Raw genomic sequence first — 144,179 nt, forward strand, 5'->3', positions numbered from 1 at the left:
GACACCAAAAAATGAAAGCAGATAGCCATTTTCCATCTTTTGTTACAAACCAAACCCTGATTTGAGGAGTTCTTTGCATAACCTGTTTCCCCAGGCCTCACCAACCTGAGGTTTGAAAGGCTATAAAACTGGACTCCATGAGAAATTCAGTTGCCTTTGATTCTTTTCCTAATTATTCTGGGCAAACCAAAAGTCATTTCATTTATACTCATGTCTTGGCTACCATCTACCAAGAGGCCCTTTCCTTCTTTCTTGCTTAGCAGCTCATGGTTGCCAAGAAGCAAATGAGAGGCTCTGAGAAAGTCCTACAGTCATGCACTCCCATTCTAAGAGCACATCCATGTCCTTTATCTTCCTATCTGCACTACAGAAGTGAATGACCTCTCAGCCTGGCATTCTACCCTATGGCTCATGGCACTCCAGTGTCTTGATGGAAGACCCCGCTGGATTATAAATTCAGAGAGATGTGTATTAGAATCCTGGATCTGCCATTTTTTTCAGATGTGTGTCCACAGGTAAGTTACATGTCCCCTCTAAACTTCAGCTTCCTCATCTATAAGATAGAGAAAATAACGACTGTATGTTAGGCCCATTGCCATGATTGGATCAGATACTTAATGCTGAAAGTTTAGTGATTAGGAAGGGCTCAGGAAGTTAATTATTATTATTAATATCTGTTACCTAGGCTACAAAAAAAATGTTTCTTCGTGCTTTCAGTATCTAAAGATATTTTTTATGAAAATGGCTCTTGAAAATTTTTATTCACAATCCTCACTACCAAAAGTATTGAATGGGAAGTGAATGATCACATTCTTCCTGAGATGACCCTCTCCTCTAACCCTGTCCCACTGTCTTGAACATCCTCTCTAAATCTCACTGCTTTTAGGAACTAGAGCTCTGAAACTTCAGACAGGGCCAAGCAGAATCTGAGTATGAACACAGCTGAGATCTCTAATGTATAAGGAAGGATTTAGCAGAGGCTAGATATTAAATGAAATTTTTTGAAAGATGAGGTAAAAGGGGGGAAATAAAAACAAAAACAAATGAGAGAAAGAGAGAGAGAGAGAGAGAGAGAGAGAGAGAGAGAGAGAGAGAGAGAGAGAGAGAGAGAGAGAATTCAAGTCCCCCAAGAAAGAAGGAAAGCCAAGAATACAACACAGAGAATTCTTTCTGGAAGTCAAAGGTTATATTTTAATTTATATTTTCCTGCAGGAAATTAGTACATATGTGCCAAAAAACATGCTTCTATTGAATTCTAAGTAATATTCTCTGAAAAACATTATGGGTTTGGAAAACACTGGCAGAAAAGCTGGGACTTGTTTGACGCCTAGGTTGAAAATGTGCATCGTGATTCACAAAGCACAATTCAATTTTAAATTATCCCCTCTTTTATGCCCTTCAACAAAAGAAAAAAATTAATCTACTTGGTAATGAATGCATAGTCCATTATAGTTATTGTGTTCTTTTTTGGGGAAAAAATGACAGCTTTATTCACTCCATGTGGTAAACCAAATTGCTTCAAGTAAAGTGCAAATAAGACAAACACTAAAATTGAATTTTTCCTTCCTCTTGTACCTAGAGGCATATGCTATGGCTGGAATGCATAAGTTAAAATGGCAATAATAATAATAATAGTGGAAAACTAAATGTAAATATTAAACTCAGTTAGACAACTGATTCTAAGGGGCAGCAATTTTCATGCTCCATCTGCTTGAAGAAAATTTCTTGTTAATCAGGTCTATACAAAAATGTGGGTGTGGGATTCTATTCTCTGTTGAAGCCATAAAATTTTTTGTACAGTGATGCATCATTTATCTGTTGAGTCTGCTTTATTTGTTATTTTTTAATTTGCAAAGGCACCCCCCCCACAGGAAGTTTGCTAACTAAAGCCCCCAGGAAATTGGCCAAATGAATGTAGCTACTAGGTACAATAACAAATAGCAATGATGAAATAAATCAACATGAAATATTCAAATTAGAAAATCTGACTTTTAAATGTAGGTGTCAACCGGAGACTATTCCTTATCACTACGCAGAAAAAGCCTAGGGAATATATTCATGGAAGACTTAAATAAAGCCAGCCCACCAGATTTCAATAACTTTCTTAAAATGTCCTTCTCCAAAGGATACTGTACATGTTTAAATAATAGAAAAATTCTCATGGGACTTTCTCTTCCTTGATCTTGAAAATGGTCTATTAAGACTAGTTCTATTTTATTTACATTGCCTGTGTATTAAAAGACTTAAGATCATATGATTGGCGAAATATGCGATGTGTTAGAAAGCAAAAGAGTTAAGTTTTTCATTATTTTCTATTGTTATTTCTATTTATTTTAAATTAGTGATAGAGATTTGGATTTAGATGGACTCCAAGTCCAGTTGTGCCAGGTACTAGCTTTATGACCATGAGCAAGATACTTAGCCTCTACACCTTGCTAACCTGTTCTGTAAGATGAATGCAAGAACTCTTTAATCACTGGCCGTGAGAATAAACTCAACTTTAGCAAAGTAACCCAAAGTAAGTAGTGTATAAATGGTAGCTATCAACACTATTATTAAGCAGATTAATTTAAGATTATAAATTCAGTTATTTCAGGGAAAAATAGATTGACTTAACTCTGATTATAATCCAATAGATACAAGCCTAAATAGAGTAGTTATTGTTTGTTAAGAAAAAAAAAAAAAAAAACCACACACACACAAGCACCTCTGTTAAGAGTGATTCTTTTAGCACATGGCTGTGACTGACATGCACTTAATGCAATTTGTATTATAATAATAAAAGCAATGAAACTGGTGCAAGGACAAGAGACCTCAAGCAGAGAGTCTTGCCCAGCTCATTCTAAATAACTTTAAGCCACCACAGATTTGAATGCACCTGCATGCTTATCACAAACTTAGATGAAAGAAAAAGCCAAATAAATGACCACTTTGTGCCCTCTACGTATCAGGCACTCTGCTAAGCAGTTCACATATAGGATAGCCCTATTATATAGGCATTATTCCTATTTTAGAAATGAAATAACTAAGGCTTAGAGACAATAAAAATCTTCACCCAAGTCTCTCCTCTGTAATGGTGGAATGGTGGTTTAATCTGGGTTTATATTCTCTTACATGGGTTTGTTTTGGGAATTGAATCCAGGGATGCTTAACCACTGAGCCACATACCGAGCTCTTTTTATATTTTTATTTAGAGACAGGGTGTCATTGAGTTGCTTAGAGCCTCACTAAGTCACTGAAGATGGCGTTGAACTCATCATTCTCCTGCCTCACTCTCCTGAGCTGCTGGGATTACAGGCATGTACCACCACACACCTGGCTGGGCTTATATTCCTTACTAGGTGATATTTTGCTTTTCTAAACAGACATCAGGGCCTACTCTGAAAGGGATGTCTAGAGGGCGGGAGAGAGTCACTTACATCTAAGTGAGATAACTCCACTCAAAGCAAGAGAGAGGTACAGGAGATACACTCCCTTCAGGGACAACAAGTGTGCCTAGGGGAGACGGGTGTGGGGTGGCAGGGTGATGATTGTGTGTTGCTCTGACTGCCCCCCAATCGACCCAGATGGGCAGTCTCATGTCTAGTGCTTCAGTAAGAGAGATGGAAACCACAGCAGCTATTTGGTTCACAGTCTAGGAAAGGTAGGTAAGAGGTGAGTGGAGGCCAAGGCCCTGGAACCACTCTGTGGGCTTGACTTCCAGCTCTCCACTGGACATACTGACTGACTTTGGATGAATTACTGTAACTTGTCTAAGAGTCCAGGTTTTCATCTGGCAAGTGGGAATAAAATACTACCTTTTCTGATGATAATGGAAATAGTCACTTACCATTGAGAAGGATTCACCAAGTAAATAATCCTACCCAAAGCAAAATTTAATTTTATTTAATCCGATGATTAAATAGTAGATACACAGAAGAAAGCCGTGGCATCTAGTTAGTTCTTGATAAATGTCATCTGGTGCTATTCTAAGATTCATCAGATTTGGGCAGTTAACAATTGGACTTTCCTAACTATTGTTTTGCCCTTGTATTTCCTTGTCCTCGACATTCCCCACTCAGGGATATCAGCAGAGGAGCCAAAAGCCATAGGTCCTCAAGGGCCTCCAGGCAAAGAGAGCACTGATTTCTGAATAGGGCTCCTCCTTTTCCCTCCTCCAAAGCAAGATAGCCCTCCTCTCCGGAGGAGAAGGACCAGGACACAGGAATGACAATGCTGGTGTGCACTGCTCCAAGAGGGGGCAGCATTTTTCTCTTCACCCTCAGCCAGAATCCCCAGGTGGAGAGAAAAGTGGACAGAAAAATCCAGATTATTCTGGAAAATCTGGAAATAGAGTGCTTTCTGCATTCATTCAGATTTGAGAAACAAGCAAGAGCCAGGAGACATGCCTGGGCAAGCCAGGCCATCTTCACAGTGATTTTCCCGGACTCAGTGTGGAACCAGTGATAGTGAAGGGCAGGCAAGACCCAGCCCTGGCTCAGCTTGCAGGAAGCTGTCAGAGAACTAGGTCTGAAAGGCCTTAGGTCGGGCTTCAAGGAACACACAGCAACTGGGTTCACTGATGACTAAAGACCCCAAAGTAACCGAATCATGTTACAGTGGGAGGATCAAAGACTAGGTGCCACCTCCTCTTGCCCCCCCCACACACACACACACAACACAGAGAAGGTATGTAATGCTCTGGCAATGTACAAGCTGCCTGAGAAGGAGGAGCACAGTTCTAAATTCACTAAACTTCTAACACCACTCTGAATGGGTACTTAAAGTAGAACTTAAGTGGAGTCATACATCAAGAGAATTACACTGACTTCTCACTTGAGTGAAATGTTGCCTGTGCAACTGCAGTTTCAGCATTGATGAGAGATGGTGCCCTGAGCAGTCAGCGTTGAGTGAGTACTCTGGCAGGGATCAGGGCCGTGGTGTTTCTGCTTATATACCCGGAATTTTATTGAATGCTAACTATGTGCTGGGGACTGTGCTGAATTCTTAAATGGGATTATCACATCTTATCATCACAAAAACACTGTGGGGTAAATACAATTATTTTCTCTAATGGGAGAAATAATAAATGGGAGAAATTGGGACTAAAACTTAAGTCCAGGCACCATATTATACAGCCTGTGGGGTTAAGAGCTAGGACATCCTGCCCGACTCGGTCAGTTATCAATGGCAGACCTTCTAGCAGACAGCGTTGGCAGGAATAAGAGATCTTGCCAAAGGGGCATGCACAGGAAAGGTGGAATGTGTGACTTCTTCTGGGGACCAAGATGACTAATTTGCAAGTTGCACTGGGAAGATGCTAAACTATATGGGAGGAATTTGAAAGAGAGCTGGAATGTTTTCTATTTCAGGGGAACCTCAGAAAGACTGGCTGAGGAGGTGGCACCTAGTCTTTGGTCCCCCCACTGTAATGTGTTTCAGTTCCTTTGGGGTCTTTAGTCATCAGTGAACCCAGTTGCTGTGTGTTCCTTGAAGCCCGACCTAAAGGCCTTTCAGACCCAGCTCTCTGACAGCTCTTCTCCTGAAGAGCACCAAATCAGAAAAATAATTAGTTTTCATTACCGTTGGGATCTTCTTGTGTCTGGGCTGGTGTGGTTTAGCAGAGGCTTGCATCCCCATATATTACAAAGGGTAAATGGATGGCACTTGGAAGGCATTGCTCGATTGTCTTTCGGCATCTCACATCACCTATTCCAATCTGGTTCTCATTACTTTGTGTTAACCTAACTATTCTCACTGGGTTTTATATTAGGATATTATATTGGTCTTTACTATCCTGAAATTCACTAAGGATGTCAACAATGTAGGCTTCCTTCCTCCTGCTTGGCATTCAGGGACTATTTTTTGAGAATCATTAAATCTTTCCTTAGCCATGGAACATGTATTCTCATCTAATTCTTGGTAATACATGTGCCATCAATGTTTTTCTCCTTTTTTCTAGAACCCATTAGTTGTGTGTAGACCACTTATGAATTTGCCCTCTAAAGCTCTGTCCTTTCTTTTCCTCTCTCTGCTTTAATTTTTCATCTTGTCACTAAGGTTTATATCACAGAAACCATCCTTGAATTTTTTAACTTCTAGCATTCTCTTAATTTTTAAAAAATTTTTAGAAATCATATTTTTAATCTCCAAGAGTTCTTTTTCGTTGCTCTTAATTTCTTTTTCAAATGGTCTGTGTGTGTGTGTGTGTGTGTGTGTGTGTGTGTATGTGTGTTTGCACACGCACGTATGTATTAGGGAGTAGGCACAATATTGCTTTAAATCTCTCTGAAAATTCTAATTGGAGGTTTTGGGGGTTTGTTTTTGTTTTTGTTTTACTTCCCTTCTCCTCCTGAGGTATTTTCAGTACCTCTGAGATAAGTTTCTGCAATGTGTTTATACCGATTTTCTCTTTAAAGATGCTAGTAAATTCTACTAATGACCCTTGGTTTTCCTCTCATATTTAAAACAAATGCCTAAGGCATTCAGAGGGATTTTCTTTATTCTTTTGTTTGAGATCTGTTTCCTGATACATTTCCTCTCCCTCAGGGAAAAGTCTAAGTAGGCTGCAGTCCTGTGTCATCAGGAGGAGCAGTTCACCAGTAGGATTGCTTTAGGATAAATGGGTAAGGAGTAGCAGTTAGGGAGTAGTCCACCAAATTCTGGAGGAATATTTTACCTTGAGATTGTCATATACATGGAGAGAGAGAGAGAGAGAGAGAGAGAGAGAGAGAGAGAGACAGACAGACAGACAAAGTCCTGTCTTAAGCACATGTATAAATTCATGTACTATTCAAAAAATCCTAGAAGTTAGGTACAATTAAATCTCCCTTTATATACACAGAAGTGGAGACACCCATAGGTTAAATATTTTGCCCAAAGTGACATAGCGAGTAATTGTCAGAAGCAGGCTTTGAACCGAGCATGTTTTTGCTCCATAGTTCATTCTTTTAACCTTTAGGTTATATTGCTAGGCTGATTGCTCTCCAAGAGCAGAGGAGGAAATTTAAGAATGGTCTTCATATATGGAACTTAACTTCCATATTTACAACATGTTTTCTATTTCAGGGGAACCTCAGAAAGACTGGTTGTAAATGTGTGCTCAGGTTGCCGCCTTAAGATAACTTCCAAAATAAATATGTTTCTATGGGTATTTTTGCTGTATTGAAAAGGAATTGTGCTAAAAATTCAAGCTGTACTATTGATTTCCATTTATTTATTTCATATATATATATATATATATATATATATATATATATATATGAAATTAGGAAAGATATACATTATCATGTGAACATAGGATTTAAAAGACATAAATCCAAAACAGATTATTCTGTATGATTTTCACCAGGATTCCAACTAGACATGTAATTGGCTGGAAAAGGGGTATGGTTAAGCTAAAATCAGTTTGAATGTTCTGAGTACTTCAATGAAGCAATTCTTTAGAAGAATCTGATAGTTTGCACTTTGGAATTGAGTGCTTAAGAAATTGTTCTAAAGTGGTTTATGAGATGCTTATTCTATGTTTAAAAACATTCAGTTTGGTCTTTCTATGTTCTAAGTGTTCTACTCTGCTGGTAGTATTCTCAATTGAGTTTTTAAGTTGGTTTATTGCTTCCTGCCTTTCTAGGATTTCTGTTTGTTTGTTTTTTATAACCTCTATCTCCCTGTATAGTTGATCTTTTGCTTCCTGGATTTCTTTATGTATTTCATTGTTGAAGAGATCTTTCATTGTCTGATTTTGCTGTCTAATGGTACAGAATAGAGGACACAGAAACCAACCCACAAAACTACAACTTTCTTATATTTGATAAAGGGGCTAAAAGCATGCAATGGAGGAAGGATAGCATCTTCAACAAATGGTGCTGGGAAAACTGGAAATCCATATGCAACAAAATGAAACTGAATCGCTTTCTCTTGCCATGCACAAAAGTTAACTCAAAATGGATCAAGGAGCTTGATATCAGATCAGAGACAAGGCATCTGATAGAAGAAAAAGTTGGCTACGACCTACATACTGTGGGATCGGGCTCCAAATTCCTCAATAGGACACCCATAGCACAAGAATTAATATCTAGAATCAACAAATGGGACTTGCTCAAACTAAAAAGTTTTTTCTCAGCAAAAGAAACAATAAGAGAGGTAAATAGGGAGCCTACATCATGGGAACAAATCTTTACTCCTCACACTTCAGATAGAGCCCTAATATCCAGAGTATATAAAGAACTCAAAAAATTAGACAATAAGATAACAAATAACCCAATCAACAAATGGGCCAAGGACCTAAACAGACACTTCTCAGAGGAGGACATACAATCAATCAACAAGTACATGAAAAAATGCTCACCATGGCTAGCAGTCAGAGAAATGCAAATCAAAACCACCCTAAGATATTATCTCACTCCAGTAAGATTGGCAGCCATTAAGAAGTCAAACAACAACAAGTGCTGGCGAGGATCTGGGGAAAAGGGTACACTTGTACATTGTTGGTGGGACTGCAAATTGGTGCAACCAATTTGGAAAGCAGTATGGAGATTTCTTGGAAAGCTGGGAATGGAACCACCATTTGATCCAGCTATTCCCCTTCTGGGTCTATTCCCTAAAGACCTAAAAACAGCATGCTACAGGGACACTGCTACATCGATGTTCATAGCAGTACAATTCACAATAGCAAGACTGTGGAAGCAACCTAGATGCCCTTCAATAGACGAATGGATAAAAAAATGTGGCATTTATACACAATGGAGTATTACTCTGCATTAAAAAATGACAAAATTATAGAATTTGGAGGGAAATGGATGGCATTAGAGCAGATTATGATAAGTGAAGCTAGCCAATCCCTAAAAAACAAATGCCAAATGTCTTCTTTGATATAAGGAGAGTAACTAAGAACAGAGTAGGGAAGAAGAGCATGAGAAGATGACTAACATTAAACAGGGATGAGAGGTGGGAGGGACAGGGAGAGAGAAGGGAAATTGCTTGGAAATGGAAGGAGACCCTTAGGGTTATACAAAATTACATACAAGAGGAAGTGAGAGGAAAGGGAAAAATAATACAAGGGGGAGAAATGAATTACAGTAGAGGGGGTAGAGAGAGAAGAGAGGAGGGGAGGGGAGGGGAGGGGAGGGGGGATAGTAAAGGATAGGAAAGGCAGCAGAATACAACAGACATGAGTATGTCAATATGTAAATCAGTGGAAGTGTAACTGATGTGACTCTGCAATCTGTATACGGGGTAAAAATGGGAGTTCATAACCCACTTAAATCAAAGTGTGAAATATGACATATCAAGAACTATGTAATGTTTTGAACAACCAATAAATAAATAAATAAATAAATAAATATAAATAAAAACATTCAGTATTGAAAGAGTTTATTTTTTTTACACAATATTCAATACTTCTATGACTACTGTAAGAACTAAATCACCTAATAAATACATATAAAAGCATAAGGATTGGCACACTGTAGGTGCTTGATCAATATCAGTTTCCTCTAGAATTATAGAATTTCAAACAAAACTGAAGCATTAATGTAGAAACTGAAAACTGGGTTTGATATGCAAAGAGAAGGCTGAAGAGAGCTGTAGTTCAGCTACAGAACATGAGCCATACAAACCAGACTCAAGCCATAGCCTTACTTCTTAATTGCGCATCTTCTTGATTCAGTTTCCTCATCTGCAAAATGGGGATCATGATAATCTCTACAATGGAATTTATTAAGAGGATTAGAGATAATGTGTGTAAATACTTGAATGCATTATGGAATGAACATAAAGTTCTTAGCACATTATATGGCACATAGTGAATATTCAATAAATGTTATCCGCTATTACTATAATTATTGTAACTCCCATGCTTCATGGATATGTTTCATACCCATAAATATTTTGCAAAAGCATCGAGAATAAAGGTAGTAATGTGATTTTTTACAGCATATGATGTTTTAAGGAATCATTCTCTCATAAAGTGTTGGATAGGAATTTAGTTTCCGGAATGTTTTGAGATGAAAAGTTTCATATTCAAATAAAATTCAAAAAATATATTATATACCACTCTGCATAATTAGAGTTTTACTGAATTCTATATTTAGAAAAATCTCCTTTATTTTACTTAGAGTTTCTCCAAACTCCTTGTCCCCTTAATAGCATTTATAATCTATATAGCACCAATGGATTATGGAACATTTTTTGGGAAGCTGTGCTTTGTGTCTTTAGGTTTAAGAATATATAATTTTAATTTATCATAGATGGTGCTTCCAGTGATGACTAATTATACCTTAACTTCAAGCTTCTAGTTGTCTAAATCATCTAAAATTGTGAGTATAGGTGTTTTTACAAGAAAGTACATATGTTTTAATTATTTCAAGGAAAAACTATGCTGGATACTTTGAGTAAAAATTCAAATAAAAAAATCAAATTAAATTAATTATCTGGCTAGAAGAAAATACTTACTATTAATAGGAACATTGTTGTTGTGAATGTGGTGAGGATGGGATAGAGTCACCATCAACCTCCAAAAAAGGTTCTCAATGAATCACATCGTCTAGTGTTCACTCCCTTCCACATTAAATCTGTGTTGGCCCTGGCCAGGCATTGCTTTAACCAGGAGAATGTGGAAGGTCCACACCCAGGTCCTAAGAAGGTCTGGAAGCTTCTGCATTTGTGCTTTGGGTATCCCTGAGCCACTGTGAAAGATCTGTTAGAAGTCACATTGGTGTAGGAAAGACCCTGATGAGAGACTGAAAAGCCGGTCCAGCTTTCTGAGCATCCCACTCAGATAGGCAGAAGACAGACAGAAGCTTCAGCCTCCTCACCTTCCCCAGCCAAGGCCTAGAACTGTGCCTGAACCCCCTGGATATGGCAGACTGATTGAGTCCTAGGAAGACTGTAGCTCCAAACACATCATGTGGATCAGAAGAGCTGCCCAGCTGAAGCCAGTCAACTCACAGAATCATGATGGATAAATAAAATGGTTGATGTTTGAAGCCACTAAATCTTGCAATAGTTTGCTACACAGAAATGGGTGACCGAACAAAAGGTTACAGTGGACAAGTATGCAGGAAAGCATCCAGATAGGTTGTTCTTCATTTCAGTTTGCTTCCCAAAAACTAGTTGGATGCACTTAAAGTTTGTTATATGGTTCCCTTGGGTAATTCTTGCTGATTGAATTAGCAATATCTTAAAAGGGCAAAAGGATCACAAAAATAGCTTGTTGAAATACAGCAGAAAAATATCTTCTATAACTATTCATATTCTCTGTTAGAAGTTGTCTTCTTTAGAGACAACTTCTAACATTATCAAAAAATAGATTTTAAACACCAATTTTGCTTTTAACTTTTAAAAATAATAACAGTAAGTGTGTTTACCAAGCAAAAATTTTCCCTGTATCATTGTCATAGACTTAGGTCAGCTCCTAAAATATCCTTTTCTTGGCCTATGTTGATAACTCTCGTTCAACAAGTGACCAAAATGAGAGGTGAAACTATTCTTCGCATGTGGCTTTTTAGAGTGAGAAACTGGAGGAACTGGCAGGAAGATGGACAGAGAACATTGCATCAAGGTGGGAATGTGGCACTGAGGGCTAATGGAAGAGAAATACTTTTAAAAAGTGGGAGAGGATTTGTTTCCTTGTGTGTTTGTTTGATTTTTCTGCTTGCTATGAGTGTAGAAATTTGATGGGAAAGAATGATAGCCAGACAAGAGCTATGGAAAACTTATGGGTAGTGAATGCATGATACCAAACTCTTAATAATTTATTAACAGTGAAAACAAAAACATTTCTCAAGTTGTGCAGGCTGACTTGTGCTTCCTGTGATGGTGACTCTGAGGACATTCTGCCTTGTCCTTTGAGAGTTACTAGAGTTACACATGAAAAGTCATCACAAGAACAATTAATGATATGGAAGATGCCATTTTACATTCAGCACAGAAAAAGCAATGGCATAAGGTTGTCAACTCATGAAGTTATTGATAATCTATTAGGAAAGCTAAAAAATATATTCAGCTTTTTTTTTTTTTATCAGAATACCAGTAGAACGTCATGGTAGAATGTCACAGCTAAATGAAAACTAGCATTGAGAGTTCGGCTGTTTCTAAAACTGGAGGGATGATACCCTTTCTGACCCTCAGTTTGTATGAATGAATGTGAACTGATTTGCATTTTCTAGGAAGAGAATAAGGATTTTTTCCATCTTCTTGGTCTCCCTGGAAGACCTCTTGATGGAGAAAAAGTGAATGTGGCCTTTGAAGGGGCTGGAATGCTTTTCTCCTCTACTGTGGCCACTGGTCAGGTTTAGAGTCTTTGCCCAGTGAGTTATAAGTCGACATTTTAGAAACTAGTTTCATAAAGACCTAACCAAAATATTCAGCCCAAGCAATACCACTTAGGGACCCAAGTAGCAAAATAGAGCCCGATGATGAAGAAGGTGCCACAGTGTTCACACAGTGTCTGAAAAATAGTGAGCACTCAGTAAATGCCCAATGGGTGCATGGGGGGGGGATAAAACCAACCCTGGAAAATTTGGATTGTTGACTTTGGGAGCTGCAAGAAATCATTCCCTTGTCCTGAGTGTTATTGGGAATTATGGGTACCATTAATCCTGCCAGCAGAGTGTTCTTAATTGACTTACTGGAAACAGGACAAGAGGGATCTGAAAATGAAAAGGAAGGAAAAAAAAATCACACCAGAAGAACCAACTTGTTCACAGAACACACGAAATACTTGGGAACTCAAAGGATGCATGTTGGCAGACAGGAGGAAGAACAGTGGAGGGTGGATTTAATTTGTATGTAAAAGCAGTTGGGGACAAGAACATAAAATTCATTTTGTGAGCATTATAATAACTTCGTTTGTATTCCCTGTTTGATGGAGTCTGAAGACATTTGGGGTACATCCGGTGTAATGTGATAAGAAAAAACCTAAATGTTTACTGTGCTATGGAAGCTAAGAATATCAATCTATATGGGAAGAAACTTCATGCGTGGTTGCAGGATGGTCTTGCTTTATTATGTCATATAGGTTGTGATATTGGAGAGTTAGTGCTAAAAAGAAGGGTCAGTTTTCATGTTATTGACTTCCAGTTTCAATAGGTGACCTAATTCAAAAGTAAACACCATATGTTTGGAAAAAAATGTCTCTCTGGGATGGGATAGGAGGACTATCTTCAGTGTGTGGAATAGCTGCTCTAGTGATATAAGCTTCTGATTTATTATCTAGCCTTAAACACTTGTTAGTGCATCCCCATGAATATCTAGGCCAATTTAATTTGAAGCAGAGCCCAGAAGTGTTCTTGCACAATATGCATTTAAGAGGTTTTCTTTGGGCAAAGATAGTGAATTCTGTTGTCAAAGACATTCATTTCTGCCAGGGTTATGTGGCAGTGGCTCCATTTGGCCATCCTTCAGTGCTCTGGAACCAAACCTAAAGCTATTTAAAAGCTAAGACAAAGAAATCAAATTACCTACTCAGGAAAATTAGAAACCCAAATATCCTTATGGTAGCATAGAGAGAAACCACGTTCCCAAAACTGAGAAACACCTAAACCAAAGTTCTTGTAGCAAAGTAAATTCATTTTTGTTCGTATTTTCATATTACATATTGTATAATGAAGTGAATTAAAGTATCAATACAATAAAATCATGTACTGTACCAATGGTAACACTGTCTAGGATTGTGATCCCTCAAAACGTTTCAATGTGTGGACATATAGAAGAGAACTTTGTTTTGCTAGTTTCTCTTTTCACAAATCTATCAGTTTCCTTTGCCACTTCACATTCTTCCTCTTCATTTTGTTTTCCACTTCATATTTTCCCTGTGTCCATCTGAGTTACCGGACACATAGTCCTTTGTGTATCAGAACCACACAACTGAAAAGCAAACGTTAAGTTCTTTCGGTGCTTAGACACAAGTCGTATGCTCAGCATGTGGCTGCCAGTGTGTCCTGTCCCTCAGAGATCTCTCTTCTTGCTACCTTTGTTTCTGCAGTATCATTCTTTTTTGATACAGCTTTCCAAACTGGCTTTATTTTTCCATTTTGATTGTCCAAGTTCCAAGTCTGACAAAGGCACCTTCACTATCCTCAAAACTTGAGATGATTTATTCATAGTTGCGACCTAGATGGACGATAGTCCTTTTCTTGATCCTTATTCTGATGAAATGTTTTTTATGACTGTCTCACACACATAAAAAGGGTTAGCTAGGTAAAGACCTGGAGTATACTTTAATGTATTGCATTTGGGCTTTTGCATATACATGTTTTATCTTGAGCTACACTTTGGTTTTTCTTTTCTTTTTCTACTTCCTTCTGATGAGAATGAAGGAAAGACATTGTGGGTTAAAATGCCATTTTTGGAAATTCATTTATAATAGGCATTAATCGAGCCAAGAAGATGGCATCTTAAAAGATTGTTAATGAGTAATACACACAGTATTTATGATGCCAGTAATGCACAGCAACCAGCCTGCATTAATCAACAGTTAGCACATTAGTGAATTACGTTGATGAATTGTTTGGAAGATTTCCTGAATTTTAATGATCATTTTAAATACCATATGCAATGAAAGTTTTATTCTAATGATGACCCCAATGTCTCAGTTGTAGTCAGGAAAGGATCCTAAGCCTAAACCTAAGAACAAAAAATAGGCATGTGAGGAGAAGGCAGTGTTACAAGGTAGTTAGGCATGAGCTCTGTGGTCGTGGTGATCTGGTTTAAAAACCCAGCTCTGGAATAGGCCTATGGGACTCTGGTAAAGTTATTTAATTTCTCTAAGAAATGTTATGTCTCTGGGTGTGTCTCTGGTGCATGCCTGTAATCCTAGAAGTTCAGGAGACTAAGGCAGAAGAATCTCAAGTTCAAAGCCAGTCTCAGCAACTTAGGGAAGCCCTAAGCAACTTAGAAGGACCCTGATTCAAAATGAAAAAATAAAAAGATTTGGGGATGTAGGGATGTGCCTCATTGGTTAAGTGCCCCTGGGCTCAATTTCTGGTATAATAAAAAAAGCCAAAGAAAAAGAAAGATTCTGTGAAGTGATATGTATTAAGTCTTCTAGGGGCTGGGGCTGGGCCTCACACCTGTGAGGTACTGGGTTCACCATGGAAAAAAATAAGGAATAAATGAAGATGCTATGTCCATCTGCAGCTAAAAAAAAAAAAAAAAAGATTTCTAAGCATAGTGCATAGTAAGAACTCATGTGCAATAAATGACAGTGAAACTGGCTGTCCATTAACTTCACTATCTTACTATTTTGGGAAATTCCTTATGTTTTAGGTTTAATAGGGATGTAGAGCCAGTGTGTTACTATGGAACCTTCCACAGAATACCAGATCCTTCCTTTTCCAGCCTCCCATGTGACTAGAATAATCATGTGACCCTAGGCTTAGCCAACCAGTCACTCATACTCTGAATCTGAGTCAGGAGTTACAGTCACAAAGGGGCAGGATAGGACAATGGGTCCTAGCTGGAGTGGCCACTGTGACAGCTCATGAATTCTGTGGGGCAGCCATGCATGAGGCTTCCAGAGTCATCTCTGGCAGGGGAACTGTTAGCTGTGATAAACAGGGTAGGGTGACAGGGTAGGGTGGTGGGGGCAACAGGTCCTCTCTGAACCTGATTTATGGCATGAAATACGGTCCTATCTGTTGCCTGGCCGCCCTTGTTCCTGCCAATTTTGAGTCTGGTTCTCCAGCTTTCCTGGTGATTCTACGAGCTGATGCCATTTCAAAAAATTCACTTTCTCCTTAAGTCAGAAAGAATTGGTTTCCATGGCTTAGCTTTAAGAACTCTGATTAGGGTGACTGTTCTGTCAATCTTTAAGCTATGTACTTTTAGTGAATTAGTCTGGAAATATATTCTGGAAGGACTGTTATTTTATCTGAGTCCGTAAACCCCATGAGCACAGTAAGCATACTTGCCCTATTCACCCCATATCCTCAGTGCCTAGAAAAATGTCTGGTTGTGTAGTAAATGCTTAGCAAATATTGACAGAAGTGGGTGAATTATGGAAACAGACAGAGCAATTACAATGACGTATTATATTATCCTCTCCCAAGGGGTTACAAACTACATATAAAGCAATCATAATCTGTAGCACTCCTGCTACAGAAGTTATAGGATAAAAAAACATAACTAAGGAATAACATAAGGAATAAATGAAGATGCTATGTCCATCTGCAGCTAAAAAAAAAAAGATTTCTAAGCATAGTGCATGGTAAGAACTCATGTGCAATAAATGACAGTGAAACTGGCTGTCCATTAACTTCACTATCACACAAGGATGAGCATTTTATAGAGAGGAAGAGAAGACTATAAGAGGTAGAAATTACGGAGCTTATAATTTAGGTAACATGGAAGTAGGGAAATTGAAATTTCTGTCATAATAACTGGCTCAATAATATATATATATATGATTTTTTTTCTCTCACAGGGTAAACAACTGATGCTTTACAGTATACTCTGTGTTGCTAAGCTATGATATTAAGAAGGTTAGGTATCTTAATTGCATTTACCAATTGCAAAATATTTTACTGATTACAGGTTTATCAAGGTGTAGCCCACCATAAGCTGAAAAGAATCTGCGTGTCCTTACAATGACTGAATCCCAGCTTTGCATCACAGAACAACATGGGAACTTCAAACTTTGCAACTAAATTAAAGTTGCAGTGCACAGCCAGCTCTCTCTGAACCTGGCTGAAAAAAAGTATAAATCCTCTCTGGAAGAAGGTAACTTTACTTTATGCCTCAAATTGTTTCTACAAATAAGTTTCCAAATATACAAGAAGTAAAAGAACATTGCAGTAAAGAAACCATAAGCAAGAGTCCATCAAAAAGACCAGAAAATGAAACCCTGAGGGACCCTGGTATTAGAATGATCAAACACAGAATATGAAAAAAAAAAAAAAAAAACGATCAATACATTCAAGAAGAAAAAGGAAGGGCATAAAGTTTTAAGGAACAGAAGCTATAACCTGCAATAAGACAAAAAATAGAATTCTAGAACTAAAAATGACAAAAATAAAAATTAAAAACTAAGTGGACAGGTTTAGAAGCAAATTAAACACAGCTGAAGAGAAAAAAAAATAGGTTAGAAGAATTTAGTCAGAAAGAAGCATGAAGCCACAAAAGATGGAAAAATGTAGAAAGAAAGTAAGAGACCTAGGATATGTGAACAGATTTAATATATTTTTAACTGGAAGAGAGAAGCTAGAAACTTGGCAGGGGCAACTTAGAGATAATGATTCAAAGTAACCCAGAACTGATGAAAGACATCAATTCACTCTAAGAAGTCGAACATCTCAAGTAGGATTTTAAAAAGAAAAAGAAAAAAAGAAAACCAAATTCACATAGTGAATTGTGGAAAAATAAAGCTGAAAAGCAACCAGAAAAAAAGAGAGACAGATTTTCTTTGGAGGAACAACAGCTAGACTAACAGCTGACTTCTCAATAAGAACCATGGAAGTTGGAAGCTAGCAAAATAACTTCACTGTACTGAAAAGGAAATGGAGTCACGTGTGGCATAGCAACACTTCCGTCAGCAAGGGACTGCGTATTTGATACTGCCCCATAAGATCATATTGCCTGGTGATGTCACAGCCATCTTAGTTTGGTAAGTACTCTCTGGTGTTTGTATAATGAGAAAAATCCCATTATGAAGCATTTCTCACAATATGTCCTGGTTGTTAAGTGACATGTTGGTGTAACTACCAACTTGGAACTTTTATCCCTTGAAAATATTCTTCAAGAAAGAAGGTGAAACTAAATAAAGATATTTTCAGACAATCAGATACTGAAAGATTATGCCACAAAATAATCTATACGAAAGGAGATTTGGACAGAAGGAAAATTAATTCCTGATGCAAATTTAGAGAGGTGTAAGGAATGAAGGGCAATGATAAATATGTAGATCAATCTAAATGAAAGTTGAACATGTAAAACACTAATAATAATGTCTTGTGGAAATTGCAAGATAGTACATATAGAGAGAATACTATATATTGCATTTAAGTGAGAGAGTGAATTCGGTTAAAAACAGAGTTCTAACAGCTTGGTATTATCTAAGAGGAGAGTAAGTAAGCATGAAATTTGACATTCGACTTTGGCAGGTCACAGAAGGATGCTGTAGTTTCTACAATAATTATTTAAGACAAAAATTATAAAACTGTCAAATTTAGGGGGAAAAATATAATCACAAAAAAATTAAAAATCCAGAAGTAGGCAAGAAAGAGGAGGAAAAGTAATACAGAATAGTTGGCAAATTTAGAGATTGCATAACTGAAACCAAATTATTATTAATTGCATTAAATGTAAACAGACTAAATGTTCTAGTCAAAAGAAAAAAATTCTCAGAATAGATTTAAAATAGCATAATGCTTAAATATAGGTTACTGCCAAAGACATATCTAAAACATGGACATGTGAAAAAACTGAAAGTAACAAGGTAAAAGTTCTATCATAAAAGCATTAATTAAGAGAGCTGTTGGACCATTATATAAGATTACTAAAGAAAAGGAGACTCACTTTACAGTAGTTAAAAGTTCAATTCACCTAAAATATATGAGAATTTTCTTATTTGTATATACTTAATGCCATTTCAAAAATTAACACAAGTATCAGAAAAGTCAACAAATTCCCAATCATAGTGAGAGATTTGAAATATACCTTTTTATTTCATACACACACACACACACACACACACACACACACGTGTGTGTGTGTGTGTGTGTGTATAAAATAAACAAATTAAAATTTTTTAAGTGTAGATTTGAAGACATTATTAACAAACTTAACCTATTGGACATATTTAAACAACTGCTGAACACATAGATGATTGACAAAATTGATTTCATACTTTACATTACAAGATTGAAATGAGTAGAGTTAGTAAAGTTGTGCTGAAGAATCAATAAAAAATATAAATTTCTTTTATGTTTGGAAATTAAGAAATGCAGTTATAAACAGCCTATAAGTAAAAAGTAAATCATGATAAAAATTAAAAAATATTTTGATCCAAATAATATTATGCACTAAAATTTGTGGAATGTAGTTAAAGCAGTAATTAAAAAAAACCACATAGCCTAAAATGACATTATAGGAAAATAAAAAAGCCCTACAAGAAATGAGTTAACCATCCTTCTCAAGTAATAACAGAATAAAATAAAGAAAGAAAGTACGATAAGGGTAAGTAAAATAAGTAGAAAATAAATATATACTAGAAATGACAGTAAAATAAGAAGTTTGTTGTTTGGTGAGACTGATCAAGAAAAAAAGAGAAAAAAGGAAAAGTAGTTGATACTAAGAAGCAAAAATCAATGATTGCTATAGAACATGCATTTGTTTAAAAGCTAATAAGAATATTGTAAATAATATTATGCCAAAAAGTTGAAAATTTAGATGAAATGTACATATTTGTAGAAAAATACAACTTACCAATACTGACACAAGAATAAGTAGAAAGCCTGAGAACTCCTATTACTATTTGTCTTCGTCCACTTGTGCAGCCATAAAAAATTCTACAGACTTAGTAAATCATGAACAATGGGGATTTATTTCTCACGGTTCTGGAGGCTGAGAAGTTCACAGTCATGGTGACAGGCTGCACAGCTGGTGAGGGCTGCTCTTCTGCTTCCAAGATGGCACTTTGTTACTGCATTTTCCAGAGGGGAGGATCATTGTGTTCTCACAAGGTGTAAGAACAAGGAAGTAAACCCACCTTCTCAAGCTCTTTTATGAGGACCCTAATTCCAGTAAGGGGCTTAAGCATCTCTTCACCTCTTAATATCATGACATTGGCGATGAAGTTTCAGCATAGAAATTTTGGAGAACACATTCAGAACATAGCACTAAAATAAATGAAGTTTTAGTTCTAAAATAAATGAGTTTATTCTAGAACAAAGATAATTCCATGTTTAGTCAGATTTACCAATTTAAAAAAAAGACAATAAACATATATAGTTTCTCAGCTGGGTGTAGTGGTGCACACTTGTAATCCCAGTGGCTCAGGAGACTGAGGTAGGAGGATGGCAAGTTTGAGGCCAGCCTCAGCAGCTTAGGAAGGCCCTCTCACAAAATAAAAAATAAAAAGGGATGGGGATATGGTTCAGTGGTTAAGCACCCTTTAATTCAATCCCTGGAATAATGAATATATATATATATATATATATATATATATATATATATATATATATATATATATACAAAAATCTCCAAGGAGTCCAAATTGTCCTATAAAACATTACAAAACTGCTATCAGGTCAAGATCAAAGAAAAAATTAACAGACTCTAGCCAGTAAGCAGCTAAATTCATTTCATTTCTTTAAAAGATGACATCAGACATACTTCTTTGCCTGCCTGATGACACTTGAATCTCTCAGCACATGCATGGGAGAAGGAGGAAGGAAAAAAGAGGCAACCTGTGGCTCTTTTCTTAATGCCACCAGGGAAACACTCTTTCCTAATAGGGAAATGAAGGACACTTGCCCTTGAGAGCAGAAGCTGGCCTGGAGGTGACATGGGTTGCCAGGCTCTGGAGGAGGCAGGCAGGTAAGCCCTTTGGGGTCTGACTCTCGTGACCTCAAACATGTTGTACACAGTCATCAAAATATGTATATACATGTGTGCATACAATAAAAGTACTAATTTGTTAAGTGTTAACATGCAAAAAACATGGCTGTTTTCATGGTCCTATTTTGGCATTGATATTTCAATATAATTCAGAAGATGGAGGATAGACACCAGGATCTCTTCCAATATCTGAGGCTCTGATTAAAGAAATGCACTGAAGAGGAGTGGGTGGGAGAGATGGATCTCCAGGTTATTTACTTCATTCGGTGGCCACAAAAGGTCTTGGAGCCCCCTGATTTTCCTACATGAGCAAGGCAGGAGTGTTCCCTGTTTTCGTCTCTTGGCAATGACTTTGTCACCAACCAGCTGACAAAAAGAATATGGGGCATTGTCCAGATCCTCCCTCTCCCTGACTTTCCCACACTTTCTCACATCCCTAGACTCTATGTCTTAGTGCATGATGCTTCTTTATCCAGAAAGACACTACCTTTTCATTTTTGCCTTCAGCACTTCACATCTCAGACCCTGTAGGGCCATATTAATTCCTGCTCAGCTCAGAAGTCCTCTCCTCTTGGAGAACTTGGCTGACCCATCCTGCACCTCCATCTTCCCAGGAAGGCTCATTTCACCACTACACTCTTATGCTGTGGTCATATGGATACAAGAAAGCTATGCCCTCATTCTAGGATGTGGACATATCTTGTCACAGGGCCCTCCAGAAAAGCAAAAGCAACATTTGCTTCCTTCTGTGAGAAAGCTCAGTTTCCCCAGATAACTCTGGCTATTATTACTAAAAAACGACAACAGCAATTTTAAAAGAATAATTAAGTTGTGCTTTAATTATGTTTTAATCTCCAGATCTTAGACAACTTGTGACACTGAACCTATTTTGTTCCTCTCAAATTTTTACTGAAAACAAATATGTTGGCATATTTATCTGATTTGTTATAACTCCTCAAGGAAGATTGTTAAAACAATGTGTATAATATAGGTGATAAGTACTTTTTCCCAGTTTGATACATTGATTTCTTCTCTCTGTGTGATAATATCTTATTCATCTATCGGTTTGCTCATTTGTTGAATGTCTTTCCTTGCCAGAATGAAACTTAACATCTATCTTGATTACAGTATGTCCCTGTGGGAGGCCAACATAGCATGTGACCAGCGTTTGCCTCCCCTTTTGATCAGTGTGGCACAGTCGGTCACCCTGTGATCTGGTTGCTTAGGTAACCAAAGACAGTAGCCCCAATCTTTAGGGTTGAGAAAACGCAAATGTGTCTTCGTGCATGGGTGTGCCTTCTCACATCCCCAGGGATTGAGTTATCTCACCTGTCCTTGTAACCCTGTCCCCTTGACCTTCATTGGATGTAAATTTCTAAAGAATCTAGAGTCCCCCCTATAAAAGTTCACTCCGAAATGTGCTTGATCTCTCGCTAGCCTCTCTTAAGATTCCTCACTCTCCCATTTGCGGAGCTTGAGGCCGAGGGCAAAGGAGCCTTCCAGGAGCTTGATTTAAAGGTGAACTGTGTGTCTTGTTTTTTATTCTGATGCCTTAGGACTTTCACTCAAGCAACCTCTAGTTTAGCTGTCTACGCGGGTTGCAGACAGCATGTCTCTATCACCCAGTCCATGACATGACACATATTAGGTGATTAATAAGTGTTTGTCGAATGAATGAAATCCATAAGCACCTACTGTGGGCCAGGTCCTGTGCTGGTGCTGAGGATGTTTGGGTAAAGAAACAGTTCCTGGCTTCATAAACTCATAGTCCAGGGCTGACTTGAAGCGTATTCTTGAAACCATGAATTACTAGTTTCCAGAGCTGGTAGGATCAAAGGGGACTGAGGTCGAAGGGAGCCACTCCTAAGATGTCTCCCAAAGATTCCTGCCTCCTGGAGTTCATGCTTGTGTGAAATCCCTTCCCCCTTGGATATAAGCTAGACCTACTGACTGCCTTCTGTCAGAGAGAACAGGATAAAGATACTGGGATGCCACTTCCAAGATCAGTTTACAGAAAGACTGTGGCTTGTTAGAGTCTGTAAACAAGTCAGGATGGTGCCTGGTATTTTGCCAGGGGGAGTGGTTTGTGAGGTGGCGCCAGCGAGCCATTAAGTGTGGAGATTTCTTATTGGTTGACTGCTGTATCTAGTTTATGTTAATTAAGATAAGCTGCGTGGAATGTATAAATACCTCTGTTGTCCTACAATAAACGGCTCCTACTCCTGCTGTATCAATATACACAAGTTGTTCGTCACCCCCCCCTCCCCCGGGTTATTTTGCTGCAGCCGGACTGCGGCAGTGGCTGATTTTTCTCACTGTCACTCTGTATCTCTCTGAACCTTTGTTCTGGGGGACAACAAGCTCCCATGTTGGTGCCCAAGAAGGAGAATGAAGGAGGAAAGTCAGAAAATCACTGAGACCCTTATACCAACATGTCCCAAGAAACTGAATCCTGAGATCAACCACGGGAGAGAGCTTGGAAGCAGATCTTCCCCCAGGCAAGCCTTCAGGTGATACCACAGCCCGGGCCAATACCTTGAACATATCTTCCAGAAAGGCCTTGAGCCAGAGATACCTAGATGAGTCTCACCTTGATTCTTGATGCACAGAAACCCTCAGGTCATTTATGTTTGCTATTTAAGCCACTAAGTTTCAGGGTAATGAATACGTAGATGACTAGTACAAGAAACTAGAGAGTTTATGTGTAATTTTCCCAAGTACCTTCCTCTAGTAAGTTAGTGTTGAGCTCTTTCTAGAATTCACATTATTTCCTTACATGATTTCCCATGCACTTGTCTCCCTCCCTTTTCCTAAAGAGTGGATAAAGGAAGTGTTAAAAGCAGGAAAGACACTTAAAAATGAAAGATAACTTACGCTTTCTTCTCCTTAAAAGCACATCAAAGAGAAATGTCAATCACACTAAACATTGATGACATCGTGCTAGGATTTCAAGATAGAGAAAAAATGGCAGTATCTTTTGAGATATTCGGTGATGATTAAAGAAGGAAACAGTAACTTTTGCCCACCCCCTCCTTATCCTTCCCCACCATACACCTCTGGCATTTTCCTTAATGTTCTTGTCCCTGGAGAAACAGCTGCAGAGCCAGAATTGAGAGCACAGAAGCATCAGGAGTCGTGGGGTGGCGACAGAAGGGTGGGAGGAGGGAGGAAGTGCTGGCTGTTATTCCATTTCCTTTTTAACCTCAATATAGTCTCTAGCACAGCACTGACAAGCAAGGCAGGTTTTAAATGATTGCAAGCTAATTATTTGGGTTCGTGGAAACACACAGAAAGACTTCCTGAGAATCTACTTTTAGAATTACCAGGGAAACATGCTGAAAAGAGCATCCCTGTAAGTCCTGGCCCCAAGCTTTACAAAATACACATTGTTAGAAGGGGTCTGATCCACCACAACAGAAAGTATAGGTGCAAGTGAGAGCATCGTGCTGGGAACACATGAGGTGTGCACATGGAGATGCTCTCCGCTGTCTCATGGGAACAGTGATCACATGAGAGTTACTGTGAATGTTGAAGGAAGGTCTGAGCAATCACAGCCTTCCATCAAACCAGAAAGAGATTCTGCCAAACACCTATTATTATTTTTATTATTGGTCACAGCAATGTCCCCAGCTTTAAAAAATAAGATACCTGATGTTTTAGGTTATCTTATAGACAGCAGTGGTTACATAACTGAGCGGTAAGATGAAAAATGAAATCTAAAATAGGACTTTTAAGAAAAATACAGATTTTAGGATTAGGATTGTGGCTCAGTGGTAGAGTGCTCACCTAGCACATGTGAGGCCATGGGTTCGATCCTCAGCACCACATAAAAATGAAATAAAGATATTGTGTGTCCACCTACAACTAAAAAAAATTATTTAAGGAAAAGAAAAATACAGATTTTCTGAATTGAAAAAAAAAGAAATAAATTTAAATGGCATGTGCCTTTGTTCTTTCTCTATTGGCTTGCCTGGTTATAATGTCCATGGGTCCAGCAGCCATCTTGTGACCAAGGGAAACTACTTAACCCAAAGTAGAGGCAGAGATATGTTGTGACAAGAAAAGAAACTAAATTCCTCAAGGAATCCTTAAAACACTACATTGGCTCCAAGTTGCTACCTCCAGTCTCTGTTATATGAGCAAATATGACAATTGTACTTAACTAATCCATGATTGTCAAGATCTTTGCTACTTACTGTTGAATACAACCATAGCTGATTTATTTATTCCTACAAACTACATATAAGTTATATATAAAATTAATAACAATTAAAGGGCTATATTGATTTGCAGATACCTGAGGGTTCACCAAGCTTATCCTCTAGTTATGTAATCTGCTCATGCTGTAGTCTCACAGCTTTGGCGGCTCAAATTTGCTTTATAGCAAAATGCTAAGTTTCTACATGCAGATCTCTGTAGTTATTTTGAATGTAAATCTTGTTTGGCTAAGAGTCTGGTAGTTCTCCATTTTGCTTGAGTGAAGTTACTAACTGTTGCAACTCAGAAACACAAGAGGAATTTAAACTCCGTGGTTGAAACTCCTCTAAATGGTTTATGAAAAAATTCTCCAGTTATTACAACACTAAGCTATAGAATATGTGTATTTTCACAAATAACCCTCATCTAATTCAGGATTACTATCGCCCATGTCCTGCCGGGGTGACAGATTCAGGGTCACTCTGTGTGAATTGGGCTGGCAACCAAAAGACCACACAAACACAAAACACCTTTTTTGGAGGGTCAGGGGTGGCTCTGAGACCTCAGGTGTCAGCTCCCATGCTGGAGGGAAAGAGGAGCAAGGGAGGCAAGAGGCAAGAGAGCAAGCACACCCAGACCCTGGTACTTATTAGGGGAAGATATTCGATAGAATATCCCACCAAAGTAAGGCAAGGGATTGTGTTACAATAAATAGGGGGGTGTAGCCCAGTCCCACTGAGTGACACCCAATCCCAGAGCTGCACTTCCTTGCCCAGCCCTGCTTGGCACTACGTGTGACGCCAGTTCCACACACCCTCATTACTCAAGGCTAAGGAGGTGTGCTCAGATCCTGTTCAGACCCCGGAAAGATTACAGTTTTAGTTGACTATTTCATTTATCATATTCATAAATGAAAAAATAGGCAAAATATCATCTGAAAGAGATGTGGACCAATGGCTGCTCAAGCATCTCTTGATCCTAGAAATCCCTCCCACAGCTGTTGGTCTCCCTTTTTGGCAAAGGCACTCCTAAAAACGGAAACATTTCTAGATGATAGCCTTCTGAGGAGGGATATTTCAGTGTTTCTTGAAGCAACATCTATAATATACCAGACTTGAGAAATGCTTTTGAACAAAGGGGTGTGTATTAACTCAGTTTTCTACTAATGACAAAATATCTGTGGCCGCAAAAATGTATAAGAAAAGAAAGTTATCTGCTTCACAGTTCTGAAGGTTCAAGAACGTGTTACCAGCCTCTGCTCTGCTATGGTGAGGGCCTTGGATGATCTCACAGTGGAGTACATAGGAGAAGGATCACATGATGAAACAGGAGGCCAGAGAGTGATTCCAGGGGTCAGACTTGTTCTTTTATAACAACACACTCTATGGGCACTAATTGGGGTTCCAGGGAACTACATTAGTGCCTTCTAATGGGCGATACCTCCAATGACCTAAACACCTCCCCCTAGGCTCCACCTCTTTGAAGTTCCACCACCTCTTAACATTGCCCCACTGGGGACCAAGATTCCAACTCATGAACCCTTGTGGGAAAAAACACATACAAGTCATGGTTCTTCCCCTGGGCCCCAAGATTCATGTCCTTCTCACAGACAAAAACAATCATCCCACCCCCCATAGTCCTGAGGTCTTACCTCATTATACTCAGAAGTCCAAGTCTAAAGTTTCAATGGCAACCTCTTTCCTATTGTGAGGCTGTAGAATAAAAATAAATAAATAAAATAAAATAAACAAGTTATCAATATCTAAGATACAATGGAAGCACAGGAATAGGATAAAAATTTCCAATCCAAAAAAAAAAAGAGAAATAGGGAAATAGAAAGGAGTAACCAGCCCAAGGCAAGACTAAGACTTAGCAAGGCAGATATTACATCCTAAAGCTCAGAGTTCAGCATCCTGTACACAGTGTAGCACACTTGGGCCCCCAAGACCTTGGGCAGCCCTGCCCATAGCTTTTATGGTTGCAGCCCATCTGACTGTTGTTTTAGATGGCGTTCTGACATCTGTAGCTCATTTTCTTTCTTTCTTCTCTCCCTCTTCCTCCTTCCCTCCCATTATCCTCCATCCCCTTCTCCCTCTCCCCCTTTCTCTCTCTCTCTCTCTCTCTCTCTCTCTCTCTCTCTCTTTTAGTTTTGTTACCGGGGATGGAATACAGGTGTGCTTTACCACTAAGCTACATTTCACGCTCTCTTTTGGTTTTGAGACAAGGTCACATTAAGTTGCTGAGGCTGGTCTCTAACTTGTGGTCCTCCTACCTCAGCCTACTGAGCCTCTGGTATTTTAGGCATGCACCACAGCACCCAGCTGATATCTATAGCTTTCTAAGGCTGGTGTTGCATGCTGTTGGTTCCTCTACCTTTCTGGTGGCCAGGTACAGATCTACTCACACAGTTCCTCCAGGTATCACCCCACTGAAGGGTTATCTGTGGCAACTCCAGCCCTGTAGTCAAGCTCCATTTGAGTTTCCAGACTTTCCTTTGAAATTTTGGTGGAAGCTTCCCTTCCATGGACCCATAGCTCTGCACACCTGCAGAATCAGTATGACATGAATGTCACCAAGGCCTGCAACTGGCATGAGCTGGGCCTGGGCTTGCTTGTCCCACAGTTGCAGTGGCCACTTTGCCAGAAGGCTAGTAACAGACTCCAGAGGCAGCTCTGGGCACCTAACCCATAGAGAATGCCTAAGGGCTATTCCCTGAAACAAGTCTCTTTCTAGGCCTCTGGGTCTATGATGGGAAGGATGGCCAAAGAATTTTTCCAGTCTTTCTAATGATTAGCATTCATGTTAACCTACTCAAGGAGTAATCCTTTGGCCATACTCTATGTGCTTTTTTGCCTCTTCCGTGGCCAGGTTGAGATTTTTACAAATCGTATGCTGTTTCCTTTTGCACCCAAGTTTTACTGTAAATCTCACTGAAATTGGTCAATAATGGCCAAGGGACAGCTGAATTTTCACTGCTCAGAAATTTCTTTCTCAAATATCCTAGGTCACCATTTTTAAATTTGGTTGGACCTAAATGCAACCAAATCCTTTGCTACTTAAAACAGGGAAAGCCTTTTCTTCAATCTCCAATAGGATCTCCATTTCTATCATCTCTTCATCTTCTACACCCTGACCAGAACCACCCAAAACACTGCTTACATCATGCTGAGTTTCTTCTAGCCCTGGTCCTCCAAATTTTTCCAACCTCTGTTGATAACATAGTTCCAAAGTTGCTTCTACAATTTCAGGTATTATTATAGCAACAGTCTCCTTGGCACCAATTTTCTGTTATCAGTCCATTTTTCATTACTGTTACACAATACTTAAGGCATACTTTACAAAGAGAATCGGTTTCTTTTGCTTATAATTTTGGAGGGTAAAAATCCCAAAGGGAGCAGCCACATGTGTTTGGCCTCTGATCAGGGCCTCATCATGGATGGCAACATGATGAGAGCACATACAAGAAGTACAGATTGCAAGATAAGAAAGGAAGCCAGAGAGTAATTTATAAAGCCCACTCTTGTAGTACTAATTAGGGCCCCACCCAAACTATATTAATCCCTCCTGAGAGCAGTGCCCCCACTAACGTTACCACCTCTCACGAGGCCCCACCTCTTAAAAGTTCTACCACCTCTTATATTGCTGCACCGAAGACCGATTCAGTGGTTAAGCACCCTTGTGTTGGGGGACAAACCAGTCAAACCCTGGCAGGGCACAACTGAGAAATGTTTCCTTTAAATAGTCACAGTAAATGTGAGCTTATTAAAGGCACTGAGGAGTGTCATGGTAAAAACACCTGTTAATATTTATTTTTATCTCAGCATAGTTCACAGAGCCCATTTCTTATTTAATGCTTATTTTCATAGACGAGTTTCAAAATATTAGTTTAGAATACCATTGAGATCTATTTGAAACAAAACTAGCTGAAAAAAAAATCAAGGAAAAAATTTTGACACAATTTTCACAAAATTTTCTTTTTTGATTTTTGGCTTTTTTTAACCTTTAATTGTTTTGCTTATCAATAGATCTTATAGACAACATTAAACAAAGCAGCACTAATTTACAATGCAAATTTAGTCACATCAAATGACTTAATTTCCTTTTCTTTATCTGAGATGGTTTGCTGAGGAGATCTAAGACTCTTCTATTGAAAAAAAAAATTATATCTCATGACTCTAGTGACTCTATCTTGTAACTCTATTCTGTTTTGAGTGGGAGGCTTTTGTTTAAAGATTTCTTTGAGTGCTTTCTTCCATCTAGTTGCATAGACAGCACTGCTCTCTATCTTTTCCTCAAAGTGGGAATGCACTGCAGTAATAAATCCATCTCAGCAGAAGTATTTGGTTCTCCTTATTTCCAGAACTGGTGAATGTCACGATTTACACATGTGAGCTATCTATTAACATGGTCTGCAGGACTTTGGAAAATGTTTGAGGAGCTGATTAAGGATAGAGAAGAGCTTATTCTCAACATCTACCGCAAACAGATCAAGTAGAAAAAGATACACAGATTTCCCTATAAATAATGCAAATAACACTCCCTAGTGCCAGCCTACAGAGACAGGGGTTAACAAGGCCAATCAGAGTTAATGATATCTCTCTTGATTCTTTTGAAATCACCTGAGTACTCATAGAGTAGGCAAGTATCAGGAGGTGCATCAGAGGCTGTAGTAAGGCCTTTTTAACTGTTACTTTTTTACAATTTTTAAGTTCATTGGGTTGGTCTTTAACATCAACACTTTTAAAGCAGATTGCTTTTATTTTGCTATTTGACAAACATTTACTGTGCAGGTAAATGTTTGATGAAACTTTGTACCTTTTACAAAGCATCATGTCAAAAATTCTGATTGCATAGCAGATTGCATTTTCCAGTCAACTATAAAATAAACTCCCATCCCACATGCTCTTCTTAAAATCGAGATTTAACATTACTACCGAGAAGAATGGTCTGTATTCCCTCCCTCTTGAAATTGGGTCACTTTTGTGACTCTAGTGATCAACAGAGTTGGGTAGAAGTAGTGCACTGAAGCTTCTGAGGCTAGGCCATGATAGGGTATACCTTGTTTCCTTATTTCTCTCTTGCAATTTTTAGCTGCCATTGGATCAATCAGTTTTGTGGCACTAAGGCAGCCCTGCTGAGATGCAGCCCAAATTAGCCCTGTGGGGAGAGTACAAAAGAATTCCTGGGACTCCGTGAATATTGGTAGATTTCAGTAGTCCTCAGCTGCTCCAGTTCTCACCCCCACAGTCCTAGCTCCAGCCCGCATCTGACTGCAGCCACAGGCCAGACCCTAAGAGTTTCTCCACCAAGCTCTCCCCAAATTACAGAAACTATGGTGACTGATGAAATGACTGCTGTTTTAAACTGCTAAATTGGGGCTCAAGTTGTTACACAGCAATAAATAACTAGAAAAGAGAGATACCAAGATAATATTTCATATTCTTTGTATTCAGAGGAGCTTGGAATCAAAATGGGAAGACCAGACGTGCCCATAAGAAGAACAAAGCAGTGAATGAAGGGAAAAAACAGATCAAGAAGTCTAGTGATGGGCTAAATGTGGATCTAGACTGGCTTAGGGTTCCCAACTGGTATGGAGAAGCCACGTGCAAGTATCAGACCCATTCCATGTTGTGGAGAGTTTCAACAAGGCTTGGTGGCCAAAGAGTTCTCAGGGAACTTTAATGGGTGCTTCTGAATTATGATTGGTGATAGAAACTCCCTATAATCTTAAATTTGAAATAACTTGGATGCACATTAGCATACTTATGGTATAAATAATAATAATGGCAAAAAACATTTACATGTATCATCTTATTTACTCACAAAAATGCAAAAGATAGTAAATTGCTGCAGTTTTATTATTCTGTGGATTCATTTATTTAAAAAGTAAATGCCTTGCTGAAATTGTATATATAGTTTTATATATAAATTATACACACACACACACACACACACACACACACATACACACAATGTTTACTCTGGACAGAGAAGCAATGTGGTAAACACATACCAGAAAATAACATAGGACACAATTTATGTCATTGAATAGTCAAAAATGTAGTTGAATATTTGTGTCTAAAGTCCCCCACACATACACATATGCAAATAATTAATAAGAGTGAGAAAGAAATGTCAAGTTCACAATGTTAGGTACAAATTAAGTAAAGTTTAAATATCTGTCTGTCCTAAAGCTGCCTTTGCTTCAGACAACCCTTGCTCCGTATGTTTTTTGTGGTTCTGACCCAATCCTTACGATGAAACTGTGAAGTCAATTAAGTTGAGTCTCCCATTCTGTATACTCTTGTCCTAAAGACTATAATTAAATAGAAGCATTTTCTGGACCATGTATTTTGTCTAAAGTTCTTCAAGTTTACAGAGTAGCATTTCTCAAAATACATATTTATAGAATATTGTTCCATGAGATTGAGATGTCTTGCAACAACAACAACAACAACAACAACAAAGCAAATTTGGAATGAAATAAATTCTTTATATTGCATCCTTATAATGTACATTATTAATATATTAAAAGCTCTGAGAAGTCCTGTAATTATAAAATCTTCAAAATTTTGGTTAAGTATTTCTCAAGTATTTTTGAAAGTAAATTCCCACCTGCCTCTCTCATTCCTTCCATTTTTTTTTTTTTGGTTCTTCTTTCATATAATACTCATGAGAACATTTTAGGCACTACTGCCTTAGGGAAAATAATAAGGTGAAGTGAGCTTCACCCTCTCTTCTGTGTCTTCGTAACTATCTGGTTTTAGGTAATTTAATTTACATTTTTGGAGTTGCTATGTGAAAAAAGAGGAATTGCTATGGTAAATTCTATCACATAGGGCTATTGTGAGGTGAACAGCAAATAACAACTTTCATTCCCCTTTCCTTGGAGAATTAACTTTGCCTCTTCAAAGGTGGGGTCAGAACAGAAATCTTAGATTTGCCACTGTACAGATTCTGGCTCTGGGACACTGGACCAGTTAAAACCTATGTTCCTATATAGGGAAGCTGAGCTCAAAGGGAAGTAAAACTTGACTACAAATTTCTCCTTGTTAATAATCCCTTGGTTTAGACATTGGCAATAGACTGGGTTGGATAATTGGACACAAATAGCAGTTAAGCCCTTAGCATCTAGATCCAGACTGCCTGGATTCAAATCCCTTTCCACCATGTGGCAGCTGTCTGTCCTGGGGAATTGTTGAACACTCAGTGCCTCAGTTGTCTATTTTTTAAATGGGGACAACAGTAGTAGCTACCTCCTAATTTTGGAAGAAACATTACATTATTAATACATTGAACACTATCTAGAATATGACATGGTAAATGTTAGCTAAGATGGCAGGTTTATAAATATTGAGGTGGAGACCACGTTGAAGTAAAAACTCGCCCTATTTTGTATCTAAAATAGACAGGTAGTTGAGGGGAAATTATTTTGGTGCTTAGACTGTGCTTTCTTTTCAGAATGAAGTCAATTTTCCATTTTATTCACTTCTGGCCTCGGAAGTGACATTGTCACCAATGCCATAATCTTCTTGAAGCACTGTGACCCCTTTGCCTTGCCCTTTCAGAGTTGTCAAACCTTGGGAGGCCCAATAAATCTAACACATTTTTTTCAATATTATTCTGATAGACTCTCTTAACCCTAGCAGAGCAAAAGGTGATGTCTTTCTAATGCATAATGATTTGGTTTAATAAAAGGAAGCTTGTTTGAGAATGATTATCATCATGAATATGCAGTCATAAAAAGTTGGTAGGAGACAGACTGGGCACCATGAAAATTTCACAAGGTTAAAATCAGGGCAAAGCTCAGCATGCGGGATGAGCTAGAAGAATGCTCTTAGCACAGTGGTTATTAATATCTGGTAAAGAACCTGAACCTTGTTGCTGTAAACAAGACCAGATAATTACATGTTCATTCTAAAAGCAACTCTAAGATCAAAATTGAGGCATTTGTCAAAGGGGACAGGAAAGTAATTTGTACTAAAATGAAACATAGAATTTTAGTCTTCATTATCTGACAACTTTGGTCCAAGTCATGAAAGATTTGTTACTTTGGGTAATGATGATAATTGGCATTCTTGTCCATAAAGGTTCTTATTCTCTTGTTTTCTAGAAGAGGAGGCTGAAAGCAATATGATGCGTACAAATAGCTCTTGGAAAGGACGTATTTTACACCTTTTCTTGGATGGGTTTGCTCTTCCCCTTACCTGTGATTATTTATACAAGATGAAAGAAACTTTTGGATCACACAGTCACCATTAAAGACAGGCCCAGGCAAATAAGATGAGCACCATCCAGCACTGGAACCACTCTTTCCACCTCTGATTCACAAGCAGATGAGGAAACAACTCTCCAGGATGTGTTAAGCTGGCCTGTGTACACTCATCCTCATGGGCTCCAGTTGCCCCTTTCTGCTCTTGAATGCACGATATTTTTCCAGGGAAGAAATTCATTAGAATTACTGAAATTAAGAGGAATTCCTTTAGTCCAACATTTGATCCCCTCCCTTTTAGTTGCATACATAAAGAAAAATGGACCAATATGAAAATGATGTGATGTAAATTCATGAAATGAACAAAAGGATCTTTTCTTTCCTAGTCAAATTTCATTCTTCAGGGTGACATCACGTCTCTTTATCTTTCTTTCCATTTTTATCCTTTCAAATAGCTAGAAGTTAGTACCAAATCAATGAAATTATTTTGTACGGCACAGATGATATAAAGGGGTAGAAGAGATTCCTCTCTAATTGGGATCAAATTTACAAAAGTTAAATAACATGCTATGATTTGAGTTCTGCATTGAGCCTCAGAAGACTTGCTTTTCAGTCCTATAAATTAATGGGCAAATGATTCTATTACTGTAAAAGTAGAGGGTGAAAGCAAATACTTCCATCTGGATTTTCCAGATGATTTTGGAAGGGAAATCTAAGCTAGATTCAATAGGAAAGTAAGTAGCAGATTTTAAGACAGGTGGAATGAACTGAGCAAAAGTTGGGCACCTGGTATGTTTCATGATGAAAGTGAGCTGTTCTGTTCAAGCAGAGGTTTAGTTAAAGGGTAGTGAGGGATGAGCCTGGAAAACTGGCTGAAGTCAGATTGTGGAGGCCTTTAAATTTCCAATCAAACAATTTGGGTGTCTATTTTCTGGATAATGGGTAGCCACTGAAAGTTTATTAATATTCAACAATGAGGCCAAGATAGTTTGCAATCAAATACAGCAAGGAATCAAACAGAGGATTTGCAACTATTCAATGTAATCATGGGCGGGAGCTTGATTGCTTGCAGGCAGTGGGCACGCAAGGCAGATTTGCCAGGCTACGCTCCAACCTGGCAGGCAGAGGGAAGGAGCAGCTGGGACCCAATGGAGGGTGGGTGGTCTGGGTGCACACAGATGGGGCTTTCAATGATGTCTCAGCTACTCCCTTGCAGTTTGACTTTGGGCATTTCCTTAACTCCTCTGACACTTGATTTTTCCTTCTGTAAAATGGAGATCCAATATCTCCCTGTTGTTAAGAGTCATTAGAATGACCTTTGAGTTCCTGGATGGTGGTCTGTTCTCCATGAATGGTAGCTATTTTTGCTTTTATTGTAATTATTACCATTATCAGCCATCTCACACACAAGCATCAAAATTATAGCCAGATTAACTCTGATTAACAATGGCTTTTTTCCCCAAAGTGCTTATCAAACATGTCTGGTTGGCAGTGAGTGATGAAGCCATGGTCACAGATGAGTGTTTATGCCTTCCAGGAATGGGGATGCTGGCCTGCCTGGAAGGACAGTGTTTTGCTGCCCCAGAGAAAGGAGCAGTTGGGAACCTGATGTCTTCAGTGACCTCTGCATTCTGGTTTCATCCCCAGGGATACGGGGAGTGGCTGACTCCACCTCCATCACCGAGACCATGGTAAGGAAAGAGCAAGTGAGGCTGCTCCAGGGGCTCCATTCATTCTTTTATCTCTGGGCACCATGAAAAGTAGAAGATGGCTCAAGTGATGGTTATGACTTCTGGGTCTTCAACATGCCAACTGGACAAGTTGTTTAGACTCCATGGCTGTGGGAATTCATGAGCTAAGAAAGAAAGATGTCAAATTAAGAAAGTCCTGATGTCAAATTAAGCCCTCCATATATGGTGGCCATGGTTACTCTCTTTGATCCTTCACTTCTTCTTTCTTCCTTCATCTCCTTAGTCTCTCTTTCAGGAAGGACCATGATCCAGTGCAGCCCACGAAATCTCAATATGGAGAAATTCTTGCTTCTCCTCACCCTCTACTAAGACTTAGGTGTAATTTACTGACTATGTAGCTTCTCTCTCTGCCAGAGAGGGATGGACAAACCAGGCATTATGATGGTTACCTTAGATGATGAGCCAATCAACGAGGGCAGTAGAATAAAATATCTGAGGATGAGACAAATCTCCTTTGGAATGAGAGGAAAAGTGAGAAATGAATGGGTGTTAGTAAAAGAATAAGAAGAAGAACTCTCAAAGACAGGAAGAAGAGAAAGTACAGACGGACAAATTGTAAAGCAATATTTTGAACAAACACTTATTCTTTATTAACTAGACAATGAGACTTTCTTCATCCAAGTGCTCTTATAAAATCACCACATTCTGAGAAATAAACCAAACATATTCCTTTTACAGATATTACCACAAAAGAAGAAATTTGGCAGGTATATATTTTAGAGCCTTGTGAGGAAAAGAAATTTGTTATTCAATATTAACTGCTATAAAACATAAATAAATATATATATATTTTTAAACCCAGAAGTACCTTTAGTTCCTGTTGTTCAAATACCACCCATCTCTCCAGGGTGACTGAGGAATAGGTTTTAAGCAGGCAGTGAGCAGAGATAAATTGGCCATTAATATATGGTCACTGCTATTCTTAGAAATTACTGGTGTTTGGATAACTACCTCAAAAATAGAGTCCAGATTTCATGGCTGTGTTCTATCACACATAAAACCAGGGACAGTTAATGGGTAATAGGTTGGATGACAATGCCATTTCTGGAAATCCCAGTTTACATTTGTTGTTGCTTTAAAAAGTCATGGTCAGAAAGTTGCCTGGTAACCCAGTTTACCTTGAATATTAATAATTCATCTACTAGGAAACTATAAAAATCATGTTTTGAATTATATGATTGTCAAGATTATGGTGATGGGGTTGAAAGTAAATTTGTCATATTTGGTTAGAAAATGAATCTGATAACTTATTTATTCATTATGGGAGAAATTTAGGCATTAAAGGATACATACTAGGTAGTTTTGAAAAACTGAAATGTGAATTCTTTTTTAAGTTCTATGTAATATTTGGTCATTGATAAACTCTGATGAAGCCTCAAACTGAAAGTTCACTAACCTCAAAATTAAAAGGGATACATATTATTCGATATGCTAAGACTACTTGAGAGCTCTTCAGTTCTATGGATAGCAGGATAAAATAGTCACCAGGTCTGAGATCGATAAATGATCATTTCTGAGTTTTGTATTTACAACCCAAGAACCATGTCACTTTCCATCACTCAACAGTCTCCCACCCTGAACTATGAGCAACCTGGCTCAGGTTTGTCAAGTGCTCATATGGAAAAAAAAAAAAAAATCTAAGCAATGGAAACTGTGTCCCTGTGGAATTTCCCTAGAAGTATGTGGTTGGGACTTCTCCCTGATGAGGATGATATCCCTTTGGGATGTCACAGAGGCAACCAATACCAAAGACGACATGAAAGACATGACAATTAAAAACAAGCACCTTGGTTCCCATCCAGCCACCATCTCCCAAATTTGGCTGGTTCTGAAATAGCAGCTTAGCTTCCTGCTCAATTTGGCCCTCACTCTGCCCAGACGGAGGACTCCTCTGTTTCCATTAGGACAAGCCAGGAACAAAAACTCCCTCCATCTAAATGTGCTTGGGATAATTTTAGCCATAAAGAAGACAAAAAGAAAAGAATCCAGTGGTTACACAGATAAGGATTTAGGTGTCAGGATAGGGAAAGGCATTAGTCACCACCTTCACAAGTCACCTGGGGAACAAAATACTTGCTAAGAAATAACCAACATCTTACCCTGAGCCTTCTTATATCAGGCACAGTCAAGGATATTCACCAGAGGGGAGAAATTCTACATTAAGCTAAAGAAAAACAGCGTGTGCCCAATTCCCAGATGATGGGAATGGACATTTAAATGATGTCATAAATTACATTTTTTTAGGAGATGAAGAACCATTTATTGATTTATTTATTTTGGGGCCACAAATGGCATGCATTTTAGTAATGTGATAGAACAGAGAGAAGAGCCAGTGGTAAGTCCCTATCTATCTTATTAAGACATTGTGTTCGACACGTGATATGATGGTCACTTATCCAGAAGTGAGCTCCAGGATGAGCAGTCAAGCCAGGAAAATGAGCAAAGATGCTAAACGATGTTTGAGCAACTGAAATAAATGGCACAAGTCGTGCACTCTCCTGTGCACAGAGACAACCCTAGAGCACTCCTCCAAATCTCTTGACTTCTATTTGGACCTCAAATAGAAACTGGAAGTAGTTGATTGCTAAGAGAGAAAAAGGATATAGTCCAAGTCAGGCAATGGAAACCAGCAAGAAGCCGGCAATGACAAAAGAAGTGGCTAAACCTAAAACACAGGAAAAAAGAAATTGTCACCACTTTATCAATGTAGAGTTACTGTGGGTAGGATAAACTAAAAACACATAAGCAAAACACAAGATTAATTAACTCTCTGATATCAGGGAGTATGAGATCTGTGTTAGGAAGACAAGTGATGTATTTTTAAAAATAGTTCCAACAGAAGAAAAGCAGGGAGACACTATGAAAATAGAAGGGACATCACTAGAATAAGGCGGGAGGTTCAAGGAGGAGGGAAGAGGTACAGGAAAAGGAGGAACTACGGAATGAAATTGACCAAATTATATTATTTATGTATATGAATATGCCACAGTGAATTTCATCATTATGTATATCCCAAAGCACTGATCAAAAAATAATAAATAAATAGAAGAAGGAAGGGGAACAAAGGCAGAGAAAAAGAGAGGAAGTACTGGGGAATGAAATGGAGCAAATTATATTTCGTGCATGTATGATAATGTCAAAATGAATCCTAATATAGTGTATAACTCTAATGCACTAATAAAAACGTTTTTAAAAAGAAATAGTTCCAGCAGAAAGGGTTAAATTATTATAAATTCAGTCATCTTGAAAATGTATGCAATGCTAAATTCTAAGACAGTTCTACATAAATAATGAAAAAACAGTGGCATATCAAAGTTTAAAAGGTAGACGCAGGTGCTGGTCTGCCTGGACAAATCCCAGTCATCTCACTCACAATCTGTGCGACCCTGGGCAACTCACTTAATCTCTCTGATCCTCAATATGAGATAGACAAATGCATTTTTTCTTATTGTATGTTTTAAAAAAGATTAATAAATGATCTGTGATACCTGCAATAGAAAAAAATGAGTCAGATATTGATCTTATTAAAGTGCTTATGTTTTCAACACTTTTTCCTTCAAAAGTAGCATTGAGTCTCTTAGGTTTGACAAATTAAGGAGTTTTTAAAAAAAATTGCCACACTGATTCTGAAGTGAGTGTTCCTGGGTGTTTATGGAGAGAGACTGGGGCAGGAAAGAGGTCAATAAAACTGGTGGATTTGATGTGTTATTTTGAAATTGTCTTATTCTAACTGACTGGTAAGCAAAATTGGGTAGAGGCAAAACACCCCAACAGAGCTTTGAGGGGGTCCTTGGCAGAGAGAGCAGGCAGTGAGCAGAGCTAGGTGGAATTACCTTTTTATTCTCTGGAAAACTAATGAAGTGGCTCAGAGCACAGACTCTTGATCCACACCCTCTGGACGTGAAGTCAGTCTCTGACTCTAACATCAGAGTTGGGTTACTTAAGCTACCTATGACTAACCTACAAGATTTCTGGGGATAATTAATAAGGACATGATCCTATTTGTATTTTAGAAAACTCTTCTAGAAGCAGAGTAGAGGGTAAATAGAGCAATGAAAGACCCATAGCCAGGGCAGCCACTGGGAAATCAGCACCATAGTAAGAGGGAGGTAATACACTCACCTCCCAAGCTACAGGAGGAGCTTTAGGAATGGGGAGAACTCTGACATGGGAAACTATTTCCATGGAGGAGGTAGGAGGAGTTGGTATCAGGAGGATGTGGAGGAGCTGGAAGAAAAAGAAATCTAGATGGACTCAAGGATCTGGAGAGGGGGATTTGTTTCGTTAACAAAGACAGAGAATCATAAAAGAGTAGGGAAAAGTAATGTTTACAGTTTGGAACACACTACGGTAATTCTTTAGTAACCAAAATGGATTGGTTTCAGAAACCTAATCCTCTCCCCAACTAGATACCAAACTCAAAGGATGCTTAAGTCCCTTATATATACATGGTCATATACTATTGCACATAATATGTGCAAATTCTTCTTGTATAATTTAAATCATCTATAGATTACTTATAATACCTAAGACAATGCAAATACTATATAAATAGTTGGTGCACTATATTGCTTAAGGGATAACAACAAGAAAAAAAAAAGCTTGTATGTGTTCAGTACAGTCACAATTTTTCCCCTGAATATTTTCAATCTATAGCTGGTTAAGTCTGCAGATGCAGAACCCACAGATACAGAGATCCAATTGAACATGTTTGTGTTTAGGGACATTCATGAGGAAATACCTATTCAATACAGGAGCTTGTATTTTATCTCATGTACAACTTCGAGTAAAATAGGAGCTCCAAGATAACCAGTTAAATATAAGATAGTAAATTACAAAGACATTTCTACATCTTACTAGATATGAATGGCAGAAATACAAAGTAATGAAGGTCCAGTCATGAAGGAAGGAGGGTTAGACAAGAGTAGAAAAAGAGAGAAGGGTCACTTCTTCCTCCATAAGCTGGGTCAGGGCCCAAGTAACTTGCATGTCTAAGCTGAGCTTTGAAAGGAGGAAAAATCTAAAACCCTCCAGTTTCTTAGACAAGTCAGGGGTGAGGCTATTTGCTATAATGGAGAGAAGTAGAGGCAGAGCAGAAAATTTCCGTGCGTTGTTAAAACTATGAAGCATCTATTGGGAGTAATCGAGAAGAAATCGAACCAGAATGTAGAGAAGGTTGTAAAATCTGAAATTTGAAGACTGAATTTTAAGATATTTTAATCTGCATTGCCTATACTTCTCCTAGTTCCAAAATATTACAATCATAAAGATCATAACCCAAATGTTGAAATCACCAAAGAACAAAATTTCCAAAGTATAAGATCCTTAAAGATCAAAATTCTGAATGTTGAAATCCTGAAAGCCAAAATCCCCAAACCCACAACTCCCATTGAAATGTCAAAGGTTATATGAGGGGTTAAAAAAAATTCTGGGGAAGGGATTATAGCGTTTTCAGTTCTAAGCAGGATACCAAATTATTCAATCATGTCTTACTTTTTCGCATGATTGACTTAAAAAAATTGCCCTTCATCAGAGATTCAAAAGTTCAGCAGGTTACATTAACTGATAGAGATGTTCCTCTAGTGTTATGAAACACATTATATGGTGAATTATTCTTGGTGAAGGACTTGATTGTCAAAAAGATGGACTACTTATACTTACCACTAAATCTAACATGGAAAACAGGTGTAGGGCTTCACTTTGGCTAGGAATGGCTGTGTTAGTCAGTTTTCTGAGATAATAAACCTAAAAGGAAGAAAGGTTTATTTTGGCTCATGTTTTCAGAGGTTCTAATCCACAGTAGAGTCACTTGGTCTGTTGCTTGGTTGGGCCTTTGGCAGCACAATACATCAGGATAGGAATTCATGGTAGAGAGACATAGTCACCTCATGGGAGCCAGAAAGCAAAGAGAGACAGAAAGTATGGGGTCCTCATGTCCCTTTCAAAGGCATGCCCCACTACCTAACTTCTTTCCACTAAGCCCCACCTACTAAAGGTTCCTCTAATTCTCTATAGCACCACAGGCTTGGAACCAGGCCTTTAACACATGTGTCTTTGGGGAACATTCAAGACCCAAAGTATAGCAATGGCACTTTTAAAACTGTCCTTGCTAGTTTTTTTTAAAATCATATATATATATATATATATATATATATATATATATATATATATGTTGGAATGTTGGAATATCTGGTCATTTACATATGAATTACCAGGAAAAGCAAAGCACTTTATGCTTATTTGAAAATTTGCATTAGAAAATATACTTTCATTGAATTCCCTAAACCATAATAACAGACTTGGAATTAATTAAGATCAAGATTTCCTAAAGTGAATTTCAAGGTGTTGTAACACCTCATCCACAACAAACAAGAAGAAGCTCCCTTTTCTTAAAATGTTTGTTTTTTCCACTCAGCCCAATGTGTTTGGCAGAAAATTCAGAGGAGTGGATTGGCCACACATTATAGCAATATAAAAAAATTAGTTTAAAAATGTGTGATTTGTCTTCATTGGCATTTCTTCTAGCTGATGAAATTCCAGGAGTTTTTAATGAATTAAAGCCTCATTTGCCTGAAACATCCAGCAAAGCTACTAATGGTTCAGAAATAATTATGTGCATGGAAGGGTAAGAAGATACACAACTGTGTTGCTGTTCAGTCATCAGTATTATTTCCACCCAATTCATGGCCTGTATATATGAGTGCATGCAGAATGGGTTTCCACACACCCAAAACAACATAGAAGCATAACAGAAGATGGGGAAATTGACTATGGAAACCTCATGTCACTGCATATCAAATCGTAGAAGAATTTCTAAAAGATCAGCACCACATAGAAAATGGATGTTTTTGTATTATCCGAAGAGATCCGTGCCTTAAGGGAAAGAGAGAAAAACAATACAAAAAACATCAGCTCTTCATCATGATCAGCTCTTCATCAAGACTTCAAAACATAGTTAATGATCAGGAAAGCTGGCCAGCCCTTATAAACTACCTGCATGCAATTGGCCACAATGTATCCCTACAATAAATACATTATCACATGTTGAATTTTCTTTTTAGCTCTTTTTCTTCTGTTATTCTTTTTTGTCTTTAATCCTCCCCCACCACTGTTTTAAATTGTGAGCATTATTTTGTACGATTCACTATGCTATGTATTTTGGCATTTCCAATATTTGAGGTATAAATTGTGTAAAGGCTTTTAGAGACTTCTAACTAGCTTTATGCAATTTTTGCAAAGTTGGTTCCATGAAGATGCATTATCACAAGGTTGACTTTGTGTGTTTTATTTGTGTAAATATATTAAAGTGTTCAAATTTCCTCAGTAAATGAAGAGATGGATTTTTTTGTACATCTATATTTGTGGAAGATAAAATTTCTTAAGGTTTTGGCTCCTTGGGTGACTGTACAGTGGTGATCCACCATGGTGTTTGGTTGACCTTGTTGAAAGACTTAGGTTTATCTTTCATGGTATTTCAGATGATCACAGTTAGAAGGCTGGTGCACACAAGTACCAACCATGGTGATGTACAATTATATGATTTTTTTTTTTAGGATTGCCATTTCACTTCTTGACATTCTTCTTTATAAGTATAGTTGGTCTACTCATAACTGTTATATGCTGTCATTAGTATACCTGTTTATGCTTTCAAAATAGGTAGGTTATTATTGACTATTTTATTGTGTATAGTGGTCTATGACGTTTTCTATTGTGTTTTTATGTTTCTCAAATAAACATTTTCAAAATATAAATAAAGGTCTTTAAATATTTTTTAAATTAATTTTTCTAGACTATATTTTTGGGATTTTGATCTTTCATAATTTTAAACTTTAAAGATTCTAGATTTTAGGGATTTTGTCCTTTAAAGGTTTCAAAATTCAGGATGAAGACGTTTGAAATTGTCTTTTGTGATTATGGCCCAGACTTCTGCATTGCTACATAATTTCCTCCACTATGGTTGAGAAGTACTAGAAAGAGGAAATTGAGTGAGCATTATTTGAATGATCAGCAGAAAAGGTGAAGTCCTCATTGTAATTTGATCCTATTCTTTACAGAAATGAAATCTGACTCTCCATCTTTTATTTTTGGATTCCTCGAAATTATCTCTCTTCTTTCAGATTAAAATGCTGATGAATTTATAATTAGATTCTCTTCAAAACTTGTATTCCCTTATTAAGAGATATGAAATATCTCAGAAGACAATGTTGATTACACTGAGTTTTAACTAGTAAAACATTCTCATCAGAACTTTCCTTAAGTAAGGTCTAGAACTAGGTCACTGCTACTCACAAGAAAGCCCTCAGAAACTCAAGTTGAAAAGAGAAAGAGATAAGTTCAGCACATGAGCAGAGAAGCCTACATCAGGGGCATCTTTCAGTAGCAGGGATTAGTACCCACAGCTAACTCTAGACAGAGGGCAAAATATTCAGGGCTCACAATATTGGGTATGTTAGATTTCAGGGCGCCGGGGGGTAGAAATTTGTAAAAGTCTTGTAAAATAAAATCTATGCAACAGTTTGAAGTGCTAAAACAGAAGACTGATCTTCAAAATTGGAAGGAGGTAAGCAGCATGTGTAAATCTAACTTCCATTTCCTTTATGCTTTAAGTGGTCCCCTAAATGGACCCTGCCACAACTCACCAGCATGTGGAGTCTCTTCCTTTTATTCTCCATGAATACCAGTTTCTCTCATTTCCAGTGCACTATAGCCCAAATCCTCAACATCTGCCTGCCCACTCTTGAATGCACAGGGTACTGTAAAGGCAGGAAGCATCCTTGAGGTATTTACATTTAAATAAACTATCCACAGAAAGGGTTCCCTTGCTTCTGATCCTGCAGGACTGAAGAAGAGGACTCTGGATTCTATTTCTTCCTTCTTTCTTTAATTTAACAAGCCTACTTGGCTACCAGTAAGGAGTTGACAGATTGCATACTGTAATCATTTAATCTTAAGACTAAAATTCAATTTTCCTTTCTCAGGATCAGAATTAGAAGTGTGGGGGGGGGGAATAAAACACCCCAAAGACACAAAGTGACCTGTCTCAGTGGGGTGATCTCATCCATGAGCCTGTTAATGATGCCAGTCTGTCAGCTGGGCCCCGGGAGCCAGAGCCCGAGGGAGAGAAGACCAACCCTGACAGATGGTGGCAGCTTTGCTGATTATAGCACTCAGTTGGACCAAGGCTCTATTTCATTCCCTGAATCAAGGTCCCTTCTGAACATGGGCTGTTTACTTAAAACATATTCATTCCTGTTTCTGTTCATCAGATTCTTAGGATAAAAATGAACATAGGCAGCATTGAATTTTTTTCTTCCCTTTTTTTTCTTTCCTACTAACTATTCAATTCTACTTCACATTAAGGAACTACATAAACCATTTTAATCCATAATTATTCTTTGTAAGTGAGAAAATCAGAGGTGGCAAAGGAGAGCAGACACTAGGAAACTAAATTAAAACAGGTATCCCATTTGTTTAATGCTGTTTCTCTACATGAGAAATCCAGATTTTTGTATTGTATCACTAAAAGGAGAAAAGGGGTACTCCAATGTTGAAAGATGATTTTGACTCAGTACAGAATCCAATTTAGCAAGTTGATGTCTCCAGCAAAAAAAGAATGTCAACCCTGAGGCTTGGTTCTTGCTTTGCGTTCTGCTGGATAAATGTCAGCTTTCCTTCTAGGAGTAACAAAAAAAAGTGGCTTTAGGATATGCCCCCAAAGTCAGAGAACTTCACACCCAGCCACATGTAAACATTTAAGACTAGAGGGAGCAAATGCCCACTAGTGCATGCACAAAGGGGGCTCAAGAAGAAAACCAACACTGGAAAATGATCGCAACTCTCTGCCACCCAAAACCTCAGGGAGGAAAAATGTCACTTCAAGCAGCAGCTGCGAATTACAACATGCCCCAGAACTTACTCAGGCCCCTTCAGGCCAGGTTTCATGCTGCTTGGAAAAGTGACAGGAGTTATATTTTCACACCCAGCTGTTGCTTTATGACTTAGTAGGCAAAAAGTTGTGGCGACTTCTCCAGCTACCCAACACTGACTTATTTAGAACTGCAGTGAGCAGTGGCTGATGGAGGAAGGGTGAGGTGGCAGGTGGTCTCAGCAGACACACATTCTGGAAGAAGTTAAGGGGGTGAGGTATGGCAGGAGACAGCCTCATTATGTCTAATCCTGTTGGACAGCTGTCTTGGTAGACTCCAATGGCTGTTCCTTTTTGGCATAGCCCAGAAAAACACCCTTTTCATTATTAAAGGTTGAAGAAGAAACAGCATGAGTAGAGGAAGGAAAAGGCTTTTCTCTAAATTTCTTCCTAATGATTATTTAGTGTAGGATTAGGGAGATTACACAGGCTCAATAGAATAGCACAGTTTACAGAAGAGAGCACTGGGCAAGGAATCTGGAAATTCATATTTTATTCTTAACTCTGCCACTAATTAGAGAGCTTCAGAAGAGTCATTTTTATCTCTTCAGACTTCAATTTCTGCAACCATAAAATAAAGGAATTGTGATAAAGAATATCTTCTGTGCCCTGGGGGAAGCAACATTTTTTTCCTCTCAAGTTGAGATGGCAACATCTATCTATTCATAGTATTGTTCAGAAAACTGTGTTAAAATAAATAAAGGAATACCTTTCTTATCCATAAAATGCTATAAATACAAGGTATCATGAGGGGTACTCCAGTGTTGCAAGATGATTTTGACTCAGTACAGAATATAGTGATGTCTAAGAACATATAACTACGGGCACAGGGGAAGTGAGTGATGCCAGATAAAAGAAATTGAAAATAAAGGGGTCAAACTAAAAAGCAAATGCCAACAAAGGCAGAGTAGATAAGAAAAGGTAGGGATATGATAAGAAAGCCAAGGCACATGGTATGAGGTAGTGGCAAAGAAGGCATGGTGGATGAATTTTGAGAAGGAGTTTGGGGGATTGAGAATTACTCATGATGAAAGGAGTAGGGGATGATATTGATTCTGAGTGGTGTAGACAAGAAATGCATGAAGTTGTTACATTAGTCACATTCACATCTGTTATTTTTTAGATATGAGGTGTCCCCCCAAAAATATGTCATGTGTGAGACAATGCAAGATAGATTAGATATGAAATAATTGGTTATATTAAGCTTAACCTAATCAGCACATTCATCCTCTGAAATGGATTAATTGGGTGTTAGCTGTAGGCAGGTAGGTGTGGCTGGAGAAGTTGGGCCACTGGAGGCATGCCTTTGGGGGATGGATACACACACACATACACACACACACACACACACACACACACACTTTGTGGTGAGGGGAGCCTCTCTCTCTGCTTCTTGGTTGTCATGTCTTGGCCTGCTGTCCTTCACCACATTCTTCTGCCATTATGTTCTGCCTCACCTCAGGCCCAGGGCAATAGAGTTGGTCACTTATGGACTGAAACCTTTGAAATTGTGAGTGTCAAATAAACTTTTCCTCCTCTAATTGTTCGTGTCAGGTCTTTTGGTCACAGCGATGAAATACTTGACTAAAACAAGATCATTATAATAAAATACTTGGCACAGGCCACTTATGAAGTAAAGAGAAGGTCATTTTGGTTTATAATTCTGGAGATACAAGTTCAGCATTTATGAGGGGGTAGGCATTAGTTTGGCCTCTGGTGAAGGTGGCCTATCATGGCAGAAGCATGTGTCAGAGTGATCACTCACATTTCAAGCCAAGAAGCAGAGATAGACTGTGAGACCTGCATTCCTTAGAGGCATGCTGCCAATGACCTCATGACCCCTACTGGGCTTCATGTCTTAAAGGTTCATAGCACTCCCAGTACCACGACCCTGAGGACCAAGCCTTCATATGTGGACATTAGGAGGATACTCACCAAATCATAGCAGTTGTATTAGAATATTTTTCTACTTCTCTGAATTTCTTCTAGAAAGATACCTGAGCACAAGCCAGACTGGCCAAAAGAATTGATGCTATCCATAATAAAATAGATCAGCCAATGTAGAAAAGAGATGAAAATCTTGGATTACTTGGGATAACGTTGTAAAACACGTTGTATTTACAGACTTTCAAATTAAAGTATATACTCTAGTAGAGATGAAGAAAGAATTGATCAAAGAAGTACTGAGATGCCATCAGAATGAGAGAAAGCAGCATGTCACTGTGAAGATAGCACAGCTGGAAAAGGGCGATTTGGGACCTTGATTGGCATAATGTCACACTCCTTTGACTACAAGGACTGAAGGATGCAAGAGGAGAGAAGATGAATTAAAGAACATCATGGGATTCTTGAGCACTTACAAAAATGTGGCAGTTTGTCATCAACTTCATTGTCTTTCTTTTTTTGCCAGGTAATGACAAGGATTAGTGCTGGGATCCTCCTGGGTGCAAATTTAAGAGCTACAAGTTGACAACTGTGACTTTGGCCTAGAAACAAACTCTCAAAACCACGTGTGTTTCATTATGAGACTGTAATGGCACCTTCCTCAGAACAGTGAACAGAACAACTACCTACAAGTTAGCACAGTCTCTAACACAGAGGAAAAAGTAAAATATGTGACTTCTGTTAAATATACATCTCAAACTTCCCAACAAACCACTGAAATTCAATGGGCAGTCATCCATGGATGATTTTAGACATTGCAACCTGTTATAACATGTTTGGATGTGAGGTGTCCTCCACAAGCTCATGTGTGAGACAATGCAAGAAGGTTTCAGGAGAGATGATCAAACCCTAAGAGTCTTAATCCAATCAGTCCATTAATCCTGTGATGAGATTAACTGAATGGTGGCTGAAGGCAGGTAGGGCGTGGCTGGAGAAGGTGGGTCATTGGGAGTGTGCTTTTTGTGTATGTATCCTGTATTTGATGAGCGGAGTCTTTCTCTTACTACCTCTGATCATCATGTGAGCTGCTTCCCTCTGCCACACTCTTCTGCCATGATGTTCTGCCTCACCTTGAGCTCTGAGGAACAGAGCCAGATGTCTATGGATGGAGACCTCTGAAATCATGAGCTCCCAAATAAACTTTTCCTCCTTTACAATTGTTTGGTCAGGTTTTTTAGTTACAGCAGCGAAAAAAATCTGAGTAAAACACAACCAGAAGCATTGTTTTCTGCACATCAAAATGAAGGCTAGTTGTAAATTTTGTTTTCTGGAGTATAACCTAGTAATGTTATAATTCATTTGTCCACTAAATTAATGCATTTTCCCCACAATTTTTAAAAGTAGGGTTCTGAATTTTTTTAAAAAAAGCTTTATTTATGTAGGATTTATATAACATAAACCTACTCATTTTAAGTGTGTGACTCATTCATTTTTAACTAGCATTATTGAATGCTGTCAAGTTTCAAGTCCTAAGTACTGGGGATATTTTGGTGAATACGATAGACGAGATCTCTAGTTTCAGAAAGCTTCCAGTCTAGTGAGGAGGAAGAAAGACTAATAGATAAAGTCTCGATATAAGAGTAGGAAAAATAAGATAAAAATAATAGGTTGTTCCATTTTAGATAGGGAGCCCAAGAGAATTCTCTTAGAAGAAGTGATATTTGAGTAAGGAAATGTGCCATGGGATATTTGGAAGAAGAGAACTACAGACAAGGAATAGCAAGAACAGAGACCCAGGGACACAAAAGTATGTTGTTGTATTCCCTCAGTTGGAATCTAGGCAAAGAGTGGCATTGAAACAGAATAAGTAAGGAGAAAGCAGAGAAGAAGGAATTCAGGAAAAAGAGACAAAATAAAGGCTAGGTTTCCAAAATGAGGCTTTGAATTTTGTTCTGTGTTGGATGGAAAGCCATAAGAGGGTTTTGAGTAGAGAATGCAGCATGCCAAATTTACATTTTTGAAAGACTATGGACATGAGGCCAGTAGGAATAGGGCCCAGGTTACAGCAGAGGCTGGCCCAGTAGTAGAGTTGGTGAGAAGAGGCCAGGTCATATGTATATTTGGGGGACAAGATTTCCTGGTGACTGAATATGGCTTAAAAGACAGAGAGGAATCAAGGATGACTGCTAGGATATTGGTGAGGATGTAAATCAAGAATTCTGTTTTGGGATTTCTTATTTTAAATGTTTGTTGAAAATTTAAGTGGAAATTGCAAGAGTGGTCCCTTGTACGTATGCACTTTGTTGGAAAATACTTTGTAGTAGAGGATTGAAAGGAAAGCAATAAGTTCCTAGAAGCCTGAGTTGGCAGAGCTATGCTCTGTACCGCAAATGTGTCCCACAGGATTCTTTATAACAAAAGGGCTGCAAAACCTCGAGTCTGTTTGCTGAAAAACAAGCTATCCAGTGATTAAGGCAGAAAATACCTGTGGTAAAAATTAGCTTTTTCTATCACTTTAAGATGAGAACTGGGGAGGGGTTTGCTAGGGTTCTGAAGAGCTGATAAATTGCTGAGGAAATAACCCAAGCTATTGGATAGCTTGAAGGCAAGAATGGAGAAAGATATTTGAAAACAAATACTCCCTGTGTGTATGATCTCAAGAAAACAAACTAGAAGATTCACAGCATGTGGGTTACAGGATTACTTTCCATTTAATCCTGAGAAGCACTCTTGAAATTTTTAAAGCCATCCTGTTGCTAAGTGTATTTCAGTATTTGTTCATGTTCAATTTAGTAGTTAAGTATTTAAGACATCTGTATTTCAGAGTATCTGAAAAATACCTGTATGGAACAAATGAGGTAAATGTGAAATAGAACTTTAGAAGTTTTCAACCAAGCTATCACCGTGTGAAGCCATCCACATAAGCAACTGAGGGGATTCTTTAGGATGCAGAGTTACTGCAATGCATCTCATGGATATGGGGAGGGGTGTCAAACTCCATTCCTTTCATAATCATATTGCCAGTAAAATAATCTTTGTGTCTTCGTTCTATACATTAACCTAAAGACATTGTTCCAATCAATCAACAAATATGTTCCAACCATATGCATTGTGTAAAGCATTAATTGACACATCTGATAACTAAACAGAATTTTATGCACTCCTGCAGTCACAAAAACTGGTGTTCAATCTAAACATTAGAATGATATATGTTTTAGTAAAATAAGAAAGCAAATTGTGGATGATTATGCCAAAGCAATCTATGGCCTTTACTGGAATAAAATAATTAGCCTTTCTTTTTTTCCTTTTAGCCTTTAATATTTATCTTTTCAAAATATTTAACCAGAACACAATAAAAATGTTGGCAAATTTTAGCCTTCTATAGTTCATTTTATTCGTTAGTCCTCAATATCTTGATCTTTAATTTCCAGAGATGCTTCAAAGATAAATAAGATCCACTCTTTTTATTACTCTTCCCAGGAAATGTAATAAAAAATAAGGCATATTTATGAAATAATTGAAGCACAAAGTAATTTTCTGCCACATGGCTTGAAAATCCTTATCAGTCCACTTTCTATAATCAACTCATATATAGTGATTATTGATGGTGGATGAGAAAGTGATTGTTTTGTTTTTTATATGTTGAGTTTAGGCTCAAGTTCTTTGATAAACTCTTTTAACTTGTAATAGAATGGGAGTTGATTATATTATATTGTCAAGGTAGACAATCATATCAACCTGCCATCTCCGTCTTTTCCTCTCCAGTAGCTATACTTCATTTCTTTTGCCTCATTTTGTTGGCAAGGGCCATCAGGACAATGTTTTATAATAGCATGAATTTTTTTTTAAGTTAAGATGTTTTATTTTTATTTTGAGAGAGAGAGAGAGAGAGAATTTTTTAATATTTATTTTTTTTGGTTTTCAGCAGACACAACATTTTTGTCTGTATGTGGTGCTGAGGATCGAACCCGTGCCGCACACATGCCAGGCGAGTGCGCTACCGCTTGAGCCACATTCCCAGCCCAATAGCATGAAATTTGGCATTGCTGTTTTAAACAAAATTGGGTCTAAAATTTCCCCATTAAATATGATAGAGGCTTAAGACAGTTGCTAACAGCCTATTTCAAGTTAAGGGAATTTCCTTATTTTTCTAGTTCCTAAGAGGCTTTTTCCCACCTTTTTTGTATGAATGAGTTTTATATTTGATCACTTTTCTCAGCTTCCTTTATATAATCACCTGCTATACCTTGTTTAATTTACTGGATTATCCCCAATAAATTGCTACCATTGAAGCATCTTTGCAAGAATTAACTTTGATTTTTTTAAAATGTCCTACTGAATTCAATTTACTAAGTTCATAAAAACAGGATTTTTGCACTTGTTTTCATGTCACAAATGAAGCTACATGTCATTGATCATAGTGAGTGTTTACCAAGCATCAGCTTTCACCAAGAGAGAAAAATCATAATAAAATTATGTGATCCTACAAACTTTGTGCAGACTGATCACACTAAGCTACTTACATAACTTATATTTCAAAAGTATAAATTTCACATTCTCTCAATTTGAAAAGGATGAATTCAGTATTAAAGCCTCAAATTGTCCTGAATAAAGGTTTCCTTAAGTAGAAAATTCACAGCTAATATGGTTCAAGAAGATAGTTTGCTCAGGCAAGGGAACATTTATAGAATTCTCTCCTCTATGAATTCTTGCATGTTGAAAAAGGCTATGATTCTGATGGAAGGCTTTCCCACATCCATTACTTTTATAAGGTTTCTCTCCAGTAGGAATCTGAATTACATCATGGGAAAGTCAGTTTTCCTGACTCCTTTGGAGTAGCTGTGGTCTTGAATGTGAAAAGTTAACTAATCTATAGCTGAAAGCACAATGGTTAAGAAATATATTGGAAAGCTCTTTGTGAGCTTTAAAGTCTTATATAAATGTAAAATATGATTATATATAGCATTGCTTTAGATTGTGATATTGTCCAGAGAAAGAACCATGTTTTTTTTTTTCTTTCTACCAGTTTCAGTGCCTGGCACAATATAGAAACCATAAATGTTTCTGAATGAACAAATAAATATTGGAAGGAGCAAGATGATACGTAAAGCAAAAAGAATGTTTAGGAAGAACCATTGAAACAAAGGAAGCATTTGTGTCCTAACATCTTCACCAATGAAACTGAACCTAGGCAGATGGTAGAGCAGGCCAGACAGAGAAAGCCTGACTCAGAGATCAGGAAATCTTATTTGGTTGGAAGAGAAAGTCAGAAAAAAAAAAAAAAAACAAAGTATTAGACCACAGAGGGAAGTTCTAAGGCACTTGACATTAAAAGATCTAGCAGGAGGTTATGGGTCAAGGATCTGGGTCTGGGGCAAGTTCACAAATTTCTAAATTAAGTTAGAAGACTAGCCTGAATCCCAGTCCTATAGAATTCACCAATGGCCAGTGAACCAACACAGGGACCCAAGTAAACAGGCACAAAATAGTTGTTGATATGGCAACATAATAGGGCAGATTTAATAGAAACTTGTTACATGAGTTGGAAGGTAATTTATTGTCACCTTCCCTGTCCCAGAAAAGCCAGAAGCCATGGCTACAAAGTTCTTTCAGAGTGAAAAAGCTGTTAGAACACTGAGTGGAACCCAGGGTTTATCAAGGTCCCCTGCAGAAAGAACAATGACAAATGATTTGGTCCTCATGGTTTCTCAGTCCATGGATCTTCTCAGTCCATGGATCTTACTAGAATTATAAGAATCATCCAGGAAAAGGGAACTAGAGAATGTGAATCTTCTATGCTTTTTATTTTAAAGAACATCAAGCAAGGAGCTGGTAGGTTTTTCACCTCTTATTCATTAATTACTCAGAAATCTCTGAGTTTTCTGGAATTCTAAGGTTCTCCGCAATCATTCAAATGCCATAGCTCTTAATAGCATATATAAATGGTGATAGTTTGGGTTTTTTTTTTTTTATTGAAACCAACATTTGGCCTCCTGAGACAAATGAATCTATTTATCATAGTGCAGGGACTTATTTTTAAAATGAGTTTCCCATGTCATCTGATTTATGACACACAAAAAAGATAGCAGTCCTCTGAGCCAATCAGGATAGGGATTACGTATGGCATAGAAGCAACTGCCTCTCTCTTCCTGTCTCACGCATGTCTCAATAAGAGAAGAGCAGCTGCGTTATTTGTCATAGAGTATTAGACAGTAGGGCTTTGTCTGGGGAGAAAGACACAGAATAAACATTCTCCACTTTGGAAATTAATGTCTCACATCAGGTTTGATGTGTTTGTCGATAAATGATTTTGGATTGCCTAAGTATTTCCCTGCTGATGGGCAGCCATTCCTTTTGACAGCATTCAATATCACGGATTTCTTCCCTTGATGCCAATGCAATTGTGCTCTGTGGCAGTCATACAGATGGAAAGTGTCTGCCAAACCAATGTGTGACAGGTCACACTTACAATGCCAGTGCACAATTAACCTCTGCTGAGCTCTGTTCTCCTGGAATGCTTCCATCCTTAATTATTCATCAGAGTTTAATTACTAGCAGGCACTTCATCCTGAAAGGAGCTACCCCTAGTTAATAAAATACTGTAAGAAGCCCCATCTGAGGAGGCCACCTTACACAAGATACCTAAAATAGTTGCAATATTCTCAAGGGACTGTTCATCGTCAGAGACAAGGGTCTGTAGTGGTCAAGTTAGAAATGGGATTCAGAAACCAACTTCACTTTCCTGGTTAAAAAAAAAAAATCAAGTGCAGAGGTCCCTTTGTGATAGTAGTATGAGGGAGAACAAACTGCTCCTTTGCACCCTTCAGAAGATGTTAGGGCTGTGATGACAGAACTCTTTTCAGGCTTCAAGTTCTAACATTCTGGTAGGAGAAATGAAAATATTTTCTGACACAGTAGGAAAAACCTGAGGTGCACAGACAGGACAGGTTACCTGCTAGCCTCATGTCTCCTCTCCAGCCAGACCGTCTAGGCATTGCCTCCCAAACATGCCTTACACTCCTATATTTTCAAATATTTGCTTCCTCTGGTTTCTGCTAAATTAAAATGTTTGTGCTGCCCCCATCCTGTAACCTCCACCTGTCTGAATCATTTTAAATCCTTTGGTTTAGGTCTCCATCTTCCTTTGCTCCCTCTGAATACAACAACCCCAAAATACTCTCATCCTTTTTGTGAATAGTGCAAGTTCTTATCATCTGGCATCTTTCATGTGATGAGTTCTGTGGCCATGGGTTCACACACACAACTAGTTGTTGAGAGAGGAGCATGGGGAAGCAAAAAGTGCATTGGGTTAAGAATCAAGTGAGCTGAGCTTTTACTCCTGTTGCACCACGAATGTAACTTTAGAAAATCCATTTAATGTCGCTTGCTCCTGTTTGCTCCTCTTGAAAATGAGACATTTGGACTAGATCATCTTTTATTTCTCTCTGAACTTTAGGAAGTTATGAATTATGTTTATTATTAGCAAGGTATGGCATTTATCCATTTTAGGGGGAAGGGAATGTGCAAGGCAGGTAGATAAAGGGGGGTAATAGGAGTGAAGGCTGAATTAACAAAAAGTTTGAATGTAAGGCTGTGGTAGTTAGATGTAGTGTGTCTGGCAATAGAGAGCCTCTCAAACAAGGAAAGTAATCAAATAAAATATATCTTAAGAATAAGATATCCCTGCAGCATGATAAAGTATCAGTTGGAGTGGCAGAGGCTAAGGAGGGAAGATGAGGTTGCAGGAATAATGCATGACATGATGGACGAAAAAGAGACAGTGGAAGAGAAACTGATGCCCAGACAGTACCTCTTCAAAGACTCTCACTGGCTCAGGAGGTGGACAGATGAACTGCAAAATGAACAACTGCAACAAGACCATCAAACCATTACAAATCCTGTGGTGAAGTATGTTTGAGAAACCGAACTGCAAACAGTTAAAATAAATTCTGTTTTCTGTAAGATTTTTCAGAGCCTGATGTAGGTTGGGATTATCTAAGAAGTAGACACATTTGACCTAAGATTCCCTCTCACTATTTTTTAACAGTATCTCTGAAAATTAGTGTTCTGTGGCACATACATTTTAAAAGCAAGTTTCTCAGAAAAAGGGAGAACTTTAACATATTATAGAAATGAGGAGATGGAGAACTTTAAAGCTCAGGATGACTGAAAATGTGTATGTTTTATCTAGATAAATAAGCAAATATATAAATTGAAAGTCAGGTAAGAGATAAAAGAAGGATAAAAACCGAATAAAAAAATGTAGGCTGTGTGCATGTGGTATGTCTCCATTTTGACCAAAGAAATTATTGCTACTTTATGGGACTTTAGCAGGTGGTAGAGCACCCACCTGGAGATATTAAATCCCTGATCTGAAATCACTTCAGTGAACTTTCTACATCACAACAAGCCTTATAAGGCCTTTTATAATCTGAATCTTCCCACACAACTCTGTAGCCCCACCTCCTGCTACCATCCCTCTTCATGCTCTTCTGGTCTCCCTGGACCACATGCGCCTTTGAAGGACTCATCTGAGAGCCATTGTTCCTGCACCCCTGCCTAGAACACACTTCCATTGTCTTTTCCTGGGTATCTTCCAGCTGTCATTCAAGTTTCACCTCAGATGTTTCTTTTCTAGGAAACATCCCTACTCTTTCTGCCAGTCAATCATATCACCAAGTCCTGCCAGATCCCTTTTAGGTGTCCACATTGACCCCTGAATTCACATCACATTCTGTTGCAGTTGCTGTTGTGCTTTCTCGTATTGGCATGTAGAAGTCACCTCCAGATCGATCGTTAATCTCATCACCTAAGGCAACATCTCTGACAAGTTACTCCAATAAGACAGCATGATGAAATGGGGTTCTAGCACCCCCACCCCCACAGCAAGAAGCTTAGCTGTGACAAGCGTATCATACTAGCTTCCATCAAAGGACTCAGGGATCTTTCTTCTTTATCTTTCTAGGATCAAAGTCCTTTAACTCATTACAATTGAAAAATAAAAATTAAAAAAAAAAAGAAAAGATATTGCTCAGGGGAGGGGAATGTAGTGACGCAAGCAATGTACATACCAGGGGACAGATTGCCTGATGCACGCCTCTGACAGCATGCAAGCTCCATGAGAACAAGAACTTCTGTTCCTTCAGTCCACTGCTATATCATCACCATCTAGAACAGTTCTTGGCACACAGCTGGTGTTGAACTGTACTGGCTGATATGGTACACAGCCCAGATTCTCCTATAGCTCCTCAGGATGAGGCTGAGAGTGTTGGAGGCCAATTGCTCACAACTGGGTCTTGCTCCAGGAATGGACCTGACTCAATGGTCCAAAGTCAAATGCCCTTTCCAGAGGAATCCCGAACATGATCACTTATCAATGTAGGAGGTAGACAGGACCATACCAGCCCCAGACTTCTGTGGCTGCATCAGAGTTCAGCTCTTCTCCCTATTCAATTCTATATCCCTGCCCAGAGGTGCCAAAGGTCCTTGTAAAGAAACTATCCATCGGAAAGTCTGTCTCCTGGGCACCATGACCCAAGTCATGAATGAACAAGTAATTGAACAGATAAATATCTAACAAGAGCTTTTTCTTTCCCTAGCAATGTCCTAAGTGCTGATGACAGATATATAACAAGTAAACAACAGCCCTAATTTCCTCTTTCATTTTAAAGAGGAAAACATGTAAAAAAAAATGTAACTTCAGGTAGTTATAAGGGAAATAAATAAAACAAGGTGATATGATAGGGACTGGAGGTACAAGCGATTCTTCAAAGGATTGGAAAGAAAAGGTCTTTCTGATCCAGTGTTATTTGAGGTGAAACCTGAATAACAACCCAAGAGTTGGGCATATGCATATCTACTGATAGTGTTTTAAAGAAAAGGCACATTTGATGCAAAGGCCCTGAGGCAGGAGTGACATTGGCACAACTGAGTAACTTAAAGATCAGCATGTCGGCTACAATGAATGAACAGAACAGTGGTAGTTTAATGCTAAAGAGGTAGGTTGGAAACTGATCACACAAGCCTTGTAGACTAGTAAGGATTGTGCAGTTAGTATCAGGGTACAATTTCATTATAATGCTAGAATTTTAATGTTAAGGTTTTATAACTGTTTCTTTTCTCACTCCTTATTTCTATTATTAGTCCTCAAATGGAGGGTTTTTTTAAATTACAGAACTAAAAATTGGGGGCCTAATTTTTCTTTCTCTTGAAGCAAGACTTCAGGCATCTCTTCACATAGTGTATCTTTCTTCAGTCTTACTTCCAAAGTCCCCAGTTATTCCATCAGAAAAATCTATGCATGGCTCAACCTGTACTGGGCTCCATGTTGATTTCCCTGGGATTAGGCAATGGGATAAAGGTTGAAGGTAGGTGGTGGCTATTTCACATGCAAGGAAGCACAGCCCAAACCCCAGCCCACCAAGAGCCACCATTGTGTTCATATACCCATGGCATTTCAAATAAGAATAAGACAGCAAAGCAGGTAAAGGGAGATAATTTTATCAAAATAACAGAAATTAGATTATTATCACAATTCAGCACTAAATGAATTCTGAATTTAGGGTTACTCAAAGCAAAAGAGCAGTATCATGGGACATATTTGGAACAATATTTAAGGGGAGAACAAGTGTTTTTACAGGTTATAGCATCAAGGATAAATTGTTCATATGGAACTTAATCATAGACACTTTGAGAAATGTGAATGACAATATTTATTTTGGAAAAGCATTTCACATGGTCTTTTTTTATATAAACTCTTGAATTAAAATAAGTAAGGTTATGGTACACAATTGTGCTTAAGTGAGACATTTGGATGAGGCAAAGGATTAAATGATCCAAATGTAATTCAGTTGTTGACCAAACTGCAATCAGATGGGTGGTTAGTACTCACTTTGGCTGTGCACAAATACACATTTATCTTAATCAAGGTTTTGATGGTAAGGTTAAGATTGGGGTTTTTGAAAAGTACTGCAAATGCAGATGGCCCATCATGTTTGAAAAGAGATTGTAGGAACATTAGACATCAAATTGTTAAGTCATTCAGAAAATACAACACTGTAGCCCTCCACTGCACCAATTCACAATACCCTTTTGAACAGCGGTCCCTCCCTTCTGGCCATAGACTCAGAGTTTTGCGATAGTTCGTAAACTCTGTGTTCTTGGCTCCCACACACTCTCTCTAAACAAAATCGTTTTACTTTTAGTCCCTGAACTTTTTACCTTTCCCATACTCTGCTGTCCATGTATCTGGTGCTACTTTCACGTTGCAGATTGACCCTATTACCTTCTGCCTATCAAATAATCATCCCATCACCAAGAGAAGAAACAAGGGATTACAATATAACCTACAACAGAAGGGGCAGTAAGACTTCCAGCACCACAATAAAAAATCATATTAAAACTGTGTGTCAACCTTCCTGTCTTCTGCCCTGAGTCTGTTGAGGTAGAGGATTCTTGTAATCCCAGCCGCATGGGAGATCAGGTAGGAGGATCTGAATTTGAGGCCAGCATGGACAACTTAGCAAGACTCTGTCTCAAAAAAAAAAAATAAAAGACCCTTCTTATGTTACAATAGTATTAACCAGTAATAAATAATGTAAACCATGTATACATTTTAAATTTGTAGTAGCCATAATTTGAAAAGTGAAAAGAAACTATTGAAATTAACTTTAATAACATATTCTGTTTAACCAAATTTATCGGAAATTCCATTATTTCAACATGCAACTCAAATTATAAAAAATTATTGAAATTATTTAAAACCCAGTGAGTACTTTACATTTATAGCATGTCATAATGCATGCTACACACTTTTTTTTTAAAAAAAAAAAGAGAGAGGTGAGAGAGAGAGAGAGACAGGGAGAATTTTTAATATTTATTTTTTAGTTTTTGGCAGACACAACATCTTTGTTTGTATGTGGTGCTGAGGATCGAACCCGGGCCGCACGCATGCCAGGCGAGCGCGCTACCGCTTGAGCCACATCCCCAGACTGCTATGCACTTTTTAAGTGTTCAGTAGCCACATGAGACTAGTGGCTACCATATTGAGCAGAACTTAATATTTTCAGATCACAGGGTACCTGATACTTTGAAAAGTGAAATTACATGCCTCTCAGGAAGTTTTCTAGGTAAACCTCAATCTACACTCCTGAAAAGTAATATGAATGGCAGAGCTATTGCTATGGAGTCAATGTTGAAATTTTAAGGATCACTTAGCATGAAATTACATAGAAAATCAATTAATGTGTTGACTGAATATATTGTTCAGTCAAAAAAGATTTAGAGAGTCCTTAAAATATGTTGTGCACGTTAAGATGTTTCTAGATTCTTTGAAGGATATTGTCAATATTCATTTCATGATTGTTTTACAAAACAGCAATCAGTTTTGCCTCTTCTAAGTATAGTGGTACCTCTCCTGATCCACAGGAGATGCATCCCAAGACTCCCATTGGATGCCTGAAACTATGGGTGGTACTGAACCCTATTTGTGCTGGTTTTTTTTTCCAACACATATCTATGATAAAGTTTCATTTTTTGTATTGTATTCATTCTTCTCCTGCTGATGTGACACATTACAATGCCTAACATGAAGACATGAAATGAGGTGCATAGTGTAGGCACTGTGATGCAGTGTGAGGCTACTAAATAAGAGCTGCTAAACACAGCACTGAAATGCTTCCACATTGATCTGATATCCAAGACCACTACTAACTAGTGGATGGGTAGCCTATCAGCATGGAAACACCATACAAAAGAATAATGCACCCGTGGGACTGAATGGGACAACATGATATTTTATCATGCATCTAAGAATGGCACACCATTTAAAACATAGGATTTTTAAAATTATTTCTGGAATTTTCCACTTAATGTTTTCAGACCACAGGGTATCTGAAACTTTGAAAAGTAAAATTGCAAATAAAGGAGGACCACTCTGTTCAAATATGATACAATTTGGTCTCCCTTTTTCTTCTCTTGTGTAGAAAGGAAGAAGAACTCTGAAGGAGCTGGAACCTAAAGTGTGTGACCTGAGAGAAAGCAAAGGAATAATTTCATGTGTTTAGAAATTAGGAGAGACAGCAATGTTACCTTGATTGAGCAGTATCTTGAGGACTGAGGCCCAAAATAATATTTATAACATGCTGATATATTTTAATTGTGCAAGAAATTGGACTTGACTTGAAAACTACAGAAAACAACCAAGAATACAGAAAAAAAAATCATCATCCAACAATTCATGTGTATTTTCATTCCATGCTTTGATGTACTCCTTTCATCCAGTCTTTATATCCAGGAACAGTGTCCACACTTGTGTCCCAGGTCTCACAAGTCTGAGGCATGAGGAAATCTTATGATTGATTTTTATATCTAATTTACCGTGATGTGAGCTCCCATTCCACCAGCTTGATCCCAAGAACTAGCTGACTTGGACAGGTCTCCTTTTCACACCTCCCACTGTCTCAGGAATACCCCTCTCCCCATCCCATTTATTCACACTGGCTGGCTTCTCACTGTCCACCATTCTCATGGAATTGCAGCTTTTCAGAGACATGTGCTCCTAAGTAACATTCCTCACTCTCACCCAGCTGGGGGCTCCTTTTTGCAGGTCCTACCATGATGTTGCTATTGGATATGGCCAGTCAGGGTCTGTACTTCTCAATTCATGGCCAACCTCCCTCTCAGTGATTAAGGCAAACTCAGCTCTCACCCATTAGAACTCTCCAGGCATTTCCATGCCTCAGAGTATAGGACCACCTTAACCTCCAAATGGAAGCCACTTTATTGTCAGGCCCAGAATTAGCCTCTTCCCAAGATCAATGACCATTGGGAGACATGTTCATTTATGGAAACATCACTCTCCTGGGAGGTTTTGACTGGTTCTGAGGCTTCAATAAGGTGATTACAGCAATCTCCAATGAGATTCTTGTGGCCTAAGCTGGAATACTTTCTGTTTTCTTTTTCTTTTTCTCCTTCCTTCCTTCCTTCCTTTCTTCCTTCCTTCCTTCCTTCCTTTTGTCTCAAATGACATTTTAAAATATTTTCTTGTTATGAAATTATAATATGTTCCTCTTGTGAAAAATGAGAAAATCCAAACAAGGAAGAAGAAAGCAACATCTTATGACCTTAGTACTTGAGGACTCGCTACCCTACGAATCTGACACCTTGATAGATCTTCAGAGGAATCTTTTTTTTTTTTTTTTTTAAGAGAGAGTGAGAGAGGAGAGAGAGAGAGAGAGAGAGAGAGAGAGAGAGAGAGAGAGAGAGAGAGAGAGAATTTTTTTTTAATATTTATTTTTTAGTTCTCGGCGGACACAACATCTTTGTTGGTATGTGGTGCTGAGGATCGAACCCGGGCCGCACGCATGCCAGGCGAGCGCGCTACCGCTTGAGCCACATCCCCAGCCCATTCAGAGGAATCTTAAAGTCACAAAAACTCAAAGTATTAGAGCCCTGGGCAAATAAAGCTTAATTTAGCTTTCAACTTTGAAAGTTGAAAGTTAAATTAAGCTTTGACCTGAAAATAAATTAGTATTATCCTAAGTTCCCAAGTATCGGTAGGTATTTATTTATGTAAAAGTTTGTTATTGCAATTGCTGATTTATTAAAGGCTTTTAAAGATTTTTTAAAAAGTTAATCCTCACTATATTCAACTATCAAAACTATGACCATAAAGGTGGAGGAACAACTGAATTTGAACTCCTAAGCTATACACTGTAGCCTGTAAGATCATATCCACACTTAGGAACTATGGATCTCAACTAGGACTTTCTCTTTCTTCAGGCCCCCCTCCCCTATATTTTGTGAACTAGTAAAAGCAATAAAAATGATAATCAAAAAAAAATCTAGATCCTAGTCATGTCTCTTTTTTAACCTGGTATCTGTTTCCTAGATGTTAAATGAGAATGGAAAAATATGTCTTAGAAAATGTTTTGAGGACAAAAAAATGAGATATTTGATGTGAAATAACTTGGACATATGATCAATTGCATAAATTATGGTATTATTTTTATAAAATTGCTTCTCAAGAGCTTATTTTTCTTTAACATGATTGTTACCTTAATTAGAAATTTTTTGGGAAAATGACACCAAATAGAAAAGAATTTCTTTGCATTGCTCTACTTTTATGTTTGATTTTTTTAAAAACTAAAAATATTCCAGCAACAAGCTATCTTTCCCTCAGGCACCTTTAATTCCACCTTCTAATTTTAATCTGACACCATTAGCTGAGTTTTAACTATCATGCTTTTAACATGTACAGAATTCTGTTTTTGTAAATACCCTAAATGTAATCCCACACTCATACCTACATCATTGCCATTAATTAGTCTTTGAAACATTTCTCAGGACTTTAATCATAAAACTTCATGAAAAATTAGAAAAAAATTGTTTTGCACCATTTGCAATGAAACAGATTTTGTGTTTTATAAGTTTTACAAGGAACCTGACTAAAGAGCCATAGACCTCCTTGTACAAGTCACTAGTATATTCAAAATTTAGATGGGGCTGGGGTTGTGGCTCAGTGGTTGAGAGAGCGCTTACCTAGCACATGTGAAGCACTGGGTTCGATCCTCAGCACCACATAAAATAAATAAATAAATAAATAAAATAAAGGTATTGTGTCCATCTACAACTAAAAATAAAATTAAAAAATTAGATGGAGAGACATGAAAAAAATCCTATGCAATTCTAACTTTTGGAGAACAAGTTGATTCTTTCATATGATGTACAGGACACACATGCTGCTGTCTGGCAAAGGAATAGGTGTTTAGTAGATCCACAAATATAGTTTCTGCTACTATTCCAGCTCCAAGGGCCACAGTTACAAGAGACATGTGGCTGGAGGCATCTGAAGGGTGTGCGTGAAGGATAAGTTCAGAGTGAGGACCTCACACAGCCAACCAAATGCAAATGCTGCCTGCCATTTTCTTATTTCCCCACGATTTCCACTACTCAGAGCTTTATACTTACCAGGTTAAAATCACATCTACCTATTGCCTTCACAGGACAGATCTCTGGGTCTGGTGGAACAATGGTGGATATGGCACAAGTTAAACAATGCCAGGAACTCCTTGTTTCACCTTTCTTTTACCTGCTTCTGTCTCTATCTTTGCCTCTGTCTTGGTCTCTCTCTACCTATCTTTTTCTCTGTCTGTATCTGTCTCTCTTTCTCTGTGTGTCTGTCTTACACACACACACACACACACACACACACACACACACTTTTTCCAAATAGAACACATCATTCTACTCTCTTATTCTTAGTGTTAACTGAGACCTCTACTTTAAATATATATTTAAGGTAAAGGGAAGTCTTATTAGTCAGCAGAACCAGAGTTTCAATGAGTTTACTAGACTCCCTATTCAGTCAACCTAAAAGGAAGAAAACTGTGTTTTAGAACATGGCATTTGTGAACAAATAGAGGGTAACACAGATAAGAGGAATGGGGCCCTCACCTTACAGTCTTCGGAGATGCTATAGGGTAGGCAAGCTGTGCCCTAAAGCCTGAGGCAGTCTCAGGTCACCAGGCATTTTGAAGTGGGGGAGGGGCTGGCAAACAGCATACAACTCCAAGTACTTAATAGTCACCAACAGACAAGCCAGGAAATTAACAGCCTCTTTGTGAAGGTAAAGTCCCAGAGTCAGGGGGCCCCAAGGCAACCTAGATTTTTACTCACCTTACATTTTCTCTATGAAAGAAACCTGTGAACACTTCATTAAGATTGTGAGTAGATAATGACTCATTAATTCAGTACTTTAAAAGAGATTCTCAGAGAGACAAAGAGACATAGAATCTTCAAAAATAAAATTCTGAACTTCTAGGTGGAATAGCCCTGAACATCAGGAGGAGGGTAGAAAGAGAAAAAGAAGAGGAAAGAAAAGAATACAAAAATTATATCACATGTCTTCCTTCATCTTTCTCCAAGACCATTTAATTCAAGTGACAGAAGATAATAAGGAATATCAAAGACTAAAATAAACATTAAAAAGGAAAGGAACTCATAAGTCAAATATGCAGTCTGGGATGTGTGATTTCAAGATTAATGTGTGTGGTTGGTTACAGCTATCTAGGTTCCAGATCTTTCTATAGTACTTTTTTAGACGATGTCTCTTCCTTCCACACTCACAGTGTAAAGCTATCCTTCAGTTCCTTAGCACTCCCTGCATCCACCCCTCATCCACACACTCACACATGTGCACACATCCACACCCATAAACAAATACATAGACACAGACATGTAACAGCACCCAGGGTGCCTGCTTTAGTTTGCTACTCTTCATATCCATCTCTGTGTCTGGGTACCTGGTTGTTCACAGCAGAGAAAACAAATTAAATGGAGCCATCCAGGTCTCTGTGGGAAAAATCCCTGGAACCTAAACCAGGTTAGACTTCTGGGACCTACAATAAGCTACCTTAAAATGCATTTCAGCAAAACTTTCAGGAGAAAAAAAAAAAAAAGGTAGTTAATAAGCAAATTGATCTGTCAAAACCAAGGCAGAAATATAGTAATGAAATTGAAGGAACAGCAGGTCAAGTCAGACTGAAAAACACCACTCACCTCCTTCCTCCCCACCCCCACACCCATCTTGCTTTCAGAGTAAGGGCCTATTGCCATAGGGACTGAGCTGAGAATATATGAGAGAAGAGGCGCCCAGCTCTCACCTCCTTCTCCAAGAGATAGAACCAAACAACAGCTGTGTAGTTGCATGTTGAGATGAGTTTTCCTAGGAAAGCACTTGAGTTGATAGTGGAGAGTTGGTGACCAGGTGAAACCCAGAAATATTAGATATTAAGTCATAAGAGAAAAAGAGCAGCACCAAGTGGCTTGGCCAGGAGAGGGGAAAACACCCCTGGATGGAGGTATAGGTAAAAAAGAGGGGAATTCTAGCAACCTTCACAAGCAGAGAATATAGTACCTTGCAAACATTTGGTCTAAACAGACAAGTGCCTAGGTATCTGCATTGTGGAATGGCATTGGAGGAGTTTTATGTATTTCCCAGTGTATTCACATGGTGCCCTAACTAGGAGTCATTTTGAAAAGCATCCTATTGCTTGAGCTTGTTGCTTGGGGTATCAGAACACCCCGTATCTCCATGATCCAACTGCCTGTTCTCTATACCGCTGGGCAGCTGTCCCAAGAGACCAGTTTGGACCATGGGAATGACTGACACAAATCCCCAAGAATACTATGTAGTGGGAAGTTAACACTAGGGTTCAAAGGGAAGTGGAAGGCCCTGTAAAACTGGTAGTTCAGGAGATCTGCTGTAGAGCCCAGAGCCACTCCTGCCAGTCATCAGGCAAGCACCACAGTGGAAAGAACTGGGAAGTAATAAACCTAACCATCGTCCTATTGTTTTTCTTTATTTTTTCTTTTTCATTTATCTTCCATTTAATGTCTAATTTTTCTCTATATTTTTTCTTTCTTTTATCACTTTTTTCATTTGCCTGCTTTCTTTAACCATTTTTTCTTATTATTTTTATTTTTTATTTTTATCTTTTTTTATCTGTCTATGGACTCACTGCCTTTATTTGTTTTTATGTGGTGCTAGGATCAAACCCAGTGCCTCATCCTTGCAAGGCAAGTGCTCTACCACTGAGCTTACAACTCCAGCCCAACCTTTTTTTCTTTTAAAATTTTTAAAAAATTCTTTCTATATTTTCTTACCTTCTTTCCTATTGTTTTAAATATTATTATTGCTTTGTTGTTACAATCTCTTTTTAATTTTTACTTCATTTTCTCTTTTATTCTTTATTTTCTTATCATATCTTTTCTGTGGTTGTTGTTGTGTGTGTACACAATTTCCTTTGTGGAGCTGGGGATCAAGTCTAGGACTTAGCATACATTGAGTGCGTACTCTGACACTGAGCTAGTAGCCAAGCCCAGTTGAAAGGAATTGCATCTAGCTCCAGCCATAATACAATTCCACTCAAACATTGACAGGTACTTCAACTTAAAGAATAGTGGAGACAATATTCAGATGATAATACCTACAAATGGCACAGCTAGGGGATCCGATACCCCATTTCTAGATAGTCACTCTGAAAGTAGCAGCAAACAGAAATAATACTACTGTGTGGACAGCACACCTGCATGTGTCCTCAGCATTTGTTGCTCCCACAACCTGGCAGAGCATGCATTATTTATAAGACTTGATGTGAGTGACATAGAGGAGATTTGACCCTAACCTACCCCCATGTAAAACACCAGGAACCGCACTAGTGGCTAAACAAAGGACAAAAGTTGCAGCCTACCATGATCAGAACAGCCAATATCAGAATCAAGAAACAGTCAATATCAACAAAGTCTGTGGAAACTCCACCATCTAATAGGGGTTTTTACTCCTATTGTAGAAGTTACCACAGAGAGTGCACCCCGTATACCCTGTAGTCTACACCACATCAGTCTAAATTACCAGAGGGACCATACTCTTTTATGACATCCAGAGAAAGTGGGTTCTTCAGGCTCCAGAATGGTATGCATCATGTCCAAACTCACTAATAATAGCCAAGGAAGCTACAGGGAGATTACACTATGAAGCCCAATTGGAATTACATACAATAACACAGTACACTAAGATTATTATCTCTAAGACATTATCAAGAGAAAGCTACTTATTAAGAAATACCTCACATAAAAGTATGAGACATTTATTCCAACAGTTGTGTAAATATCAACATAAAAACACAAGAAATATCAAAATATAAGGCAATATGACATCTCCTAAAGTTCACAATCCTGTAGGAATAGATACCAAAAATATTTGAGTGGATGAAATGCCAGATAAGGAATTTAAAAGAATGGCTTTTTAAAAGTTCAATGAATTTCAAAAGAATACATATCATTAAATGAATTAAGGAAGACAATGCAGGATATAAGTGAGAAATTCAACAGAGAGGCAGAGATCTTGAAAAAGAACAAAACAGAACTCTCAAGTCAAATTTAAAAACTCAGATGAAGTGCTGGGGATGTGGCTCAAGTGGTAGCGCGCTCACCTGGCATGCACGGGGTGCTGGGTTTGAGCCTCAGCACCACATAAAATAAAATAAAATAAAGATGTTGTGCCCACTGAAAACTAAAAAAATTAATATTAAAAACTCTCTCTCTCTCTTTAAAAAAACTCAGTTGAAATCCTTATAAACAGATCAGATCAAGTGGAATAAAGAATATTAAAGTGTGAAGACAAGAATGATGAATTATCACATTGAAAAATAAAAGTGTTTAAAAAATAGAATGAACAGAAGATTCAATGTCTCTGGAACTCCATTAAAAAATGAAATTTACACCTAATTGTAATATATGTGGAAGAAAAGCCAAAGGCTGAAGGTATAGAAAGCTTATTCAATGAAATAAAAGTAGAAAATTTACCCAATCTTGGGAAAGACGTAGACATTCAAGTACATGACGAATTTAGAACCTCTTTTCTGGTAAACATTACCGAAAAAGAACCTGTCCATGATATGATATAGTTAAAATTGCCAAAAGTACTGGACAAAGAAAGAACTTCAAACTCTGCTAGAGAGAAGCACCGAATCACATTTAAAGGAAAACCCATTAGACTAAAAATCAGATTTCTCAGAAAAAAAAATTTAAAGGACAGGATGGCATGGAGCAATGCATTTCAATTGCTAGGTGTGACTTGGTGGGTTGGGGGCAGTTAACCAAGAATGTTATACCCAGCAAGATAATCCTCAGAATTGAAAGGAGATAAAGACCTTCTAATATAAACCCAAACTGAGAATTCATGAACACTATTCTAGGATCACAGAAGATAGTTAAAGAACTCTAATACCCTCAAGAGAAAGATAAATAAGCTCAATCATGAGAGCATGTGAAAGAATAAATTTAACTAGAGAGGTAGAAAATAAATGAGGAATAGGAATGAAATATCAATGCAATAAACCATCGAATTTCTAAGATGAATAAGACAGTATAAGTAAACAATATTCAAAACAATCAGTACAAAAATGGCAAAATTATAAGAATGAGTACATATCTGTCATTAATAACCCTGAACATAAATGGTCTTAATTCTCTACCAAGAAGACACAGACTGGCAGAAAGGATTAAAAAACAAGATCCAACAATATGCAACCTATTAGAAACTCTCCTCACCTGCAAAGAAAAACACACTGAAAATGAAAGGATGGAAACTGATATTATAAGCAAATGCAATCTGAAAGCAAGCAAGAGTATCTATAAATATATCTAAAAAATAGACTTTAAAACAAAATCAGAAAAGACTGTTTTAGACAGCATTTTTATTGCTGTGACCAAAGCCCTAACAAGAACAATATAAAGGAGGAAAAGTTTATTTTGATTCATTGTTTTAGAGGTTCAGACTGTGGTCAGATGAACCCATGGCTCTGAGCCCAAGGTGAAGCAGAACTTCATGGCACAAGGGCATGTCACAGGACAGCAGCTCCGAACATGACAACCAGGAAGTAGAGAGTCACTGACTAGGGACAAGATATAAACCCCAAAGGCACACTCCAGTGACCTACTTTCTCTAGCTAAAGCCTATCTTCCTATAGTTAGCCCAGTTAATATGTATCAGTGGATTAATCCACTGATTATGTTAAAGCTCTTATAACCTAATGATTTCACCTCTAAACTTTCTTGCATTGTCTTACACATAAGCTTTTGGGGTACACCAACATATCCAAATCATAATAGAAACAAAGAATGTCACTACATACTTACCAAGGGAACAATGTATCAAGAAGATGAAATGATTATAAATATATACACACTGAAGTTTGGAGCATCCCATTCTATATAACACACCCTCTACCAAACATAAACGGAGGGTTAGGCCCCAATGATAGAATAGTGGTGACTTCAATAATTGACTTTCAGTAATATTCAGATCATTCAGAAAAAAAATCAATCAAGACATATTCAGAGTTAAATTGTACCATAGATCAAATGGACATATTAGACATGTACAGAATATTCATCCACAGTTGCACAATAAACATTCTTTTCAGCAACACATGTAACATTTATCAAAACAGAACAATATTATGTGACAGGACAAGTCTTAACAAATTAAAAAAACTGAAATAATTTCTTGCATCTTATCAGATTACAAGGAAATGAAATTAGAAATAAATAGCAAGAGAAACTTAATGAATTATACAAACACATGGAACAACACACTATTGAGCAAACAGTGGGTCATTGAAGAAATCAGAAGGGTAATTAAAAAATTCCTTGAATCAAACAAAAATGTAAATGCAAAATACCAGAATCTGTGGGGTATAGCAAAAATAGTACTGAGAGAAAAGTTTATAGCAGTTAAGTATCTACATTTAAAAAAGGAGAGAGATTTCAAATAAATAACCTAATGATGAATCTCAAAGTCATAGAAAAGCAAGAACAAACCAAATCCCAAATCTTAGAAATCAATAATAAGACCAGAGCAGAAATAACTCACAAAAAGCACATTACATAGGATCAATAATAAAAGAGTGAATGCTTTAAAAAGATGAACAAAATTGATAAACTGGATAAACCTTTAGCTAAACTAACCAAAAGAAATAGAATACTGAAATTAGAGATTTTTTTAAAAGGCAATGATAGAAGGACTATCACTAAAATTTAAAGCATCACTATGGATTATTTTGAAAAACCATATATCAATAAATTGGAAAACTAGGAAAAAATGGAAAAAGCTTCTGAACACAGATGACCTACCAACCCTGAACCAAGATGACATAAAAAATCTAAATAAATCAATGATAACTAATGAGATTGAAACAATAATAAAAATTCCCAAAACAAAGAAGACCTCACAACTGGATAAATTCACTGTTGAATTTTATCAGACTTTTAAAGTCAAATTATTCCACAAAAAAGAAAGGGAAGGAAAAATTTCAAATTTATTCAGTGAAAACTTCCCTGTATTACTCTGCTACCAAACCTCATATGCACACAATTAAAAATAGTCAACAGCACATTGAAAAGATTGTTCACCATGACCAATTTTGCTTCATTCCTGGGGTGCAAGGATGGTTCAACATATGCAAATGAATAAGCATAACACAGCACATAACACAGCACATGAATAGAATCAATGATAAAAATTACATGATTATCTCGACAGATGCAGAAAAATTCCACATCTCTTCATAATAACAGCCCTGAACAAATTAATTTAGAAAAATCATACCTCACAGCTGGTCAAGATTGCAGCATAGAGAAGGTTACTTTCAAACAGCTCTACAACACTGCACCAGAGAGAGAAAAAACAGCTTCTCTTTGAGGTCAGTTAAAAAAAAATCCTACTGCGATTTAATACTGGACTCTCAGAACAGCCTAGGAACTCAAAGTTTGGGTAGAATTAAATTTTTTAAAGATAAAAGAAAAAAATCCACCACTGGCACTGGTGGCTGCTAATGCAGGCTGAAGAGAGAGACTAAGATAATTTCACAGGGCACCAAGGCCTGTCCTGAAGAGGAGAGGATGTTGATAGCTGACACTGAAGAGCTGAACCAGTGGATGAGCTACACTTTGTTTTCATGTGAGAGGTAAGCTGTGCATTTCCCGGTGACCTGCAAAGAGCAGGAACAGAGACCATTTTTCCCACGTGTTAGGGTGGCTGACAAGTGTGGGTCCAAACCCCAGTGCCCAGACCTGTGTAATTCCCACTGGGTCCACAAACCTGTCCTGACAGAGGCCCATCATTCCACCCAGAATGTGATTAAAAAACTAAGTAAAATTCAGGCATGGAAAGTGTTGTAACCAGGGGAATTAGAGACACTCAGACCTGAGAGATCCTGGATGTCTCTCACATTTTGAATCTCATGGTTCCTGGGACCAGAGGGAGAAGACAGGGACTTGGTCTGGTGGGAGAGGAGTGAATGTGTCCTTTGAGACTGAGCACAGATGGCCAAGATATGGGAGCTGTTGGTTGTAGGAAGTGGAGCAGGGAGAAGAACTGGTTCCTCCTCTGCTCTAGCAGAACCCAGGGGAAATTCAAGTGATATGGACACCCAGTGTGAACTAGAAGCAGCTGGGCTTTGGAGGTGTGCTGATTTAAAAGCTTCACCAAACATCATTCCGCAAGCACCAGGGATCTAGCTAGACCCTGAGCTCACCTCTATGAGCTCCACCTGTGGGAACCCTTTCACAGAACTTTACAGAGACCTCTTGCTGTGAGTGGAGTAGACAACACCCTCCAACCTGCCCCACATCATACCACTGAGAATGGAAGCTGAGACCAAGCAACCTGACTAGCTCCACATAAAGAAGGAACTGACAGCCCCTGACTACCACCCTTGTGTTGGAATAACTTTCAGTCTCAGCTAGCAGCTACTAGCAGCTCGGAAGTGCCTGAAATATCCACCTTCATTCAGGCCTGACAGGAGCACCTGCAGGATGGGGTGAAACCACATCCTCAGCACTTGTGGTTAGCATTGCCAAACGGCCCGGCCAGGAAACTGAGAGTCAGGGGCTTCAGGGCATGAAACCCCTGACTCAGTAAGGGCTAAAGACCTTTCCAGATTGCTTTCTGCCACAACAGCAATATTTAGAGTTTCCTCATAGTGCGGTTACATTAGGCAGAAGATGATTGGCTTATGGATATTGTCTTGCTTATGTATGATTGACAGGCACACCCCACTCAAACCCTATAACCGTTGTGTGCATTCCAAAAATAAACTGAGCTACTGGATGACGACCTAAGGCGGGTCTCCAGCCAGTTCTCCCACCAGCTCCCCGAGTCTGTGTGTTGATTCCGCGTCTCTACCCCCCGAGACAAGGTAGCCGAGTGACCATCGATCACAAAGGGACTAGGAACACATTCACCCTTGCAAATTATACATACCTCAAGGAAAAAACAAAAACATAAAGAAAGAAAACTGGGAACTAAAAACCAACATATGATATCATAGATAATTTTTTGCCCTTTATAATAGAACCAATAACTTAATCAAGAACTCCCCTTTCTTTTTAAACTTTTGTGTGCTGAATGGCCCATAGACATTTGTACATATACATATTTATCTCACTCTTCTTATTTCTAGCATTTCTTGAAAGTAGTTATTTTCTTGACTCTATCTTTTGAGGACTAGGGCTTTTGATTAGTATACCTTGGTTTTGCTTTTTATTGTTTTATTGTTGTTGTTGCTCTTATATTGTATTTCTCCTGTTTATTTGCATTGATTCTGTTCCTTTTTTCTTTCATGAACAGCCAAATTTTATTGTTCATTCACTTTTCCTTTAACTCTTTACTATTACTCTCTCATCTTCTGTCTCAATTATTACATCCTACATCTCCTCTGCATTCTCCCTTTTTACCTCCTTGAACTAGCAAACCCTATTGTAAGCATAATATCTCTACTGTTGGCAATTGCCTACCATTCCATTTCTGTTTATAGTGCCAATTAACATTGTAGATGCCAAAATGGGAAAGCAGTATTTAGTTTAATGTTGAATATTGATTACATTGGTTGTTCTTATTATTTGTCTCTCCTTAAAATGAGAGGTACTAAAAATCTTCAGGAACAATATAAATTCATGGAGTAGAAGCTCTGCCACCTCAGATTCTTAAGGACAAATGAGAAGAGATAGAAACAACATGAAAAATCAAGGGAACAAACCATTCCAAACAAATCAAAATGCCTCATTAACAGAACCCAGTGATAGCACAGTGAAGGAAATGTCAGAGAAGGAATTCGGAAAGTTCATAGGTGAACTAATCTGTGAGGTAAAAGATAATATAAGTTGTGAAATCAGAGAGAAAATCCAAGCAGTGAAAGACCAGTTTAACAAGAAGATAGAAATCCTGAAGAAGAATCAAATGGAAATTCAAAAAAAAAAAAAGGAATCAATAAACCATATTAAAAAATAAATTGAAAGCATCACTAGCAGACTAGACCACTTGGAAGATAGAGTTTCAGACACAAAGCAAAATAAAAATCTGAAAAAAAAGTTCATCATGGAGAAAAGATGTTAAGAGAACAGGAACAGAAGTTTCAAGAAATATGAGATAACATGAAAAGACCAAATTTAAGATTTATCAGAATAGATGAAGGCTTAGAGATACAAATCAAAGGAATGCACAAACTTTTTAATGAAATAATATTAGAAAATCACCCAAATCTTAAGAATAAAATGGAAAATCAGATACAGGAGGTTCACAAGACTCCAAATATATACAAAATTACAACAGACCCACACCAAGTCACATCATTATGAAAATGCTAAACAAACAGAATAAGGATAGAATTTTAAAGGCTGGCAGAGAAAAATGACTGGTCACATTTAGAAGGAAACTAATCCAGATCTCAGCTGATTTCTTATCACAGACCCTCAGAGTTATAAGGTCTGGAAATAACATATATCAACTTATGAAAGCATATGAATGCCACCCAAAAATATATATCTGAAAAATTAATTTTCAGATTTGATGATAAAATAAAAACTTCCATGATTAACAAAAGTTAAAAGAATTCACAGTTAGAAAGCCTATACTACAAAATATTCTCAATACAATATTTCATAAAGAAAAAATAAAAAATAAAATTGAAAACAAGCAAAAAGAGGAACTATACCACAATAATAGCCAATCAAAAGAGAAACTAATTCAAATTTAAAATCAGAAATAAATCAAAATTACAGGGAATAAAAATTGTTTCTCAATGATAACACTGAGTATAAATGGCCTAAAGTCATCAATAAAAAGAGATAGACTAGCAGAATGGATTAAAAACAAGACTCAACAATATATTATCTCCAAGAGATTCACGTCATAGGTAAAGACATCCACAAACTGAAGGTAAAAGGTTGGGAATAAAACATATCATTCACTTGGATCTCATGAACAAGCAGGGGTTTCTATCTTCATATCAGATAAAGTAGACTTTAAACCAAAGTTAATGGGAAGGGACCAAGAATTTTATTCCATAGTACTTAAGGGTATTTGTACATCAACCTAATATAACAATTGTAAATATTTATGCCCCAAATAATGGAGTATATATGTACATCAAACAAACTCTTCCTAATTTCAAGAATCAAATAGACCAAAAGAATAATACTAGGTGACTTTAACATGCCTCTCTCATCACTAGATAGATTGTTCAAACAAAAACTAAATAAAGAAGCTACAGAACTAAATAAATTAGACTTAACAGACATATATAGAATAATTTATCCATCAAATACTAAATACAATTTCTCCTCAGCATCATATGGAACATTTGCTAAAATAGACCATATCTTAGGCCACAAAGCAATACTTAGCAAATACAAAAAATAGAGATAATATGTTGCATTCTATCAAATCATAATGGGATGAAATTAAAAATCAAAATTATAATTAAAAATATAAGCTACTCTAATAATTGGAGACTCAATAATATGCTACTGAATGATCAATGGATACCAGAAGAAATCAGCGATAAAATAAAAGAACACTTAGAGATAAGTTGAATAGCAACAAAACATATAAAATTCTCTAGGAAACTATGAAGGCAGTTTTAAGAGAAAAGTTAATAGCACTGATCTTACTCATTAAAAGTATAGAAAGTCATCAAATAATCTAATATTACAACTCAAGGTCCTGGAAAAAGAACAAATCAATGCTAAAAGCAGTAAAAATTGAAACAAACAAACAAAGAAAACAATTCAAAAAAACACAACAAAACAAAAAGTTTGTTCTTTAAAAAATAAATAAATAGGGCTGGGGATGTGGCTGAAGCAGTAGCACACTCGCCTCACATGTGCAGGGTGCTGGGTTCGATCTTCAGCACCACATAAAATAAAATAAAGATGTTGTGTCCACCAAAAACTAAAAAATAAATATTAAGAAGTTCTCTCTCTCTCTCTCTCTAAAAATTACAATAAAGTTCTCCACAGAAATAGAAAAGGCAATAATGAAATTATTTGGAAAAATAAGAAGCTCAGAATAGGCAAAGCAATTCTTAGTGAGAAAAGTAAAGCAAGAGACATCATAATAACAGACCTTAAATTATACTACAGAGCTATAATAACAAAAATGGCATGGTATTGGCACTAAACTGACATGAAAAACAATGGTACAGAATAGAAGACACAGAGACAAACCCACATAAAATCAGTTATCTCATACTGAACAAAGGCACCATAAACATATGTTGGAGAAAAGATAGCCTCTACAACAAATGGTCCTAGGAAAACTGTAAATTCATATGTAGCTGAATTAAATTTAACTACTATCTTTTACCTTGCTTAAAACTCAACTCAAAGTGGTTCAAAGACCTAGATACTAGACAGAAATCCTACATCTTCTAGAATTAAAAAAATATAGGGCTAAATCTCCATCATGTCACCTTAGGAAGCAATTTCCTCAGCAAGACTCCTAAAGTGCAAGAAGTAAAATCAAGAATCAATAAATGGGGACTGGGGCTGAGGCTGGTGGTAGAGCACTTGCCTGGCATGTGTGAGGGTCTGGGTTCAGTCCTCAGCACCACATAAAAATGAATGAATGAATGAATGAATGGATTAAAAAGATATAATAAATAATTAATAAATGAGATAGAATCAAACTTAAAAGCTTCTTCACAGCAAAGGAAACAATCAAGAGAAAGTCTATAGAATTGGAGAAAATCTGACACCTGCACCTCAGATAGTGCATTGATCTCCAGGATACATAAAGAACTCAAAAAATTTGCCAAAAAACCAAATAATTCAATTAATAAATGAGCAAAGGAACCGAACAGACACTTTACAGAAGAAGAAATACAATTGGTCAGCAAATATTTGAAAAAATCTTTAACATCTCTAGCAGTTAGAGAATTGCAAATTAAAACTACACTGAGAGTTTATCTCACTCCATTCAGAATGGCAATTATCAAGAATAGAAGTAACAATAAATGTTGGCAAGGATACAGGGAAAAGGGTAAACTCATGCATTGCTTTTGGGACTACAAATTCATGCAACCACACTGGAAAACAGTATCCATATTCCTCAGAAAACTTGGAATGTAAACATCATTTGACCCAATTATTCCACTCCTTGGTATATACCCCAAGGACTTATAAACAGCTTACTGCAATGATGCATTCACATCAGTATTTATAGCAGCTCAATACACAATAGCTAAACTGTGGAACCAACATAGGTGCCCTACAACAGATGAATGGATAGAGAAAATGTGGTATACATACACAATGGTCTATTACTCAGCCATAAAAAAGAATGAATTTATGACATTTGATGGGAAATGGATGGATTTGGAGACTATTAGGCTAGGTGAAATAAGACAATTCCCCCAAACCAAAGGTCAAATGTTCTCTCTGATATGTGGATGCTAATACACAACAAGCAGGGGAGGGGAAAAATAGAAGTTCTGTAGATTAGACAAAGGGGTATGAAGAGAAGGGAGGGGTACAGGAAGAGGAAAGACAGCAGAATGAGTCTTACATCAGTTTTTATGTACTGATATGAAAACACCACAGTGATTCTCTACATCATGTTCAACCACAAGACTAGGATCCTAATAAGAATAAGATGTAGCCCATATTTATATAAATAAATTAAATTATACTCTACTGTCATGTATAACTAAAAAAACCCAAAAATTAAAAAAGAAAGATAACACCTCAACATGATAAAGGTTATATATTACAAACCCATTGCCAAAATCATACTGAGCAGGGAAATTCTAGAAGCATTTCCTCTAAGATCAGGAACAAGATGGGTACTCTCGCTAATCTTATTCACTATAGTACTAGAAATTTTAGCCAGAGAGATTAGAAAAGAGAAAGAAATAAAAAGTTATACAAATAGGAAAAGAGGAATTTGAATTATCCCTATTTGCAGAAAACATACTTCAATACATAGAAAAAATCAAAAGACTCCAAAAAAAGACTATTAGAATTGATAAATTAATTCAATAAGTAGCAGGATACAAAAAAACATGAAAAGCTCGGTAGCTCTTCTATATACCAATAGTAAGCTTGCTGAGAAAGACATCAGAAAACAAATTCTATTTTAATAGACACATGCACAGACAGAATAAAAGAAAAACTAAGAATAAACCTCAGTATTTAAAAAACCTTCACAATGAAAATTTCAAAACACCGAAGAAACAAACTAGAGATACTAGAAGGTTGAAAGACCTCCTGTGTTCATGGACTGTGAGAATCCATATTGTTAAAAGGACCATTTTATCCAAAGTGATCTACAGATTCAATGCAATCCCCATCAAAATACCTATGACACTCTTCATTGAACTAGAAAAACAAAAATCCTACAGTTCATATGGAAACACAAAAGACCACAAACAACCAAAGCAATTTTGTGCAAAAGGAATTATTCTGTAAGCTTCACAATATTTGATTTTAAAACATACTACAGAGCCATAGAAACAAAAACAACATGGTATTGGTATAAAAATAGACACCTAGACTAAGGGAACATAATAGAGAACCCCAAAATAAATCCATGCACCAGTCAACTGATTCTTGACAAAAGTACCAAAAGCGTACAATGGAAAAAGGAAAACCTCTTCAAAGAATGGTGCTGGGAAAAATGGATATTTATATGTAGAAGATTGAAATTTGACCTCAATCTGTAAAAAAAAAAATCAACTTAAAACAGACTGAAGACCTTAAGGTTATGCCTAAAACTGAACTTACTAGAAGAAATCAGGGAAAGCTTCAATATTGATGCAAGCAAAAGATTCCTTGATTGAACATTAATAGCTTAGGAAACAAAAACAAGAATTGACAACTGTGATTACATCAAATTAAAAAGCTTCTGCACAGCTAAGAAAACAATCAATAGAGTGAAGATACATCCTATGGAATGGGAAAAGAAAATCTTTATCAGCTATTCATCGAACAGGTGATTAACATGGAAAATATATCTAAAATAAGAACAAGAACAAAAACAAAACACTTAAAAACAACAAAAATGTAATCTAATCCAAAAATATGGGAGAATGACCTGAAAGCATAATTCTCAAAAGAAATACTATAAATGGCTAATAAACATATGACAAAGTACTCAACTCAATCAGTCATCAGGGAAATGCAAATTAAAGCTACACTGAGATTTCATGTCACCCCAGTCAGAATGACTATTATTGAAACTTCAAAACTAACAAACGCTGGTGAGGATGTAGATAAAAAAGAACTGACATCCACTGTCGATGGGATTATAAATTAGTACAAACTACTATGAAAAACAGTATGGAGTTTCCTCAAAAAATAATTTAGAACTAGTATTCCTGTGTGTATATTCAAATAAATTGAAGTTAGCATGCATAAAAGACACCAGCACATCCATATTCATTGCACACTACTCACAATAGTCAAGCTATGGAATTATCAACAGATAATACAAAGAAAGTACAGTATATGTCCTTAATGTAATATTATTTGGCCATAAAGAGAATGAAATCCCATCATTTGCAGGAAAATATATGGAATTGGAGGATGTCTGGTTGAGCAGAATAAGTCAGACACAGATGGACAAGTATCACATGTTTTCTCTCACATGTAGAAAGTTTAAAAAAAATGACCTGAAGAGGGATAATCAAGGACTGACAAGGAGATTGGGGTGGTGTAGGTGGGGAGGAATGGGAGGAAGAGAGAAGGTAGAAGGGAGAGGGCAAATGATGAATATATGACATATGCATATAAGGAGATGTCACAGTGAAATTCATTAATTTGTACGATTAATATGTCCCAATAAAAACCAGATAAGTGCATTGTTACACTGAGATCTGTAATCCCAGTCACTTGGGAGGCAAAGAGAGGAGGATCATAAGATTGAGGCTAGCCTTGGACACTGTGAGACCTTGTCTCAAAAAATTAAAAAGCTGAGGAAGTAGCTCACAGATAGAGTTCCCCAAAACAGAGAAACAAGACAAAACATGAATTTTAAAAAATATTATATGAAAGAGCTCATCCAGAGTTATACATGATCTATCAGAACTGCATGAAGAGTTGCTTGTGTAAGTGTGCTTGAAGGTTGTATCTAAGTAGACAATGCACAAAGAAAATTTTTAAAGTTTTCACTACATTCATTAGCCTGGTATTGAGTCACTCTCAAACATGGTATTCGTTACTTGCTATATATGGAAGATGCTGAGCCAGTTACTTTTGGGATGAGAATCAGACATATCTATATGCTCAAGGAGTCCAGAGTCTAGGAAAAAACTGATTGATACACAAATAAATAAGGTATGAATTAGAAAATTATATGGGTCCTAAGCTAAGAATTTCCTGGGGAATGTTTTCTGATCACCCAGAAAAAAGAGAATGATCAAGGTACCTGTCATGGTATCAGGTGTCCTGGGAAAGGCAGTTCTGCCTAGCTAGAGCAGACATTGTATGGAAGAATTTCAAGAAACAAGAGGCTGATAGGTGTCGCTCTGGCAAAACTTTGAAGGACCTTGAATGACATGTGAGGATGTTTGGACTTTATTCTGGGGACAATGGAGACCCTTGAACTTCCAGAGCCCAAACTCAAAGCAGGCCTTGAGTGCTTAAGTTAAAAGCTGTTGAAATGGAGGAGAGAACACTTCAGAAGCTATGACAGGTATCCAGTTAAATGGGGAAAGGACCTAACCTGGGGAGAAGGGAATTAGGAAAAGAGCGTGAGATGAGAGAAACAAATAAACATTGATTGGCCTCATGTCCCATAACTCAGAAAAGCCCGGAGCTTAAGAAGCCAGCATGGAGGGTCTTCTTCATGCAATTTGGACCTCTCTAGCACATTCAAGCTAGCAGCAATGATGTAGGTAACTAGGATGATTGGTAATACCTGGGAATTTTTCCTTTGTTCCAAATGGGCTGCTTATAAATAGGCTTGGAATAGCTGACAGTAAACAAAGCAAAAGGGTTGTTCTAATCCAAGAGGGAAAAAGTTTCCTATTAATGGAAAATGTATTAAAGTTGCTTTGAAAGCAAAAAAGAAAATTGACATTGGGTACCATATCTCACAATATTTAGACAGTGGGCATGTTTTGGAATATTTGTGTCTTTCAAAAACATTATTTAAATGGATTTCACCAGTAACGTTTCTTTTTAGAACTTCTTAACCATACCAGCAAAATATCAGTAAAGCAAGGGTCCAGAAACTGGGAAAGTTAAAAAGATACAGACAGAGACCCAGGTCACTATGTTGGGTCAATACCATAAGCCATAATGTATATCCTTATTTCAAGCATCATTTGAGTGTGCCATGGATATGAAAATGTATTTACAAGGCAGTTTACAATGCATCTAAAGTAGTTCTTACCTGCATCAGAGTGGAAAACAATCACTCTGCTGAATGAAGGTGGGAGGAATGGTGGAAGGAAAGGGAAATTTACCTCTTGGATACTCGAACAGCTAGACACATAGGGGAAGGCAACATTTTGTTTTGCCCTCCTGGGCAGATCAGTTACCACATTAAACCCAAACCAAGCCACTTGGAGAAAACGATTCATGAGGTGTCAAAGCAGATATTTAATTTCCAGAAAGTACAGGAGGGGAGTGTTTTGAAATCCTACTTCACAGCCATAATTCACACTCTTTGTACTTATATATTTCTATAATATTTGGTTACATGAAGCAAGTAAGAAATTTAGCAAGTTTTATACATGGTGGGAGGCAAAGGCAGACTCCCAAGGTATCATCTTTTAAGTGATGTTGTGTATTTGGGGAGTTAAAGGATGCTTATCTAGAACCCTGTTGACATTCAGTAGCACTTGCGTATTAAAAACGTCATTATTGTGTGACTAAATCCAGTTTTGTATGATAGTATTAGTTGAATACCTACTATGTGCTAAGAGTATTACTATGTGGATAATCACATTTAATCCTCACAGAACCCTGCAGGAAGTATTATTACCTCATCTTGCAAAAGGAGAAAAATGAGGCACAGAAAAGGAAGTACAAGAGACTAAATTGGGGTTTGGTGCCTCTTTTCACTTGGCCTTAAAGAGTGATCAGCATTGCTGACCAGCCCTCACACTGCTCTTCTCTAAAACTGAATTCTCTTCCTATTTTTATGGTTGCATCTTCTTTTGTTTATTTCATAGCTGTTCTATCTATGCAGGTGGTTATGGATTGAATTGTGTCCCACCAACTTATCTACATTGAAATCCTCACCCTCAATACCTCAGAATGTGACCTTGTTTGCCAGTAGTACCTTGGCAAAGGTTGTCAGATTTTAAAATGGACATTACTGTAGTCCCTAATCCAATATGACTGGTGCCCTTATCAAAAGGGGGAATCTTGGCCACAGACACACGGACAGGGAGAATACAATATGAGGATGAAAGAAAAGATTGGGGTAATGTTTCTATAAGCCAAGGAATGCCAAAAATTGCTGGCCAGCCACCAGAGGCTAGAGGAGAGGTATGGACCAGATCATTCTCTCACAGCTCTTGGAAAGAACCAACCCTGCCCACACCTTGATTTTGGACTTCAAGCTTCCAGAGATGCAAGTTAACAAATTTCTGTTGTTTAAGCCAGCCAGCTTGTGAAACGTGGTTACAACAGCCCCAGCAAGCAAACACACATGGGAATTCCTCATGGCAAACAACCTCTGCCGGTCTCAGCAGGCTCACCTCTCTCCTTCCTCTCATGTTATGCCTCTTGCTGGCATGCCACCAACTAATTAACTTGTTATAGTCACATGGGCACCTCAAACCCTCTGATGGCTTGTTCCTTCAATGTATTTTCCCTTCCTGGAACACATCCATCAGTGTTACAGATCCATCACCATCTCCCTCAGGAAGCTTTCCTTCTTTTCTTCTAGACCCAATACCCAAGAGGACTTACAGATTCAGGATCACTCCTCGTGAATTGGGTTCGCAATGGAAAGACCCACACAAACACAAAATACCATTTTGGGGGGTTAGGGACGACTCTGCAACCTCAGGGTTCAGCTCCCACGCTAGAGGGCAAGAGGAACAAGGAAGGCAAGAGAGTGACTGCACCCTGAACCCCTGTTTTTATTAGGAGAAAAACATTCCATAGAATATTCCATCCAAATAAGGCAAGGGATTGTGTTACAACAAACAGGAGGATGTAGCCCAGTCCCATTGGGTGATGCCCAATCTCAGAGCTGCACTTCCTTGCCCAGTGAAGGTGAGGCCTACTTGCTTGGCACTGTGTAAGATGCCAGTTCCACACCTCCATTACTCAAGGCTAAGGGGGCATGCTCAGCTCCTGTTCAGGGCAGCCCCCAACACTTAATCACACTTTCCTTGGCTACAGGTGCTTTCTAGTGCCTGCTCCTGTGGAAGCTCTTCCACTGTACTGTAACCTGAGTATTCATATGTTTGCCCATGTGCATCCGCTGCAGGGCCTACCACATTTCTCTCTGTAGTCCAGCAATAAGATGGCCCTCCTTGGAAGCTTTTGAGATGTCTCCTAACTGCCCCTCCCCAACCACAATGTAGGGTACTAGCAAATTACCATATAATGGGAGAAAAAGAGTATGGTACCATGATTAAATGCATCAGTAAATCAGTAAGAATATGCTCTACTAATGGAAATAAAGGAGAAAAAGGAGAATCTGTGATAGCACAAAAAGAAAAGAAAATGGGAGTGGCAAGATGTTTTAGTTCCTTTTCTGCTGCTATGACAAAATACTGTGTAGTTTATAAAAGAAAGAGATTTGGTTAGCATATAGTTCTCAAAGTTACAAGTGCAAGGGCATGGTGCTGGCCTCTGCAAGGGCCTTATGTTACTTCAAGTCACTGCAGAAAAGTGGAAAGGCACACAGACACATTTGGAAGAAAAAAAATACAAAGGGGTAACCTTGGTTCATAATAACCTGGACTTGTTTTTGTTTTTTTTTTCTGCAGCACTGGGGATTGAGACCAATACCTTCTGCATGATAGGAGAGTTCTTTACCATTGAGCTACACCTCCCAGCCACTCTCCTGACTTCTTAATCACCTCATAAAGGTTCACCATTTCTCAATACTGCTACATTGGAACCAAATTTCAATGTGAGTTTTGAAGGGGACAATTCACATCCAGACCATTACAGAGGACTGATCCAGGGATTGCTTGTTACAGAAAATTAAGTTAGCAGTAGCCAATATTTTAGTCATACTTGGGAACATGATCTCAAGAAATGGATGCTTCAGATCTCTTAGCTCTTTGCTGTTAGACCTTGTTTTTAACCAACTCCCCTGATTCTATTTTTGTGCTTCCCAAACAGTCTCTCATTCCTGTCTGGATCTTCCTAGTGACTAAGGACATGGTGGTTTTATGAATTCCATGTGTTTCCTGTGCAGTGAGCACTATGGAAAGCAGGTAAATTGGTTTTGGAATAGGTTTGGCTCCCAAGCATCCTGACAACAGTGAGAGAAGGCTTGAATCATGTCATAGAGAGAATTTCTGGTCTGAATGAGACACACTTGTCAAATTGAATTAGTAAACTGTCATGAAAAATAGCCCAATCTCTCATGGGTCCTGATTAGTGAAAGATAGTGAGTCAAATTGATCTCAGTTTGTATTAATTAGGTAAATAATAACCTATTGAAACAGGAGCACTTTCAATGCCAGAGGTTTAAAAATAAAGGTGTATTTCTCACTTGAGTCCTCACATTGTTCTCCTTGCAGATTGCAGTGAATGAGCACTCTGTCCACACAGTGATTTGATCCTGGCTTCTTAATATGTCTTCTTTATTAAGCTAGAAATTGTAGAAAGAAAGCAATTTTTTGTGTGTGTACAAGAAAACTAAAGGATTGAGAAACACATGTGGATCTAGACTGAAAGTGGTCCACATTGAAAACACCCTTATGCCACTGGCCACCCTCAAGCAAGAGAGACTGAAAAGCATGGTTGAACCTGGTGCTTAGGAAAAAGATAAGAACATGGCAATTCATCTGCTCAAGTGGACTCTGCCATCTGAGGGCATAACATAGAAACACTCAAGACTTTTCGTTGGAATCCTCCTGGCCACTTGCAGATTCGTCTTTCTTTACACAGATTGCTACACCTGCACCCAGAAGGGATTGGTGTATCTTCATTAAATAAGTAACCCTAACTTCTTTCTCTCTCTCTTTGGCAACATGTGACCTTAATCATCATCTCTAACTGGATGGGCTCTCAAATATCTTCATCTCTCTTTCCTGTGCTCCAACCTTATATTTCCAACACTTGGATGGATACCTTTATATGAGGTCCAGTGACCTCTTCAATTCAGCACATCACAACTGAGCCCAGCAATTTCTTCCTGTATTAGACTCACCTTTTCTTCATCCAAGACCTAAGATACCACTCTGGTCTGATTCACTTTCTATCCTTTTATGCATACAGCACAACACCTTGCATGCTGTTGGCTATTAATAGTTACTTTTTTGAATGAAAGTTTCTATTGTGGAGGTGAGCATTGAAACTACATTGTGCTTCTGTGTGCAAAAAAAAAAAATAGTTTCTTTCTATAGCTTATCTGATCTTCTTCACAAATACCTGCTCCTCTGATAATCTAATCTAGTTAACTGCAAACTCAGTTGTATAAAATAATTGAAAAATCTCTCATCAGGTAACTCTTTTTTATATTTAGTCTTCAGATGCCCCCTTCTTCTGCTCCATGATAGAGGTCTCTGTGTTTATAGCTGTGTCCTGCTGAGTCCTGGCTGTGGTCTTCAGCTTGACCTAACCATGCCATCAATGCTAACTAAGTCTGCTCTGATGGGGCCCATCGGTGCTGGTGCGCAGGGCGGAGAGGCATCTGTGAGATTGATTCTATCCACATCCCAACTTGGAAATGAGGAAGAACTTCCTCTGCTCTCTGCTTTGCTTATAACTTGTGACCCCATCCCCCTCTTAAGAATTCTCCTGTTGGAGAAAGGAGCAGCCTGCAACATGCAAATGCATGCCTGCCTCCTCTGGTTCCTTCTGGAATCCAGCAGGAGCCTGCTTCTTCTCAGTGTGGCCAACACTTGTCCTGCACCATGTTGCTTCTTTTTCCAGGGACACTAGCTGCAACATTCTTCAAGATATACAGTGGAATGACATCTGAGTATTACAACATGCCAGAGAAAAAATGAAACCAAACTTAAAATATATTTTAAGATATAATAAACATTTATTAAATATCATTCACTATTCTAAGAGCTTTTTAAATATGAACTCATTTAATTCTATGACAACTTGAAGTAGGTTCTATTATCATATCCAGTTTACTGATCAGGAAGCTGCATGACTTGCCAAAGGGCACAGAACTCGCGTTAAATTCAGGAAGGATAGCTCAAGAATCCCTATTTTTAATTAGTATGTTAGGCAGCCTCTTTGTTTGTTTTATATTTTCAAAAAATATTTGAAAATATTCAGTCTGTAACTAAAAGGATATTTCATTACCTCACACGTTTTCCCAGAAGCATTAATTAAAATACCAAGTGAAGATTTCTCTTTGGAATTAGGCAAATATCCATGGGACCAAATCCTAGTGTCCATAGCTTATCATAATTCGAAAACCAAAAACCTTTAAAACACAATGTAGGGCTGGAGATGTGGCTCAAGCAGTAGCGCGCTCGCCTGGCATGCAAGCGGCCTGGGTTCGATCCTCAGCACCACATACAATGATGTTGTGTCCGCTGAAAACTAAAAAAATAAATATTAAAATTCTCTCTCTCTCTCTCTCTCTCTCTCAATAAATAAATAAATAAATAAATAAATAAATAAATAAATAAATAAAACACAATGTAGGGAGTTTCAAAGGAACTGCAGTATCTGAAATTCTCATTAGACTTAAAGACTTTGCAAAGTATAGGTTATTTTCCCTTCTCTGAGGTCTCCTCTTAGCCCTCCAACCCAGCACTTGCCCGTGTATGTGAACTTGCATATGCACACTCACACACACACACACACACACACGCACACACTCACTATGGCAAAGGCCCATTGCAATCCTGAATCCCTATCCCACAATATTTGGGACTCTCAATTAGCAATAACAGGGCCATTTTTGGAGTGTAAGCTCAAGTTAAAGATGTCAACAGGGTACCAACCTTTTTGGAGCACCATTTCATATTTTAGAGATGATAAGGATTCCTACCCTGTCATAATGTCACTCTTGCATTCTCTCTTATAGGAACAAGGGGAGAATTCGATACACTGAGTTGGTAATTGCAAAAAGCTTACTTTCCATTCTGCTGAAGCTCAAAGTGAGCAGTTTTACTGCTTTAGTTTTAATGGTCCCCAGGACTCAATAATATCTCTGCTAAAATACTGTTCAGTCTAACATCCTCACCAAGACTGTGGACTTTGGCCAGACCATCAGGTTAGTGGGTGTTCCTTGAAAACTTCAGTTTTTCTAGGTATATGCTCATTAGATGTGGGTTAACTGATTCCTTCAAGATTTTTCAAAATGCTTCATGGGACAATTTAGGCCCATCACAAAGATTTCTGTGATGAAATAAATTCAGGAAAGTTTATTTTCTTTTTCCCTTGAAAATTCACAGTTTACATTATTTTAGTGAAGGTTCCAGAAGCCCTACAAGAAAAGACCATGATGAATTTTATATAATTTGGTTTTCCCCAAATTAATATTTCATCAAGAAACTCCTAAGCTTTTTCATTATGCATGTTATGCCACGTAACTAATGTCCCATTGTGTGTTGGGAAATCTTGCTGTTAATTTCTGAAAAAGACTTTCTTTAATCTGAGAATTTCTCCATGACTCTTTAAAAAAAGTCACTTACTCATTGTGTAGGTCTGGAGACTCAATTTGTATTTGTTTTATAGGTTTCCAGATGGATAATGACACAGTCCACGGGAGACAAATGAAGAATCTTTGCACATTATGTGACCAACAAGCATAGAAGAAATGGGAGTTACTACCTACTTTTCCAGCATTCAAAACCCCTGCTGCTGAATTCACTTCCAATTCCATGAAATGATATAGGTGATTTCCTACAAAAAGACCCCAGCCCTTAATGTTGACCATTTATCCTGCACCATCTTCCTCCAAGGTAATTTATTACTGCTGTTTCTAATAAAGACATTACAAGGGATAAAAGACCTTGCCTTCTACTTCTCACCACAAAGCAGCGCTTCATCCAAGGAAATGAAATGTTCCTGAAACTGACAGCTGGAGAAAACCTTGTCACCACAGTGACAATGTCAAATGTGGTAAGACAACTTTGTGTGTGTGTTCTTTGCGCCAAAGAATTCCTTTGCCAGTACAGACATAAATAATGAAAGAAAAGTATTTTTTTTTGCCAGCACAGAGGATTAACTGTACTGTTGAGAAAACTTTAGGAATATTTGGCATAAGGCTGCAATATTTAATTTTTTCCCCAAGGATTCTGCACGAAGTGTTTTTCTATAAAGCATTTAAATAGTTTCTTTTCTTCACATTGGATCATGGAGAGAATTAGGACATTAACTTGCTTCAATTATATATACTGCCATTTGATCCCATTGACTTGGTTACTCATGGAAAATATTTCCTGCCAGATCAAACACTCTCAAGGCCAAAGTCACAGGATTCTGACTTTACATGCTCTGTTTTGCCTCCTTTCCTTTTGCTGCTAGATTATCATAAACTTCCCAAGCAAAGAGGCCATCCACAATGCAACTTAATCTCTCCCTGTGAGACTTAGTATCCACTTCACTTAGGTTCCTGCAAGTACTTTCTTCATGAAGACCTTCCTAAATAGACTCTAGATAGTAATTTGTATTCTTTCCCATCTTTGTTCTATTCAGACACACTTTGAAACAGAATTGGAAAACTGAACTCTGTGTAGAAGAAAAATTGATAACAAATGGTATCATGTAACTTTTTGGTTCTCGTTTGTGAAAAGGTGTGTGTGTGTGTGTGTGTGTGTGTGTGTGTGTGTAATGCACACATATTTATTTAGTCTTTTTCACTGTGATATTCTTACCCTTCCGCTAATTAGGATACCGGTTTATTGTTTCAGTAGACATTAGTATTTAGTAATACTAAATAGGAGTGGCTCAAACAACATAGAAATTTCTTTTTCCTCACATAATCATCTATACATTAGCCTTCTAGGACTCAAAAATGACAGAGGCTCCAGAATCCTTCTGTTTTATTCTTGTATCATGTATGGAGAGTTTCTCATCCAGGTGGTCCAAGATGTCTAATTAGTATGTCTGTATATCCTTTCCTGAAAGGAAAGGGTAGGTAATTCTCTTTTTTCTCAAGAACATCATCTGAAAGTTCTATTTATAACTTCCCACATCTCATTGACCATAGCTTTATTGCTGGATCACAACTAGCTGCAAGAGAGGCCAGGAGGTATACTTTTTTGTCTATCAGGTGGCCTTTACCATGGTACAAGTTCCTATATTATAGGAGATAGAAAGAATAGATATTAAAGAATAGCTAACAGTCTCTGTTATACCTATGGCATCCAAGTTGATTCTTACTATGATTTTATAAGATGGAAATTAATACACAAATTTTCAAATGACAAAATTAAGGCCAGAAAGCTTAAGTAATTTTCATCTGATTATCATTCAAATATTATGAGAATCTGGATTGTTAACTACTTTCAAACAACTGGGTAGCACACCACAATTATATGGCTTCCTGCAGAAGACACAAGACTCCTGACTCAGAGAAAGGGACTTTAATACTCATTGCACAGCAGGTTGTATATATTTCATATTTACAGTGGTTCTCCTTGTTCTCAAAATTCTGTGGGAAACATGAAATGGACTTCATAGATGCAATGCACACACCGGGTTTGAAACACAGATGAGGAACCTTGACCCTAGGAAATTCCAATCTTTTAAAGAGGCGATAAGGAAAACTACTCAACCCTTACCTTGAAGGGAATTTTTTTTAAGTATCCTGGTAAAGAAACAAATCTCTGCTACAGCAAGAAACATTCTCTAACCTCCAAGGTGTTTACTGTATGAAAATCTTGGAAAAATCACCTCAAATAAAAGTTTCTCTGTTGGCAAGGCACACAGAACCATGAGAGAATCACAGAAAATTTTCTCCCAGCATACAGACAGTCTGTCAATTTCCATTATAAAGAGGTATATCTTAATTAGTCTCCCATGTACCCTGAGCATACCTCCAACACAGCATTCTCGTTCTTTATTATAGTTGTTTATACATTGGGACCTCCATATTAGAATGTCAATTCCTGGAAAAGAGGGATCACGTCTTTTACTTTTATAGCCCTGGCATCTAACATTGCTTGGGAAATGGAACATGTTGAATAACTACTTTAAATAAAGCTTTCTTGATCTCAGCATGTTAAAATAGGGTTTACTTAAGATACAGAACGAATCAGCAAACATTATATGTTTTTGAATTCACTCCAGGTTCTCCTTGCCTGGATCTTAGGACAGAGGGCTGATTTTTTAATAATGCAAGACTCAAATAACACTCTCCTAATGATTGTATCTAAAAAATCACCCTAGATATGTCTGTCCTCATAGCACATATAAGTAGGTGATATAATCCTGCTTGTTTATTTTCATGTTTCTTGTCTTAACACCTCTACCTCAGAATATAAATTCTATGACTTCAGGGAGTCACCTATCATTACTATAACCTTACAACTTAAAACAGTATTAGGGCTGTAATAGGAGTTTCATAATAATTTTTAAAGGAATGAGGGAATGAATAAGTTCAGCAGACATTTACTAAGTTTATACCACTTGCTAGGAATAAAATGTTCTATGCTGTTTTAGTGGCCCTCAGAGAACACTGTCATTTTAGGTGGCTGTTATGATTTGGATACAAGGTGTTCCCCCAATGCAGGAAAACTTACAGGTGATATGATAGATTATGAGAGTTTTGACTTAATTAGTCCATCCTAGTTTGAATTCACTAACTAGGTGGCAACTATAGGCAAGTGGGACATGGCTGGAGGAGGTGGGTCATTGGGTATTTGCCCTGGAAGGGTTAATCTTCCTTGCAATTTCATACACACACACTCTTTCTCCTTTCTCCCTATCCTTCTCTCTCTCTCTCTCTCTCTCTCTCTCTCTCCCCTCCCTCTTTCCCTCCCTCCATCCCTCCTCCTCCCTCCCTCTCCCTCCCCCCTCCTCCTGGCTGCCATGAATGGAGGAGTGCTCCTTCACCATGCTCTTCTGCCATAATGTTCTGCTTCATCTTGAACACAGAGCAATGGAATTGGCCCACAATGAACTAAATCTCTGAAACTATTCACCAAAATAAACTTCCCCTCCTCCATGTTGTTCTTGTCAAATATTTTGGTCACAGCAACATACTTGACAGTATTAGGTTGGGCACTGAATCTCAAATTCTTACTACAGATGTTCCACCACTGTCTTGGACTAGGCCCCCACACTTCTCTTCCATAGTCTTGTTGGCTAAGGTGTTGTGTAACTGTAGACAGCTTCAAGGACTTCTCTCAAGCTGTCTCCTGAACCTACAGTAACCATGCAGCTTCTTGGGTATTCTCAGCTCTAGTCAGGTGGCCTCAGGAGACCCTTCTGATCAGGTCTGTGTCCCACAATTCCAAAAACTCTTCCCATGACGCCTTCCTCTTTCTTTATGGCTCACTTGCATCTGGGAACGAGGTAGCTATAGGACTCTCCTCACCTTTTCTTTGCCCTTCTACTGTACCCCTGTGATCGACTGTAGCATTCTTAACCATTAAGTCTTTCCTATGAATTCCTTGAGAAATTCTGTTGAGTATCCCAACACTGTTCTCTGAAACAAAGTGGTCTGATACATGGTGGTGATACATATTGATATGTCAATACTCATTTTACTTATTATATACCCACTTCCAAAAATGATGTGAAGCAAAAAAAAAAAAAAGATCTATATTGAACAATAAAAATAACAAAATCTTATTTGGAGAAAGGTCACTATAGTTTGTTTAAATATTGACAAATATTGATATCAATGGTGAATGTGGTGATGGGGCATGAGGAATAAGCACAGGGAAAGTATTAGTATGCTTAATTTTCAAGGCACCATTGATTCTAAATGAATTATGATAGTAGAGCTATGTATTGAAAGCTAAATTAAAGGCCTAATAGTAATAATAAATATCAAACGTTTTTCCACTTTTATAAAAAATAATTTGAAAGAGGTCAAATAATTTGCTGAAAGGAATTTAAAATAAGCAATGATAACAATTGTATTCAAATCCAGATTTTCTAACTCCACATTCACTACAGTTTTCTTCCTCAGGCATTCCCAAATACTAATAAGAGGAAAACTAGAAGATCCGAAAACAAATAATTGAAATATTTCCAAGCTGGGAAAGAAGAGAAGCATAAGGAATGTGCAAATACTGAGTATTTTGTGTATATTGTAATAATAAACATAACAATGATTTAAGGTAGAACATACATCTCAATGTCTTCTCAGGCATTGATATAAAATTTCATTTAAAAATTTTAAGTGGAAAATATTTTTGTCTATTTTATTTTAGAACTGTGCCAGTTATGAGAAATTTCAAATATCAGTCATGTATAACTTATTTCAGAAAATGAATGTTAGAAAAATCTCTAGTAATAAAGACCCTTTTACCACCAAAAAAATCTTCCCCAAATGTTTCCAGGAACTAGAGTGAAGAGAACATTTTAAAAATATGTGTAATAAGAATTGTAATGCAAAAAAAAGTACATGTATAAAGGCATAAATTGGTGAGAACATACTCTATATACAGAGATATGAAAAATTGTACTCTATATGTGTAATAAGAATTGTAATGCATTCCACTGTCGTGTATTTAAATAAATAAAATAAATAAAACTAAAAAAAATAAAAAATAAATAAATATGATCTAATCATTCTACATTAAAAGCATACCAAAACATCACATTTGCTAATTAAAAATAAAATAAAATTTGTTAAAGATAAAACAAGAGTTGCTAACTAAAATAAAATAAAAATTAAAAAAAACCCTGCCAGTTCAGTGGCACATGCCTTTAACCCCAGAGGCTCAGGAAGCTGAGGTAGGCAGATAGCAAGTTCAAAGCCAGCCTCAGCAAATTAATGAGACTAACATTTTAGGGAGACCTTGTCTCAAAAAAAAAAAAATTAAAAAGTGCTGGCGATATGACTCAGTGATTAAGTGCCCCTGGGTCTTTTCAACAAAATTCGATAGAATCACTTATTTGAGCTCTGTTTGCCTATGTAATAAATAGAGTGTTATTTATGACAACATTCAAAACAGTTCTCAGGGATTGGTTTTATTACAGAATGTTAATTAAACTTAATTTGTCATCATTCCCTATAGCTATTCTTTGGTTTTTCCCTTAAGATTTTCAAATGCACCACAATACACACACACACACACACACACACATACACAAAACCTTCCTTCCAGAAGAAATGTGAGAAATATGTTTACCATCTTAATAACCCCTCATTGAGAAGATGCCTAAATTCTAGCTTTGCTAACAGTAAGGATGAAAGAAGGAAAAGCAGTGCTCTCTTGTCATAGATGTAAAATGCGTAGTCAACACCTGTACAAAGTGATAATATCTATATTTTCCCAGAGATTCAATTTTCCCTTTCATTCTCTTAAGAGGATTAGAAGGTTGTGATAGGGAAAAAAAAGCATTGGGGGCCCTGTGTTTCCCCTCCTGGTGTTTTAAACTATAAGAAAACACATTACCCTCTATTTTTAATATTTACTCAATATCCAGAAAGTTAAACCACCTCAAATTAAATACACTCTTAAATTTAAAAACTCGTTTATTTTCATTTTTCATGGACTGTTGAAATTTCCATTCTCTTTTCCAATTTAATGAAACTCTTGCATCAAAAATTCGAAAGTCCTTCCTAATATCCTTACCATATATTCTAATAATGCATTTTACAAACAGCAAAATCATAGAATGTGTGAAAAAAGAATATTTTGTTTAAGTGAGAGCCATCTTTCACCTGTTGTGAAATGACATTGCTAGATTCTGTTTTACAAGCAAGAGAAACAATGATTACTGTTTTGTATGTAGAACTACCACACCAAAAACTATCCCAAACTTAACTGACTCAGTGGATAGGACTTACTTTCTAATTATCAGAAAGTATCAGAGTATCAGAGTATCAGAGAAGGAGAACTGACTCCAGGGATGTAAATGGCCTAACAGAATAACTAAAATTATAATTAAATAAAACCAAGTCATGACAGGCCTACTTAGGTCTACAGCTCCCTCCAGGAATGTTGTGCTATTGGTAGAAGAAGGAAAAGAAATTACTTTCCAGTCTAAGGGAGTTTTCCAGACTTTCAAAGGGGGCCAGGAAGAAATCCAACCATGCTCCACACACTGATGTTTCAGTCAACGATGGACTCCCAATCTGAGGAATCCATAAGGTTATAACAGAACTGAAAAATCCCTATTGCCTAGTGACATCATCCTAACACTGTGCACACATTACTGATGTGTTTGTGGTGACACTGGTGTAAACAAATCTACTGTGCTGCCAGTTATATAAAAGTATAGCACAAGCAATTGTGTATAGTACATATAACCTGATAATAATAGACAAGTTGCTGGTTTATGTTTAACTATAGTATACACTTATTATTATTTTAGCATGGAATAATACTAATATTAAAAAAATAAAATGTTTACTATAAAACAGCATGCCACAGTGTGCCACGGTATGCCACACAGTATCAAGCATCTCATGTTCCACCGTATCTCTTAATTGCATCAAGTCCCTGTCAAGTGATTGACCTGGACCACCCAAGCTTGGTGTGTGTAAGTGCACTCTGTGGTTTCCCACAGTAATGAAATCGCCTCAATGGATGTCTCAGAGTATGTCCCCATTGTTAAGCAATGTATGGCTGTAAATACCAGAGCACCTTCTCCGTCAGTCCTACTTTACTAGCAATGTGCTCAGGGAAACTGATCTTACACCTTTCATCTTCAATTCCTCATCTGCAGAATTTCTGGGTCAATAACAACATACATCACAGAGTTGTTAAGGACACCATGTACCATCAATGCTATGGGCATATTTGTTGTTTAGTATTACTATTAATAGAAGTGATGCATCAAATAGGGTAGTAAAGATTATTCCAGAACTGCTAAAGAAAATGTTAACGGTAAACACACTGAGCTGGGGCTTAATGGTAGAAGAGCTTCAATGTAGAATTGACAATTAAAATTGGAAAAGTTTCCCTATAAACTGAGTTTGGGATTTTGAGCAGCTTGCTCTCTCTCCTATGAGGTATAGACACCAGAAAGCCTATCACAGATAAGTAATAAGTAATGAATGTAGTGAGGAAAGGATTTTTTTTCTTACTTTCCTTGAGTGATTTAGTCTACTCTCCTAGCTTACAGAGTAACTCAAAGTCTATAGCTTCATGTATTTTTAAAAATAGTTGCTATTGTTGAAAAATCAATAGTTACCACTTTGACTAGGATGTCTACAAATCAAACTTAGAGACAAGAACCAGCTCTGGCAAGGATGTAGGAAAACTGAGCCGTTATACACTGCCAATGTGGATGTAAAATGGTGCAATCTCTTGGTAAAACAATTTGAATAATTCCTCATGAAGTTAAACATGAAGCTATCATGACTCAACAGATCCACTCCTAGGTATACCCCTAGAAAACTGAAAACAGTTGTCCACACAAAAACTTTTGGTAGTCATGGAAGCATTGTATATAATAGCCCCAAAGTGCAAACTACCCAAATGTCCATCAACTAATGAACATGTAAACAAAAGGTAGTAATATCCCACACAATAGCTACTAATGTACGTGAGATTTATTTTGAGATGATAGAAATATTCTGGAATTACTGATTTTGGTTGAACAACTTTATGAGTATATTTACAAAAACAACTGATTTTCACAAAAATAAATTTATGGTATGTGAATTAGATTTCAATCAAAAGTTATATATGAGGAAAAAAAACAATACCCCCTTCAATAAATTATATTAAACTAAATTGAAGGCAAATGAAAACCTAGATTTTTAAAGTGCTTTAATGAGCCTATGTGAGTTGCTTAATTCTTCTCTGCTTCTTTCTTTTCCTCATCTGGAGGAAGAACAGAGCAACACTTGCCACCCACATTTGTGATACGACCTGAGTTTATTTTTGAAATGCCTGTGTTTTCTAGCAAAAGGTGATATACAAATTCAAGGTATTATTATGAAGAAAGAGGCAGCATTGAATACCAGGTGGCTTTAAATAGAGTCACAATGTGGCAGTGAATCTTAAAAACATATGTGCAGGTTTTCCTTTCTCATAGCAGGGAGATGGCCTATTTAATGCACCATGGCTCTGAGTGGGTCATCTTTGGGGAAAAATCCTTGGTCCTGGGACAGCCTTGCACACCTGCTCACACACACACACACACACACACACACACACACACACACACCTTTGAAATTCAAGTGCTAGTACTCCAGTTATCACAGAGCCCTGAATATTATACTCTGTTTTCCAAATAGTCCACAAAATTGTCAACTCCAATAACCCTTTAGAAAATAAGGCTGGACAGTCTCCATCTTACTCAGGTAATAGAGCTTAAGAGGTGTTACCCATATCATGTTTACTGTAATAAAAACAATCTTAATCCCCTTCCTTCAGAGTTATTTTAAGGCTACAGACAGAAAGAATAAGATTCTGAAATATGGAAAGGTACCATATCCATTTCCTTCATAGTAAACATTATTGCTTCAACTTTCCATGGAAGGGAGGAGCAGACTAGAGCAGTGCACTGAATCCTCAATCCAAAGAGTCATTGCAAATCATTACTGCTGACATTGACCACATCAGGAAATAAATACACTTCTCCCAAAAGAGTCCTCCCACTCCTCCTTCAATGATGTGCACAGATGATGCTAGGATTCACGACAATGGTGCACGCTCTCTACATCCTTCCTTGGTTCTACCCTGCCCCTTACCCCTGGGCAGGTGCACAAGGGAGAGGGTGCTTGTGCCTTCACACTGAAGAGGGACATGTGCCTGCAGTTGCTCCTCCGAGTAATCAGTTAAAGGAAAGCTAAAGATGAAATGCTCATTAGACAGGAAGGCCCTGAGTCTAGAGACACACTTCCACTTCAGCCCTTTCCTTCTTCCAAATAGCTAAAGAATTCAAAATGAAAGATACACTGAGATTGATTAGAAATGTCCACAAGCAAGGTGAAGTCCAGGATTTGTAACTTTAGGGAAACTTCTCTCTCTTTCTTCCCACATTCACCTTCTATCATATTGAAGAAATGTTCACCAACACTGCTTTCTCAGAAACACCATACAGGAAACATTCACCCTTCTCTATCTCTTTTTACTTTTGTTTCCTTATGGAAATTCAAGTGATGAACAAGCTGACTAGTTAGGTTGCTTTAAATAAAGAGTCCGGATCCTGCTGCCATCTTGGGGTCTAGGCTTTTACAAATGCTTGTGTTCAGTGACGGTCAGTGTCCTCCCACCCTTCATGAGATAAAGCAGACCAAGCCAGGATTGCAAGTTCGAGATGAGAAGCTGAGGCTGGAGGTAGAGATGGGGGAAAGAGGCAAGAAGGAGCAATTCTTGATTATGTGACTTGTACATAGTTTGTGATAGATTAGATTCAGCTGCATTCAACAAAAACAAATAGCATTGATTTAAATTTTTGAGGCTAGATAAGATAGGTCTCACTCTGTGCTTCATAATCACCAAGGACAGGATTTTTCTGTTTTCAATTCCACATTCTTGGTAGGTAGCTTCTATTTTCAAGGTCACCTCAAGGTTTCAAGGTAGCCATTGCAGCTCTAGACATGGCATTCATGTTCCAGGCAGTAGAAAAAAAGAAGGGTCCAGAGCAAGGACATACCTCCCAGCTCAATCAGTTCTCTGGGAACTCCACCCAACAACTTCTGCTTGTATCTCACTGGCCACTGCTAGCTGCCAGGGAGTTTGGAACGTGTAGTCTGTTAGAACAGAGTGCTGACCTGAACAAAATCATATGGGGTCACAATGTGCTACCAAGGAAAGAATGACTTGTTAGTTTCAGGGAACAATCAGATTAGCCGCATCTGCTCCTATGGAAGGAGTGGAAGATGGAAGAAGTTAAGAATCACTGTGAAGTGCATCCATGAGAGCAAAAAGAAATGGCAAAATTTCTTCTCTATGATATAAAGGTAAGTAGAAAATAAGGAAGTTCACTGAAAAAATAGGACCATTCCTCCATCGAACACCCACGCATTCGAATGCACACATATCCATTTTTCCTAAGCAAATTTGAAAAAAAAAGAACATGGTTATGCAGGACACCATAACCCTGACCACCTATAAACCTTCTAGTCAAATATTGTTGTGTAAGACTCTGTGTGTGTGTGTGTGTGTGTGTGTGTGTGGTGTGTATGAGATGGCATGGTGGTCCTGTTTTATTCAGAGAAAGTCCTTGACTTTCTATTTACTTTTACATGTGTAAATACAGCTTAACTGTACTGAGGTCTCATTATAAAAATTAATAACCCAAGTTAGGATACAGTTTGTTCCTATGCAAGGACATTCCCAAAGAACAGCTGGAGGTCAGCATTTCCTCTGGGTCTTATCACCAAGTTAATGGTTGGAATTAGTGCTGCGAAGTGAACAGTCCATGACAGAACCAGGCTGTCCTGTGGAGGCCAAGCTTTAGGGAACAATGGGATAAAGACAGACCAGACAGGGCAGGCCATCTGGATCACTGCCCAGAAAAATTCCCAGCACCTCTGCCAGCTCCCGAACTGCCCGCATAGGGGGATTTCTGCTGTTCACAATCAGCTGGTTTATCTCGCCTGCATGGCATGGTTAGAGAAGACTGTTTAGGGGCCAGCTAAACCAGCCTCTCCAGCTGCTGAAATAGCAGCTTTCTTAAATATAAAGTTTAAAAAAAACAACATTAAAGCTTGTGCTGTTGGTTGTCTTTTTCCAGAAATTGATGCATCGTATCATAAACAAAGAATAAAAAGGATTTCTGGGAGGAAATATGGTAGGAAATCATTATGACACCCTTTGGAGGAGGCAAGGAGGCCCTTTCATGACCTTTGTTCTAGAGTTAAGGGAAGATTGCTTTTTCACTCTTAATATAGACACACTGAAGTGTCATTATTGGAAGTGAGATGCATACACACACATACATGTGCAAAATGCATGGGCAAAAATTGTTTGGTTATACATTCACAATGGGTGATGTTTGTTTCTTAAATGACACACACACATGGATGTATATAATAATTTTATCTTAAGAAAATTCAGTCAACAGATTTTGAAGTTGTATTTATTACTCTCATTGGTTTTCAATGACTGTTAACCTGGGAGTTTTCAGTGTCAGTTTCTGAACTCAGGGTTATATTATTATAGTCATAATAGGGGAAATGTGCATCAGGGTCCTCAGAGGCTATAATTGCTAATATAAATTTTTAAAAATCTTACAGAGCCATCCATCTTTGATAACACATGCTATGTGCAAAATGTTGCAAGGTGTTGTCTTGCAAATATTTCCTTAACCATATTCTATTACTAGTATCTGTCTTCTGAGCTACTCAGAAAAGGGAAGAGGAAATCCATCCCCTTTCATTGTGTCAATCAGTGACAACTATAGCAGGACAACTTGCTCTTGTATCTATGGGTAAGAAGTTCCACACCATTAGATTCTAGGATCACCTCGAAAGTCAACTGGGCTGACCCAGCCCAGGCCCCAGAATTCCCTTAATTCTTCTAGAGGCTAGCAAGAAGTTGTGCTCTCAAGTTCATCCTGGTTGTACCCAAGATCATCCTCAGGCATAAGTGAACTAGCCAAAGTATAGAATCCAGCATATCACAAGTTTTTTTCTCTGCACTTGGCTAAGTCCCAACCACCCATTTGCAAAAAGAGTGATTTGTGCAAATGCTGTCTCATGCATCATATCAGCAGTTTGATTACTTTCAAGAGCTGCCCCACCTCTAAAACACATTCTCAAGGGAATCCAGCAGCACCAACTCAGCAACACCAGAGAGGTGTGGTGAGTGCTAGGGTTTAGATTTGTCTGCAACTGATTTAGAATTTGCTTTTTGACACAGGAATGCCAGAAAGTGGCCTGCAGGCTGGATGAAGGTGAACAAGGCTGTCAGTAGCAGAGAACAGCATTCTCCCTCTTCCCTGCAACCAAGTTGTCAGCAGCCAGTTCAGAGCACAAAATGAGAAAAGCACCATGTCTTTCTCTTTCAACTAGAGTGACTTAAATAGTTATCTTCCAGGAAATGCATTTTAAAATTGATCTCTCTGGGACTGAGATAAGCTGGCTTTACTCAAATGGGCTAGGACCTCTTAATAGAGGTTGAGCACTTTATAACTGGTCTCACCTCTTAATAGATGTGCAACCCTGATAAAGTTTTAAAATTTCTCTAAACCTTAATTTTTCCCATCTTTAAAATGGAAGTCTTACTGGTATTGCAATTTTTTTGGGAAAAAATTATCTACATACAGTCCTAAGACAAAGAATAGAACTTCTGATGAAGGTTGTGTTTCCTTATCACCTCTCAGGAAGAATATCATGGGTAGATCAGAAGATAATATTAATAACTGTAGCATGCCTTACAAGACCGAGTTTTACCCCTGACATCAAACTGCATATGAAATTGCTCTTAAATAAGAATCACATGGAAGTCTGTCTTAAAGCACAGTATCTTCCCATCCCAGGAAATGTGAATTTAAAAAGTTTTGGCGGGCATCTGTATTTTAACAATCTTACCCATGATTTTGACCCTGGATATCCACAAGATAAGGGGCATGAAAAATAGTAATTTTGATTCACTCTGATAACTTCACCATTTAGATTAAAAGATGCATCTGAACAGTTAATAAAATTTTACAAACCTTAGTTTTTAAACCTCTGTGTAGACATTGCCTGAATCCCTCAGCGCTTCTATTTAGCTAAGGCAAAAAGTAGAAACTGTAAAACTTTCTGGCATTTGCAGGTGATAAAATTCTAGTTCAAATGTCATGGCTCTCCATGAAACCACCTGAAAATTGCCTCTTCCCTTGCAGGATTCATCAATTTTGGCAAATTATACTTAGATTCATTACATGCAAAGGCCCAGCAATTATGAGCTTCCTGAGGGACAGGCTCCACCATAAGCTTATCTCCTCCCTCCTGCAACTTAGTACTTAGGTACACAGTGAGCATTACCTACGTGCATGCTGATTTTTGCTATGTTGTAAGTGTCTCAAAGTAAATCATACTTACTTAAGAAAAATTTTGAAATAGATAAGATTTACATATAATTACTGGTAACATTTAAAAATATTTGTTTGAATTTGCAGATATGTTAAACCCTTTAAGATGTTTTCTAGTGTCAAGTTATTTCTCTCAGGAAGGAAAAGTGCTGTAATTTGCTTAGAAATTTACTCTAGCCTATTTTATAAATACCTTCCCCTCTGTTTTGCTGTGTAACTGTTTTTAAATGGATTGGCATTGGATGAATGATCAGCAGTTTCTTTTACAAACATTTGAAGACACCAAACACACACAATCATAAAACTCTACATTAATTTAGTGAATACTTAATTACTCTTTCTTAGCAGGCAATACTATGAAACACAAAAGACACAACCAACTTGCCTCCTGCTGAAATGCCAGGAGGGGACCTTCTCCTGAAGACCTCAGGGAACTGGCAATTGTGTCCTGAGTTGCCACAGGCTACAAGAGGAAGAGAGCAGCAAGCAACATGCCAACAGCTGCCAGAGTAGAGAAGGCTTCTGAATTGGGAACTCACAGTCTTTGGAGAAAACAAATACAGAAACAATTAATTACCAAGTTAGAGGGAAAATGCCATGTTAAACAATAACCCACCTGTTATGGGAAGTAGGAAAGAACTGCCTCGGGTCACTTTCTACATATTGGAAAACAACTGATCTGAGTCTTGAAGGATGAACAGGAGTTCACCCAAAGTATCCCTAGGGAGAGGTGTTAGGTTGATTGAGATTGTTTATCAAAATAGGCTCTGAATATATGATTTATGAACCCATGAAAGAGTGAAGCCTCAGCAGTTGCTATCAGCCCAGCTGATACATTTAGACCACATAAAAGACCTAGTTATGCTCATGGAAATGTAGGGAGCAGGATGTCCAATTTAATAGGAAAGAAAGAAGAACACATAAAATAGGATTTATTCATTTTCTCTAATAAAGACTAAGTCCCTTCATGTGTGCTTGTTAATTCATGAACTTTTCGATTCATATTCCAAGGACTCATCCTGCTGTTTTGAAAAATGTGTTACAGATAATCTGCAGGATTTTATTTAGGCCACACGACCTTAATGTTTATTTCTGCCTCTCTCAGCTCAATGTCGAATCATTTGTTGGAGGCTTAAATTGGATATTTAATTAGATTATTTACCGACACCTAGTGGCAAACATTGGAATCGAGGGCTATTTCAACTGTGGCGTTGGTGCCTCTGTTTTCATGCTTTGGTCCAAGGCGACCCTCATAGTCAAAACTCTCTTTTCAACCCATCTCATCCAAATGATACCAAAGCAAAGCCATGCAAGCTGTTTGGTATGAAAACTGATTAGAGACAGGAAAAGTGAAAGAGAAGAATAAGGGAGGAAAAGATGCAAGATGCGAAGGGATGGGATGGAATCACAGAAGAGCAGATCAGCAATAATTGGTAAATGGCTCAATGTTTCTGTCTTTTCCACTTAGATTTGAAAAGTTAGAATAACATGGTTAAGGTGACTTCAACATCCAAGACACACCTACGTTTATATTTTTTTAAAAAATAAAAAGAGATCATTTTATTGGCATGAATTATAAAATGTCTTTCCCATTTCTCAGTTTCTGTTTCCTCAATCCCTGACCTATTCACCTTATCATGTCAATTTCTATTTCCTCCACTAAATGGATCTGATTAATCTATGAGTTAGTGTTAACTTGCTCCTTCAGCATGCACTATCAAAAACCAGTGAATCAACCAAAGTCACAAAAAGAAAAAGAAATATGGCCATTAATATATTAATTTTTAAAGTATTCAAAGCATACTAGAGGACAATGTGTTTGCATGTGGCAGCTTTAAGTGAGTGGAAAGGGCCAATCCCAAACAAATTCCATGTAAGAGTTTCCAGGAAAATCATAGGAGAAACTATTGCCATAAAGCTTTGTTAAAAAGAGGACAATGCTAAGAGACTGGACTCAAACTAAAACAGATTTTTAAGAATGCAAAAAAGTGAACCCACAACTCTCAACATGACTCTGGAGAAGCTAATAAAGCAGTGGTATTTATTACAAAATAATATACGAAAAACTTTTAAATGCATTTCTCTCAGTAAAAAAGCAAATATGCAATGAGGGAGGTGCTTTAGTAATATCATTTTCCAGTTGAAGAAACTGAAACTCAAAGAGGATCAAGGTCTGGCAAAATGTCAGAGTTGATGGGTGGTAGATCTAAAATTTGAACTCAGCTCTGACTGGAGCAGTCAAGTTCTTAAATACTCAGGAGGGTCTGCTGAGCAGATTAACATTGTCTAGAGCTTCATAAGGATAAGAATAGAAGGGAGGAACTAAAACGGTTTCAGTTAAAACATGATTACTCACCCTTAGAGGGGTAGGAACCGGATCTCCAGTCTCTGTCTCAAGCCTGAACTCCATTAAACATCATCAGTATCAACATGCAGGGAATCAAATCCCATGGCAGGTGGGAGGCAGTCTAAATATAAGCTGCCCTCAACTTTATACTAGTACTTGGGTCATGGTTTCCAGGAACCTATCTATGTGAAGTGTCATCTCCAGGGATCTAGAATTATGAGACTCAAGGTTTGAAACAGAGAGGAAGAGGGAAGTAATGGACTGGAACCAGCATCACCAGCCCACAAATTATCAAGCTGACTTGGGCTTCACTAGGCGGAAGATCATTTTAAGAGTCCAGCCCATAAACCAACAAGTACATGAGGGCTGGCATGAAAGTGATTTAGTGAGTACCTATGTGAGCCTGTTTCTAAAACACCAAGATACTAAGCCTATCACAGCAAGACTAATACCATCTACTACCTGTTGATGAGGTGTAGCTTCTGCTGGTCTCCCAGTCCTGGTGAAATAGTCCAGAAGGATGTGATAGGGCAGAGTCTGAATTAACAGTGAAGGAGTCAGTCCCTGCAACTGAGTAGGACCAAGAGAAACAGAATATCAGTGAGGATGCTTGGTGTTTTATCCTGGATTTCCAAAAAGAAAAAAAAAAAAAACACCATGAAACATGACTTTAGGATGATATGGGAGATTTAGATGGAGGTGGGGAGTATAATAGAACCATTGTAAGATGTCTTTAAATAATACCTATATAAAAGTCCTTATTTTAAGGAAGCCATCTGTTCACTTGAATTTTCAACAATTAGTACTCAAAATGTACCATATTAGCACCACATAGCAATATAACCGGATGCCAAAAAATAGGACCTGCAATTTTATCATTTTTAAGAGCAAATCTTTACACATATATTGCTTTAATGTCCTATGCTTGGTGGCATAATTTTGAATTTTAGGTGTGCACACTGCAGTGGCTTTTATTCATATTACATCTGCCTATAAAATGTAAGACAACCTCAAATTTGTCTTTTCTCTTTTGTGTACTGCGGATATAATTCAGGGTCACTTCACTATTGAGCCACATCCCCAGCCCTCTTTATTTTTAATTTTGAGGCAGGTTCTCACTAAGTTGCTTAAGGCATCGTTAAATTGCTGAGGCTGGCTTTCCTGATGCAGCTGCCCAAGTCTCTGGGATTACAGGCATGCACCACAGTGCCTGTCTATCTTGTCCTTTAATTCTAGAAATCTCTTTATTAATTGAGAATATCAAGTAATTTGATACCAAGTAAATAAAATTTTAACTCAAAATAAATCTATAGCCTTCATTTTTCTGAATACTCTAAAACAGAGATATCATTCACTTTATTTCTTCCAGGTATACATACTAGCTATATCCAAGGCATTTTGTAAAATAGTAAACAAGGATAGCAAACACAGGCACATTAATACTCAATAGACCTACTTTCAAGTGGTGCCTGTTCCCAAATGATAATGAATAAATAATAATAATTTATTAAACAGTTTTGGTAAAAGGTTAATGATTACAAGTGATTAAATGTTAAAACAAAACAGACATTACATTATATAGATATTTAATATCAATCCTGAAATCTCCTTTCCAGCAACAGATGTTATTGTTTTATTTGCTTAGAATGAAGTTTAACCTATTATTCCTTACCATGGAGTTATTTTGAATGAAAACTTGCTTGGCAGAATGAAAATATGCAGTTGAAGTATTTTTAAAATGAAAGCAATAAAATTTTTAAAAATCAGTGTGTAAATCTGCTATGAGAAGCATCAAAATACAATGGTTGTACCTCCATCATTATTGATCAATAATGATGGCGCAAGTGAAGAAAATGTTCAGGGTAGAATCAAAGTGGGGGGCACCTCAGTGTTTAAAATTCTTTCAGCTAGGTTGCATGTTTTAATTTTTCATAACATGTTGGGAAAAGGAATAAAGAGGAAATAAAATAAAACAATTTTATACTGAAACTGTCACTGCATGAGTTTTCCTCAAAATTGTTTACTTTGGCTATTATCAAAGAATATAAAAAAACATAAAGAGTTTCAAGAGATCTTTCATAATCCTAAAAATACATCAGTACAAAAATTTTATCTTATGAAAAAGAAAAAAAGGCATTTTAAATCTCTCTCTCTCTCTCTCTCTCTCTCCACACACACACACACACACACACACACACACACACACACATATCCTGAAAATTTCTTTAAGCTATAGATAAATTTAAGTTTTTTGAGGTTTTATATAGACACAAAATTATCTTGAAAGCTTATATATATACATATATGTATGTTCGTATGTATCTGCATGTGTAATAGAAGATGTAGAGAATGAAGAAAAGTTGGAAAATAAGAGAATGAAACTATGAAGGGGATTGAAAAATTTTAAACATATCTTAGACAAGATTTAGTCATTTTAGGTTAGAAAAACAACCAAAATAAGTTCTGCCTGAAATATGCTGAAGAAAACCCAGGATGGATGATTTTATAACTATAACTTACACAGGATGAACATCAGTGTGTGTGTTCTATGCTTCTACAAGAAAGGACTACTGGGGTCAGAGGGATTTAATATGCATTTTTCCTCCATAGCTAGGAATCAGAACTACTGCTGATGTGGCTCTCAACAAAGACAAACTCTGAAGTGTCTACTCTCCTAAGATTCAGATTTGGATTCAATCAGTCTGGGATGAAACAGGCATCTGTATTGTTTAAACCAGAGGAGATCCCCAGGCACAGCTGGCTCTGAATACTATCACCTAACCCTTTAAGATACAGACAGCAAATTCTTAGTCATGAGATCAGCAGACCTATAAATTTCTCTTTAAATTATTAGTCCTAGCTGCGGTCTCCTCCCATTTTGCTCAGCTCTGTTCTGTTAGTTGAAAGGATGTTATTTTCTCCAAGGTTCCAATAAACCATCATTTCACTCTTAAAAAAATACATTTATAAGATCTAATTGTAGTTTTTCTTCTTTAAAGAAGGCTTAAGGAAGTAGAGAAGGGGAAATTGTTCTAGTAGAGCTTGCAAAGCGGACTGGAAAATGGAGGAGAAAGGTGGTACCAACTCACAAAATCCTAATAAGATATTGTTAGTCAGCTTTTCATCATTGTAACCAAAATACCTGACAAGAACAACTGAAAGGAGAAAAAGTTTACTTGGGCTCTAGGTTTCAGTGGTTGAGTATCTGGTCATCCAATTTCATTCCTCTGGGCCAGAAGTGAGACAGAACATCATGGTAGAAGGGAGTGAAAAAGGAAAGCTCTTCAGATCATGTCAACCTGGAAGAAGTGGAGGGTGAGGGGGAATCAGGGGACAAGATATAGTCCCTGAGAGCATGTCCCCATGACACCTCCTCTAGAAATATCCTACCTGCCCCTAGGTGAGCACCCAATAGTACAGTGGTCTTTGATTAGGTCACAGCTCTCATAATTTAATCATTCTCCCTCTGAATATTTCTGTATTAACTCAGGAGCTTTGGGGGAACATCTCATATCTAAACCAAAACAGATATTTTTATCTTTATCCCTTTGAATAACTTTTCAAAGATTTGAAGTAGAATATCATCAGCTAGTCAGGTTCATAGGGTAGAGTGTGATCACAAAATTTCAGTGGTTTGTGACTACTGTCCCACCATAATTATTAATGTCTCGTTTCACTTTTTTTTTCAATATATTGTTTTAGTTGTAGTTGGACACAATATCTTCATTTTATCTTTATGTGGTGCTAATGATCAAACCCAGGGCCTCACACAGCTAGGCAAGCGCTCTACCACTGAGACCCAACTCCAGCCCCTCTTTTCACTTTTTTAAAAGTAACCAGGCCCAATCAACTGTACATTTGGAGAAATAAAACTTTATTAAAACAAAAAATAAATAAAAACTAAACTGGACACTAGATAAACTATATGGTCTCCCTAAGTTTAAGGGAGAGTGTTCAGAGGATCAGATTACAAAGATAGAGTTGGCAAGTTTCTTAACCTTACTTCCTTAGTGAATGTTAAGTTTCTTTTTCAACACACACACACACACACACACACACACACATACACACACACACACACACAGACAGAGGGTGCAATATAAAAATTTCAAACTCTTAACCAATTTAAACTTTTCCCTTTTCCTCATTTGCATCTGTTTCATGCTTGGGTGCCTGCTGCAGGGAAGTGGAGCATAGCATGCCACTTAAGGTTCTGTAGCAGAGAAATCTTGAAATACAATGGCTTAATGCAGTGAAAATTTAGTTTTTCTCATTTAAAAAAATAGAATCAGTTGTAATAGGGTGGGGAAAATGTGATATTGGGGGATAGTATTGTGCTTGATTGGTAGGTAGTGTGCTTTGCTCCACCCAGTCACTCAAGGATCCAAAATGCCAGAGGGTCAGCTATCTTTAATAACATGAATGCTCTTTGGCATTGGCCGCATCCAAAGAGAATTAATGAGATTTCAGTTAATCCAGTCAAGTAAAAAGTTTTTGCTCCATCTTGCCTCTCCTTTCCCTCATTTTAATTCTGAAAGAACTAAGTTCAGATCTGTGAATGAGGAATAAAAGTAGAAGAGTGAGATAAATAAATAGAGAAGCAGCAGTCAGGTGGGATAGAGATAGCTAGCAGTCCACCACGGGCTGCAATGTGGATTGTGTGATCTTAGTCTGTGCTTCCACAGAAATAGGTACTGAAATAAGTGTTTGAATAAAAATAGCTTTTATTTGGGAGGCAATACTAAGCAACCATTAGGGAGTAGAGAAATGTAATGGGGAAGGTAAACCAGACAAAAGAGCTTACACGGGTTACTACAAGGACAACTGGAATCTAGTCCTGCTAGGAAACAGTATAGAACACATACTTCAATCTTATCTCATGCAGGCAGAGTGCTTATCATCAACTCCATCATCATTGGTTTGGGGTTGTTTTTTAATTTCCAGAGAAGCTGATCTCCTGGTGTTTCTAGCCTGCCATACATATGGGCAAAGAAGAATCCAGTGACTGGAGAAAGAAATTCAGGTGCTGGCAGTTTGATATGTGTTGGTGTACACTTACATAGTAAGGACTGAGGGCACATGGGTAGGATATTTGTAGTATCTGCTATACCTGAATATCAACATCCAACTTACAGATGTGGAGGTGCAAGAATTAGGAAGATTTTGTGGAGGTAAATGTGGTCCAGGATAGCAAGTAACAAATCTCACTTTCACCCACATTCTACTTGGCATAGCTCAGTCAAATGCCCCCATCTAGATGCAAGGTCACTGCCTTTGGTAAAGTTCATCCAAAGTGGGTAGTAATTTTCCTGCATGAAATACTTGTGGAAAGAATCACAATCCATAGTGGCCTGCTGGCTGTCTCTACCACAGCTGACTGCTGGTTTTCCATTTCCATCTTGCTCTTCTACTCTTCTTTCCTCATTGACTCATCTGCACTTAGTTTCTTCAGGGTTGAAATTGGAGGAAGAAGAGGAGTTATATGGCAGAAAATAAAAACAGAAATACTTGACTGGTTTAATCGAAGTCTGTCATTAATGTTCTCTGGATTTGGCATCAAACCCTGACTTTGTCTCCACAGAGTAATATTGCAGGCCATTCAGAGTTCCCATTGCTAGTGATTTCTTGCCTTCCATTTCCTTCATGTGGGCTCTAATCTCTCTGGCAGTCTCAAAAGTCTAAGTTTCTGATTGCTGGTGTTCCCTCCTCTGTTGAAGTTACCTTGCACAAATGGCCAATGTCTTAAGAACAGGTCCCTCATGAGGAACCATCCATCCCTTCTGTATGATCCATGTCAGCTTATTGGCATTTGGACAACTGGGCCATACTCACCACCCAAAGAGCAGCTGACTAGCTACAAGTTTTCTTTTCTTTCTGGGAGGTTGGGGGTTGTGGCACCATGGGTCCTCAGGGACCACATGCCAAGCCCTTCTAAGTGGCTGGGTTTGGGGGTTTTCTTGTTGGGGTACCTTCTTCATTTTACTTTTGTTTTGAAGCCCCTCTTAATTGGTTTTGGTCAAGAGAAAACTCAACTCCCGCCCTCCTCTCCCCCTCCCCCCTACCACCTGCTGCTGCTTTTCCTGATTGAAACCACAAGGTTCCATGAAAAGGAAAGCTTTAACTTTCTGCCTTTCTCTCTGCCTAGAATCTTACTCTACTTGAGGTGCAATGGACATTTGTTGACATGAGCAAAAGGCCCAAAGACAAAAGCTATAGATTATTGTTTTCCTCAGCTTTTTTGCCACTTGTTATGATTCAGATATTAGGTGTTCTCCAAAAGCTCATGTGTGAGACAATGCAAAAAGGCTTAGAGGTGAAATTATGGGGTTATAAGAATCCCTCTACCTCTTCCTCTACCTCTCCAAGGATTTTACCTTATTCACTGTTGAATCCTTTAAGCTTGACAGAGTACCAGGGACTATGCTAAGTGCTCAATAAGTAATTCTCAAATTAATAAGTTAACTACATCCTTGTATCCCTCTCCCTCTCTCCTTTCTAATCATCATGTCACCAACTATTTCCTTCTACCACATTCTTCCTCCTTGATGTTCTGCCTCATCTTGTGCCCAGAGGAATAGAGCCAGCTGTCTATGGACTGATATCTTTGAAACCGTGAGTTGCCAAATAAACTTTTCTTTCTTAAAATTGTCCTTGTCAGGTCTTTTTTGGTCACAGGAGCAAAAAAGTTGACTAAAACATCACTATGACTAAAGGCCTGACAAGAACAATTTGAAAGGAGAAAAAGTTTATTTGGCACTCACAGTTTCAGAGGTCTCAGTCCATAGACAGCCAACTCCATACTTCTGTGCCAAAGTGAGGCAGAACACCATAGCAGAGGAGACTGGTGGAGGAAAGCAGCCTGACAATCAGAAAGCAGGGAGAGGTCTTGCCCACCAGGGACAAAATACAAAAACCAATTCACACCTCTAGTGATCCACCCCTCCAGCCACACCCAGCCTGCCTAGAGTTACCACCCAGTTAATCCCTTCAAGTGGATCAATGCACTGATTAGGTTAAGACTCTCATAATCCTATTAGTTCACCTCTGTACCTCCTCACATGGTCTCACACATGAGCTTTCAGGGGGAACGCCTCATGTCTAAGCCATAAACAATGATGAAACATCAAACCAGTTCCTTGATGGTTCATTGAGCAACTGAAAGTACTCCAGGAACTGTTGGTCACTGGAGTTCTTATATGAGAAGAAAAGTAATTCCCTAATCTTATACTGAGATAAAAGAAATGAAAGGAATAAATTCACAGCCTGGAAAATGGAGCATCCTATTCACAAGCAACGTAATAGAAACAAAAGAACTGAACTATGTTTTTGCTTTGCTCTATTTTATTTTATTTGTCCAGAAGGATGATTTTTCAACTGGAAATAAATAAATAAATATACATATATATGTATTTATATATTTGTCTTTAAGTCTATTGATATGAGGAATTACATTTATTGATTTCTGTATGTTAAATCAAACTTGCATCCCTGGGATGAACTCCACTTGTTTTAATATATATATATATATTAAAAGCATTTTTTGGAGCAAGTTGAAGAAACCAAAGTTAGTGGCATTGTAAAGAAACACTCAGTTTCCTCGTATAAGATAAAGTGTCTGGGGGAATTATATCATAAAATACACAGGAACAGACAGATACAACCACAGAACTACTCTCCAGGGAGAACTCAATAGGAAGCTGACCCATTAATGAACCTTTGCCTGTGGTTTCCTCTGTCAGCTTAGTTTACAAAGTCCTACTTCATCTGACTCATCTGTATAATTACCACTTATACCTCTGGGCTCAGATGAGGAAGCCTCTTCTCCAGGAAATCTGTCCTGGCTCCCAGAGGATACAAAAGCTACTGCTACAGGTGTCCTGAGCATGCTGATCACAGGGCCCTCAAAAGACTCATCATTAGAGCCTGCTTGTAAAGCATCAGTGAAAGGATTTTACCTTATTCACTGTTGAATCCTTTAAGCTTGACAGAGTACCAGGGACTATGCTAAGTGCTCAATAAGTAATTCTCAAATTATTAAGTTAACTACATCCTTGTATCCTTCTTGATCCCATCTCACAGAAGAGTTTTCCTGCTCTGAGTCCAAAGATAAGTGGATCTTTTTTTCTGGGGAGGAATCATTGTTATTTAAATAGTAGAATATTGAGATACCTGGGGAAGGAAGTATAAAAATACATTGTGTTAAAAAATGCTTCTCGAGAGAAAACTCAAATTACTAAAATTTATGATGAAAAAGGAAATATCACAACAGGTACTACTATACAGATGAGAATCAGAAGCTATATTGAAAATTTATACTCTAATAAAATAAAAAATCTTGGAGACATTGACAAATTTCCACAGATATATGACCTACCCAAATTGAATCAGGAGGACCTAGAAAATTTAAACAGATCAATTTTAAGCAATGAAATTGAAGATGCCATCAAAAGCCTACCAACAAAGAAAAGCCCAGGACCAAACAGATTCTCATCCAAGTTCTACCAGATCTTCAAAGAAGAACTTACACCAATTCTCCTCAAGTTTTTCCATGAAATACAAAAAGAGGAAACCCTTCCAAACTCATTCTGTGAATCTAGAATCCCCTTGATACTGAAACCAGACAAAGACACATCAAAGAAAAAAAAGTTCAGATCAATATCCCTGATGAACTTAGATGCAAAAAATTATAATAAAATATTGGCAAATTGCACACAAAAACATATTTTTTTTAAAAAAAAAAGTGCACCATGAACAAATGGAGTTCATCCCAAGGATGCAAGTTTGGTTTAACATACAGAAATCAATAAATGTGATTCATCATATCAATAGACTTAAAGACAATAGTCACATGATTATCTCAATAGATGCAGAAAAATGATGTTGACAAAATTCAGCATCCATTCACGTTCAAAACACTAGAAAAACTAGGGAGAATGGGAACATACTTCAGCATTGTAAAAAGCTGTATATGCTAAATCCAAGGCCAATATCATTCCAAATGGAGAAAAACTGAAAGCATTCTCTCTAAAAATTGGAACAAGAGAGACATGCCCTCTTTCATTGCTTCTATTCAACATAGTCTTGGAAACACTAGTCAGAGCAATTAGAAGAAATAAATTAAAGGGATACAAATAGGAAAAGAAGAACTCAAACTATCCCTATTTGCAATGACATGATTCTATATTTAAAAGACCCCAAAACTCCATAGAAAATGTCTAGGCGCATAAATGAATTCAGCAAAGTAGCATGATATAAAATTAACACCCATAAATCAAATGCATTTCTGTACATCAGTGATGAATCCACTGAAATAGAATTTAGGAAAACTATCCCATTCACAATAGCCTCAAAGAAAATAAAACATTTGGGAATCAATATAACAAAAGAGGTAAAATACTTCTACAATGAAAACTACAGAACACTAAAAAAGGAATTGAAGAAGACCTTAGGTGATGGAACGATGTGCCATGTTCTTGGATAGGCAGAATTACTATTGTCAAAATGGCCATACTACCAAAACACTATACAAATTTAATGCAATTCCTATTAAAATTCCAAAGATGTTCTTCATAGAAATAAAAAAGCAATCATGAAATTCATTTGGAAAAATAAGAGGCCCAGAATAGTCAAAGCACTCCTCAGTGAGAAAAATGAAGCAAGAGGCATCACAGTATCAAAGCTTAAATTATACTACAGAGCTATAGTTTTGTTTTTTTTTTTTAAAAAGCAGCATGGTATTGACACCAACACAGACACTTAGACCAATGGTACAAAATAGAAGACATAGTGACAAACCCACATAAATATAGCATACCAGACAAAGGTGCCAAAAATATATGTTGGAGAAAAGATAGCCTCTTCAACAAAAGGTGCTGGGAAAACTGGAAATCCATATGTAGCAAAATAAAATTAGACCTTACATTCAACCTGCACAAAACTCAACTCTTAGTTGATCAAGTTTAAGTCCAAAGTTGCTTTGTTTTTGTTTTTGTTATTACTTTCGTTTTGAGGCTATTGTAAATGGGGTAGTTTTCCTAATTTCTCTTGCAGTGGATTCATCACTGCTATATAGAATGTATTTGATTTATGGATATTAATTTTATATCCTGCCACTTTTCTAAATTAATTTATTAGTTCTAGAAGTTTTCTAGTGGAGTTTTTTGGATCTTCTAAATATAGAATCATGTCATAGACAGATAGTGATAGTTTGAGTTCATCTTTTTCTATTCATATCCCTTTAATTTATTTCTTGTGTCTAATTGTTCTGGCTAGAGTTTCCAGGACTATGTGGATAATGTGAAGAGAGCACCTACAGAATGAGAGAAAATCTTAACCACACACATCTCAGATACAGCACAAATCTCCAGGATATATAAGAACTGAAAAAGCTTAATACCAACAATAAATAAATAAATAAAAATAACCCAATCAATACCTGGGCTAAGGAACTGAACAGGCACTTATCAGGAGAAGAAATAGTTGATCAACAAATATATGAAAAATGGTCATCATCTCTATTGATTAGAGAAATGCAAATCAAAATTACTCTAAGATTTCATCTCATTCCAGTCAGAATAGCAATTATCAAGAATATACGCAACAATAAGTGTTGGTGAATAGGTGGGGAAAAAGGTACACTCATACATTGCTGGTGGGACTGCAAATTGGTGCAACCAATCTGGAAAGTAGTATGGAGTTCCTGAGGAAACTTGGAATGGAACCATCATTTGATCCAGTTATCCAACTTCTTGGTTTATACTCAAAGGATATAAAATCAGCATACTGCAGTGATACGACCACATCAATGTTTATAGTAACTCAATTCACAATAGATAAACTATGGAACCAACCTAGATGCCCTTCAGTAGATGAATGGATAAAGAAACTGTGGTTTATATACACAATGGAATATTACTTAGCCTTAAAGAAAAACAAAATTATGGTATTTGCATGTAAATGATGGAACTGGAGACTATCATACCAAGTGAAATAAGCCAATTTCAAAAAATCAAAGTCCAAATGTTCTCTCTCATATGTGGATGCTAACACAAAATAAGGCGAGGAGTAGGGAAGAACAGAAGTACTTTGGATTAGACAAAGGGGAATGAAGGGAAGGGAGGAGGATGGGAATAGGAAAGACAGTAGAAAGAATCTGACATAACATTCCTATGTTCTTATATGAATATACCACCGCTGAAACTCCATATCATATACAACCACAAAAATGGGAAGTTATACTCCATATATGTATGGCAATATGTATTCTACTTCCATGGATAACTAAAAAGAACAAATAATAAATTCTTTAAAAAATGCTTTCCAGGGTCCAAAGTTGCACCATTGGTATCTGGAAGAATATTGTTATGCTACTTAATTCTCCAACAAACAAAATACCACAATAATTTTTTTCCGACCTAGCATTTATGGTGTGTCAGAATCTACACAAAAGATTTTTAAATCTTGAATTTTTAATGCATTGATTTAATTCAAATTTTTTAATAAAAACCTTTAGCAGGTTTTAAAATTCTCCTAACAGTCGTGAAAGGTAGCAATTATTCTCTCCCATTTTATTAGTTCGGGAAACAGGCTCTGAGAGGTAAATTATCTTGCCAGGACCACACAGAGGGTGGGTATGAGAGGTGGTACTAAAACCCAGACCTGCTTTCATCTTCAACCCTTGACCTGGTGTTGAATTCTTAGAGCTGCAACAATAAGGTACCACAAGCAGGAGCTTAAAAAAACAGAATTTTTCTCTCATAGTTCTCACTGTTGGAGTCAGCAGGACCACTGAGACCGTGTCCCTCTGAGACACAGGGTAGAATCCTTCCTTACCTAGCTTCTGTTGGTGGCCCTTCATGTTCAGCACTGCTTGGTTTGCAGCTGCCTCACTCCTGTCTCTGCCTCAGTCACCCCAGCACCTCTTTTCCTGTGTGTCTATCTTCAAATTATCTTTCCCTTAAGGACAACAGTCACATTGGATTAAGCCCTACCTAATGGATTCATCTTAACTAATGACATCTAAAATGATCTTATTTACAAATAAGATCACACCTAGAAGTACTAGTGGTAGGACTTCAATATATCTTTTAAATGGACACAATTCAATCTATAATGTACCTAAAATTATGCTGCCTCTCTGAGAAATGTGAGAATAATTTAAGTATTATTTTCTTAACCTTGAGAGCACAGAGAACAAATTATTCTGCAAAGACACAACAGAATAAAACTGTAAAGTAGAAGGAACCCTAAAAAGCATACATAAACACTAATTGTATTATTTCCACTTTCCATCGACTAGTTTCACTCAATAAAATAAGTTCCCTAAACTATCACCATGCTTACAGAGATGCTGTTGCCATGGTGACGTTTAACCAAGAGAAATCCTTACATTTAAAAATGATTTTTTTCCATTAGGGATTCGGTATCACTACACAGAAAAATAGGTTATTTTTACCAATGTTAAAAGTGAAAACAGACAAGGAGAGTTTTATGCAGCTGTTTACCTATGTTACCAAAGAGTAGTGTAGGATGTAGTGCGAATCCTGGTAGAGAAAGCCAGCTAGCCTCACGCAACTTCAGCTTCCTCCTCCAAAGTATTGAGTTGGAAACCAGGTAGGGAGTATAGGATGACTTTTCACCCATGAGTTGAGTTGAAGGGATGTGTGTCACTTTGGGGTTTCATGCTCTCGTATCCATCCATTGATGCAGAAGATGGAAGGCATCTAAGGCTTTGAATTACTGTGTAGAGGAAAATAGCCTGCCCAGCAAGATGTTTACTGGACCATGATGTTAGGTAGGAGTAATAACAGGTTAGACTTTATATAAATAGTGATCGAGGGTAGGTAGTGAGGAAATACATAACACACACTGGAAAAACTGGAATTCAGTTTTATACAGAGGCAAAATATTTGGTAAAATTGCCTCTTGTCAAAATTTGGACACACTGTATGTCTCCTGAGCTTTAGGAGAAATGGTTGAAAAGGACATCACTGTGTAGTGGCTTTTCTTGCCACTTGTAGCCAGAAAACAAAAAAATGACCAAAATGTGCAAAAATATGCTCCCTTGAAATCATGTCTAGAAATATGTGATTTCACCAGGATGGAAAAGCTCACTCCTCTAGAATCTAAGAAGTAGAAGATTGAAAACTAAAATTTTAGAGAAACTTAATTCTCAGATGAATAAAGTAATCCAGTCCTGTGGCAAAAATCAGGATAAAGCTACTGCAATCCCACCAAATCCTGCCCTCCCAAATGCCTCGAAAGTAGCTACCATTAAGTTGAGAGGTGAGACATGAAGAGAAGAAACAAAGCAGACACTGAACCTACTTTGAGGAAAGAATTTGAGATGTGATTACTGGTACATGGACTGACTAGAAACAAGTAGCTCAGAAGCCTACAGTGTTTCTGAGGGATGTCTACTGCCAAAGACAACACTAAAATAATTCTTTGCTTATTCAAATTTTAGAACCCTATAGACCCCAAACTTTCATAAACAAACTCTAGGTAGTAAATTGCTACAGGCCCCGTGGAAAAACACATTTTTTAATGCCTACTTCAGATGGACCATGGAAAACATGAGAGAAAGAACAGAGATATTCAGAACATGGAGTCCACAGAGAACAAGGAAAGAGTAGTTTTCTCTGAGAGCATGCTCAGGATCTAATCCAGGTATGCCCTCCTCTTTAGGCTGACTTCTATATTGTTTGAAATGTCTCATTTTTTTCCTATCATGTTCAGCTTTTTCTTGCTCATCTTATAGTTTTCCTGTCAGATAGGAAAATCAGCCCTAAAACCACATATTATTACAAAGAGCCCAACTTCCTTGTAGTGAAGAATAGCATTTAGTAAGCAAGATTTGGGTGCTTATTGCAATATGGATGTTTTTGCTTCTAGATTCTTTCTCTGGTGAGGGGAATAAGGGATGCTCACTGGTATGGTTTGGAGATGAGGTACCTCCCCACCAAACTCCTGTGTTAGTGTAGGAGGCATAATGATTAGATGGAGAGCCACAACCTAATCCATTAATCCATTTGATGAATTAATTCATTTGATATATTAATAATTTGAATTAATTACTTGTGTGGTAATTGGAAGCAGGTAGAGTATAGTTGGAGGAATTGAATCACTGGGGGTCAGGCCTTGGGAGTTATAATTTTGACACTGACTCCTCCCATGCTCTTTCTCTTCGGTTCCAGGCTGCCATTGAGCTGAGCAGTTTTCCTCTGCCAAAACTCTCTACCATGATGTTGTGCCTCCCCTTGGCCCAGAGCAATGGAGTCAGCTGATTGTGGACTGAACCTCTGAATATGTGAGCCAAAATAAACTTTTCCTCTTCTAATTTGTTTTTATCAAGTGTTTTGGTCACAATGGCAAAAAGCTGGTTAACATACCCACAGACAGGTCTATTTCTCACCTATCATCTATTATCTATGCTAGTCTGTTTTTTGTTACTGTTAACAACAGTAACAACTTAAAGGGGGAAAGACTGATTTTGGCTTATGATTTTGGCATATTGATTTTGGTTCATGGTTGGCTGGCTCCACTCCTTTGGGCCTTAAGTAAGGCAGAATATCATGGTGGAAGGGCCTAGCAGAGGAAAGCTGCACAGCTCATGGCAGCTGGGAATCGGAGAGAAGAAGGATAAGGGAGAAGATAAGCCCTTCTTGACATGCTCCCATTAACCTGCTTTCTCCACCTAGGTCCTACCTCCCAGTAGTCCATTCAGTCATCAATGGATAATTCCACTGATGAGGTCAGGGATCTCATGATCTGATCACTTCCTAGAAGCCCCACCTTGGAGCACATGAGACTTTGGGGGACATTCCAGATTCGAACCATAACATTATCTACCTATCATCTCTCTGACTATCAGCTATTACCCTCAAAATAATTGATGCTAATACATTGTGAGAACTGTCACTCTCCTACCCTACTCCATACCTTCCACTTTCCCCCAGCTACTCACATGGGTAACAATCTCTCTGTTCTTTCTGGGTTTCTTTTTCTAGATGCATGTTGAATAAACTATAATATGACATACAATTGAGTGCTCTGTGGGTATAAAACTTAATGAGGAATATCTTCATGAACTAATATACACTGATGTTCATTACATATTATGAAGTGAAAAATGCAAAGCTCAAAAGAATATTTCTTAATAGGATATTAAAATAGAATATGTTAACCAGATAATAATAGAATGCAGAATGCTCACACTTGTCTAAAAGAAATATGTTTGTTTCTGCAAAGAGAAATAGAGAAAGGGTAAATCTGAAACCAGTGAGACTGATTAACTTCATAAAGATAGAATTTTTTTTTTACTAATTGTCTTTTCTTTCCTATTTTAATATAGCCAAATCCCATGTTGGTAATAAAAGTTTTATATGTCATTTTCATCATTTTTGTTTTAGTTTATCTATGTCTGGCAACCATGGAAGGGTTCCATTCAGAACTTCCTTCAAGAGAACCTGCTACAATGGGGGAGTGGCTCACAACTTCTGGTTGCCACACCTCCAGTTCACCATGATGTTTGCCACTGAGGTAATGCTTCACCTGGGATGCCTTCAGTCATTGACAGAGAATAGCAGGGTTACTAAAAGACCAATCATTCATGTCCAGTGTGGGACCATGTTCCTTCTACTGGTACTGAGATTTTCTCAGAATTATGCTGCTCTCCAAGGATCTTTCTGGCTAATCTTACCTCTCTTCATACCCCTTTCACATACAGCAGACCTGCCTCACTGAAGGCTCCCCTCCCTTCCCCTAATTCTTTCACGGGCATTTCTTCCAAGAATCTCTTGAAAATCTAGCATCTGTTTATCCAGAAATTCTGACAGTGTAAGAACATGCTGTGTCCTTGCAAAATAATTCATGTTCTACTAATTGACACATAGATAGATTTTAATTTTGCTTTTGATGTCTTTGATATGAATGTTAGCCAGGAATTTCCAAGTGCTGGTGATTTTTGGTCACCTTTTAAATATTATTTCTAAGTATATTGACTATGATCAAATATCAAGTCCTAGATTATGTCTGTTGAAAATTTTCAATAATATTTTCTTTATGGTCAAGTGAATATCTGAGCTTTATAAAATTTTCCATAAACTAAGGATCAAACACATTGTCACACATGGAGTTTTTTTATTTATCAATACTCTTATTTGGGGATGTCAGAACTCATTCTCTGAGAGACATTAGAGTATGTTGTTATAATTGTATTTTTTCCATGTATTACCTGTATCTGTGATATTTTTCTGTGTGTATTTAGCTTTTAAATTGTTCGTGGCATATAATTTGATGAATAGTGCACTTTCTTCACAACATATCTATCTATACCTACCTATGTCTATATATAGATACACTCTTACCTTGAATTATATAAGTATATATTTCCATCCTTATCTCATTTTCTTATATTTGAAAATGAGATACCAAATATTACTTCATGCTTCTCCCTCAACATTCCTATAACATCTTAATTCAAAATAACTTCACATTCACCCTGTACTCCAAGGACTAACTCCTGGGTTTGCTAAAACTGTCTATCATTACATTTTTGGGCTCTTATTAGAATTTTCCTTAATGCTTTCTCCCCAAACTTCAAGAGTTATTTCTTAACATTACTTCCCAGATAGTCCATCATTATTTATTTGCATTTAATTGATTCTCATTGTTCATTATCAGGCTTACCCCAAACATTTGTTTGACCCCCAGGATAAAAGGACAAAATTATATACACACTGATGTATAAATATATGAAAATTATAAATAAAAGTTAACAAGCTATTAAGTTAAATGTGCTGTTTTGCTCCAAACTTGAATACATATACCTAAAAAATTTCAAATCAAAAAGCATATGTAGAGGGAGAACATGGGAAGATTAGATTAATTCTAGATAGGGAAGAGGGGTGGGAGGAAAAGGGAGTGGGAAGGGGATTAATAAGGATGGTGGAATGTGATGGTCATCCTTATACAAAATACATGTATGAAGATTTGAATTTGGGGCTGACATACTTTATATACAAATAGAGATATGAAAAATGGTGGCATATATGTGTATTAAGAATTGTAATGCAAAAAAAAGAGTACATGTATAATGGCATAAGTTGGTGTGAACATACTGTATGTAAAGAGATATGAAAAATAGTGTCTATATGTGTAATAAAGAATGTAATGAAAAAAAATTAAAAAGCATAAGTAAAGCTCTAGTTTTTAAGTGACCCAAAGATAGCAAAGTATAAAATGAAACTTAATGCAGTTTATTACTGCATATGTCTGTTGATAATCCAGTAAGGTTTAGTTGAATCTAAAATAAAATCATACATAACTCTCAAACTATTTATCCCATTAAAATTTATTTTATGCCCTTCTTTTAAGCAAATTTACTAGTTATGTTTTTCTAAAATTATCTGAGACTAAGAGTAAAATATGGCCCAATCACAAACATAAAAATTGGATATCAATTCATTAAAAAAGTAAAATAAATGGAAAATAATCTAAAATGTTTTGATATTTTCAAAGATATTCTTTAAATACACTTAAAATTATTTGTTGAAATTAAAATACAATTTATAATTAGAAATTGTCAAGTTTTCTAAATCCAAATTATTTTAAAGAATGAATTTTGATATAATTTAAACATCTAATAAATCTTAATAGATCTTTTTACAAAATAAAACTATAATCAATTTTAATATCAGTATTCACCTAGTGTCAGTGATTTCAAAATAGATATCATACATGCTATATGTAATCTACATATGTGCAAGTTAAAAAGTAATTTCCATTGTTAATACTAAAAAATATTCCTCAGTCTCCCTATACAACTGTTGCAAACAGCATACTGGGTTTTGTTTTGTTTTTTGAGAACCTCCTGAGCCAGGCAGGGATAGAAACATGAAAAGAAGCAGGAATATTGGTCCTTCTACTGGAAAACAATACTTTGATATGGAAGGGCTATTGCATTCATGTTGTCTAAGAGGAAGAATTTGATAATTTCATTGAATTTTATTTTTCTAACATAAGTAGGGGTGTTACAGGAAGAGACTTGGAGAAGCATTTCTCTGGATAATGCTATATTAAGATAGATATTTGCAGTGAATATTTTTACTGCAGTATGGAAAACTGGCTGTAGACATGAAGGGGTATCTAGATCTAGAGATGTACAAATATTCTTCATTAAATTTCTTTTTGGCCTGTCTATGATCCAAGAAGCCCTGTAAAGCTTGGGGCTTAGGCTTTTCGTTTTGTTTCTTTTATTAAGGAGATCTCTGTTTCCTCTCTTCTTCCTTTTCTTGTAGGATAAGGAAGATGTATTTTTCAAAATTCCAGATGGAGTTTGTGAATGAATACTTCCTGAATCATTGCATAATCACAGATGTCTGTCACTAGGACAGGGAATAATGTGACTGAATATAGGATCCTTTAGTTCTTTTTGATATAGTTTATTTCCTTCTGCCTTCTGTCTTACAGCTTTAAGATTAAAAATACATCCTTCCATACCTGTAAGTTCCACATCTGCAGATGAAACAAACTGAGTATCCAAAATATTTATTAAATTTTTTGTACTGAACATGCCCAGGCTTTTTTCTTATCTTTATTCCACAAATAATATAGTATCACAGCTATTTACATTATACTTACATATTTACATTGTATTAGTTATAAGAAATCTGGAAATGATTTAAAATGTACAGGATGTATGCAGGTTATAATGCAAGTACTACGCCTTTTGTAGAGGGATTTGAGTATCCATGGATTTTGGTATCCCCAAGGATCCTGAAACCAAATCCATTGCAGATATAGAGGGATGACTACCTAGATATGCAATATAAGCAACCACATATATTGCTACTAGGTGTCAGGCACTGTTCTAAGCACTATGTATCAATTAACAAGTAGTTAATTTAGTCCTCAGAAAAGATTATGAATTAATTGACATCACTGTCATTTATTTTACATTAGGGTACACAGAAATAACAGTTAAGAAATTTATTCAGGGTCACTCAGGCTGCAAGGGAGGAATGAGTAGACCATGCACCTCAAGTCACTCTTCTTTAATCTCTGTCAACTCACTAGACTTTTAAATATATATATATATATATATATATATATATATATATACACATACATACATACATATATATATACATTTAATTTTTAGTTGTTTTTGGACACAATACCTTTATTTTACTTATTTTTATGTGATGCTTAGGATTAAATCCAGGGCCTCGAACATGCTAGGTGAGCCCTCTACTGCTGAGCCACAAACCCAGCCCATCTCTAAACTTTTTAATTCTTTCTGTTTTGAGGTATCTTGTTTTTTTCTCTCTGGAAGTATGAACATTTTTCTTTTCATTCTTACAATTCAAAATTTTTACTATGATATGCCCAGATATGTTATTTTGTTTTATTTTTCTTAACAAACCTAGTTGGAATATCATATCTCCTTTTAAGCTATAAACTCAGTGTTAGTCCATAAAATTTTCATCTATTATCTGTAAGATCATTGTATCTCACTCATTTTATATATATATATATATAGTGTGTGTGTGTGTGTGTGTGTGTGTGTGTGTGTGTAAAACCTGATATTCTCATGCTATATCTCTGGACCAAACCATGTCATTTTTTTTTCATTTTTCCCAGGTTAAGATTTTTGTTCTATTTGATTGCTTTCACTTGGCATTTATGGTCAATAATACAGATATCAACAGAGTGCATACTTCTTTTTCTTTAAATCATCATATTGATTTTTGTTTTTGTTGTTTTCTTTTGAAAATCATGTTTGGTTTTTGTTTGGTTTTGTTTCACTTCTTTGGGGCAGACTCACTCTGACTCCTCAAGGGTACTGCTCTTTGAGCCCCTACATCTTTGGTTAGATTTCTGTCTGAATGATGGATGGAACAACATAGCTACAGAAGTCTTTATTGTCTCACTTATGTTCATATCAGATGTCTCTAGCACCATAAGTGGGAAGTGTACATGTGTTTTCTAGCTCTAGGGAGAAACCAGACTACTCAATTGTCTTCTCACCCATTGGAAGCCAAGTCCAACTGCTCACTCTTTTTTTACCTCCTGGGGTAAACAAGAAAGGATGCATTCATTTGGAGCTGGTTTCATCCCTTGAAGGGACACAAATTCTTAAAGACTCCTCCCTTCTGATTCCTGCCTTCATGCTCCCAAACCAGGCTCAGAGCCTCTAGCTGTATTCTCAGGGATTAAACTCCATACCAGTTTCCTAAAGAGCATCATGGAGAGGCCAAGACCCACCTTTCATTCCTGCAGACAGACAGAATGAGGAATAGAGGGAAAGTGAACTACATTTAGGTTGTTCACCATGTTTGCGGAATCTGTTTTATATTCGAAGCAACTAAAATAATAAGTAGCAATAATAAAATTCACATATTTTCCCTCTAATATCATCAACTTTTCATTCATCTATTATTTAAACATCTCATGAATTTCTATTGCCTTATTTTGTCTTTAAAAATATTAAAAAATCAGAATATTCTAATTATGAAAACTTTGATATATAAACCCAAGCATATACAATTTAGCTGAAGACAATCAGAGAGAAGGTCAAGGACAAGAAAGAGTTCAGGAAGAGCAGAAAGCTTTCAGGAGTATCTTGCTTCATTCAATTCTTCTACACTCCATCCCTTTGATGTAGTTATTCCTCAATATGTAAAATTAATACAATTTTATAAATAAAAGTAGATGAAGGCAGGGCTTAAAATTCATGTGGAGAAAAGACTGGAAATATCTATCTTCAAAATTGGTTGAACTGCTATTAGTGTTCTTAAACAATGATTCTAGAAAATAGTCTAGGGGTTGAACACAGAGAGTACCATACAGTAGTGTAGAGGCCTGCATAATAAGACTGGGAAGCAAGAATCAGCAGTAGTTGGGAAGCTGATACTTACAGGAAAACAGGTGATTATGAAAGCCATATTTCCAACAATAGGCCAAGATGGCTCCTGGAAGACAGATTTTAAACAAATAAAAAATCTGTAAGATGGACATTTTATTTATTCCCTGACTTACTCAAGAAAAATTTTTAGGAAAGCTCACAATTATAAAATTTACATAAATATAAATAAAAAGAAAGTGTGCAATTGAGCTCATATACCTGGGACTTATCCTATGTAGCCACCAGTTAGCTGTGTCCACTGAGGAAGGTGATAGAACCTCTCTAGACCTTCTATCCAAATTTTTCAAAGAGAAAATACAGGGACATGTCCCAGAGGGTGACTATGATAACGAAGTCACGAAATAGATGTATAATACTTAACATGTCACTATGCCAAGAGAAGTATTCAAAAGTACTGTTGTTTCTTTAGTCTTTTATTATTGTTTTAAATTTTATTCCTTGGCAAGCATTCAGAATGCAATCATTGTTGTTTACCAAGGTGGCTTAATAGAAACTTGAGCTAGGACAGAGCTGAAATTTTCTGATAATAAAGAAGTGCTTTTGAGGTCAGACACCTGAGAAGGTCTCTGAACCCTGTCTGAAAATGAGTTAAGTTATTATGTATGTGTCAGGCATAATGCTCCTTAGGAAACGTTTATTGAATCTACTCTAATCTGGAGATGAATAAGAAATCAAAACCATAAAGTTTTATATCATGTTCATAATTTTAGCATTGAAAAATTTTAAGGGTAATATAAGTCCCCCACCAGAAATTTATTTTCTGACTGCCCCACTCCATCCTGGCTCTTTTTTCTAGGAAACACTTACCATAACCTGACACACAAGTGCACTTGTTTGTGGGATGATTGATAGTCTTTCCCCACTAGATACTAAACTGAGAGCAGGGACTTTGTTTCATTTATTGCTGCCTCCGCATACCTAAAACAGTACACCAGATATGATAAATAATTAATAAATGTTTGCTGAATCAATGACTGATGGATTGACAATGAATGATTTCTGCAATTTATCAGTAAAAGCTAAATGATCCCTTCACAAAGTAATAGGGTTAATTTAGACTTATTTATTATAATTGGATTTCTAACATTTCTTTCTTACACCAATTAAAGAGGAGGATCATTCACCAATAGACTTTACTACCAGATTGAAATAATGACACCTGTCTTTTATTAATAAGGAAATTCTTATTTTTATTCTTATCGAGATGGGTAGGATATGATATGGGGAAAATACACATCAAACTATCAGAAAAGGAATTCTTATTTAGAATGATTTTTTAAAGGGGAGATCAATACATATTTCTATTTTCCCTTGCTTGAAAGTTTTAGTTGACCCAGAAACTTCCACTTTCTCCTCCTCCTTCTTCTCCTTCTTTTTGAAGATCTCAGACTATTGGACATTTGTTAGTTGATTTATATCTTATTTTCACTTTTAAATTAAATTACATCTTAATTTAACTTTTATACAAAGGTGAAAATAAAGCTGTCCTATTTAACTGTAGTTTACTTCTAGCAAAATCTTTTGCTATATACCAATATTATATACCAAAATAATACATTATTTCAAATTTTTAAATAAAAGCACTGTTTTCTCATTATTGTAATAAACTGTCTCTGACACAGCAAACACAGTTAATATCAAGTTCCTATAAATTCAGATGACTAGACACATTGTCTCTCAGAATATGACCATCTGTAGGGCTTGGATTATCAAGATTATTTCCACCGACATCTAAGAAACTTCTCAGACTAAAGTATTAAGAAATACATAGATTTTAAGAGAATCATACTTTGATGACATTTTAAACCACTCAGTAGAGACTATGTCACAGAATAAGCAGATTTATTACTTCCTGATAATACTATTACCTTTAGGTCCAGTAAATGAAGCAATTTTTCTTGCAAAACCCTAAGCTTTATGTCGAGTCAATGTTTTGAAGGTTCTCCCTTTCTAATTTTTGATGTAGGATAATGACACACACACTCGGTTAATACAGTTCAGATATTCACCCTGTTGTCTCCAGAATTACAATGGAGGGGCTTGAATCTTATTTCTTTATGTACTTTGTGTGTCATCTCAGGCATGTATTTGACCTTTATGTGCTTCTCCACATCTGTATGATAGGGGTGGAAATAAGAGAATTTATTTTACTGAGTTGTTGAGAAGATTATGAGTTAATTTATCTGAAGCACCTGAGACTATCTGGATTATACACAGACATTTTCTGGATTACCTTTGACTTCCATGAAGAATTAAAAGAATTTCTAAGCTACAAAATACTGGATTAATAGAATTAACAGAATCTGCTTCTTAAAGTTTTATGAAGCAGAACAGATTCTAGTTCAGCTGAACTGGCTTTGGTGAGTTTCCATTTACATATAATTCCTTAAATTGTTCTACATTGCTCTGTGAAAAGCAGGAGTGACCTTTCAATTTACCATGTGATTGGACCTTGATGGAGTAAGTTCTGCTTAGAACAAGGATGTTTTGTTCTTGTTGAAAAAAAAAATATCCTGTGCAGTTTAAGATTAGGCATCTAACAGAATCAGTGACTTACTAATTTCCCCTTCAGCCAATGCAAAGAAAGAAAAAGCTTGAAGCTTTTGTCCCCCCAAAAACAAAGTAATTTTTCAACTTTCTTAGAGCTTTCAAATACCAAATTGAATGCATTCTTCTTGAACATCCAATCAGCATACCGTGTTTAAAGATTAATGCTTACATTCCATAGTAGACAGCATCGATGCTAGAAGTCCAGCTGTTTCCCAGGGGACTTCTTATAGACATCCTTGCAAGGAAGTGTTCATGATAACTAAATACTCAGATTCTGATCTTGTGAGTACCGTTGGCCTTCAATTTCAACGAACAAGTTTCTTCTAAATAGCTTTATGGTTTGGAATTCAGTCTTCACATAGAGCTCTTATTTGAGCAGTAGTTGATTAACATGGCTAACAGTTTTTGGGCTATAGAAAAATTTGATTTGGCTAAATTAGAAAAATACTTTCTAAAGCTGAGACTCAATAAAAATAAGAGGAAGGAATGATTGGAAAGGCACATTAAAGACACTCTCCTCTGCTTCTGTATTCTCATTGCCTTTGTCATATAATCTGTTGATGTGCCATTGATTTGAAGAAGATCATGTGGACCCAGGAAGCTGATATCTATTTATCGTGATGCTGAAAAAATAGTACAATTTATAGAAAGAATGTGAGATATTGTCTATTGCTTATTCAAGCCATTTGTGCCTCTTCTCAGTTAATAGAATTCCAACTTGTTCAGAAAGAGACCTTTCCCAGAAATGAACAATAACTGATCTAAACCAGGCATTCTGATCTCACCCCCTTGGATGTGATTGGGCTGGTGATGGACAAGTGACCTAGTCCACCGAGATATGGAGAAACCTATAGAGAGTTTATTTTCATACCTAAAAGATAAAGCTGTATAAAAGTGAAAGCTTTGACTTTCTCTATTTCTTTATGCATACATGGAATATGGCTCTGGATTTTGAGGTGCAACATATTTTATGACATAGCCAAAAGCTCAGGGATGAAAAGAAAGGATCATGAAACAGAAATATAGAAAAGGCTGGTTCCTTGATGTGATCATTGGAGGTTGAGCCTATTCCCCCAAATTAACCCCATTTTTTCAAGTTACTGATATTATGTTTTTTATTGCTTGCAAATGAATACCTCATATAAGTAGATTCTCATGAGAATTTATTGCCAACATAATAAATAATACTGACATCCCTGTTTGGGTTCTCTCAAAAGTAGATCCTGTGGATGAGGGGGGAAAACAGTTCATTTGAGAGGGGGAAAGAGACATCAGGAGGGGGCTAGGGAAGTAAGACAGAGAAAAAGGAGACAGCCAATAAATGGTGAAGTATCAGCCAGCTACCTGTGTTGAGAAACTTTATAAACCATTGGATAACATATCCTATTGAGGAGTAAGATAACTGAGGTATTTTTACACCAGATCCTGTTGTTCCTTAGTTGCAGCCTACCCCCAGGAAATATTAAAGCCCTAGCATATTTGTTTACCATATAGGAGGCAAATTGGACTTTAGCAGTCAGAAAAGCCCTCCAGGGAAGAAATGCAGGGACTGAGAGTTGAAGTCCACCTAGCGTGCACTGAAGGGTTAGGAGATAAAGGTAGGACTATAACTAATGAGGTGCTATTACAGGCAAATGCACTGCATTCCGCTCTTATAAGAAACATTTTAGAGGAATTCAACAGACAAATATGTCCGCCTGATGACATCAAGGGTAGATCTAATCAAACTCCTATTTCCTTAATAAATCTTCATAAATGTGTCTCCGAGTCATCGACTATTGTCTCCTTGTGCTTAAGGTTGATAGTAAATTTAAAAAGCATGCATTCAATATAATTCAGTATAACCTTTGGCTATGACTTTGGTTTACCTTGGCCAAGAAAGGGAAGAGAATTCGGATTTGAATTACAAGTGAACAGGCAATATTTATCCTCCATCTGTATGCATGCTCATTTTCCCTCATACCCTTTCTATATGGTTTCCAGAAATACCACCCTACTCTGTTATAATCGTTTGCTAATTTTTTTTCTCTCTCCATAGTCATCCTAAAACCTGAGTCTCATTTCTTATAGTTTCTATTTCATACTAAAACCAAACATTACATATGTTCCACTTGACTTTGTTTTATGGGATTAACATGTTTTGGAGGCAGCATGATATAATTGATCAAAATAGCACTGGAATAGAAATTTGTGAGACCTTAGTTCTTGTGCCAAGTTTCGAATACACTAGCTAAATGAGCATCTACAGTTCACTTACATTCTCTGAGGCTGAGTTTCCTGATGAAGAAAACCAGGTTTGGCAAAGCCAACTCTGAGATCTCTTCCAACTCTGAAACTACAATACTTAGTTGACTTGGAGCCTGGCTGCCTCTGTATATGTTTAGTTTACTTACTGATTATCTCATATAATTAGACAAGGGAGTGAGATAGGAATTAAACCCATGGTTCTATGGAGAAGAAACTGGGGGAATCTTTCCTCCTTCAATCCCTACTGCCTGTCGTTCCACCAGTACAGCATGATTTTTATGTTGTGCAAGCTTTGCCAACTTTTCTGTCACCTTGAAGAATTAGGCTTGCTTTTAAGTGGACAAACACTTCATCAGTTGACAAAATAGCAGAAGATAGTGAGGGTGAGCAAGTGATGACAGGGAGAGGAATAAAAGAGCATGAAGCTCAGGAGAGAAATTAAGAATGCGTCTAATGGGGAAGATGGAGAATGTGAAAAACAAACTTTACCTTTAGGCTTTGTTTTCAGTCTAGAACCCACTTTATACAATGTCCAGTATAGCTCCAAGTCGTTTTGGGTGGATAATTTCTACGGAACAGTGACGTGATACTTTAACAGTATGATATTTATGAAGCCCAGAAATTAGTTGGGAAGAACTATGAAATTAAATCAAAACAAGAATATATTAAATTATTGTTTTCCCAAACATCTTACTGTCATTCAGTATGGACCCACATCCATATGTACTTTGGACACCCCATCACCATGAAATTTACAAGCAAATAATGATGTGACACAGCAATCTGTATACGGGGTAAAAATGGGAGTTCATAACCCACTTGAATTAATCTGTGAAATATGGTATATTAAGAACTATGTAATGTTTTGAACAACCAACAATAAAATAAAAAAAAGAACAACTTTCAAAAAAAGTGTGCATTTATTAATTTTAAAGTTATTGCTGAGTCCTCTCCTTTGCTTGTTAACTCCCATCATTTAACATCTTCACCAGCTACCTGTGCTTCAATAGAGAACACCCTGCTATTTAGAGCTTCCTAGCCATCGTCACACAACTGACCACCACTCAGCACACTGTCATTCAGACAAAAAATAAATGTCACTTTATCTGCAATTTGTCATCCAAATAGCTTTCAGAAATTTCCTTCTTCACAACTAGCAAGGACGTTAATCCATTCAACAAGCCACATGTGATTTTCCTAAGAAATGTCAGCGTGATACACTCAGAGAGCACACATGTGTGCGGCAAGTTACCAGCAAGCCCTGTTTATAGCCTCCCTACATTGTCTGTCACGTGTACATGACATAAGAAAATAGCTCCAGATGTGATAGTAAATCTATGGGCTGCCAGATTCTCCTAGAAAGTGGAAACGTTACTGGGACTCCACTTCTGTTGGTGCAGTTGGTGTGAATCTTCACTTGGCCTCTGCTGCCCAACCATAGCCTGAAGTCTGAGAAACATACAACTGGCTCTTCCAGTAAGCACATTCTTGTTCTATATCCTGAACATGACATTTGAGTACCTCTCCTGTATAGGCCATCCGGATCTTCACACTAAGGCAAGAGGCAAGCAGAAGCAGATGGAGAGAAACCAAAGGCCCCCAGGAAAGGAAGCCCCCTGATCAGGCTGCCTGGGCAAAAGCAGATTTGCTCTAAGGATTCCTTGAGACTGACTCTTCTGATGCCCTCTACTTTCTTTAGTCTCTTATAAACAAATATTCCTCTTTTCATATTTTTTCATATTCATAATATGTTGGATTTTTTTTCCTAAAAGAAATTAAACAAACTTAAAGACCATAAACTTAGTTTTATCCCTCCTACTAGAGTCCTAGCAACTCCAAATAATCATTGTCACCATCTGACCCTTAAATTCAAATGTAAACACCGTTGTGTAAAAAATAAGCTACAGAACAATTGAGTTGAAAAGTCACCTAGTGTACTTTATCAACAGTGGTGAATGAAGTAGATAATTGATAATATAGCAAATCCTCAAATACTTCATAAAATATGACTTTTTAATTCATTTTACATTGCCTGCATAAACAGAAAGTTTGAAAAAGTGTTACTTGTGAAAGAATCATGCTTTTTTAAAGATTATTTTATCCCATTTTATGGCATTAGTCACCTGAGGACTCATGTTTTCTAGAGATTGGTGGTATGAGTTTTATAGATATTTTTAAATTCTACTCTCCTAGAGCATTGCAAATGGGATGGCAGAGATGTCAAATATTTATAAAACAAAGATAGAATATTAAGAAGCATATATAAAATTACAAAATACCAGTCTATGTTTTTTATAGGTTTACTGTTAAATATATTCTGATGAGGAAACAATTAAAAAAAAAGACAACATGGTGACATTGGGCATATTTTATAGAGAGCAAGACTATTTAAAATTCTTTACATGGTATGATCAGGCTGCATTTTAATTAAATTTCATGGAGACATATAAAACTTTTGAACATCACAGTATTCCCAGGACAATAGTAAATTTCCAGGGAAAAATTGAACTGCTATAAAGTGATTTATGAAATTCTCCTCTGTTCTTTATTATTTTAATATAATGACCTTGCTACTCAAAAAAATCTATTAAAATATTTCTTTCTCTGATAAATTACAACTTTATTGATAGCAAATATCTCAACACCATTATAATAATATAATAATAATATTCATATGATATTATTTTTAATAATTTTAATATACTTCATCCCTTTTGAACATCACACCAATCCTATCAGTTTTATTACCCTTGGTTTTCTGACAAGAACGTTGAGACTCTGATTTGTTCAGTAATCCTCAATTTTAAGTCATAGGTCAGAATTTTAACTACAGTTCAAAAACTTTCTATTAAATTTGAAACTGCCATTTAGTTAACTATGAATGAACTTTTAGCCAATAAAAATTCAAAGCTTGATGTCATAAGCACTGATGAGAGTTCTTTTATAAGATTTCTATACTTTTCCCTTCATTGCTTCAAATAGCAGTATTCACAAGATAGCTTTATTACCAATGTTAATAGAGAAATAGCAAATGAAAACATCCAGGAAGCATAAAATCAAAATAAATATTATATAACTATTAAAAATCATGTTTTCAGTAGAGATCGATGGCGGAGAGTTATTTTGTGGTACACAGAAGCATTTTTTCAAGATGAAAAGAGTTTGGAAATGAATGGTGCTAACAGTTGCACAATCATGTGAATGCACTTAAGGTCTGCATACTCAGAAAGGTTAAGATAGTAAAGTCAGTCAGTGTATTTTAATACAATTAAAAATAATTTTACAATGATGACCATGTTTATCCTTTGAAACTTTTGAAGGCTGGGAAAGGTAGGACTAAATACAAAACGTCTTTTCTATAAAGTAGTTGTTTGTATTTGGCTTTTTAAAATTTTAAATATTCTTCTACTAAAAAATAAATAAATAAATATTCTTTTTTTTTAATTTTTTTTTATTGATTATTTAAAGCATTACATAGTTCATGATATATCATCTTTCATACATTTGACTCAAATTGTGTTTTGAACTCCCATTTGCCATTGGGGAAGTACTCATGATGCAATATTAAAATGAAAGAAAAATGCAAAAAAAAAACCCCAAACAAACAGGGTTCTTTTAAAATTTTGTATAGCTCCTCATCAGAAATTGGATAAAGAGGCACCAAAATAGTATTCTTACTTCTGCATCAAAGGTCAACAATTTTTTTTTTTCTGAAAAGGGTCATATACTAAATATTTCAGGTTTTGTGGGCCTCACGACATCTCTGTCTGTGCATGTATGATGTTGAGTGTAACTTACGATTCAAATAATTTAAAAACCATTCTTAGCTGGAAACTGGATTTGACTCTCTAGTAGACCCTCAAATGGTGGAAATATGGACAATTTTGGTATTTTTATGTTTTTCTACACTTTTAAAATTTTACATAGAAGGCATGTAGTATATTTCTAATTGGAAAATAAAACCTATCTTTGTGTTATGGTCTTAGAGGTCTATCATATTCTACATGTAATATTTTTCCTTCATTCTGAGGGCTCACAAAGTTAATGTGACTATCATTTATTCTTCTTAAGGAAGCATAAGAATTTCCCCAATGTCTGAGAGCCTCTTTCAGAGAACATGGACTATATTAAAGCAGAAGAAAATAACAAAAGAAGCCAGAGTGTCTACTGGAAAGCTCTTTTGGAGATTTCTGGTTTGCCTCATGGGATTCTATTAGGAAAAAAAAAATAGGTAACTAGATGTCACCAATGGCAAAGGGAATAAGGATGTTATGAGCTAACTAAGAGCCTATGGGTTCTGCCTGGGGAAGATCTTCCCTTTGAAGCAAGAGCTCCACCATGTGCATAGGGCTTGCCTGGGGTGATGGGCAAGGCCTTCTGATTCTGCCTCTCTGAGAAGGAAGCTGTGCCAAGTCAGAAATCCCCAGCTGCTTGACACACCTGAGTTCTTTCATTGGTAGAAGAGGGAAGCAATGGTCACAGTACCTCCTTTAGTTTCATGAATGTTAAACTAAAATTAAAAGGCTTTTATTTTATTCTTCCCATGCTCCATCTGCCTACCCCACGATGAATCAGCCTCCTTATATCAGAGAAAATATTCACATTTGTTTTTTTGGGGATTGGCTAACTTCACTTAGCATTATCTTCTCTAACTCCACCCATTTACCAGCGTATGCCATGATTTATTTTTTATTGCTGAGTAATATCCCATTGTGTATATATGCCACATTTTTTAATCCATTCATCTATTGAAAGGCATCTAGGTTGGTTTCACAGATTAACTATTGTGAATTGTGCTGCTATAAACATTGATGTGGCTGTGTCCCTGCAGTATGCTGTTTTTAAGTCATTTCTTTGGTATAGACAGAGGAGAGGGATAGCTGGGTCAAGTGGTGGTTCCATTCCCAGTTTTCCAAGAAATCTCCATACTGCTTTCCACATTGGCTGCACCAATTTGCCAGACCCACCAGCAGTGAATGAGTGTACCTTTTCCCCCACATCTTCGCCAAGAGGAGTGGGAGGGGAAGGGAGGGGCATGAGTTTAGAAATGATGGTGGAATGTGATGGACATTGTTATCCAAAGTACATGTATGAAGACACGAATTGGTGTGAATACGCTTTGTATACAATCAGAGATATGAAAAATTGTGCTCTATATGTGTAATAAGAATTGTAATGCGAGTATGGGTTGTGGCTCAGTAGTTGAGCGCTCGCCTTGCACATGTGAGACCCTGGGTTCGATCCTCAGCAGCACATAAAAATAAATAAGTGAAATAAAGGTATTGTGTCCAACTACAACTAAAAAATAAATGCTTTAAAAAAGAATTGTAATGCATTTCGCTGTCATATATAAATAAAAAATTAATTTTAAAAAATGCTTTTATTTTCTACTTTTTCAAATTATTCTAGTACAAATGATCAGAAATTCTTGAATTCTGCAGCCAAAATTCTTGTTATTGCTAAATCAAGTTTTACAAAGCTATTTTCTTGTATTGTGGGATCCATTAAAGGAAAATTTGGCAGGAATGGAAAGTGTCTTCATGGCCCCTCAGGGGCATAGGAGTGATCTTCAGAGTTTCATGGAACTGCTAAGTGGTGCCAAAACTTCTCTTATTACCTCTGCAGCAGCACAAGGTTTAGTTACAGCCAGAGCAAGTCAGAAATCATCTGACTTGGAAGATAACCAGGCATTTTACTCACAGGTCACACAGATTTTTGGTAATATTATTTAGATAATAGAGAAGATGCCTATCTAGAATACAAGATTTGCAGAGTGCTCACTTAATTATTGGATTTTTATTCTTCAGGGACGTAGAGTTACCTGAATTAGCTCTTTGTAGGCTTTGGTCATGTAGAATCTGCCCTAATTAAAAATGATTTTTAGAAATGTTCCTGTGGTCAAAGGCTCTGAAGAGAACTTTTTAATATGAAATAAATTAAAGCAGCTATCAACCAAAGACATGTTCCAATTTGTCCTCTTCCTTGACCCTTTCATCCTTTTCCCTTAAAAATTGAACTTGTGATATTTTTATTAGAGCTTGTTCCTGGCCTTGTGCTTAGAGGACATTTGCTTTGCCATTACATTCTAAAAAGAGAGGGGGTAGTGTTGGTGTTCAGGGCTGACTTGAGCAAATGAGTTGGCCCTGTATTCCAGCAGGCACAGGGACGGAGGGCTCTAAACACACAGAGAACATCCTAAATGTAGTCCACATGGGCTGTGCTCAGGGTTTTACAGGCTCATTCACAATTTGCAGGTCATTATCTAAAAAACATCTCTGGTCTCATCTCATACCATCCTCATTCTCTCTGTATTTTTTTCTGCTTTTTTTCTTTTCTTTTCTTTATTTATTTCTTCCTTTTTTATCTTTGCCTTAAATCTTTGCAAAGGGAGTTGGGTTTGCCACAGACAAGTACATCCACCGAATACACAATGCTTTATTGCCTTCTTTTAATCTTTGCTAAGCTGGGGTTGGGTGGTGCTGTGTTCTCTGGCAATGCTCCAGAGAACTCCAGGGCTGACCCTGTCTACCCATCAGGTTTCCTTGGTGGGTTGATTATTTCCCTCTGGTTTCCCCTGGTGGCAGCAGCTCTAGTGATTGGAGCCACCTGTTTGGTGACATGTCCTCTGTTCCTTGAGAAGAGCTAAACTCCACATGTTGCTCCATTGTCAGTTCACTGCTGACTGGGTTTGAATTAGATTGAAGAAAAAGAGCATGGTGTGTGTCTGAACCCAAATTGAACCTGCTGTGGGTTTGGAGAACCTGAGACTGGAGCAAGTGCAGGTATATTGCCCTGCATTTCAAGTGTGCTTTGATTTAAACAAATTGCAGCATGCTAAAGCATAATTTAGAAAAAAAAGTCAGAATAATCCAAGGTGATGGTTCTTAGAAGCATAATCTGTGCTAGTGAAAGAAATTTAGAAGCCACTCAATTCAGCTTTTTATCTAATATGTGAATTCTTTTTTCAAAGTCCTCTATAAGTGGTTCTCAAAATAATATTGGGCACATTCAGTGATAAGTAGTCTGTGCTATTTTCAGAGAGAAAATAAAATTTCTCCTGTATATTAAACCAAAATGTATCCTTTTCAGACCATTTGCCTGAATACTGTCACCTGCAACCACATAGAAAAAGAAAAACTCCCAAACTTCATTGAATTAAATACCACTAAAATATTCCAAAGATAGTCTTTTCTCCAGGCATTTTATTCTCAGTTTTCAACCTTTCCTCATTATTTCATGATTTATAGATATTGTCTTCTTTTATCATACTTTTTAATTTTTTTTTCTCCCACAAGATCATCTCCCTTAAGTTGTGGGTTGCAGATCCACACCAGTGATCTGAATGTTGCGTGAAAAGGGAAGCTTATCACTTTCCTTAGCCAGAAACTGTCTCCTGTGATGATGGTCTAGATATAGTTTTGGATACACAAAGTCATGTTTGTTGCTCTATGAAACAACCCCGCTCCAAGTTTCAACCACAGTGAAAGTTACCTCATTGCTGAGTCAGAGTCTGGAGATCATCCCCCATCTTGTGGTCAAACCATTTATTCATGTGACTCCAAGGGTCAGCTGGAGCTGTGGAAGTAAGGTCTGGAGGATCCAAGTCTGGAACCAATTACATACTTCATTGTTCTAAACAGTAAACTTCCATGAGTTTTCAAAAAGAGGAAATAATGTCAGAAATGTACAGGTTTATCTCCATCACAGATCTTATTAGCTTTCTTGTCATTATAGCCTAAAGTCACCTGTGAACTGGACCCATAGTACCCAAAATTGCTCCTACTTGACATGATAATGAATTTATACCTTATGTGTCCTTATTATTGTTTCCTTCTGACAAATTAGGAAACTGGTGTTCTGAAAGTGTAAATGACACAATCAAGGTTACATTTGGCTATTTTCTAGAAATTGTCCAAATAGCTAAGTCTCTTTCCACACTTAAAATTTGAATGCTAAAGTTCTTAATTGTATTCAACATTTTAAGAGCACAAGATGTATTAATACTATAAAAACTCTTAAGACAGCATCCAATACATTAGTTTTTTATATCTAACTGACCCAATACTCTCTTTTTATAGTAGATATTTTGCAAAGCACTCTCAGAAAACAGGAAATGAAATTCATAATGAGATGTAATATTATATAGGCAAGACTAGAATGAAAGAAAACAATGAATGAAAGCAACAGTATTAGTCAATGATGCTAAATGACAAACTCAAAATCTCAAGGGTTTATAAAAGCAAATATTTATTTCTCACAAGTTTTTGGGTTAGTGAAGACACCTCTATTGGACAGCCTCTGCTTCATGAGACCATCATTCCCCTTCTGGGACCAAGAAGCAAAATGTTTCATTCTCCTCTGTTGACTGTACAAGAGGAAAAATAGAAACAAATAAGGCCTCTTAAGGCAAGACTCAGAACTGGTACCATGTCACATCTTCCCAATTTCATTGGCCTAACAAGTCACAAGGTCCAGAAGCAGAGAAGCCCACTGGCTTTCATGGTAGGAAGGGGAACATAGCAAAAGGCATGACAAGAAAGGTGAATTGAGTCTGCTAATTGATTTAACCCAATAATTGAAATATTACTAGTCCTTCAGGAAGTTGACATCCCATTTATCTAGATCCAGTTAGAGCCCCATAGTAATTTTTCAGGCTGCCTTAACTAAGTATCATATGCTAGGTTGCATGGATAACTGAAATTTATTATCTCTTATTCTGGAAACCAGAAGCCAAAAATCAAGGTGTCAACAAGATCTGTTCCTTCTGAGGGCTATGAACAAGAAGCTTCTCTATACCTGACTCTTAGCATTTTATGGTTTTTCTGGCCATCTTGATTTTCCTTACCATGGAAGTAAATCATCATAATATTTGACTTTATCTTCACAAGACATTGTCCCTTGTGCATGTGTCTGTTTTCAAATTACCACTTTATATAAGAACACTGATTCATATTGGATTATGGGTTCATCCTATCTGATACGACTTTAACATAATTACATCTGCTATGACCCTATTTCCAAATAAGGTCACATTCTGAGGGACTAGCAATTAGAAATTTGTGATAGTTAATTTTATGAGTTAACTAGGCTAACAGATGTCCAGATAACTGGTAAAACATTATTTCTAACATATTCACTAGGATGTTTAGGCAACAGTAAGCTGAATAAAGAAGATTCACCATCCCCAGTGTAAGTAGATTTCATCATTGAGGGATCATATATAAGAAAAGGGCAGGGGAATGGTGAATTTTCTCTCTGTTTCGTTTATTTTATTTGTTAATGGGATCTGAACCCAGGAGCACTCAACCACTGAGACACATCCTCAGCCCTTTTTATTTTTTCTTTTGATACAAGGTCTCACTAGGTTGCTTAAGCCCTCCTTAACTGCTGAGGTTGGCCTCAAACTTGCAGTCCTACTGCCTTAGCCTCCCAAGTTGCTGTGATTACAGACATGTACCACAACGCCCAGCTTCTTCTCTGCTTTAGTCAGCTATTTCATCACTATGACTAAAAGACCCAACAAGAACAACTGTAGAGGAGGAAAATTTTATTGGAAATCTCACAGTTTTAGATTTCTTTGTCCACAGAAGACTGGCTCCATTCTTTGGGGCTCAGGTAAGGAAGAACATCATGGCGAAAGAGTGTGGCAGAGGGAAGCAGCTCATATGATCATGAAGCACAGAGAGAGGGGCTTCACTTGCAATATTACAAATATATACCCCAGAGCCACACCCCCAATGCCCCACCTCCTCCAACCACACCCCACCTGCCTCCAGTCACCACTCAGTTAATCCTATCAGGGATCAATTCACTGATTGTGTTAAGGCCATAACCCAATCATTTCTCCTTCAATCCTTCTTGCATTTTCTTACATGTGAGATCTTGGGGAGCACCTCACATCCAAATCATAACACTCTGTGTTCTTGAGGTTAGACAATCTCTCTTCTTCTGCACTTGGATTTTGACACTTTGGTTTTTAGGCCTTCAGACTCAGATGAGGACTTATACCATCAGCTCCTCTCATTTTCAGGTTTTTGGGGTAAAATTGGTACTTTACCCCCCCAAAAAGGCCTCCAGCTTACAGACAGCAGTTCATGGGACTTCTTATCTGTCATGGTCCCATCAGCCAATCCCTTAAAATAAATTTATCTATCTATTCTTTCCATTTCTCTGGGAACACCTGACTAATACATTATTTAACATTCACTTTTATATGCATTTTCACAAGATGGGACACAATTCAACCACTAACAAGTCCCCCACTCAGTTTGTGAAGAATTGTGAGCAGGAAGTCTGGGATAGGAAGTAAAGGCAGGGTCAGTGTCTTAACCTGCAGGTTGTGCCCTCTGCCAAATAAGTGCACTTTGGAACTAAAATGCATTGTGCTCCCCTCACCAAGCCCAAGAGGCATTGAAGGATTCATAAGCCCAGAGCAGAGATGACTCTTCCTTAATTGGCACAAAAGAACCCAGAGTCAGGAATCTGATAAAAAATAAAATAAAGCAAATGTTTTCATAGTGGGGTCCACAAGAGATAAGAGAAGATGCACTGGCGAAGAGATTAATCTTTATGAGCAAAGAAATAATAATAAAACATTTTATTTTCCAGATAAAATGTTTCCTAATACGTAAGAACTCCAGGGTTGCCTGTTTCATCTCAGAAAAAGTAATCTCCTACGCAACTGCAGCTGTAGAGCCTGAGGGAAAAAATCTCAGATGTCATAGGTTAGCGGATCACATCCTGAAAGTGCCTCCTTTTTGCTCATGGAGTTATCCATAGGCTAAGAAATAAGGAGACAGCTTGATTTCCCTTTAATGATCTCTGAGATACAACTCTATGAACATCTTAATCACTAATTCCTAATGTGGAACCGCTTCATGGTAAAAATATTATAGTTTCTTTTCTTGTTTCTTGAGACCTCTTCCATACTTCTCTAATAATAGTATCATGTGCTAATCAATTTGTTTATTGATACTTTCCTTTCCAATTAGACTGCAATACAGAATATTCTTTTTTCTTTGCATCTTCAAAGTTTGTTGTAATTAATGACACTTAGTAGATGCAACATTAGAGTTTGTTCTCTCTCCTGTTTCCCTTCCACTCCTTCCTCCTCCCCCTCTTCTTCTCTCTCTTTCTCTTTCTTTCTTAAAAATTAACTAATTTTCTCAAGAACCCCATGAGATAGATGCTGTTATTGCCTATAATTTATAAAAAGAACACTGAGATTTAGCAAAGTGAAGTATCTTGCCTAAAGTAACCCAACTAATAAATGATAGAGTCAGTCCTGATCCTCAGGCTTCCCATCAATGCCAGTGTTCTTTATAAATACAGAATGTGGAAAGTGTCCTTTAAGAGCTATTGGCAACTAGTTAATACTTAAGAGTATCATTCTGACTTCAGAAAAAAATTAATTTATATATATATTTCCTTTTCTTTTTTTATTGGTGGTTTAAAACATTACAAAGCTCATGACATACCATCTTTCATACATTTGACTCAAGTGAGTTATGAACTCCCATTTTTACCCCAAATACAAATTGCAGAATCACATCGGTTACACACTCACATTTTTACATAATGCCGTATTAGTGACTGTTGTATTCTGCTACCTTTCCTATCCCCTACTATCCCCCTCCCCTCCCCTCCGATCTTCCCTCTCTACCTCATCTGCTGTTGTTCAATTCTCTCCCTTGTTCCCCCCCTTTCCCCTCACAACCTCTTATATGTAATTTTGTGTAACATTGAGGGTCTCCTTCCATTTCCATATAATTTCCCTTCTCTCTCCCTTTCCCTCCCCCCACTCATCTCTGTTTAATGTTAATCTTTCCTCATGCTCTTCCTCCCTGTTCTGTTCTTAGTTGCTCTCCTTATATTAAAGAAGACATTTGGCATTTGTTTTTTAAGGATTGGCTAGCTTCGCTTAGCATAATCTGCTCTTATGCCATCCATTTTCCTGCAAATTCCATGATTTTGTCATTTTTTAGTGCAGAGTAATACTCCATTGTGTATAAATGCCACATTTTTTTATCCATTCATCTATCGAAGGGCATCTAGGTTGGTTCCACAGTCTAGCTATTGTGAATTGTGCTGCTATGATCATTGATGTGGCAGTATCCCTATAGTACGCTCTTTTAAGATGCTCAGGGAATAGTCCGAGAAGGGCGATAGCTGGGTCAAATGGTGGATCCATTCCCAGCTTTCCCAGGAATCTCCATACTGCTTTCCAAATTGGCCGCACCAATTTGCAGTCCCACCAGCAATGTACGAGTACCCTTTTCCCCACATCCTCGCCAGCACTTATTGTTGTTTGACTTCATAATGGCTGCCATTCTTACTGGAGTGAGATGGTATCTTAGGGTGGTTTTGATTTGCATTTCTCTGATTGCTAGAGATGGTGAGCATTTTTTCATGTACTTGTTGATTGATTGTATGTCCTCCTCTGAGAAGTGTCTGTTCAGGTCCTTGGCCCATTTGTTGATTGGGTTATTTGTTATCTTATTGTTTAATTTTTTGAGTTCTTTGTATATTCTGGATATTAGGGCTCTATCTGAAGTGTGAGGAGTAAAAATTTGTTCCCAGGATATAGGCTCCCTATTTACCTCTCTTATTGTTTCTTTTGCTGAGAAAAAACTTTTTAGTTTAAGTAAGTCCCATTTGTTGATTCTTGTTATTAACTCTTGGGCTATGGGCGTCCTATTAAGGAATTTGGAGCCCGACCCCACAATATGTAGATTGGAGCCAACTTTTTCTTCTATCAGGCACAGAGTCTCTGATTTGATATCAAGCTCTTTGATCCATTTTGAGTTAACTTTTGTGCATGGCGAGAGAAAGGGGTTCAGTTTCATTTTGTTGCATATGGATTTCCAGTTTTCCCAGCACCATTTGTTGAAGATGCTATCCTTCCTCCATTGCATGCTTTTAGCCCCTTTATCAAATATAAGAAAGTTGTAATTTTGTGGATTGGTCTCTGTGTCCTCTATTCTGTACCATTGGTCCACCTGCCTGTTTTGGTACCAGTACCATGCTGTTTTTGTTACTATTGCTCTGTAGTACAGTTTGAAATCTGGTATCACTATACCTCCAGATTCACACTTCCTGCTTAGAATTGCTTTTGCTATTCTGGGTCTTTTATTTTTCCATATGAATTTCATGATTACTTTATCTATTTCTACAAGAAATGCAGTTGGGATTTTGATTGGCATTGCATTAAACCTGTAGAGAACTTTGGGTAATATCGCCATTTTGATGATGTTAGTTCTGCCTATCCATGAACAGGGTATATTTTTCCATCTTCTAAGATCTTCTTCTATCTCTCTCTTTAGGGTTCTGTAGTTTTCATTGTATAAATCTTTCACCTCTTTTGTTAGGTTGATTCCCAAGTATCTTATTTTCTTTGAGGATATTGTGAATGGAGTCGTTTTCCTCATTTCCATTTCAGAAGTTTTGTTGCTGATATACAGGAGTGCCTTTGATTTATGCATGTTGATTTTATATCCTGCCACTTTGCTAAATTCATTTATTAATTCTAGCAGTTTCTTTGTAGACCCTTTTGGGTCTGTTAGATATATTATCATATCATCCGCAAATAGTGATAATTTATGTTCTTCTTTTCCTATTTTTATGCCTTTAATTTCTTTTGTCTATCTAATTGCTCTGGCTAGTATTTCAAGAACTAAATTGAATAGAAGTGGTGATAGAGGGCATCCCTGTCTTGTTCCAGATTTTAGAGGGGATGCCTTCAGTTTTTCTCCATTTAGGATGATGCTAGCCTGAGGCTTAGCATATATACCTTTTACAATGTTATCCTGTTATCCCTATTTTTTCGAGAGTTTTGAACAAAAAGGGATGCTGTAGTTTGTCAAATGCTTTTTCTGCATCTATCGAGATGATCATATGGTTCTTGTCTTTGAGTCTATTGATGTGGTGAATTGTATTTATTGATTTCCATATATTGAACCAGCCTTGCATCTCAGGGATGAATCCTACTTGATCATGGTGCACAATTTTTCTGATATGTTTTTGTATTCGATTCGCCAGGATTTTATTGAGAATTTTTGCATCCAAGTTCATTAGAGATATTGGTCTGTAGTTTTCTTTCTTTGAAGTGTCTTTGTCTGGTTTTGGAATCAGGGTGATGTTGGCTTCATAGAATGAATTTGGAAGAGCTCCTTCTTTTTCTATTTCTTGAAATAGCTTGAAAAGTATTGGTATTAATTCTTCTTTGAAGGTTTTGTAAAACTCCGCTGTATACCCATCTGGTCCAGAGCTTTTTGTGGTTGGTAGTCTTTTGATGGCTTCTCAATTTCTTCCTTTGTTATTGGTCTGTTTAAATTGTGTGTGTCTTCCTGACTCAATCTGGGCAGATCGTATGCCTTAAGAAATTTCTCGATATCTTCACTATCTTCTATTTTTTTGGAATATAGGGTTTCAAAATACTTTCTAATTATCTTCTGTATTTCTGTAGTGTCTGTTGTGATATTGCCTTTTTCATCCCATATGTTAGTAATTTGAGTTCTCTCTCTTCTTCTCTTCGTTAGCATGGCTAAGGGCCTGTTGATCTTATTTATTTTTTCAAAGAACCAACTTTTAGTTTTTTTCAATTTTTTCAATGTTTTTTTTTGTTTCAATTTCGTTGATTTCTGCTCTAATTTTAATTATTTCTTGTCTTCTACTACATTTGCTGTTGTTTTGCTCTTCCTTTTCTAGGTTTTTGAGGTGTAGTGTGAGTTCATTTATTTGTTGTTTTTTTCTTTTTTTGAGGAAAGAACTCCAAGAAATGAATTTCCCTCTTAAAAGTGCTTTCCTTGTGTTCCATAGATTCCAGTATGTTGTGTCTGTATTGTCATTTGTCTCTATGAACTTTTTTATCTCCTCCTTTATGTCTTCTGTAACCCATTGATCATTCAGTAACATATTGTTCATTTTCCATGTGATGTAGGATTTTTCCTTCCTTCTTTTATCATTGATTTCCAGTTTCATTCCATTATGATCAGATATGGTGCATTGTATTATCTCCATGCCTTTAATATTTACTAAGAGTTGCCCTATGGTATAATATATGGTCTATCTTTGAGTAGGATCCATGTACTGCTGAGAAGAACGTGTATCCAGTTGATGATGGTTGATATATTCTATATATGTCGGTTAAGTCTAGGTTATTGATTGTGCTGTTGAGTTCAATAGTTTCTTTATTCAGCTTTTGTCTAGAGGATCTGTCTAATGGTGAGAGCGGTGTGTTGAAGTCACCCATAATTATTGTGTTGTAGTCTATTTGACTCTTGAACTTGAGGAGAGTTTGTTTTATGAACGTTGCAGCTCCATTGTTAGTTGCATACAAATTGATAATTGTTATGTCTTGTTGGTGGATGGTTCCTTTTAACAGTATATAGTGTCCTTCTTCATCCCTTTTGATTAACTTAGGTTTGAAGTTGATTTTATTCGATATGAGTATGGCCACTCCTGCTTGCTTCCGAGGGCCATGTGAGTGATATGATTTTTCCCAACCTTTTACCTTCAGCCTGTGTATGTCTTTTCCTATCATATGAGTCTCCTGAAGGCAGCATATTGTTGGATTTGGTTTTTTGATCCAGGTTACTAGCCTATGTCTCTTGATTGGTGAGTTTAGGCCATTAACATTTAAGGTTACAATTGAAATATGATTTGTACTTCCAGTCCTGTTTATTTATTTATTTATTTTAGTTTGGCTAGTTTTTACTTTTTGCTTATTTTCCTCCCCCTTTACTGATATACCTCCTGCTGTTAGTTTTGGCACTATTTTTCAATTCCTCTTCTTGTAGTATTTTGCTCAAAATGCTTTGCAGTGCTGGTTTTCTGGCTGCGAATTCTTTTAGCTTTTGTTTATCATGAAAGATTTTAATTTCATTGTCAAATCTGAAGCTTAATTTTGCTGGATACAGTATTCTTGGTTGGAAACCATTATTTTTCAGCGTTTGAAATACATTGTTCCAGGATCTTCTTGCTTTTAAAGTCTGTGATGAAAAATCAGTCGTTAACCTAATTGGGTTACCCCTGAATGTAATCTGCCTCCTTTCTCTCGTAGCTTTTAATATTCTCTCCTTGTTCTGTATGTTGGCTATCTTCATAATTATATGTCTTGGAGCTGGTCTATTATGGTTTTGAATGTTTGGGGTCCTGTAGGCTTCCAGGATTTGGCAATCCATTCCATCTTTCATCTCTGGGAAGTTTTCTAGGATTATTTCATTTAATATGCTGTCCATTCCTTTGGTTTGAACCTCTATACCTTCTTCTATTCCAATGACTCTCAGGTTTCGTTTTTTTATGACATCCCATATCTCTTGAATAGATAGCTCGTGAGATTTAAGCATCCTTTCTGTGTTGACTATATTCTTTTCAAGTTGATAAACTGTGTCTTCATTATCTGATGTTCTGACTTCTACTTGATCTAGTCTATTTGTAATATTCTCATTTGAGTTTTTAATTTGGTTTATGGTTTCCTGCATTTCTAGGATTACTGTTTGATTTTTTATTTAAATCTCTATCTCCTGGTAAAGCTCATTTGC

General features: G+C 37.2%; 1 long non-coding RNA gene across 1 annotated transcript; it reads left to right on the plus strand.

The window, feature by feature from the left end:
* Positions 1–11,407: 11,407 nt before the first annotated feature.
* On the plus strand, positions 11,408–40,830 carry LOC308657528. Its single transcript, XR_014023955.1, has 3 exons — positions 11,408–11,539; positions 16,513–17,581; positions 34,482–40,830. It is a non-coding gene; the product is annotated as an uncharacterized lncRNA (long non-coding RNA).
* The last annotated feature ends 103,349 nt before the right edge of the window (positions 40,831–144,179 follow it).

The sequence above is a fragment of the Spermophilus citellus genome, assembly GCF_964194105.1.
Source record: "Spermophilus citellus genome assembly, chromosome: 10".
NCBI classification, from domain to species: Eukaryota; Metazoa; Chordata; class Mammalia; order Rodentia; family Sciuridae; genus Spermophilus; species Spermophilus citellus.